The following is a 111,945-nucleotide window of genomic DNA, read 5'->3' as shown; positions in this document are numbered from 1 at the left end:
AAGGAAAGGAAAGGAAAGGAAAGGAAAGGAGGAAGGAAGGAAGGAAGGAAGGAAGGAAGGAAGGAAGGAAGGAAGGAAAGAGGATTTCTCCACTCTGTCAGGTTTTGCCAATACCCAAGACCATCTGTTTTATATCTTGGAGGAATTCCTTAATATTCTGGTCTCCTAATGGCACAACTTTCTGGTTTTCTAGTGCTTCTAAGATTTGTTCTTTTTCTTCTTCTTCTATGACGTTTAGAGAAAGCAATAGGTTTTCTTTAAGACATACCAACTCAACAACTATGCTAATCCCAAATAAAGTTTGCCCAAGGTTCAGATTACACCTCTTGTAATGTGCTTCCATTTGTCATATTCTAATTGTATCTCTAATTTTTCTAAGTTCAATTCATTTGTGTTAGGACTTGTAATTCCTCCTGTCTCTCATGCTCCCTCTCCCCACCATGCCTCCTGCCAAATTAGTCTGAGCTTCTGACTAGACTTCAACATGTTAAGTAGGAAAGTCATAGTGTTCAGGATAAATTAACTCTATGTCAGGATCCCAATTTCACTGCTGATTAGTTGTATAATTTTGGCTGTTTTTGAAATTTAGTTTTCTTTCACATGAAAATGAAAGTAGTAGTAAGTACCTCTCAGTGTTATGAGGAGCATATGAAAGTGAAATTGCTTGCTGCATAGGAGTCACTCAAAAACTGTTAGTTTTCTTTCCCCTTCCCATGAGGACATGATCTATGTCTTCTGCTTTCCTTCTCTCTTCCAAATACTTAGCACGGTTCTGAAAATAACTGATTATTCAAACAGTTCCTCTTTTCCAAAAAAATTTAATTTTTAATTCCATATAGAATTTTATTTTTTAAATTTTTATTATAATTTGACAAATTATAATTGCATATATTTGTGAGACACAAAATGTATTCCTCCTGTCTAAAATATTTTTATTTTTAATTGACAGATTGCACATATTTATAAGGTAAAATATGATGTTATGATACATGCATACAATATAGAATAATTAAATCAAACTAACGTATCTATCACCTCATGTACTTATTTTTGTGATGAAGACATTTGTAATTTACTCTCTTAAGAACATTGAAGTGTACAGTACAATATTATTAACTACAGTTACCATGCTGTGTGATAGATCTCAAAATGTTGTGTTATAGATCTCAAAAACGTATTCCTTCTGTCTGACTGAAACTTTGTACTCTTTGATCAACATCTTCCCTCTCTCCATTTAACCACCATTCTACTTCCTGCTTCTATGAATACTACTAATTTAGATTCCACAAAAAAGTGAGATGATGTAGTAGTTGTCTTTCTGTGTCAGGTTTATTTTATTTAGCATAATGTCCTCCAGATTCATCCATCTTGCCACAGATGACAGAATTTCCTTCTTTTCTAAGGCTGAATAGTATTTCATTTAGTATATGTGCCACATTTTCTTTATCCATCCATCCACTGATAGACATTTAAGTTAATTTCACATCTTGGTTATTCAGTATAATGCTGTAATAAACATGGGAGTGCAGATATCTTTTTGCCATATTGATCTCCTTTCTTTCCCCAGTAATGGGATTCCTCAATCTTATGGTTGTTTTCTTTTTAGTTTTGTGAGGAGCCTTCATAGAGTTTTACATAATGGCCATACTAATTTACCTTCCCAACAATAGCATACAAGGCTCTCTTTTCTCCACATTCTCACCAATACTTGTCTTTCATTTTTTATGATAAAAGCCATCCTGAAAGATGTAAAGTGATAGCTCATTGTGATTCTTATCTCACACAAAATATAAAAATCAACTCAAAATGGCTTAAAGACTTAACCATAGATCTGAAATCATAACACACTAGAAGAAAACATATGTGAAAAGCTTTTGACATTGGCCTAGGCAATAATTTTTTGAATATAACTCCAAAAGAACAAGCAACTAAAGGAAGAGTAGACAAAAACACACAAATGGGATTGCACCAATCTAGACAGCTACTGCATAACAGAAGAAACAATTAGCAGAATGAATTGGCAACCTATCAATTGAAAAAAAGTTGCAAACCATGCATCTAATAAGAGGTCAGTATCGCCGGGCGCGGTGGCTCAAGCCTGTAATCCCAGCACTTTGGGAGACCGAGATGGGGGGATCACGAGGTCAGGAGATCAAGACCATCCTGGCTAACGGTGAAACCCCGTCTCTACTAAAAAATACAAAAAACTAGCTGGGCGAGGTGGCGGGCACCTGTAGTCCCAGCTACTCGGGAGGCTGAGGCAGGAGATGGCGTAAACCCGGGAGGCGGAGCTTGCAGTGAGCTGAGATCAGGCCACTGCACTCCAGCCTGGGCGACAGAGCTAGACTCCATCTCAAAAAAAAAAAAAAAAAAAAAGAGGTCAGTATCCAAAATACATAAGGAACTCAAACAATACAATAGCAAGAAAACAAATAAACTGATTTAAAAATGGAGATAGGACCTAAATAGATATTTTTCCATTTCTTAAAGGAAGACATAAAAAAAAAATGTGAAAAAACTATTAACATTATTAATCATTAGTGAAGTACAATTTGAAACCACAAAAAGTACTTTTGACTGGTTGCCTCCAGTTGCCAAATAAAGGTAAGTGTATTATTCAGGTTTCTCTAGAGGGACAGAACTAAAAGGATATATACACACATATATATGAAAGTTTATTAAATAGTATTATCTCACACAGTGGCAAGGTCTCACAATAGGCTATGTGCAAGCTGAGGAGCAAGGAAGTCAGTGCAAGTCCCAAAGCTGAAGAACTTGGAGTGCAATGCTTGAGGGCAGGAAGCACCCAGCATGGGAGAAAGATGTAGGCTGGGAGGCTAAGCCAGTCTAGCCTTTTCACATTTTTCTACCTGCTTTATATTCTGGCCATGCTAGCAGCTGATTACACGGTGCCCACCTAGATAAAGGGTGAGTCTGCCTTTCCCAGCCCACTGACTCAAATATGAATCTCCTTTGGCCACATACTTACAGACATATCCAGGATCAGTATTTTGCATCCTTCAATCCCGTCAAGTTGACACTCAATATTAAACATCACAAAACCACCCCTTGTCAACTTGAACCCATACACATCTCCTGAAATCATAATCTTCAAATAGAGACAATAATGAGGTCATAATTACACCTAACATAATACAACTATCCTTCATACAACCAGAAATGTACCAATCCCCAACCCAAATACTATTTACGTAACATTAACAATACTTAAATGCTGATATGAAGACAATAAATCTTATGTCACATGATAAAGGAAAAAGGAAATAAAATGAAGATATTTTCTTAGCACAAGTGTATACATGCAAAAAATGTTTTTAACAACAGAAGGTGGAAATACTTACGACAATTACAGTCCTTGTTTCTGCAGCTGGTCACATGGTCATAGCTGGTATTGATGACTACCTTCTTCTACTACCTATTTTGTATTCTCTTTGCCTTCAGCAAGCACCTCAGCAGGTCATTTTTGTTTTCGTTTTTTTTTTTTTTCTTTCTGGTGGAGTGATCCAAACCTTCATTCCTGAAAGGTCTAGGTTATTTGTAGCCTTGCCTGGAATAGGCTGTTGTAGTTTCCCATTGACCTTAATCACAAGGCATGGTAATACTAAGAGATGTCCTAATGGATCTCTGATATTCCATGTATACTCTTCCTTACCTTCGTTGTGGAGTAGTAGACTGATTTCATCTTGATAGTTCAGGTCAGTCACCCCAACCAACACTGTAACTTCCTTCTTAGCCTGTTGACTTAAAGGTAGGAGGAGCCCAAAGTGTTCAGGTGGCAATCTTAACTGCCAGTTTAATGGAATTGTTGTTGTATCTCCTAGTGGCAGCATTCCTCTCTCTGGAACTAAGACCTCTAGGCCAGCAGAATAGAATGTTGTGAGAACAGGAAGCAAAAATTTTGCTATTGGATCACTAGGGGTGATGGTGAGTGGTGCCACTTCCACTTCCACCCCTTAATTCCTGGACCTATGGATCTTGGCTATAGGATAAACAGTACCATATACTGGACACTGATTCAGAGCATACACGACCTTCTGGATAACTTTGCCAAGCCCTGTAAAGTATTGTCACCTAGTTAGCATTGTAATCATGACTTCAGAAGGCCATTCCACCATTCTCTCAATCCAGCTGCTTCAGTGTGATAGGGAACATGGTAAGACCAGTGAATTCCATGACTATGAGCCCACTGCCACACTTCTTTAGCCATAAAGTCAGTGCCTTGGTCAGAGGCAATGCCTGTGGAATATCATGATGGTGGATAAGGCATTCCATGAGTCCACAGATGGTAGACTTGGCAGAAGAATTGCATGCAGGATCGGCAAGCCCATATCCATATTAACTGTCTATTCCAGTGAGGAGAAACCTCTGCCCTTTCCATGATGGAAGACGTCCAGTGTAATTCACCTGCCACCAGGTAGCTGGCTGAGCACCCCGAGGAATGATGCCTTATTGAGGGCTCAGTCTTGGTCTCCGTTCCTGGCAAACTGGGCACTCAACAGTGGCCATAGCAAGATCAGCCTTGATGAGTGCAAGTCCATGTTGCTGGGCCCATGCATAACCTCCACTCCTGCCACCATGGCCACTTTGTTCATGGGCCCATTGAGAGATGACAGAGGTGTTGGGGAAAGAGGTTAAGTGGTGTCCACAGAACACGTCATCCTATCCACTTGACTATTAAAATCCTCCTCTGCTGAGGTCACCCATTGGTGAGCACTCACATGGGATACAAATATCACAGTTTTTGACCACTCAGAGAGGTCCATCCACATACCTCTTCCCCAAATTTCTCTATCACCAATTTTCCAATCATGCTTCTTTCAAGTCCGTGACCATCCAGCCAAACCATGGGCTACAGCCATGAATCAGGATACAATCACACATCTTGTCTTTCCTTCTTCAATGCAAAGTGCACAACCAGGTGCACTGCTTGAAGTTCTGCTTACTGGGAAGATTTCCCTTCACTGCTGTCCTTCAGGGATGTCCTAGAAAGGGGCTGCAGTGCTGCAGCTGTCCACTTTTGGGTGGTGTCTGTATCTCATGCAGAACCGTATGTGACTGGACCATAGTCTTCTTTTCCTCTATCAAATGACCATAGGGAACTCCCCATGAGGACATTGGTGCAGGCTAGGGGAGAGAAGGACGGGTGGCAGGAGTGGAGACCATGGGCATTTGAGCTGCTTTCTCTTGTGCCTTCAGGACCTGCTCGAGCCTGATCATATATATACTGCTTGCTTTTGATGATGCAATGCTGCTGTGCATGACCTACTTTATGGTTACATAGGTCAGAAAGCACCCAGCTCATGATAGGCAGTTTAGGTTGTATGGTGACTTGATGACCCATGGCCAAACTTTCAGTTTCCACCTAAGCCCATTAAGAGGTCAAAAGCTGTCTCTCAAAAGAGGAGTAGTTATCTGCAGAAGATGGCAGGGCCTTGCTCCAAAATAGAGGCCTCCACTGTGATTCACTTATGGGAGCTTGCCAAAGGCTCCAAACAGCATCCCTATTTGCCAATAACACCTCAAGCACCATTGGATCTGCTGGGTCATATGGTCCAAGTGACAGAGTAGCTTGCACAGCAGCCTGGATCTGTTGCAGAGCATTCTCTTTTTGTGGACCCCACTCAAAACTGGCAGCCTTTCAGGTCACACAAATGAGGAATATATTGCCATCAGAATCCAAATAGGGCCACTAGGAATTGTGCCAAGAGGCACAATGGTTGTAGAAGGGGCCAAATGCAGCAACTTATCCTTCACTTTAGAAGGAATACCTTGACAAACCCCACATCACTGGACCCCTTGAAATTTTACTGAGGTAGGTCCCTGAATTTTAGTCGGATTTATCTTTTTTCCTCTGTCATGGAAATGTCTCACCAATCATTCCAGTGTGTTTGCTACTTCTTGGTCATTGGATCCAATCAGCATAATGTCACCAGTGTAATGGAACAGTGTGATATCTTGTGGAAGCAAAATTGATCAAGGTCTCTTGGAATAAGATTATGACATAAAGCCAGAGATTTGATATAACCCTGAGACAGGACAGTAAAGGTATATTGCTGGCCTTGCCAGCTGAAGGCAAATTGCTTCTGATGAGCCTTATGGACAGGAATGGAGAAAAAGGCATTTGCCAAGTCAATGTCTGCACACCAGGTACCAGGAGATGGGTTAATTTGCTCAAGCGATGAAACCACATCTGGTATACAGCAGCTGTAATTGGAGTCACCACATAGTTAAGCTTATGATAATCCCCAGGCGTTCTCCAAGATCCATCTGTCTTCTGCACAGGCCAGATGGGAGAACTGAATGGGGATGTAGTGGGAATCACCACCCCTGCGTCTTTCAAGTCCTTGATGGTGGGGATAGTCTCCATAATCCCTTTAGGAATGCAAAATATTGTTTTTGATTTACTACTTTACTAGGTAGAGGCAGCTCTAATGGCTTCCATTTGGCCTTTTCCACCATCATCACCCTCACCCTACCAGTAGGGAGTCAATGTAGGGGTTCTGCCAGCTGCTAAGTATGTCTATGCCAATTATACATTCTGGTACTGGGGAAATGACCACAGATGATTCTGGGGACCCACTGTAAGTCAAACCTGAGCTAAAAGTTTATTAATTACTTGACCCCCTATAAGGCCCTGCTTAACTGGAGGACCACAGTGACATTTTGGGTCCCATGGAATCAAAGTCAGCTCAGAGCCAGTGTCCAGTAGTCCCTGAAATGTCTGATCATTTTCTTTTCCCCATTGCACATGTACCCTGGTAAAATGCCAGAGGTCTCCTGGGGAAGGATAGGAGAAAGATTAACTGCATAAATTGTTGGTTGTGCAGTGGGGTCCTTCCTCAAGAGGACCCGACCTCCCCTTCGTTCAAGGGGTTCTGGGTCTCTCAAGTCTGGAAATTCATTGAGGAGTTATGATTCTCTGTTTTTATAATTCAAATTAGTCTTTTGTTCATTTGACCTGGAGGTTTTCTGCTTATGTAAATTAAGTAGGAATGCAAGGCCAGGAACTGCGGCTCACATCTGTAATCTCAGCACTTTGGGAGGCTGAGTCTGACAGATCACCTGAGGTCAGAAGTTTGAAGCCAGCCTAGCCAACATGGTGAAACCCCATCTCTGCTAAAAATACAGAAAAAAAGCGGTTGTGGTTTGTGCACCTGCAGTCCCAGCTACTCAGGAGGCTGGGGTGGGTGAATTGCTTGAACCTTGGAAGCAGAGGTTGCAGTGAGCCCAGATCATACCACTGCAGTTCAGGCTGGATTACACACCGAGACTCAATCTCAAAAAGGAATAAAAGTTGAAATGCAGTAGGATTCATATCAATTTCACTTCTATGAACACCATGATTAATTAACCAATGCCATAGTCTGATATGAGTCAGACTATTCTGATTGCTGCTTTGCCTGTGCTGTCCATTATAGTAGTTACACCCACCTTGCCTTTGATGGTTGACTGCCACCACTTGGCCCCTGCCACCTTGGGATTCAATTATTCCCGTTGTATTTACATTTTGTAGTTGAGTGACTAGTTCCCACTGTTAGATCTGACAAACAGAAAAGAGCAATTACAGGGCTTCTCAAAACTGCAGGTGCTGCTCTCACAAATCTATTTCACAAAGCATTGGTTAAGAGTATATCTTCTAGACCCTCCCAGCAGGGATGAATAGATCTAAAGTGACTAATCCACTCCACCATCCCAATCTCCCTAAGCCTTTGGATTCCTTCCTCTACATTAAATCAAGGGAGATAAGGCATTTCCTGCTCACTAACAGTGGGCCATCTTTTAATCCATATTTCAGCTAACCAAGAAAATAAACTATTAGAACCTTTTTAAACTCCCCATACTGCAATGCTAAATGGAGAGTCCCTAGTTAGTGACCCAAAATCAATACATTCAGCCTGATCCAACTCTATGTTTCTTCCACCATTATCCCACACCCTTAATATCCATTCCTGTGCCTGTTCTCCAGTTTTCTGCTTATATAAGTTAGAAAACTCAAACAATTATTTTTGAGTGTAGCATACTTCCTCATGGGTCAGACTCTGAACCTTGCCTCTAGGGGCCCTCCAGGACTTTAGACTAGTTACAGGCCTAGAAGCAAACAGAGGTGTTGGGAGTGGCTTCTGAGGAGAATCAACATTATCTTGCCTTTTAACTGCCACAGGGAAGGTCATCACTGTTGCCTCAGGCAGCCCAGGGTTTATCTCCTCATACAAAGGTGTAAAGGCTGATGGCAACATGGGTTGGGGAGGGGATGTTGCTGCTACTGGGGATGAGGAAGCGGTTTCTTCTGGCAAAAAAGGTTCATCAGAGTTTACAAGTTCAGTGTCCCCGACTTCATTAGGGTCCTCTCACCTTCCCAGTCTAAGTTTCAGGGTCCCTTTCTTTTCCAATCAATGCCCTCACTTTAACAGTAGTCACCTGGCGAGGCTGTGCATGCACCTTTCATTGCAGGTCAGCCATTCACATGATAAGAGCTTATGTCTGTTTTCCCACAATTTCAGCTCTTTCTCTACAGCAGATAAGACTCTCACTCAGGGCAATCTTAGCAGATTTGAGACTCATATCTCAAGTATTTGCTTCTGAAGCCAGGAGTTAGAATCTCTGTCATCATTTTCTTTCATCACTTTGTCCAGTGAACTTAGGAGCAACCAACCAACTTTTCTTCTTCATTATGTTCCTTGGTTCTCCACATATAGTCAAAGGCATTATATAGAGAGTAACTAAACTCCTTGCCTCTCACGAGTGGTGATTCAGGCATGTCAAATGCATTTACTTTGCATAACTCTTGAAACAGTTCATGCCAAGGACTATCAGTGTTCTCCATACTATTAGAAGTAGAGTCCTTAGCATTTTTGGGTCTAATTATATTAAGCAGCCAACTCCAGAAACCCCAAAACCAATGAAAAAAACTCCATCCTTAATATTTTGTTCCTCTAGAACCACTCTTGGTACCAAAATCTGTATTATTCAGGGTTCTCTAGAAGGACAGAATTAATAGTACATATAAACTCCTATATTTATATGAGTTTTACTAAGTAGTATTAACTCACATGATCACAAGGTCCCACAATAGGTCATCTACAAACTGAGGAGCAAAGAAGCCAGTCTGAGTCACAAAGCTGAAGAACCTGGAGTCCAGTATTCAAGGACAGGAAGCATCCAGCATGGGAGAAAGATGTATACTGGGAGGCTAAGCCAGTCTAGCCATTTCACATTTTTCTGCCTGCTTTATATTCTGACCATGGTGGTAGCTGATTTGATGGCAGCCACCCAAGTTAAGGGTGGGTGTGCCTTTCCCAGCCCACTGACTCAAATGTTAATCACCTTTGGCAATAGCCTCAAAGACACACCCAGGATCAATACTTTGCATCCTTCAATCCAATCAAGTTGACACTCAGTATTAACCATCACAGTAAGCATTTTTTTTCCCAATATGTTTAGTATGTGCTAGGCACCATGCTAAGTACTTCACATACATTGACTCAGTAATCTACAAAAAGTATTGTTACCTAGAACTTACAGTTGAGGAATTTGAGGCATAGATAATTTAGGAAAGTTTTCCAAAGTTGCAAGGCAGTAAGTGGCAGAATCAGTATTCCAACTCCTGCAACTTCAGTTTATAGTCCTTATGTTTAACCTCTGCACAACACTGTCCCTTTTCTAGTCAATCAAATATGTTCATTTTTGACACTTTTTTTTTTACTGGTTATTACTTCTATGTAGATATATGTACAAATTCCCTCTATTCCTGTCTTTCCTCATCCACCTCCCAGACTTACACTTCTCAGCCAAGCTGCATCTTTCCCCACATCAAGCAAGATTCGCTTTTCATTTTGTTCAAAGATGGTGGATTAGAGGCTTTTAGCATTTTTCAGACACCTGGAAACAGCAGAATAATGCATAAAGATCAACTCTGTGAGCTTTCAGTGAAGAAAAAAATAGTAATCCACTGGAATCATGAAGGATATCCTAGATCTCAGGGAGAAGAATATGGGCAAACAACCTCCATGACAGTGTCTAGCTGATAAAGAGTGTGGTGAAGCACGACCATCCTCACCCCACACCGAGGCAGACCTCCAGGCATTCAGGGCATCTGTCTATCCAGTTAATGGCCTGAGGCACCCCTCTCATCCTCTGCAGATAATTTGGTGTAGTGGGAGCCCCCTACACTTTGTGCCCAGGAAGATCTCCACACATTTGAAGTACCCATTCTCCTGTATTTTGAGTTTAGGCCACCTCGACTTCCCAGGCAGAAAAACTGGGGCCAAGGAGACTTCCTAGCTTTATGTCTAGGCACATCTCTGGGTGCTTGGTGACAACCCACTGAATTCTCCTTCAGCACTAGTGCTTGTGACTACCATCAGGGGACTTATAGATGGTTCTGTCTGGTTCAGCCCCACCCATCTTGCCCCCACTCCTGGGCTGAGCAGGGTGCTCAGACCACTGTGCGCTCCAGGATCAGCCCATTGCCTGAGGTAACAGAGAACTTCTTCCAATAAACAAGGATAAAGTATATACCCAACTCTATTGGCTGCAGCCAACTCTTACCTATAAGAATCATCTATGACTTCTAGGTCAAACTGCACAGCCCAATATAAAACCTGCCAACAGAAGTTGTTAGGGCTATAGAAACAAAGCCAAAAGACCGTATCCAGAATTCTCTCCAGTTACATCCCCTAGGGAAGTGGGGAAAGAGAAAGAAAAAAAAATATTATATGGGAAAAAAGAAATAAACCAATTTCAAGCAGATCTCTCAAAACCACTTGATTATATGGAAATTAAACAACTTGCTCCTGAATGACTTTTGGATAAACAATGAAATTAAGGCAGAAATTTAAAAAAATTTTGAAATAAATGAAATGAAAACAGAGACACAACATACCAAAGTCTCTGGGATGTGGCAAAACTAGTGTTAAGAGGAAAGTTGATATTGTTAAATGCCACATCAGAAAGTTAGAAAGATCTCAAATTAACAATCTGTCATCACACATAGAGGAGGGAAAGAAACAAGAACAAACTAACCCCAAAGCTAGAAGAAGAAAAGAAATAACTAAAATCAGAACAGAATTGAATGAAATTGAGACCCTCCAAATCTAGAGAATCAATAAAACCAAAAGTTGGTGTTTTGAAAGAATAAATAAGATTAATAGACCACTAACCAGATTAACAAAGAAAAAAAGAGGGAAGATCCAAGTAACCACAATCAGAAATGACAAAGGTGAAACAGAATGCATAAGACCCTCAGAGTTTTTATGAACACCTCTACACACACAAACAAAAATGTAGCGGTAATGGACAAATTCCTGGACACATACAACCTCCCAAGATTGAATCAGGAAGAAGTTGAAACTCTGAACAGACCAATAGCAAGTTCTTAAATCAAATCAGTCATAAAAACATACCAACCCCAAAAAGCCCCAGACCAGATGGATTCACAGCCAAATTCTACCAGATGTACAAAGAAGAACTGAATTAATTCTGCTGAAATTATTCCAAAATGTCAACAAGGAGGACTCCTTCCTGACTCATTCTATGAAGCCAGAATCATCCTGCTACCAAAACCTGACAAAGACACAACAAAAAAAGAGGGCCACAGGCCAATATGCCTTACGAACATAAATGCAAAAATCCTCAACAAAATGCTAGCAAACTGAATTTGGCAGCACATCAAAAAGGTAATTGACCATAATCAAGAACGCTTCATTCCTAGGATGCAAGGTTGGTTCAGCATACATATATCAATAAATGTGATTCTCCACACAAACAGAATTAAAAACAGAAACCATTTAATTATCTCAATTTATGTGCAAAAAGCTTTTGATAAAATCCGACATCCCTTTATGATAAAAACCTCAACAAACTAGGCATCAAAGATACAAACTTCAAAATGATAAGAGCCACCTATGACAAACCCAACCCAACATCATACTGAACAGGGAAAAACTGGAAGCATACCTCTGAGGATGGCCACTCTCTCCACTCCTACTCAACATAATATTGAAAGTCTGAGCTGGAGCAATTAGGCAAGAGAAAGAAATAAAAGACATCCAAATAGGAAAAGTCAAATTATCTCTCTTCACTGATATGATTCTATACCTGGAAATCCCTGAAGAGTTGGCCAAAAGGCTCCTAGAACTGATAAATAACTTCAGCAAAGTTTTAGGATACAAAAATAAATGTACAAAAATCAATAACATTTCCATATACCAATACAATTCAAGCTGAGAGCCAATTAAAGAAATACAAACCCACTGACAATAAAATAAAATACCTAGAAATACACACACACAAATAAAACACCTAGAAATACATCTAACCAAGGAGGTGAAAGATCTCTATGAGAACTAGATATGAAACTCTGCTGAATGAAATAATGAACAACACATACAAATAGAAAAACATTTCATGCTCATGGATCAGAAGAATCAATATTGTTAAAATGATCATATGGCCCAGAGCAATCTACAGATTCAAAACGATTCCTATCAAACTACCAACATCATTTTTCACAGATTAGAAAAATTGAAGTCATATGAAACTGAAGAATTGCCTGATTAATCAAAGCAATCTTAAGCAAAAAGAACAAAGCTTAAGTCATCACATTACCTGGTTTCAAATGATACTATAAGGCTACAATAACCATAACAGCATGGTACTGGTGCAAAAACAGAAACATAGACCAATAGACAGAATAGAGAACCCAGAAGTAAGCTACATGCCTGTAACTATCTGATCTTTGACAAGCTGACGAAAGTAAGCAGTGGATAAGGGACTCCTTGTTTAATAAATGGTGCTGAGACAGGTGGCTAGGCATTTGCAGAAGAATAAAAGTGGGCACCTACCTCTCACCATATATACAAATTAACTCAAGAAGGATTAAATATTTAAACATAAGACCTCACCTATTAGAACCCTAAAAGAAAACCCAGGAAATATCGTTGTGGACATCAGCCTTATAAAAGAATTTGTGACTAAGTACCCAACGCAATTGCAACAAAACCAAAAATTGACAAGTAAGACCTAATTAAACTAAACAGCTTCTGCACACCAAAATAAACTGTCAACAGAGTAAACAGCCAACTTACAGAATGGGAAAAAATATTTACAAACCATGTATCTGACAAAAGTCTAGTATCCAGAATCTGTAAGGAACTTTAACAATTCAACAAGCAAAAACCAAATAACCCCATTAAAAAATAATAAGCAAAAGAAATGATTAGACACTTCTCAAAAGAAGACATGTATGTGCCCAAGAAACATATTAAAAAATATATAACAATTGGCTGGGCCCGGTGGATCACGCCTGTAATCCCAGTGCTTTGGGAGGCCGAGCCGGGCAGATTGCTTGAGGCCAGAAGTTTGAGACCAGCCTGGCCAACTCGGCAAAACCCTGTCTCTAATAAAAATTAAAAAATTAGCTGGCATGGTTGCAGGTGCCTGTAATCCTAGCTACTCAGGAGGCTGAGGCAGGAGAATCACTTGAATCCGGGAGGCAGAGGTTGCAGTGAGCCGGGATCCTGCCATTGTACTCCAGCCCGGGCAACAGAGCGAGATTCTGTCTAAAAAAAAAAAAAAAAAAAAAAAAAAAATCACTAATCATCAGACGAATGTAAATAAAACCCACAATGATATGTCATCTTAATAGCCATCAGTCAGAATGGCCATTATTAAAAATTCAAAAAATAACAGAGAAAAGGGAATGCTTATACACTGTTGGTGTGAATGTAAATTAGTTCAGCTACTGTGAAAAGTAGTTTGGAGATTTCTCAAAGAACTTAAAGCAGAACTACCATTTGACCCAGTAATCCCATAACTGGGTATATACCCAAAGAAAAATAAATAATTCTACCAAAAAGACACATACATTCATATGTTTCTTGCAGTACTATTCACAATAGTAAAGACACGGAGTCAGCCTAGGTGCTCATCAACAGTGGATTGGATAAAGAAAATGAGCCTATGCACACAAACTAGAAAACCTAGAAGAGATGGATAAATTCCTGGACACATATACCCTCCCAAGACTGAACCAGGAAGAAATTCATTTCCTGAACAGAGTAATAATGAGCTCTGAAATTGAATCAGTAACAAATAGCTTACCAACCAAAATAAGTGCCCAGGACCAGATGGACTCACAGCCAAATTCCACCAGATGGACAAAAAAGAGCTTGTCTCATTCCTAATGAAACTATTCCCAAAAAATTGAGGAGGAGGCACTCACCCGCAACTCATTCTATGAGGCCAGGATTATCCTGATACAAAAACCTGGCAGAGACAATTAAAAAAAAGAAAACTTTAGGCCAATATCCCAGATTAACTTTGGTGCAAAAATCCTCAACAAAATACCTGAATCAAAATACCACAATCAACTAGGCTTCATCCCCAGAATGCAATGTTGGTTCAACATATGCAAATCAATAAAAGTGATTCATCACATAAACAGAACTAAAGACAAAAAACACACGATTTTCTCAATAGATGCAGAAAACACTTCTGATAAAATTCAACATTCCTTCATGTTAAAAACTAATAAACTAGGTATTGAAGGAACATACCTTAAAACAAATCCACAGCCAACATCATACTGAATGAACAAAGGATGAAAGCATTCCCCTTGAAAACCAGCACAAGACAAGTTTGCCCTCTCTCACTACTCCTATTCAACATAGTGTTGGAAGTCCTTGCCAGAGCAATCAGGCAAGAGAAAAATAAAGGGCATCCAAATAGGAAGAGAGGAAGTCAAACTATTCCTGTTTGCAGATGACATGATTCTATATTAGAAAACCCCATAGTCTCAGTCCAAAAGCTCCTTCAGCTGACAAACAACTTCAGCAAAGTTTCAGAACACAAAATCAATGTACAAAAATAACTGGCATTTCTATACACCAGTGAAAGCCAAGGTGAGAGCCAAATCAGGAAGGCAATCCTATTCACAATTGCCACAACAAGAATAAAATGCCTAGGAATAGAGCTAACCAAGGAAGATCTGTACAATGAAAATTACAAAACACTGCTGGAAAGTCAGAGATGATACAAACAAATGGAAAAACATTCCATGCTTATGGATAGGAAGAATCACTATCATGAAAATGGCTAGAGTGCCCAAAGCAATTTTCAGATTCAATGTTATTCCTATCAAACTACCAATGATATTCTTCACATAACTAGAAAAAAACTATTTTAAAATTCATATAGAACCAAAAAAGAGTCTGAATAGCCAAGGCAATCCTAAGCAAAAAGAACAAAGCTGAAGGCATCATGTTATCCAACTTCAAACTATACTATAGGGCTATAGTAACTAAAATGCATGGTACTAGTACAAAAACAGGTATTGGTACAAAAGCAGGTAAAAGACAGGCACAAAAACAGAATAGAGAACCCAGAAATAAGGCTGCATGCCTACAACCATCTGATCTTCAACAACGCTGACAAAAACAAGCAATGAGAAAAAGATTCCCTATTCAATAAATGGTACTGGGATCACTGGCTAGCCATGTGCAGAAGATTGAAACCAGACCTTTCCCTTACATCGCATAAGAAAAATAACTGAGAATGGATTAAAGACTTAAACACAAAGCCCAAAACTATAAAAACCCTTGAAGATAACCTAGGCAACACCATCCTGGACATAGAAATGGGCAATGATTTCATGACAAAGATGCTAAAAGATATAGCAACGAGCAAAAATAGACAAGTGGGCTCTAATTAAACTTAAGAACATCAGCACAGCAAAAGAAACTGTCAACAGAGTACATAGACAACCTCCCGATGGGAGAAGATATTTAAGAACTATGCGTCTGACAAAAGTCTATACAGCATCTATAAGGAGCTTAAACAAATGTACAAGAGAAAAACAACCACATTCAAAAGTGGGCAAAGGACATGAACAGACACGTCTCAGAAGAAGAAATACATGTGGCCAAGTATTTGAAAAAAAGCTCAATATCATTGATCATTAGAGAAATGCACACCAAAAACATCTCGCACTAGTCAGAATGGCTATTAAAAAGTCAAAAAATAGCAGATACTGGTGAGGTTGTGGAGAAAAGGGAACACTTATACACTGTTTTTGGGAGTGTAAATTAGTTCAACCGTTGTGGAAAGCAGTGTGTAATTCTTCAAAGAGCTAAAAGCAGAAACACCATTTGACCCAGCAATTCCGTTACTGGATATATACCCAAAGGAATATAAATACCATAAAAACACATAGATGCAAATATTCACCATAGCGCTATTCACAATAGGAAAGATGTGGAATCAACCTAAATGCTAATCAATGACAGATTGGATAATGAAAATATGGTACATATACAACATGGAAGGCTATGCAGTCATAAAAAAGAATGAGATCATGTCTTTTATGGGAACAGGGATGGATCTGAAGCCTATTATCCTTAACAAACTAACGAAGGAATAGAAAACTAAATACCACATGTTCTTACTTAAAAGTGGGAGTTAAGTGATAAGAATTCATGAATACAAAGAAGGAAACAACAGACACTAGGGTCTACTTGAGGGTGAAGGGTGGGAGGAGGGAGAGGAGCAGAAAAGATAACTGTTGGGTACTAAACTTAATAATTCGGTGATGAAATAATCTGTATAGCAACCCGTCCTGCCCGTCACATGAGTTTCCCTATATAACAAACATGCGCGTGTACCCCTGAACCTAAAATACAAGTTTTAAAAAAGAACAGTTTGGCACAAATTATACTGCAACTAAAATTGTATTTGGTAGAGTTTGTCCAACATTTAATGTGTGAATATAATTAACCCTATCTGGTAGGTCAATTCTTTCATCTACCTATGAGAATACTCTTAAGATAACCCACAATAATAGGCCATTTTGTTTCCATTCTTCTAAAAACTAAAAATAAAAGTGAAATGGCCTTTAAAAATGTGGTATATGTGCACTGTGAAATACTACAGAGCCGTAAAAAGGAACAAAATCATGTCCTTTCCAGCAATATGGACACAGCTGAAGGCTATTATCCTAAGCAAATTAACCCCAGAGCAGAAAACCAAATATGTCGTGTTCTCACTTACAAGTGGTAGCTAAATGTTGGTTATTCATGGACATAAAGATGGGAACAATAGACACTGGGGACAACTAGAAGAGGGAGAAAGAACAAAGGGCAAAGGCTGAAAAACTACCTGTCAGGTATATGCTGACTACCTGGGTGATGGGATCATTTGTACCACAAACCATCTCACACAAAATTCCCATGTAACAAACCTGTACATGTATGCTCTGAATCTGAAATAAAAATTGAAACAAATTATATATACAGGTAAGTATGAATGCCAAGTGTCAAAATGGCCTGAAACTGTCAAAAACAATTCTGGCAAAATCCATGTGGTAGAGAGGGATTTGGGTGGAGAACAACATAGTGCTGATATAGTAAAATTAAATAATAATCTCACTGGAATAAATTGGGAATTGGGGAGATAATGATATCAGTTTTGGAACTGCGCAAAACTTTATCTGGTGAAGGATTGAAAGCAGTCTCAATAAACAAAGAAGCAGCAGTCATAATATAATTTACAGAAAGAAAACACAAACAGCAAATAAATATAGCTTTAAAATGTTCAGCCTCTCTAGTGGTTCAAGAAATAAGAATCCAAATGATCTTAAGTTACTATTTGCTACTTATTAAAACAAGAACAATAAATATATAAAAACAAATATTGTGTATATGTAAGTAAACATATGTGTATATAGTATTTACATATGTATGTATGTATAATGTATATATAGTGTACATGTATGTATGTGTGCATATATATATATTATGTGCATATATATATGATGTACTACTAACAAGCCAGAGGGAAAATGGTATATTCAAATCCTGTTACTCACAATAAAAACAGTTACAGTTGAAAAACCAAATGAAAAGAAGAAGGATGGATGGATGGATGGAAGGAAGGAAGGAAGGAAGGAAGGAAGGAAGGAAGGAAGGAAGGAAGGATTGGCTCACTTTCCCAGGAAGTAACCTCTGGTTTAGAGTGGGCCCCACAGCACTTCTATGCTTATCCACACCTTACATTGCTGACCTTATTACTCTTTAGTGCTATTAAGTAATGATCTGTGTGTGCTTTGTATTCCCTGAGTCTCTTCAAAGTAAATCTCTGTGCTCCCCATTTATTCCACAATTCCTTCTCCAATTCAGTTGTGACCATGATTACCTTTGTTCACTCAGAACATTCAATTACATGCTTGCTGAATAATAGGGGAAAATCTTGTGGTTATTTCCACTCAGATTTGAGAGGTAAAAGCCAAGGTAACATGATAGAAGAAGAATTTGCTCCATGTAAGAGTTTTGTATGACAGAAATGATGTTGTCAAGTCAGAGGAAAAACAACTGATTACCTATGAGGAAAAAAAAGTATGTTCAATCTTGATACCATATTCAAAAATAAATTACAGATAAAGTCCTAAATATTTTTTAAAGTTTAAAACAACATATTTATTTCCTTGGGCTTGGAAGAAAAATTAAAGTAGAAAAATGATAAATTAGACCACACCAAAATAAAAAGCTACTGTATGAAAAAAGACATTTTAAAAGATGCTAAAAATCCAGAGATAGGCTTTAAGAAAGTATTTGTCATATATGACAGGCAGTTATTATCCAGGATATATAAAAGTATGAATAGGTAAGAAACATTCTAGTTGGTCAGAATGTAAAATTGTGCAGCCACTATGAAAAACAGTGTGAAGTTTCCTCAAAAAATTATAAATGGAATTACCATATGACTCAGCAATCCCACTCCTGCATTACATCCAAAAGTATTGAAAATAGGATCTCAAAGACATATTTGCACACCCATGTCCATTGTAATATTATTCACAATAGCCAAGAGGTAGAAGTAACTTAAATGTGCACAGATGAGTTAATGGATAAAGAAAATGTGGTATATACATACATATAAGGGAATATTATTCAGCCTTATGAAAGGACATCCTGTCATATGGTACAACATGGGTAAACCTTGAGGACATTATGCAAAGTGAAATAGGCCAGTCACAAAAACGATAAGCCTTGAGGACATCATGCAAAGTGAAATAGGCCAGTCACAAAAAGACAAACACTGCATGATTCTATTTATATAAAGTATGAAAAGTAATCAAATTTTTAGAAGCAAAAGGTAGAATGGTGGTTGCCAGGGACTGGGGATAGAAGGAAGAAAGGGGGAATTGTTCATTGGGTATAGAGTTTCAGTTTTGCAAGATAAAAAAGTTCTGGAGACCTGTTGCACAATAAGGTGCTTACAGTTAACACTACTGTACACATAAAAATGGCAAGATGGTAATCTTTATACTATGTGGGGGTTTTCCCACAATTAATAATCAGAGCTTTAAATCTCAGTTTGAGAGAAGTTTTCTATGTAAATACTCCAGGAAGAAAGTAACATTTGGCTTATATTCAGCCATAGATATAAATGCATGATATAAGACCTTATTCTAATAGCAGGTTTTCATACAGGAAGAATTGCTGAGAGCTTGAAACTTTGCGGCTTCTGAAAGGGTAAGTAGGTGCAACAGTGATCCAAATGGGTAAGCAAATGCCACTGATGGAGTAGGTCAGCGACATCTGTAATGGTGAGGAGGGCACATTTAGGCATTCACCAATACGTTTGATTGGTAGATCATGTTCCTAATTTTTTTTTTGAGTCAGGGTCTTTCTCTGTCACCCAGGCTGGGGTGCAGTGCACTATCATAGCTCACTGCAGCCCCCAATTCCTGGGCTCAAGCAATACTCCAGCCTCATTCAGCCTCCTGAGTAGCTGGGACTATTGGCATGCACCACAATGCCTGGCTAATTTTTCTTTGTTTTTAGTAGAGACGAGGTCTTGCCATGTTACCCAAGCTGATCTCAAACCCCTGAGCTCAAGTGATCTGCCCTCTTAGGCCTTCCAAAGTGCTGGGATTACAGGTGTAAGCCACCATGCCTGGCCTTGACCTGCTTTGTTTATTTTTTCAATATCCCTAGTCACCTAATTTGCTGAAAGCTAAATTTAAAAAACATACACTTAGCACAGTGTATGTTTCCCATTGCAAAGCAGTAGCACCATACTTAGTATTAAGGAGGTTCTAAAATATCAAAACTTCAAATGAACTAAGAAAGTATGAAAATTATGGAATACTCATGTTATCTTTTGATGGAAGAACATGAAAACAAAAACAGGACACTCAAATCAATTTTTCTTAAACTATAACTTTATTTGGGCAAGAGAATTTTCCTTAAATAAAGCTATCATTTTAAAACACCTCAGGACAAACTATTTTTTCAAATAACATTTTATGTCAGCATAGTCTTGCTTCAGTAGTTGTCTATTCACCTGTCTTCTCATTATTATGAATATTTGCTTTATTGATATACATATCTCAGTTACTCCTGTGACTAAACTGCTCCCTCTACTTGAAATCGGAAGACTTATTTTAGGTAATTTAAAGTTTATATTAACACCGTGTCCATAACAAATTGGTAATGCAGATTTATGTAAAAAAAAAGTGGAAAAGAAGCATTCTAACAGAAAAAATGGTCAAAGAATATAAACAAGCACTTTCAATGATTAAACAATGACTGTAAATATATTGCTAAATATGTAATTAGCTTTATGCAAATTAAAACAATGAGATACTGTATCTAGCCATCATAAAGGCAAATATTAAATAATAATAATATTGAGGAGTTATAAAATTGTGTGAAAAAAACTCTTATATACTGCTGGTAAAAGAATAAATTGATGCATTTTTTTTTAGAGTAATTTGGCAGTTTCTATTAAGTTAAAGATGTGCATGCTATATGATCCAGCTGGAGAAACACTTGCATATGTATATGTGGAGATGTGTCATGATCTGCATAATTCCATGTAGTATTTTTGTAATAATGAAAAATTATGAATAATGAATGATCATTACTTGAGGAATAGTTAAATAAAATGTGATATATTTATACTCTAGAATTACAGTAGTTAAAGCAATAAATTACACCTGTATATTATCGACAGAATTAAATCTCCAAAAATTATTACCGAATAAGAAGAAGAAAGTTATAAAATAGATACAGTGTATAAATTTATGTTATAAAATGTCATAAAACAGAAACCAGTCTTTGTCAGCAATATAGCTGGAACTGGAGGTCATTATCTTCAGTGAAATAACTCAGAAACAAAGTCAAAAGCCATGTGTTACCACCTATAAGTGGGAGATAAACAATAGGTACACATGGACATACAGAGTGGGATGACAGACATTGAAGACTGCAAACGTAAGGGGAAATGAGGACTGAACAAATTACCTGTTGTGTACAACGTTCCCTCTTCAGATGATGGGTACACTAAAAGTCCAGAGTTCATCATGATGCAATATATGCATGTCAGAAATCTGCACTTGGACCTCCTAAATATATACACAGGAAAAATTTTAAAGTAAAAATGACATAAAATAATTGTATTTTTAATCTATGATATGAACATATAAAAAGAGGTCTGGAAGGATGCACAGCAAACTCTTAGTAGTGGCTTCCCCAGAAAGTGTGAAAGGGAAGCATCCTCTTACATGCCCAGAAGTGACACAGGGTCACTTTGAACACATTCTATTGGTCAAAGCAAGTTAAGGTCAATCCAGCTCCAAGGTGACTTCCCCCTCTTCATGGGAAGAGCAGGAGGAGTGACATGCACCTGCTGTGGGGTAGTGGAGTTGATGGCAACTATTTTTGTAAATTGTCTACTGTATTTTCCTTCCCCCATTTTAGGCAATTGGCATCCTCCAGCTCTTAGCTCCATTGCTTCCCTCTGTATCTCCCATCAAAGTTTACTTTAAAGAAAGATTTTGTAGGAATGTTTTACTTGAATTGTGGCTTTGAAACAAGACATGTCACTCCTAACAGACATTTACATTTGATAGCTCTCTCTGATCATGGAAAGAAATGATCTATCTCTCTTTAAGGCAAGTTCAGGCATCAGCAAGTAGGGGAAGAGCTTCTTGGAGTCTTGCTGTGAAGTCTCATCTCATCGTTTTCTAAGTGCTTCACCTCCTCCACCTTCTTAAAAGTTGGCTGGAGATAAAAGGGTAATGTCACCCTGGAAGGACTGAGCTCTTAATTCACAGATGTTGCTGCAGAGCTTGAGTCCCAGCTTCTGATGAGTTGTTCATTGTTACCTGGAGCAGAACTGTCCTGTAACCACAATCCCATGGCTTTATGATCCACAATTAGGAGATTGACTATGTCAGATACCAAATAGAAGGAGAGACACAATAAGAATTCATTTAGTAATCTGACCAAATATATTTGTTGAGATCGATGTAGCTGAGAGCTATGCAAGGTACCGGGTGTACCAGTAGAAAACAAGATAGGCAGCATCTGCCCTCACAGAGCTTATGGTCTGGTGGGCTATATAGACAAGGAGAAAATATGGGTAATACATGTTAGGAATAAATAAAAATAAATTATGAGGTGTTATGGGAAGACCATGTGGAGTCTAATTAGTGGTATGCTTAGTCTAATTACTGGCTCTACCAAAAAAAATTCAAAAAGGAAGAAAAGGAAAAAAGTTCCTGATTTATAGTGCTTGTCCATTTCCATGGTGTAAAGATTCCCACCAATTTCAAGCAGCAACATGACATCACCGAAAGGAGTTACAAAAAAATGAACAGTGCTTTTTTCTATCCACAGGGGCTATATTCCAAGACCTCCAATGGATGCCTGAAACCATGGCTAGTACTAAACTCCATGAATACTATGTTTTTTTCTCTACATACATACCTATGGTAAAGTTTAACTTATAAATTAGGCATAGTAAGTGGTTAATATCTTATAATGAAATAGAACAATTATAACATTATACTGTAATAAAGTTATATACATATGGACTTTCTCTCTCTCAAAATATATTATTGGATATAATATTTTCAGACTGCAGTTGACTGTCGGTAACTGAAACTATGAAAAGTGGAACCATAGATCAGCAGGAGCTATTGTATGACCCAACAACAGGGCCCTATCGGATCTAAGCCAGTTAAGGTAGAAGAATGGGGATGTCAGGAAGGCTTTCTGGAGGAAGCACCATCTAAGATGAGAACTGAAGGATGAGGAAGAATGAGTCAGATGAAGACGGTCACAGAGAAATATTCCACGTGTCAAGGCCAGAAAGGTGAGAAAGGACCTTGTAAACCTGGAGAATGATCAGTCAATGTGGATCAAGGGCATGGTGCTGAGTGATATGTGTGTGTGAAGGTAGATGGTGAGGGGCGTGTATACAAGGGCTTTGTATGTAGTGTGGTGTGTGTATATGCATGAAATTGTGCATATGTGTGTATAGTATGTTATATGTGTATTGTATGTGTGCTTATGCACATGTGCATGTAGTACAATGAGAGTGTATGTGTGTGCATGCATGCTGGTGTCTTATTTAACTCCAGCTGCCAAAACAAAATACCATACACTGGGTGATTGAACAGCAGATATTTATTTCTCACAGTTCTAGAGGGTGGGAAGTCTGAGATCAAGGGGGGTGTGGATTTGGTGCTTGGTGAGAGCCTCTTCCCGATGTGCAATTGACTACCTTCTCCCCATCTTCATATGGCAGAGAGAGCGCTATGGTCTCTTTCTCTTCTTATAAGTACACTATTCTCATTACAGGAGCCCTACTCTCATGACCTCCTCTAAACCTAATTATCTCCCAAAAGCCCTGCTTCCAGATACCATCACTGTTATGGTTTGGCTGTATTCCCACCCAAATCTCATCATGAACTGTAGCTTCCATAATTCCCTCACGTTGCAGGAGGGACCCAGTGAGAGATAATTGAATCATGGGGGGGTGGTTTCCTCCATACTTTTCTCATGGTAGTGAATAAGTCTCATGAGATCTTATGGTTTTATGAGGAAAAACCCTTTTCATTTGGTTTTCATTCTTCTTTTGTGGGCCACCATGTGAGACATGCCTTTCACCTTCTGCCATGGTTGTGAGACCTCCCCAGCCATGTGGAACTGTGAATCGATTAAACCTCTTTCTTTTGTAAATTGCTCAATCTTAGGTATGTCTTTATCAGCAGTGTGAAAATAAACTAATACAATAAATTGGTACCAGTAGAGTGGAGCACTGCTGAAAAGATACCCAAAAATCTGGAAGCAACTTTGGAACTGGGTAACAGAAGTTGAAACTGTTTGGAGGGCTTAGAAGACAAGAAAATGTGGGAAAGTTTGAAATTTCCTAGAGATTTGTTGAATGGCTTTGACCAAAATACTGATAACAATATGAACAGTGAAATCCAGGCTGATGTAGTCTAAGACTGAGGTAAGGAATTTGGGAACTGGAGCAAAGGTGACTCTTGTTACGTTTTAGCAAAGAGACTGGCAGCATTTTGCTCCTGCCCTAGAGATTTGTGGAACTTTGAACTTGAGAGAGATGATTTAGGATTTCTGGCAGAAACAGTTTCTAAGCAGCAAAGCATTAAAGAGGTGACTTTGGTGCTGTTAAAGGCATACAGTTTTAAAAGGGAAACAAAGCATAAAAATTTGGGAAATTTGCAGCCTGGCAATGCAATCGAAAAGAAAATCCCATTTTCTGAGGAGAAATTCAAGCCAGCTGCAGAAATTTGCATAAGTAAAAAGGAGCCAAATGTTAATCCCCAAGACAATGGGGAAAATGTCTCCAAGGCATGTCAGAGACCTTTGCAGCAGCCCCTCCCATCACAGGCCCAGAGGCCTAGGAGGTAAAAATGGTTTTGTGGGCCAGGTCCAGTGTCCCTCTGCTGTGTGCAGTCTAGGGTCTTGGTGCCATGTGTCCCAGCTGCTCCAGGCGGGACTAAAAGAGGCCAAAGTACAGCTCAGGCCGTGGTTTCAGGGGATGCAAGCTCCAAGCTTTGGCAGCTTCCACTGGTGTTGAGTCTGCAGGTGTACAGAAGTCAAGAACTGAGGTTTGGGAAGCTCCACCTAGATTTCAGAGGATGTATGGAAATGCCTGGATGTCCAGATAGAAGTTTGCTGCAGGGGCAGGGCACTCATGGAGAACCTCTGCTAGGGCAGTCCAGAAGGGGAATGTGGGGTAGGTGCCCCAACACAGAGTCCCCACTGGGCCACTGCCTAGTAGAGCTGTGAATAGAAGGCCACCATCCTCCAGAACCCAGAATGGTAAATGCACCAACAGCTTGCACTGCTCACCTGGAAAAGTCACAGACACTTAACACCAGCTCATGAAAGCAGCTGGGAGGGAGCCTGTACCCTACAAAGCCACATGGGTGGAGCTGTCCAAGACCATGGGTACTCACATCTTGCATCAGCATGACCCAGATATGAGACATGGAGTCAAAGGAGATCATTATGGAACCTTAAGATTTGACTGCCTCCCTGGATTTTGGACTTGCATGGGTGTAGCCCCTTTGTTTTGGCCAATTTCTCCCATTTGGAATGGCTGTGTTTACCCAATACCTGTACCCCCATTGTATCTAGGAAATAACTAACTTGCTTTTGATTTTACATGCTCATAGGTGGAAGAGACCTGCACTGTCTTGGGACTGCACACTTTTGAGTTAATGCTGAAATTAGTTAGGATTTTGTGGGACTGCTGGGGAAGGCATGACTGGTTTTTAAATGTGAGGATATGAGATTTGGGAGGGATTGGGGCAGAATGGTATGGTTGGCTGTGTCCCTACCCAAATCTCATTTTAAATTTTAGCTCCCATAATTCCCACATGTTGTGGAAGGGACCCAGTGTAGATAATTGAATCGTGGGGGTGGTTTCTTCCATACTGTTCTCATGATAGTGAATAAGTCTCATGACATCTGATGGTTTTATAAGGGGAAACCAATTTCACTTGGTTTTCATTCTTCTCTTGTCTGCCACCATGTGAGAGGTGACTTTCACCTTCTGCCATGATTGTGAGACCTCCCTGGCTATGTGAAACTGTGAGTTCATTAAACCTCTTCCTTTTGTAAATTGCCCAGTCCCTGGTATGTCTTTATTAGTAGTATGAAAAAAGACTAATACACTCACATAAGCGGGTCGTGCTTCCACATATGAATTTGGGGGAAACACAAACATTCAGTCCATAGCAGTGTGTGTGTCACTGGTAAGAAAAACACAGGGCTGGGATGTGAAGAGTTGTATAACCCAGTAGGTCATATCTGGACCCTCTGCTTTAACACAAGATTCTGCCCAATCTGTGGGGCAAGCTGTCCTTCAGGGAGTTGTTGTTGCTGTTGTTGTTGTTGTTGTTGTTGTTGTTTTCTTGAGACAGAGTCTTGTTTTATCACCCAGGGTGGAGTGCAGTGGCACAATCTTGGCTCACTGCAACCTTGCCTCCTGGGTTCAAGTGATTCTCATGCCTCAGCCTCCTGAGTAGCTGGAATTAAAGGTGCACCACCACCCCTGGCTAATTTTTGTATTTTTAGTAGAGGCGGGGTTTCACCATGTTGTCCAGGCTGGTCCCAAACTCTGGACCTCAGATGATCTGCCCACCTCGGCCTCCCAAAGTGCTGGGATTACAGGAAGAGCCACTGCACCTGGCCTAGGTGATATTTTAAAATGTCATAGGAACCAAGCTGTTTCAACTCTCACTTGATAAATTTCACACTAGCTGCAGCCTCCTTTTTTGTCCCAGAGAGTCTCTCGGGATGATCCAGTTCAGTTTCTTGGTGTTTTCTGATGGTAGAGATTGGATGGAGGGAAGGGCTTTCCCAGGATCACCTGGTAGGAGGTGCTGACTAGCATACAGACTTCCAGAGCCTCAATCCTTGGTTTTTCTTTTTCTTTTTCTTTTTTCTTTTTTTTTCTTTTTGAGACAGAGTTTCTCTCTGTCACCCAGGCTGGAGTGCAATGGTGCGATCTTGGCTCGCTGCAACCTCTGCCTCCCAATTCAAGCAATTCTCCTGCCTCAGCCTCCCGAGTAGCTGGGACTACATGTGCATGCCACCAAGTCCCTCTATTTTTTTGTATTTATAGTAGAGATGAGTTTCACTGTGTTAGCCATTCTCCTGGCCTCATGATTTGTGCACTTTGACCTCCCAAAGTGCTGGGATTACAGGCATGAGCCACTGAGCCTGGCCAGTCCCTGATTTTTCTACTCTCCCATCAGAAGAGCTGGAGTCAGTAGTAAAATAATATAATTGAGTCAACCCTTGATTCTAAACAACTTTCCAAAATACTAACAAAGCATGACTAAACAGTACTTCATTTTATCACATTTTAAAATAGAAAATGGTCCATGTGATGAGTACTTTTCATAGGCAAATAATTATTTGGTAAAATAATCCAATTTCATTTTTTCCATTTTCTGCACAGCAAAATGAGGAATTCTATTATCTTAGCAGCAGCTTTACCCTTTCATCAACCCATCAGCATAGTTTCTTGCTATGGGAACTTAGATTATTGGCTTGAGAATTTTCCTCATTTCTTTATTTTTATTTTTATTTTTATTTACTTATTTTCTTGAGACACAGTCTCTCTCTGTCACCCAGGCTGGAGTGCAGTGGCGCCATCTTGGCTCACTGTAAGCTCTGCCTCCTGGGTTCATGCCATTCTCCTGCCTCAGCCTCCTGAGTAGCTGGGACTACAGGCACCCGCCACCATACCTAGCTAATTTTTTGTATTTTTAGTAGAGATGGAGTTTCACCATGTTAGCTGAAATGGTCTTGATCTCCTGACCTCCTGATCCGCCTGCCTCGGCCTCCCAAACTGCTGGGATTACAGGTGTAAGCCACTGTGCCCGGTTGACTTTTCCTCATTTCTAATACAAGCATTTAGTGCTATAAATTTTCCTCCTAGCACTGCATTGAATGCATCCTCCATATTTTAGTATGTGACTTTAAAATTTTCATCCAGCTTTAGGTATTTTTAAATGTCATTTTATACTTCTTTTTTGACCCATGGGTAATATAGAAGTGTGTTGTTTAATTTTCATTTATTTAGAGATTTTGCTATTGCCTCTTATTGATTTTTAATTGATTCCCTTATGGTCAGATAAAAAACTCTATATTATTTCAATTTTTTTAAATTTGTAAAGTTTGTTTTATGTCCCAGAATATGGCCTATTATGGGAATATGAAAAAAATGTGTTTTCCACTGTTGCTGGTAGACTGTTCTATGTTCTCTCTCTACATATATATCAATTAGAACCTGTTGGTTGATTGTGTTGTTTATATCTTCTATATCTTTGCTAATTTTCTATCTAGTAGTTCTATTAGTTTCTGAAAGGTGGGTGTTGAAGTCCTCAACTACAATGCAGATATATCTACTTCTCCTTTCTGCGCTATAAGTTTTTGCTTCATGTGTTTTGAAGCCTATCACTTGGTGTGTGTACACTTAAGCTTATCTCTTCCTGATTAAATGATCCTTTATTCTTATGTTCATGATAAGATGGACACCTCTTGCCTGTAGTAATTTTATTTTCTCTAAAGTCTATTTTACCATATATTAATATAGATACTCCTTATTTATATTATTATTAATTTTTGTATGTATATTTTTTCCATCCTTTTATTTTCAACCAGCTATGTCATTGAATTAGAAGTAAATTTCTTATAAATGGCGTATAGTTGGGTCATGGTTTTTATTCACTCTCCAATCTCTGTTGATTGGTATATTTACACCACTAGCTTATAAGGTAATTATTGATATATCAGTGTTTAGGCCTACCATTTTATTATTTGTTTTCTTTGGTTCTTGTTCCTGCTTTGCTTTTCTTGTGTTCCAGTGCATTATTTAACATTTTTTATAAATTCATCTTAATTAATTTATAGTGTTGTTGAATGTATGTCTGTGTATAGTTTTTATAGTGGTTGTTTTGTATATTACATTAGACATATGTGACTTATTGCAGTCTATTGGTATCAGCATTTAACCACCTTGAATGAAATGTAGGCACATTACTTCTATTTAGGTCCCTTACCTTCCCCATTAAAAAAAACTTTGTCTTAAATATCAGTGTTTTTTTCCAATCAAAAATGTATTTATAAAACTCATTAAGAACAGAATAGTCTTATGTATGTGCCCATATTTCTTATCTTTCCTTCATTTCTTCTTCTTTCCTGATACTCCAACATTTGTCCTTTTATCATTTACTTTGTGTTTGAAGAAATTCCTTTAGTCAATCTTTAAGAGTAGGTGTGCAACAAATTAAAGTTTAGGATTTAAGTTTGGAGGATAGCAGGTATATTAGTTTATTCTCATACTACTATAAAGAAATACCAGAGACTGGATAATTTATAAAGAAAAGAGGTTTAATTGGTTCATGGTTCTGCCGGCTATACAGGAATTATGATGCTAGCATCTGCTTAGCTTCTGGGGAGGCCTCAGGAAACTTACAATCATGATGGAAGGTGAAGAGGGAGCTGGCACTTCACAAGGCCAGAGCAGGAGGAAGAGAGAGAAGGGGGAAGTGCCACACACTTTTAAACAATGAGATTTTGAGATCATTCACTCACTTTCACTATGACAGTACCAAAAGGGATGGTGTTAAACAAAAACCACCCCCATTATCCAATTACCTCCCACCAGGCCCTACCTCCAACATTAGAGATTACAATTCTACATGAGATTTGGTGGGGACACAGATCCCTACCATATCAAGAGGCTTCTGAGGCTTCTTTTTAAAATTTCTTTTATTTTTTTCTTGGTATAGTTTTTGCCTTGTGGCTAGCTTTAATGTATGCTGATGTAGTTTGCTTTTATACAGATGTTTAATTTAAAATAAGTTTTTATAAGTACTTTTTTTTTTTTTTTGCATCTTGGTTAGATGATCCAGTCTACCTATATAGGCCCAGGATATGAAAACATTTAATTATGACTATACCACTCTGATTAATCTTATCTCATTAAGACATAAATTGCAAACCTTTGAGCTATACTGACCTGTCCCCAGGAAGATGTAATTAAGATGCCTTCAGGAAAATAAGCAACCATACCATAGACTGGGAAAATACATTAGCAATCTGACAAAGGACATAGATCCATATTTAAAGAGCTTCTACAAACACACAATAAAAAGACAAAACCTAAATTTTAAAAATGGGCAAAAGATTTGAATACACACTTCACAAAAGAAGATATATGAGTGACCATTAAACATATGAAAAGCTTTCAACATTAGTTGTCAGAGAAGCAGAAATGAAAATCACAATGAGTCACCATTTCAGAACCACTAGAAAGGCTAAAGTACAAAAGACAACACCAAATGTCGTCAGGGCTGTGGAGTCAGTGGAAGTTGTATGTAGTACGGGTGGAAATGAAAATGGTAGAAACACTGTGGAAAACTATGTGGAGGTTTCTTATAAAGTTAAGCATATACTTACCCTATGACTCATCAATCCCCCTAATTGTTCATTCATAATCAATCCTTAGGACTCGCATGTTTTCCCTGCCTCCATATTTTCTCTGCTCTTTATTTTACTATTCACATGTTTCTTCTATTCTCTCATTTTCCATCTTCAATGGATTCTTTTGAACTAACCACAAAAGACTCATTTCTTCCAAATTCATTCTAAGTGGTATACATGTTATACCAAAATTATAATCATAATAATTTAGGATTAAATATCTATTTTGCCAAAATAAGATGGCAATTATTTTCATGATGATGGCTATAGATGTTAGTTTTGTGTCCAAGTTAACAATGAAAATGGAACATACACCAATAAAAGAAAGACAGTATTTGGATTTTAAATTTTGTTTCATGTACAAATAACACAGCATTCTTTAACAACAGATCAAAGATCACACCATAGTCATGTGAAAAGTTAATTTATTATATACCAATATACACTTTCTATAATAAAAAAGAAGCCTCCCAAGACACTGAGCCATCTTATACATGAAATAAGAAAATAAAATTTTCATCTGTTTACAAATGGGGTTAATCAGCACAAGTTATCATATGTATGTCTGCCCTGCAGTATATATGAATTTTAATCTTGGTTATGAAGAAAAAATGGTGCTTTATTATTTGGCACTATAGGATGCTCTTGAACATTCAGAAGATATCTTTTTCCATTTTCTATTTTTGTATACTCTTTAGATAAGTGAAAATGTAAATATTTCTTAATGATGCTATTTGGCAGATTTTTTTCAAATAATAGTAGCTCAAAAGTTATGATACTTTCTAGTAATGCTCAATTTCCATAGCAGAGTGCACCATTTTATGGTATTATACCTCTAGAAAATAATGCATAAAACCAATATATTTTCTTAGGCACAGTCCAGAAAGTTTATTGAAATATGATTTAGTATTATCATACATGTATGATACTTGTATTTCATAATTGCCTTTACTAAAATATAAAATACACAAGTGTTCTTACTATGATTTGAAAATAAAAGTAGTGAGCTCTAGAAATTTTAGGCTGTGAGTAGGAATTTCTAAATCCATTTTATGTAAGTTTGTTATAGAAGTGAGCAAGAATGATTGTGTGCATTTCTTTGTAGTGTTAGCACTTACACTTTTATGGAGAACCACTCAACATTGTATTAAATGGCCAATGAATGTCAACAAACACCTGTGTGAGTTAAACTGAACTAAATCCTATTTTAGACATGCTAAATCAAAAGAACAACTTTAGTATTGATAATATTTGCAAAAAGGAACTTATTTGCTTGTAGATCATCCTATTATTGTAAATATTGAAGAAGAGCATTGCCGAACTATACATAACTTAGGTTTCAAATTTAAATTATCCCCAGACATTTGTAGACAGATACATATGAATGGATTTTTGAGCCCACCAACTTAATTCCCTGCCCCCACCCCCAAAAATATAAATGCTTTGTGAAGAAAGAAAACTACACATGTAAAAAATAAAAATCAAATGTACCATACATTAACATTCTGATGACTACAGAATAAGATTATATACATAAACATATAGCAAATCACAGTTTCCTGCACTGAATGTTTATCAAATAAAAATGTATCAAACAATACTGGGTAGTGTATCTCCACATGATTGTGGTCTTCTAAAAATTCTGAATGAGGATGGAAGACGAGAGGGAGAGCATTGTTCAATGACAAAAGTATGACAAGAGGGTTTAGGAATAACATGAAAAAGCAGATGCTTTCTAGAACAGGCAGTTTAGCTATAAGCATTATTTTTGTTGTTGCTCTATGATTGAAATAAAACCCCTCTCTATATTTAGTGTTTTAACATTTAAATATAGATGTTTTAACATTTACAAAAAAAAATCTATTGAATATAGAAGTCACTAACTCAATGTCACAAACAGGGTAGGCAAAAGAACATTTTGCTGTTGACAGTAAGATGCTCTAGACTGGTGTCTGACCATTCATGTACCTTACAGAAACAGTTCCTAAGACATGCCTTTTGCCTCTGTTAGTAAACAGACCAGAGAGTTTGGTACAAGACTGAGAGAAGGCGTTAAATGGTGATAGCTTTGCCACCAGGACATTTTTGTTTGATGTTCTGAGAATACAAATGTTTGGTACTCTTTTAGGGGGTGCAGGGTGAGGAGACAGCAGGGGAAAGGGTACTATCTGATGACTGTTACATGCAGTTACCCTTATTCTGCCCATAAAGCAGCAAAAATACACCTTCATCATCTCACACTGCTCTAATAAGACCTGGGTAGAAATGTGCACCACAGGTTTTATTTTAAACACTCACACAACCTTCCTTGACAAAAACAGTGATTTTCCTCTTCTGCAGGTGCCTAGTGATATTACTGGTAAACGTCTTTGGAATCTTCCTGTTATTTCTTATGAATAACATTCCAATCAAGATAATTCAAATGTCTTTTGGAGTATAACTTGCAACCATTTCCAATAGAAAAAGAAAGTATTTTTCCTTGTGTTAGTGATGCTTGGAATTTGGAGGATTATAAATCCAGTCCATTATAATGAGCGCCATGCTTCCAATCATGAAGATGATTCCAACCACAAGGAAAATCAAAGCCTGTAATTCAGAGAGACTTTGTTAGGAACACAGAAACCATACTTAGTACAGTTTGTTTTTTAGTTATTTACATAATATGGCAATCTGATCTATATATTGAGCCATATTATTCTTAATAGCTCAGATGCCCAGGCCTAACCGATCAGTCAATTTCGAATCCTAGTTGGAGAAGGAAGACGAATACAGTGGAGAGATACAACCTATAGGTTCAACAATGGAGTAATAGTTAATTGATTTAGTACATCAAGAAGATGGAATACCCTGTGATTATTAAAAATCAAGGGACAGAAAAATATTCAATAATCTGGAGAATGCTTACAATCTTTTAGGTGAAAAAGAGCAGGTTATAAAAGAATAGCCTATATGATATGATTCTAATTTTATAAAGCAAACAAAACCAAAAGCTTAATATATGTGGCAAAAAAAGTGTATATATGTATGTGTTTGTGCATACAGATAATATACACACATATATATAAGGACATATGTACATACCTACATATAAAATACTTCAGCATTTTAACACTAGAAGAGGCCTTACACTTTATCACATACTTAAACCTCCTAATTCTACATATAAGAAAGCAGCAACTAAAAATTTTTCACTAGAAAGGGTCTAGGAGATAATTGTACTCATTTCACAATTGGTCAAACTGAAAGTAGGTCACAAACAGGACAAGTGATTTGCCAAGTTCACACTGCTGTAAAAATCCAAGCAAGATGGGCTACGTAGAGTTAAAATTTGGGGGCAAGCTGCTGGTAATTTGCCAAGTTCACACTGCTGTAAAAATCCAAGCAAGATGGGCTACATAGAGTTAAAATTTGGGGGCAAGCTGCTGGATGGACCTTTTGATACCAAACTATCCTGAAGTCCCTGAAACATCCCAAAGGTAAATGACTTCAAGGTAAAAATTCAGAGTAATTCAGATACCAAACTATCCTGAAGTCCTCGAAACATCCCAAAGGTAAATGACTTCAAGGTAAAAATTCAGAGTAAGTCAGTAAGAGATATTCTTTTTAAGTCTTAACATGACTTTATTAAGGAGTGAAAGATAGTGTTTCCTCATTGGAAAAATAATTATTTCTAGCATTTGTTTCTATAGTAGTCTTATGGAAAAGAAATGTATACTCCCTGATTTAATAAGACTGTATTTTGTATCTAAAGAGGTTAACAGAACGATGAATGGTTCTGTGCTGGATCTTAGTCCACACGAGGGACAACAGGCACTACGGAGGGGAAAACAAAAGCAACATCTTTCTTTTGGCTTTGCAAAACTAACAACCATGACCAAATATTTAAGTTATTCCATAACACCACTAGAAAGTCTAATTCCTTCTTGCATGATTTTCTGTGGATAGTGCAACAGCAGCTTGGTATTGGACACTGTTATGTGCCTGAAGCTCATGTGCCTGTGGGAAAGGCTACTACTATTTGACATGTATGACAGACTCAACACAGGATATTTGATATTTGAAGTAGAATCATTTGAGTTTCAGAAATATATCTCCTTTCTCTGCTACCAGAGAGTTCTAGCACATTTTTGACTTTTGGTTCTTGTATATTGATTCATTTTTCTGAACTATGTTATTTTCCGGTTTATTCTAATTACTTGGAAGAACAACTAATAATGGGGGAAATTGCAAGGTTTACTTACCCCGACCTTTTGGGGTGACCTAAAAGGTTCTTTCTTGACAAGTTTAAGATAAAAAACTGCTGGAAGAATAAAAATCAGCATAGTGGCAGAAGAAGCCCCTGAGAAGATAAACACAGGGCAAGGTCAATGGCTTACCCAGCAGGTCTTAGCAAAGGAGATGCCAGTACACACTTTAAACAAACCAAATATAAAGCTATCCTATACTTAGCACTAAAAACACACATTTAAGTCACATAAGCTCATCTTGGTTATTTATTCATAGAAGATATGTTTATAGAGATAATTAAAATGTACCTAACATCAAAACTGCATAAGTATATGCAACATATAATAAGCAACAACAGGCTGAATTTAGCACAACTTTACAGGGGATTAGTAATATAAATACATACTAAGGCAGCTGAACTCATGACATACCCTATCCACCTCTTACTTTTCAAGTTGCCTACACATGGTTCTTTTAAAGTTTTAGATTGTGTTTAAAATTTAAGTAACCCCTCAATGAGTAGAATGAAAATTAATGGACCATGCAGTTATGGGAAATACTAATAATACACTTTACATAATCAATCTTCTATTCCTCTGAAGATACCCTTTAATGTTCAGCTGATACTCATAGTATCAGAGAGCTTCTGGTAGGTAAAATCTATCTTCCCCTTTTCCTGATGACAGAGCTAATACCTAAGTCCAAATCCTGGGTCCACACCAAGGCATATGACTTGACTTCTATAAGGGTCAGTTTCCTCATCTGTCAGAAAAAGCAGCTTGACTAAATGACCTATAAGGTGGCTCCCAGTGTCACTTAGGAGGAAGAGAATGTAACCAGCTTGATCATCAGAGCCTCGCAGGGATAAAGGGAATCTGTGAGCCTGAGAAAGACGGGGATCTGGATGACCAAGCACTGGTTCCCTGTCCACCATTTAATGGGGCATGAGTTTGGGTTGATCAAATTGAAGCCTTTCTGAAACTCACCAATGAATCCGAAGATGTATTTTATAGTTGGCACAAGGATGACCAGAACATTATTAAGTGCAATAAGCACGGCTGCAATTAGGAAATGTCGTATCCAGCTGAAGGGTCTTTTGGGAAATAACAGTGTGGTCACTGATGTGCGAATCTTAAACAAGAAAGTTCAAAGGCAAGATCATTTATTTGTTTTTGACTTTATTATTTCAAATATTCTCATCACTCTAATGCATTTTCTTTCTTTTTCTTTTTCCCAGAAAAGATTTTGATGCTTCTTTTTTTTCCATTTTTTATTATTATAAAGCATACATAACATAGAACTTAAAGTGTACAGTTCAGTGGTATTAAGTATGGTCATTTCAGTCAACCACAGACCACATATAAGACAGTGATACCCTAAGGTTGTAATACTGTATTTTTACTGTACCTTTTCTATGTTTGAGTACACAAATACTTACCACTGTGTTACAGGTACTTACACTATTCAGTACAGTAACATGCTGTACAGGTTTGTAGCCTAGGAGTACTAGGCTATGCCATATAGCCTTACTGTATAGTAACCTCCACCATTTAGGCTGCAAGTACAATCTATGATGCTTGCACAATGACAAAAGTGCCTAAAGATGCGTTTTTCAGAATATGTCCACATTTTTAAGCAACACATGACTGTACTTTCATCTTGTTGTGCAGTCTTGATGCTAACTTTTGATATTTGAGATGGAGTGTCATTTTTTCCTTAGCGTATTTTATAAGACAATATTTTATGTGTTTACTTTCTTAGTTTTCAGAATTTATTGTCAAAAATAATCTCAGTCATAAAGAGATAACAGGTAAGACACATAATTAAGAAACACAGTAAAACCCTTGTTGATCATGAAGCATGTCTCATCAGACTGGATGAAACATTAAGGTCAAGCACTGAATTGATTTACACAAGATTGTGAAAGGAATTTTTACAAATCCAGGTTTTCCTTAATTTTGCATTTAACATTTTAAAATAAAATTTTAGGGTGGCATCTTAAAGTTGTGACGTTTTTGTGTTTGCTCCTTCCTCTTTCTCTCCTTTGTACCTCTCCCTATCAATAGATTGTAAATCTATGAAAGGCAAGGAATAGGACCTAATAATCTAACCATTCCTCAGACTTTTTTGCTCAGTGTTGTGCACACAGCAGGCACTCAATAAAAGCTTAAATTAAATTGAATAGTAGGAATATTTTCCTTCCCTTCAGGATCCTTGACAGATTTCAACCCTACTTCAGCAGTTGAAATAAATAGGCGAAGGGTCAAGAGAGGCTCACTTTGCAGCAGATGCTCAAGTTACTCTGTTGTAACTGGATAAAGATCCTGTGGGCAGAGGGAGGGAGTGACATTTGTGTTTGTACAGCTTAACAAAGTTGAAAACACTCTTATCTTTGGAATCTTTTAGAGGACACTTTTTTGACTTAGTGGAATTACTCTATCAGCTTTCCAGTAAGTGAACGCTTTGGTTAAGCCAGGAGTTCACATTTTTGGAAATGCTGTGATTGATTTTCACTTTAAAATTTTAGTTCTGAAGTCACTTAAGGTGCAGAGATGGGAACTCATTTAAAAGAGGGAAAACGTCAAATATATTTTGAAACATGTATGAATGACAACAAATTCGAACTAAATAGCTTGCAATTTCTCATGTGACATTCCTTTCATACCACTCCACCAAAAATTAAAGCCATCTGTTTAGGCTGAAAAGGCAATTTCATTTCTAAAATGACAAACCAGATAGTCTCTGGAAATAGTTTAAGAATAACTTTGTAAAGAATTTTAAAAATTGGATTAGTGAACATTATGAAACTCATTCTGAAAAGTAAACTGAGGAAAGCAAATGGTGTGGTATTGTTTTCGTCAGCAGCATATAATTCTACATTATGATCTGCAATTAGTGCTTATTCAATATTGTCAAAACTGGTCTAATTGGTAGGCTTAAAATAAGCTTTTTATGGTATATACATAGTGCTTGAGGACTCAATTTGTTTCACAGTGTTAAACAGATAGAATAAACAAGTATGGAATATAGGTTCATTTTCAGAAAATAGTCACAGAAAGACTAACTCCCAGAAAGACTGACATTTGGCCTGATGATATGAGAGTACAGAAAGTTTATGGGAATAATAGGTAGAATGGTTGGAGTAAACGCAAACGCTTCCTCCTCTTTGTGAACAAGGAATAAGAAAATTTCAAACAGAACTGAAGGTGGCTTCCAATGCATTCCTGAAGAGGGCAACAGAGTAAAGAGGGAGGGAGGCACTAGGCTTGTGGTGGTGGTGGTGGAAAAGATCAGGAAGGAAACCTGCTGGTCATTCCATGTTAAAGTGCTTCCCTGAGGAGTGAGCCTAGGACCAAAAGTCCCCAGCCGTTGTTTACCTTTGCCAGGGCAGGCTACTGCTGATTCCCACCGAGCCTCATCTGCTCTTACACTTAGCTATGTGCCCTTTTCTTTACTGACACAAGTTGCTAGGAACCTGGAAATGTGGGTCAGATGCTGTGGGTGAGGGGAGGTCCCCAGCACCATCTAGGGCCTCTAACCCAGAATGATTTCATTAAGGTCTACGCAGCTCTGGAGACAACATCTCTTACTTCCAGAGAAAGAGTCCTGAACAGGATCCTGTTAGGCGGTACTGTATTCCGATGCAGGGGCCCAATGTGAAGGTCAAAAATGTGGAGGCACAAGAGGAAGTGAGAGTCTTAGCTCTAACTCTTAAAAAAAAAAAAAAGCCTCTCCCATTGTTTAGACGGAGCTCACACTTTGATTTTGCAGGTTTGCTTAAGGCAAGGATGTTGGAAATACCTACAAATTACTACTCCACTGCAGTTCATAGCAATATATGCTGCATTTCTATGTTGATATCTACATACACTTCAAAACGGGAGATCTGAAGGCAACATAAGTGAAAAGAATGATTTTAACTATAAGATGAAATACAAGTAGCTAGGGATCTTTTTTCAAAGGCATAGCAGGTGAAATTTGAGTCTGTGTGTTCATGATATATCCATTAACATTATTTGGTTTCCTGTTCTTTATGGAAATATGGGAATTTTACTGCATAAAGGGAAGCATAAGCTGAAAATGACATGATCAGTCCTCTGGAAGGAGGTGCCATTCCATAATAGATACCCCGCCCACTACTAAGAGAGAAAGAAATGTTGGGCTGCTACTGAAAACACTATCTTAATTCATTTCATATATTCACTTGTTCAACAAATCCTACAAGCAGTTACTATGCACCTTTTACTAAGAAGGAAAAAACTAACCTGATTGGAGAAAAGAAAGATAATAAATGAAGCAGAGAAAAACAAACCCCAGTCATATCTTCTCAGATTCCTGAGAAAGAGAGCCCAGATATCATGTTGAAAGAAGGAGAACACAAAATAATGCCTAAAGCTGATAGATTTTAATCCAGATTAGGTTTTATTTGTTTTATTATTAATATGTGGTGATATCAAGGCAAGTAAATAAACTTCTTATTGGTCAAGAGTTCCTTAAATGAAATAAACTATCAGGAGAAACATGCTGTGAGTCAGCATTTGACACATTGAAAATCTGAGCCCTAAGTTATATGAAATAAACAAGCAAAAGCACCAATAACAACTTTTATCATTTTAGTAAAGAATAAAAATTGAATTTAGCCTCAGAGGACTTGATTGAGAGCCACTCAAGGAAGCTGGACTACTCTCTGTCACCATCTCTATGTATCCATCATCTATAGGGAGGTTTGGTTCATTTAGCCCAGATCCTCAACCCAGCTGAATTCATTTCACATGTCACCAAGGGAAAGAGTGTCTATGCTTTTGCTAGAAAAGGCAGTTTATACATTTCAAGACAAGGCAAGATTCATTTGAAGACTGTTTTTCTTCCCAAGCACGACTGAGCTCACCCTCTGTGCCAGTCACTGTGCACATCCGCAAGTCCCAGGGACTTACGACTCTGTGGGGCAGTGGAGCACTTACATAGATTATTTAAATGTAATGTTACAAGGGTGAGGACAGGATAATGTGCAAAATGTTTTATAAATGCTAATGTTGAGTGGAAATACATAATGAAGGATGGTAGTTAGTCATTTTTCTGAACTCTGGTTCTTATGGTCAATTTTAGTTCTAATGGCATCTAATGTTTACACACTATTGCTGTTCCTGATGGTCAGATTTATACCAGTGCTTTATTTCTCACACAGGGTAAGAATTTCTAAGGGGAGATTTGGATTTTCCATGCTGAGGTGAAATGTTCATCAGTAAATGACTTCTACTTCCCATGACAATAATTGCAGCCATCAGTGTTGGGCTATGAGCTGCACTGGGTTGAACTGTTACCAGCTGTCTGTGTGACAATGGCCAATTCTGGCAATCCCTTAAGACCATGGTTTGAAAACGCTATATGAATATGAATAAAGCAATACAGAAGCACATTATAGATTTCTTATGCTTCGATTCTACAATGATGTGAGCGCTTATACTGTGCCAATATTTAGTGAGCAATTTTTTTACACATAAAAAGAAGGGCTCCAGATATTTTCTCTGTGAAGTTGTTTGCCTGGCAATTTTATCTTATCATATACCTTCTGTTTATAGTTATCTTCTGTCTTGTACCCAAGACAGAGCTGATTTTAGGCTAAAGCTATGTGTATGTCATCTGAAATACTTTCAGATATATTAGGGGCAAGACATGATTTAAGAGTAAAATAGTAGCCACCATAGTAATACGGATCTGATTTCATGCACTCATGAAAAAGGAATGTGCCAAAATATATTTCAGCACACAAGCTGCATTTAAAGTGACCACAGTGTCATTATAGAAATAGTCTTCATATGCCAGCCCTGTATGGAACATTATGTCCAGGACAGTGCTGGTTACTGTGTCACTTATTTTTTCCCCCTCAAATGAATGAGTAAATTCAGTGTTTATGAAAGAGGAGTTGGCAGGAGGGTGAAGACCTGTGTTTATCCTTAGGTGGTGATTTTAGCTCACACAACCCAAATTTTCACTACCAGCTCTGCTCTGGGATCTCAGAACAAACTGACGCCAATGACAAATGCCAGGGAGGGGTGACCTGGTGTGAGTCTGGCAGAGGCCGTGTGTGAAAGAGATATGTGATAGATAGCATAACTGTTTTTTGAAAAATTTTTTTCTGGCATATAATTTACTTAACATGAACCCCCTTTTCATTAGCCTTCAAGGCATCAGGTTAAATAAGGCAACTTTTGGATATTATTGCAGCATGACAAACTGGAAAAAAATGAAATGCCTTCAAAACTGTGATGAAATTCAATACGATTTGAAAGTTAACATGGTTTTGGCTTTCAAGGTTCCGAAGTTATATGAACTCCTACTCAGTTTTACTAATCCACAAGATGGAAGCTCAAGCTCCACTTTTCAAATTTGAGTTTAAAAATAAGTTTTATGATTTTTTTCCTACACTATAAAAATATCACCTGAAACTACTTGCTCTATCTGCACATTAAATGACCAATTTTAAGTGGCTCAAAATGCTATAGGAAAATAACAATATCCTCAGGCATTGCAATTGCAAACTCACCCTATAATTAAATCAAAATGAAGGTAGAACACATGTGCTAATTTATGGGGTCAAGTAGGTTTCTTTCATCAAAGTCTTATGTACTTACTGGGAACAGGACAATAGGCACAGTTAGTGTTACTGCCACAAGGACTGCCAGTCGAACCATGAGGAGAGGGATGTCGAATGTATACACTTTGCTGTAGGCATGAAGTAATTCATCTTCAGCTTCTCCTACAACAGGAAGAAGAGAATGAGCCCGCTTGGTGTTGCCAAATCAGCACGGGTCACTTATGGCAACATTTTATAGAGAGAACACAGAACAGAGGAAAAGACCTAGGTCTGGGAATCCAGGCACCTCTGGTCTTGCCTCTGAGCTCATTAGCTATGCAACCTTCATTCAAATAAACAAAGAGGTCCTGAAGCTTATAAAGTTGCAGAAGCTATAATACAAAATAAAGAGCCTCTCAAGCTCATTTGCATTGTGATAAATCTATCTCTGCTGTACAGAGGCAATTACAAATCAGACAGAGACCAAGGTGTTCTTGTTGAAGGGGATGAGAGGCCCAAGCCCCATATCTTGTCTTTCCCAGCCTACCACCTCCCCTGCCCCTACCTGTGCAGCCACTCCTGATGCAGTTTACAAACCCAGTGTGTAAACTCTAGGATGAATGATTGCTACCATTTTTTCAAGCTCAACAACTATGACTCCATCACCACACTAAAACAGATATTTTTGGGCTTTTTCAAGTTTTTGCTTGTCTTATGAAACTCATTAAAATCAGTATAAGTAACATGCAGGGACAAATTAGTATAATCTTTACAGGGTCTCCCAATGGATACTACTCTAAGATGAAGATGCTGCCCTACTTGAAAACACATTCATTCAGGATGCCAAACACAAATAACAAGGAAATATTTATGGAATCAAATGTAGTTGGATTTCCACCTTAAGATCAGACAAAAAGGAATGAAAATGCCTTCAGTAGTATTGACCTTGACATTCATTATTTCACAACCAGCAAAAAGTTAATGCCCAATCTAAAGCACATGTTTGGTTAATAGTCAAATATTAGTCAAATAGAAAGAAAACCTAAGCAAATCGTGACCTACTCCTGAATCTTTCCTCCACAATTTGTCATACCTTCAATTCAATTTACCAAGTCAGTAAGAAAAAAAAATTAAGTTAAAAACCTTAAAATGAGGCTTATACAAAAATATATTTATATTGATACACTGATTCATGTAAACATATACTACCAGGTCAATATGTAATTCCAAGAAATCTGTTCATGTGGCTACACTTCATGGAAGGAGTACAATCCTATTCCCTTTGTGAACTGTTAAGATGCCAGAGAGGAAATGTTGCAGGCATAATCTAATGTGGCCACAGTCACTTATGTTTTGGTAGTGCATTCTCAGATTGAAGGAAATTCTGTCATGTCCTCTTTCTTAGGAAATCATTTGGTATAACAAAATAGAACGGGATGTGTCAAAAATTTTACCTAAAGTCCCAGGCTCCCAGATTTGATTTGACTGGTAAATAGGAGGCAAGTTGAAACTTGAGGACCTGGCAGTTTCCCTGCCATTTGCTTGGCAGTTAATAATTCCATCAAAGGAGCTTTATCACATGCAAGCGGATTCATTCTCATCACTTCTAGCCTGAGTTGGACTATGGAGTCTAGCCAAAGAAATATCATCTATCCCTAAAGGAAAATAATTTCATTTGAGGGATATTTTTTATAAAATATGTGTTAATTCACAAATTGTTGTAACTTGCTAGCCAGGCTGAATCAGGCCCCATTTCCTCAGGTCAAGTGACAAAGCTAAAATAGTATATTAATTGAATATGTGTCATCTATAGATCATGCTTATAGAAGGCAATTTAAAAAATCATACCTACCCCGGTCAAGGATCAGCCTAACAAGGATTTGCACATAGAGAATGACTTTCACAGAGTGACCTACCATAGAAGGTTAGGTAACCAAAGAGGGCAGCAAGCAGGTACATGACAAGCATCCCCGTGATGGAAATATTTGACACTGTTTGCATTTTTCTCTGGGACCGACTGGAAAAATAAAGAACACCAAGCTTTGTTTTTTAGACTTACAAAAAAAAATCACTTTTCAAAATTAAAATAGTAAATAAAAAAGTGTATCTGTATTGTTCATCGTGAAGACATATTTCTAGTACATAAACTTATAGCTGATTTAAATTTGTCTTACAGAGCTAATGAGGATTCATTTCCATTTTTCTTAAACACTGCTCCTTCAGTCTTAAAATCAATCATTTCCCTAGAAGAGGAACAGTCTATTTCATGTCAGTCAGTAAGCCTGCCCACTGAATAAGAATATAATTAACATAAAGATCAAACAGGCTTCTAACATAGAAAGTTTTTGCATTTCATAATGAGATGACTATAAATGAGGAAAAGAACCTACGAGAGTCAGCAAAGTACTACTGCCAAGAGTCCAGACTACTGGAAATCCTGACATTATTACCTGAAAAACTTCTAGAAATCATTCTAGAGGGAACCTGACTGCCAAAGATCAATTGTCAGGCTTCTGGAGTAACTGCTACACGTGATTTTCAAAGTAAATCAAAGACATCAAAATACTTGAAAGTGTTCTGAAATTTTTTATGAGGTAAATCAGAATTTATGGGGAAAGTTTTGCTATTTAGTGAGAATGAAGACTGAGGTTACTGATGTCTAGATTAAAGAAGTTGAGAATTATTATATAATACCCTTCCTTAAGGGAAAGAGGAAAACAGCTATAATGAGTTCATATCCTTTGTTCCCAAGCAAATACCAACAACTTCAAAGGGAAAAGAATACAAACGAATCACAGACCATCAGCTGGAAGAAACAAGATTTTCTAGCCAGTGACTCTATTGTACAAATAAGACAACAAAGGACAGATATTGGCACATCTCTTGTAATGAATGTGTTCTAGACAAGGCTTAGGTGCTGACTGTAAATGACATCAGTGGCTTATCGAGGCTGCCCCTAACCATAAGTTTTGGTCGTCATGAGTGTTTTCATTTCTAGTCCAGCTGACATCACTTCTTCCCAACAAAATTTAAATTTAAATTCCCAACACCTGCCAAAATTATTACAACCATCGGCTCCTTGTCCACCTGCCATAAACCCCTCCCCTGAACCATTACGGTGGAGAGAAAGGAGAGAAAGAAGCAGAAAAGGTAGTGCTGTAGTGGCCTGATTCCCACCTTTCTGATTAAAGCGTGTTACTGAGGGTGGATGGAGTACATATTTTCTCTGAAGAGGAAGCTATAAACTGTGTTTCCTCTTAAAGAACCTTGAACATATGAGCAGATTTTCAAAGCAAATTAGAATGCTAAAATGATGGCTGCCTTACTCTTTAAGTTCACTGTAGATGGGAAGGACCTCAGGGTGGCATACAAAAGCAAATACTAGGATAGGAATTGCATAGGCCGTCTGAAAAACAAAGACAACACCACATGTTTAGCATTCCAACATAGATGGTGATCTCGGGCCATCTCAGTTTACTGAATAAAAACTTAGAAAACACATAACTGTACTCATCAGAAGTCTGGACCTCTCACTTACCCGGGAGTTGAATACAAAGTATTTAGGTTGACACTTGTCATCACTATGAGCTTCATACTCTACTCCACTGTCATGAAGAGAGCCCTTGGCCTGATTCTCATCCAGCCCCGCAGGATTGCGGTGGGTGTAATCCATCATGAAGTTCACATCAGAACTCTCAGAGTTGTTGGGTAACATTACTACATGCATTGGAAGTGTGTTGTTGAATGACAGATTTCCAACACTGTGATCCAAAACAGGTAGAGGGCAGGGTATTTGGAATTTCTTGTAAATCACCTAGACTCAGTCATTAAAAAAGAAAAATATCAGCTTTTTGAGATAAAGCAATGAAATAAGAATCCATATGTGTGGCTTATGGGGTAGGGTGTGAGGGAGCTCAGTTAGGCATTCCTTTTAGACTAATGGACAAAGTCAACTCCCTCTATCCTCTGTTCTAAGGGAAGAGTTGGAGCTGTGATTGGCAAATCTGCCTCTTAGAGTTAACAGGACAATATTTTGCATGAATCCTTCCCACCCTCCTTCGTACCCTTCCATGAGAAAGATGATCACTTCCTTATTTCTTCAAACTAAAGTGACATGGGCCTTCAAAACCTTTTTTCCTTCTCCTTTACTTCTTTGGGGAAATGCTTTACAAATTTTGGCATTCATGATAGTGCAAGAAATTCCCTCTTTTGTCAGGGGCCTGGAGAGGAGGATTTCTTCTTTAATTCCACTGTCCTTGTCCTGTCTTAGTGGGTAGAATGTGTAAGACAGAATGGCTGATTCATGTGAATATGGCTATAGCATTCTTCTTTCTCTTCTGGGACTCTTCTCTACTGTTCTAAATACCAGATTATTGTCATGTTCCTGCTTGAAGTGTTCCTTTTTACCCAATATATAACCAGTGTGCCTAGACCAAACCATTAGTAGTAGCTTTGATGTTCTACCTCAACTATCTTTAAATTTTAGCTGCTCTTTTTTTGTTCTAAATTAGTCTACAAGAAAATCACTTGTGATACAAGAAGTATTTCATATTAGTGAAGTGCTTGAACAAAATGAGGACGCTAATTTAGGCACAGAAAGAATCTCATGCTAACCAACTTACAAGGGTCGTGTCATCACATCACTTACCACACTAACAAAAAACACCATGCAGGTAAGAGAAAATCCACTGGTATAGCCAAGATAACCTAGAAGTTAGAAGAAGCATTTTGGAAGCTGAATATGGCATCTACAATTAGCTTACCTATTTAAATGTGAAATAAAAATAAAAATATTTCCAGTTAGAAAATATCTTTACCTAAATTTTTAAGGAGTGAAAGTGGAAGAATAATTCCAACAGATACAAATATGATGAGGTAGTTGCCATTGAGGTACCATTCTCTAGAAGAGAGAGACAAGGATTTAGAATCAGAAAAGGCCAAGTAGAATGAGTCACTTGATGTCACAGAGGGAACATAAGACATACCCAGTATTTTCTTCAAGTCCCATGAATGCTCTGATTACTTCAGGTAGTTCATATTTAATGATAAAGAGGTAGCTTGACATTGCTAAAATGGAAAATGTGACAGCTTAGATGGTGTGGATAGCACTGAAGTCACATGCAAGCAAGTTATGACATTTGGGATAAGTAAGATGAACATCTAATACCCCAAATGGAAAAAATACTCACTGTGTATTTGGCACTGCTTCCAAGTTCTCTTCCAAGATAGACATTTGACCCTCTAGCTTTTGCAGGTGGACCTTTGTTAACAGTATCAGGGCTGATTCTGTGTTAAAGCCAGCTCCAAAGTTTACAGTGAAGCTGCAGTTTTAAGGTTCTGCCCTCATTAGTTATAAATCATCACAGCCCATACTCAGTGTGCCTGTGTTAGTGTCTATAACTTGGGCAGTAGTCTGGCAACAAAAGGCATGGCCAGCTGAGAGATGGCAGAATCAAAGGGCGGATCTGCAGAGTCAATACATCCCCTCTGTTTTTCTGCAGATGGGCATGTATCTAGTCCTCTGGGATCTGTCTGAGGAGCACACAGTCTCAGACCACTTACTGTCGGATCCAAAGTCTTCCCGGATTGATAAAAGAATACAAGAGATGACAGCTTCTCTTCATCTTTGTCAAAGAAGTTCCCCACCCCCACTTCATCTTACTCTCCTTTTGGCCAACTAAGGAATTATATAAAGTGGCAAAATTTCATGAGCATCTAGGTAAGTGATATATGAGTCATTATCTACTCTTGTGAAAGATTTTTTGATGAAATCTACAAGCCCTCTCCGTGAAAAAATGAATATGTATTCATATGCATAACATTACAATTTTGCTGCATCATGCCTTTTTCAAGCCCATCCATTTGGTGAAGGATAACGCTAATTTGTTGACACATGGCCAAAAGGTTCAATTAAAAACAGAACTCACAAATTTGACAGGAAAACTTTAAGTGTGTCCTACATCCTTCCAGTGAATTTTTGCTAACAGGCACTTTAAAACACATACTTAAATTTTAAATTAAACTACTGAGTTTAAAAATATTTTCTTCACTTCAAATGAAAGTAACAGTGGTGATAATAATTCCCCACATTGTTTAGTCCTGCACATTACTTCATTTGATCATCTGAAAAACCCTGTGAGATGACAAGATATATGTTGTTATTCTCATTCCACCGATGGAGATATAAAAAGTCCAAGATGTTAAGTTGACACGTCCACAAAAACACAGCTTGAAAAGGACGGACTACATTTAAAACAGAAGGGCTAGTGCTTCTTCTCTACTGTCAAAGTGACACGATTTTTACCATAGCAGATGTATCTTCTGTACACATTATCTGGTTAATCTTTGCAAAGACCTTGGCTAAAGCTAAATCTTACAGAGTGTGAACACAGGAGATATTTCTGATTAGCTGACTTGGTATGGTACCATTCAATGTTAGAGCTATTAATTGCTGATTTTCAGTGATGTCAGTGATGTTAATGTGTTTGATCTTCAAAAATTCAGAATAATCCAGACATTAATCTGTTAATGTGAAAACATCTGCAGTAAATGTTAATTTTTTAGGGGATTGAGAAAATTAAATGTTCTAAATGTAGAGTTGTTAAATACAGAAATACGAGAGATTTCTCTTATGCCAAATATCAACTAATCAAATAAAGTAACCAAAGTGAGGGCATTTTTTCTGGGGTGATGTTATGACATTTCATCTTACTCCCTTAAAGTCACACCTCTTACTTGTGTGCGGCTTGACCCAAAGACCGCTTTAGAGTTTATTCCATTATTTAGAAGCATAGTAGTGGCTATACTTTGAACCACAGCTGCTGCTGCTGCCACTCAGCTTGTTGAGTTCAGGGTTAATTATGCTTATACCTGGTTATTGTTAAATTAGACCAACTAAAAGGCAATCCTATGAAAAGGTTGATACTTTAAATCTTAATAAGTCTGAGAGTTTGAAACAAATGTAAAGTGGTCCATTTGTTGGGATTTGGGGGGCTAATAAGCATATGGCTCCAAACCAGTAAAATGAGACTGCTCTGATATTACTGTCAAATTTTACCCAAGATTGTAGTCTTAACACATAAAAAAAATTCTTTAAGCACAAATCATTAAGATATCGCTGAATTTTATTTATCTGCTTACCAAATATCCATTATCAGGGCGAGTATAGCTAGATTACTAAAGAAATTTCTGCATTCCAGAAATCCTCGATAACTCCAGTGAATTTATTTATTAAAATGGGTTGCCTGTTTGCAAGATCTCTGTGCAAGTTTATTTATTGTAGTATTTTTATAACAGTGAAAAATTAGAAACAATCGAACTGTTCCTCAATAAGGATACTGTAAACCAATTATGGCACATTTGTATAATGGAAACCTCAAAAATCATTAAAAAGAATAACATGCAAATATATTCAAGGCATATTATTAAATTTAAAAAGAAAGCTGAAAATCGGTATCATAAGATGATCCAATACTAGCAATACTCAATGTATTTGTTGAATTAGGCATAAGGGAAAACCTATGAGTAGTTATTTCTGAGGGTGACTGACACAAACTTTTCTTGGTAATTTATATATTTGCATAGTGTTTTAGTTTTTCACAATCATCATATATTTGTTTTATAATTTTTTAAAATGCTTATTTAAAAACTTATTCAGGCAACTCCAGAGACATGGATATGGAAGCAGAGAACCAGGGAGGAGAGAAGCATATACAGAACACTTATTATGTGCCGTATGTTACCTTATTTCATCCTCACAATGGCCTTTGTAAGGTAATTTTATACATGAAAAAATTAGGCAAAGGAGTAAAGTGATCTTCCCAAGGTCACAGATAGTGACAGAAATAGACTCAAATTCAGGTCCATCAGACTCCAAAAGCTTATTCTCTACTCAAGTGTTTTAAAATATCCTTTAGAAAACAGTTACATATCAGATACATACAAACAGGACCACGAGAGCCCAGAGGAACTAGTATTTAACAGTCTAGAGAAGCAATAGTCCAGGTGAGCAAAGTGAGAGAGAAAATTGTGTGTGTGTGTGTTAGGGTTGGAAGACTTCGAGAGACATTCAAGGGGAGAAAATAGCCTGTGAAAAGAAGGCATGGATGATTTTTAAAAATATTAAAATTGTACTGTTAGGGGACTAAATATAATTTGTTATGGTTTGACACAGGACATGTAGGGTATAGATGATGGATAAATTGATAGATAGAGATTGATTGATAGATAGATAGATAGATAGATAGATAGATAGATAGATAGATAGATAGATAGATAGATATGGGCATTGCTAGGAAAGGTTTAGAAAGATAAGCAGAAGAACTAGACGAAAATCCTGTGTCAGTCCAATGAATTTAAGTTTTACCTTGAAAATAATGAGGGCATGCTGAAGAATTTTATGCACGACAAAAGTAGAAACAGACTTAAATTTGAGAAAGTTTATCTGGAGAACAAATTAGAGTTTATCTGGGAGCAGGGAAAACTCAAGCCAGAAAGACCAATTAGAAGACTACTGCAATAGTCTGAGCTAAAAATGGTGATCATCTGTGGTCATGTGGATGGACAGAGAGGAGAGATTCAAGAGATAAGTAAGAGATCAAATGAACAGAATTTGGCATTTGATTGGACATGCAGAGTTGGGGAAAAGGAAAGGTTTACGCTAACATCCAGATGTCTGTCCTCAGAAACTGGATGACTGCTGGTTGTATTCACTGAGAAAAGAAAGATCAGAGAAATAGAATAGCAGGTTTAGGGACTGGGTAGGAGGAGAGGGAGTAAGTGTCACTATGTGGGGAGATTGTTGGGACCATGTGCCAGGAAGCAGCCAGCGGGACATCTGAAATATGGGTCTGGATGCCTTCTGAGGGCCAAAGACATAACAGTATGAAGCTGGTGGGCAAACACACCAATGAGAGAACACTGTTGAAAATATATATATTTCTAGGTCCTACGCTGGCAATGATAATTCAGTGGGAATTATAATAATCCATAGACTCAACAAACCCGGGTTTATAGTGCATCTGATGCCTCGCCAGACTTTTGCCTTAGTAAACTTCTAGAGACCGTCTAGTGGGCTGGCTCAGTGCAGGCTGCGTTTCAAGGACCACAGCGTTTGGCCGTGTTCCCCCAGACACCCACTTTTCAGTTTTGTAAAATGAACTCAATCACGTATAGAAAAACGTCAGCCGTTTTGGTAATGACAGAAATAAGCACAAATTCTTCAATTTTTAGGAGCAATAATTCATGTTGTAATAACATTAAAAATCAAGAAAGCTTTTATTTTGTATTTTAATTCTAGAATTCAATTGGCAGGGTTTTATATGTTATTTCATTCTTAGATATTGCTGTTTTTAATTAAAGAGGGACACAAATCTATTTAAGAAACTATAGTTTTAAAATTTAAGAACTATAAGTAGCAATTTTTCTGTATCTGAAGTGCCTGTTCATTGCTCTAAGTTTTCTTATTTATTGAATATGCTATAGAAAGTCTGCATGATCCATTGAAAAGTATATCCCCTACCTCCAATGTTCTGCATTGTAATGGAAACAAAAGCTCCAATTTTTCCCGGCCATCCAAATGCCTTTTCTCCTAATTTTTCATAAATCAAAGACCCTACAATCAAAGATAAAATAGTTTTGTCAAAAAGAATGTTTTAACGACTAAAATATTTTGTCATATAATTCCACACTGGAGTCTCAAACATGTAAATAAACGTCATATAGAAATTATAAGCCCAAAAGTTGCAACCTCAAAAACCAATAAGCAATATATCAAAATGTTCTCCAAACAAGAATCAATGGCTTTATTTATTTTAACTGCATGTAGCAAATCAAAACAGTTATTTCTATCATATGTCAGAAATTTCTTTTTTTCTATTTGTCTTGAACCTGATTCAGTTGACTTTCCCTCCTGCCTCTCACTTGCCCTAACAAGTAAAAGCACTGAGAGATGGTGTCACTGGGCTCGGAAGAAAATGAAATGTGAAACTGACTACAATCATCCTAAGGTTATGAAGCAACAGACTGAAATACTCTTTTATGAGAATTAAAATAGAATGTGTTGAACTCAAGTGGTAGCATACCTCCTTCCTTTGCTGTTTTTAATAAAAGGTGAACTGAATACAATGATAATATTGCCACAGCAAGCAGCATGATTCTGTAAAGGGAAGAGAGAGTAGGTAATAAAGTTTCTATAATAAATAAAATGTAATTTTGTTAGATGTTACAATAAAGGATCACATTCATCTTTTCAATCATAGACTTTCCAAAAGTATGTGGATTTGGGGGAGGCTGAGAAATTCTTTTCAGAACTCTACACATACCCTTTAAAGTCATAGAAATAGAATGTGCTATATTTTACATGCCCAAATCTACTACCTGAAGTCCCTAACTTTTTTTTTAAAATGTTACCCCGTTATAGAATCTGGTTCATAACTTAGATGCTAAGTGTGTAGCAAAATTAGCAAATGCTACATCTACTTACTCAGCACATGGGAATATGTACATCATATTTGCATGATATTCACATCAGCACTTAGAATTGAAGGGCTGTTTATTAGTCTGACTAAACCTTAATCTGAACTTTAGGAATCCAAAAGCCAAAGCTTTTGTCTGAGCTGCATTACTGCTGATCCTGTGCATTAGATAACAAAGTACTTTGTAAGCTAGAGGGACAGGCAGTTGCATATATAATAGAGAAAGCAGAGAAAGCTAAGGATGGGGCAGGAAAATTCCTTTTTTTTTTTCTTTTTTTCTTTCAGAGTCACTTCTGGTGTCAGGACCCCCACATGCATGTATGGTTTCTTTATGTTTATACTGATTGGTATTTTTCCAAATCTAAGATTTGGAGCGCAAAAATAAGAATGTTGATAGAAGCATCTACATAATAAATGGAGAAGCAATGCTAACTTTTACCACGAATTCAGAAAAAAATCTTTATCTTTGTTTATTTAAAAAAAATACACTTTCCCCACAATTGATCTAATCCTTTGGTAGTTCCCAATGAAATCAATAGTACAAATGTACATTTGGACCATGAATTATAAATTTTATAACTCCTGTAGCTATATTATGCTCTTATTTTCCATAAAGTATGTCTGCCAGAACTAACCAATGAGTTATTCCTATAATTTTCCATATGCCTTATGAACTTAACTCTTTTTAAGGAATAATGTAATTCAGATTATATAATTTTGTTCCCTGGAAAAATAATGCACATTCCCTGCATTCTAAACAAGTACTTTCTCTGGCAGAAAATACTAAGAGTAAAACTAATAAAATACTGTGTCACTTGCTATAAATTAAGAGAGAAAGCTTAACCCAGTCTGTGCTACTCAGACACACAAAACACACCCCATCATGTTTAGTGAGTTAATTGTTCTGACCAAATTAATCTGCTAAAAAATAAGGTCCTCATTTTAAAAAGTGGAATATTCTTCTCTCATGAAGATGATCTATGACTGTAGGATTGGGTGAAGTTTTTCCTATTTCTATTCATCAGTGATCTATAACTTCCTAATTCATTTTAATGGTATTATATAATTAATAAGGAAAGGCAGCTTTTTTGTCTTAGAAGTAATGCACACTACAAAAGCATACAAATATACGACTATATATATAGCTATTAAAATTCAGATTATTAAAATCCTAGTTTATTTCAAAACATGGCTTACATAAAAGTAAAGTTGATATAAAAACCCATTCAGCTAAAGAATATAATACATAAAACAGTTCAAAGCACTAACACGATATAAATATTTATAGTCCTCATCCTTAGCCCTCAAATAGCTGTATGATTGCTAATCATACATGATATTCAGAACATAAACAGCGCATATTTATGATATAAATGTTGCATTCTTAGACAGTTATTTAACTCCCTAGCATTGCATTTGGGATTAGGATCTGTGTCCACAGTGGTGCCTAACATCAGATTTCATTCTTGTGAAGAATTCCACTGCTGCCAACTATATCTTGGAAAATACCAGGCTGTACATGATGCACATAAACGTCTGTTGTTGTCTGTCATAGTGCAGTATCCACCCAACAGGTCAACTACCAGATGCCGCTATCCTTAGGCAGCATTTGGACAAGTTGGGTGAAAGTGCGTAGGTTTAGGAATAAGGTTTGGTCACTCAACAAATATTTCCTGTACCAGGCACTGCTCTAGATTTGGAGGTAGAGACACTGGTGAGTAAAAACAGACATGGGCTTGACTTTCTAGAGCTTAGAAAGAGAGACAGATATTAACCAAATGATTCAGACAAATGGCACTAAAACATTAAAACTGTGGTGAGTGTATGATAAGGTGATTTGCCCCAGTCATGGAGATCAGGGCAGGCAGTATTCAGGTGAGGCTGAACTGACATATGAGGAGTTAACTAGATGAAGAAGATAGAGAAGAGGGTTCCAAGACCATGTGCAAAGGTGCAGTGGTGAGAGAGAATGTGGCATCTTCATGGGATGGAGAGAAGGCTATTGTGCCCAGTGTATCTGTCGCACAGGGACACAGGGAATGGGACATAAGGTAGGCCAGGGCAAGCAGGGCCTTAGACTTAGTTGTTTCTTTCCTGAGAATGAGATAAACTTAGATTTGCTTCTGGGAAAGATCTTTTTGGCTGCTAAACACCAAATTATTTCAAGTGTCTACTGAACAACAAAATTCTTCTGGGGAGGCTGCTCCAGCACTTTGGTTGGTTGAGCACATACACTTTCTGCCATTGGGTTAGGGATGGTTGGGTGACCAAGTACCATGAGTAGCCTCCTCTGACTTTTTCCTCAGGTTGCGGTTCTATCTAAAAGCCAGAGGAATTCACTAATACTTCCTCAGATCCTTCATGTTCACAAAGATCAAACTTGAGATTGTTAATTGAAAGAGCCACCAGGTATACATGGACTTCATCACCAAATGTAGACATACACATTCACTTACATAAAAAGTATGATCCCTGTGTTGGCCATGGCATAGGACAAGCCCAGGATCCCACTGCCCATGATGGCATTACTTAGGTTGAATGAAGACATTCCAAAGGAAGTGGTTCCAGGATGCTTGAAGAAGAAGGGATGTATTATAAGCAAACATTTGCCAAAGGGCAAACCTTTAGGGGTTATCCTTATTCTCACATTATATTTTCTGCAGATTACAGTCCAAAATTGAAGACTAAGATAAAATTACAGTGAGTAAAGCCATTATTCAACATCAATAAAAGCATGTAATTTTCAATGGAATGCAGTGCTTGGTTTTACAAAAGCAGAGGCCTTGGTAAAAATACAAATTACAAGGGGAGTCATATAAAGAAGGGAAAACATGTATGATTGCAGATTACCTTTGGGTTAGAATGATTTCCCCCAAAACACATAAATTTCATAAATGATTTATGCAGCCATATGGCGAACAGGAAAAAACAAGCCCTTATTCCAGTAAGGGCCTGAATAAACAGAGAATGTGCTGATCAAGGCTTGGAAAATTTCAGTCACATTGTTTTCCCACAGAGACCTAGGTAGATCAGACACACTCAGTCCCGTTTATTGCCTGAAAACATAGATTCACTTACATGTTCATCACCGTAATCTGTCAGCTTCTTTTTCCCCAAAAATCCATTTGTCAGGAATTTCTGACTTTCAGCGTCTTCGTTAGCAAATTGACTGAACACACACACACACACAAATAAGAAAGTGAAAGCATCTAAATATATGTTCTGAATCATATGTATGTTTCAGGTGGTCTAAGTAATCAGAGGAGGGGAAATTAGATGCCTGAATTTATTTTTCTTTTCCTCCTTCACACTAGTGGTCATTCCAGACCAACAACTGAGCTCCATTTACAACTATACTTTGGGATGGAAGAAGGATGTTATGAAGGAAGGAAATATTATTAAAAAAAAGTTTATACCACATTTCTTCTTTCTCACATTAGCTATGCAAGAGACTAACTACAACTAATTGTGTTCCCATTTAGAGCCCTTCCAAAGCAAGAGTATAGGGTTATGTCAGAGTTTTCTGAACTACTACCACACTATAATCAGATGATTTTATTAATTCAACACATATTTATTAAATGCCTAGGCACTGTGACCCTTGTCTCGTCTGATGCTCAAAATATCCCTACAGGCAACTGTGGCTCAGAAAGGTGAAGCAGCAAGCCCATACCCACCCATACCCAGGGGGAGACCCCATTCTCCCCCTGGCATCACGCGGTCCCAGGCAGGGCCCTATAGCTGGTATTTTCCTTTTTTTCTTTTTTGGTACAATCGTTTATACATACATCTCTTATTGGAAAGTAATACAGTGGTAGCTCTGTGTTGTGTTGGTTGTTTCTGCGTGTGCGTATGTATTTTAATTACTCTCAAAATGTGCATGGATTATTAACAGATAACGAATGAAACCAAAGAAATTATTAAAGCAATTCAATGAATTGGCAGAAGAGTTGGGAGGGAAAGAAAACTTTAATATGTCACTATCCACAGAGCATTGTGATTGTGGTTTCCTTGGACATAGGCTAGAAGCTGTAAAACTTGGTCACAGAGCTGTGCTGATCAGCTCCTACAGTTACACGCCAGGGCTTTTGAAGCTATGGACCTAGGACCAGCCACATTTCCAAGAGGCTCAATTAATAAGGCCTGCTGCTGCCATTGCATTTTTATATTGCAAAATGTCACAGACTTTTTAGTTGTTTTTATATAAAATGCTACACTATGTATGACTTTAAAAGTGCTTTCAAATTGATGGGTTGAAGAGTTTGGGACATTTCCTACATGAAAAGAAAGATAAAATAATTAAAGATTGTTCTACTAATATAATCCTAGAGGCCAGGCACAGTGGCTCATGCCTGTAATCCTAGCACTTTGGGAAGCCGAGGTGGGTGGATAACCTGAGGTCAGGAGTTCGAGACCAGCCTGGCCAACATGGTGAAACTTCATCTCTACTAGAAATACAAAAAGTTAGCCAGGTGTGGTGGCAGGCGCCTGCAATCCCAGCTGCTCAGGAGGCTGAAGCAGGAGAATCGCTTGAACCTGGGAAGTGGAGGTTGCAATGAGCCAAGATCGCACCATTGTACTCCAGCATGGGCCGCAAGAGTGAAACTCTGTCTAAGTAAATAAATAAATAAACCTTAGAAATAAGATAGAAAAGAATTATTCTACGAGATCTGTACAAGCTATTTTTTATAACAGAAGCTAATCCTGAAAATAACCTGGAGACAAAAGAGGATGGCGGGGTTACTTTTTGAGAACAGAAAACAGTATGAGATGTAGATAGAAACAGCAGACAAAATTACAAAGTTTTATGTGCTTTTGTAGAACTCAAGGCATAAATAGCTCTGAGTACACGATTAAGAATATTTCCTGGCCTTTTCCCCATATTTCTCATAGAAAGCACAATGCCCTCAGTTGTTGCCTCCTTCCATTTCCATACACCCCCTCACCATTCTTTTGTGGTTTACATTAATGGTCTGTAATTAATGTACCTGCTATGTGAAGACTGGTACCTAATGTTCACAGTTGGAGACTGAGATGACAGGATAAAATGAAGCCTAAAATGGGCCTGAGGACTATAAAAACAAAAGAATTTAAACTCTGGAATGTCCAACACTCTATTCTTTATTTTAATCAATAAACTAAAATCTGTATTCCATGAGTAGTTTTTAAAATTGAGAATTTGAAAGTAAACAGATTTTCTTTCTTTGAGGCATTTGCATGTTCTTATTTCGGCATGAGATGAGTTGTAGTCACTAAACATGCCAAGATTGTATAAAATAGATGAGAAATGTCCCCAGTATGTTAAATGTTTTGATACCAAATCCAGCATGTATTGAAAACGCAAGTATAATGATCACAAATAAATACATTATGTTGAATTTCCCAAAAATTTCCATTTAAGGGTTCAATCCAAACCACACATAGATAAAACCCATCTCTTTAAACTGATTTTTAAAACTGCAAAATGATGACCTATGTTTAAGCTAGGAGATAAAAGGTAAGTCACTGTGAGTGGTTCAGAACACATTGCATGAAGCTTAACAAAAGCATTCATGCTCTTTCCATTCTGGCTTTTGAGGATCAAGTGGAATGACACTATGACAGTTCTTAGAAGGGTGTCCCCTTCAGCTCTGTCAACCTTGGCAGAGCTCATATTTGTGTACATCCCTCTCAGAAACAAGCATCCTCAGGTTTGAATCAATTTACTGAGGGTAATGCAGTGAAGGAGAAGTAATAAAAAAGTATTGAATGTCATCTATATTCTGGGCACCCATCTCATCCTTGAAAAGTAGCTGTTGGTTTGCGATTTTACATTTTCCACTGATGCTCAAGAGGACAAACAGCTTCTCTAAAGTCAGGCAACTACTTGCAGACTCCAAAGCCCTATCGTCTACCACCCTAGTGTTTCCTCAAGGGTCACCTGATTTAGAAAATGCCATAATTTACATCTCAGTGGCCTCTCTAGTCCAACATCCCTAAAATTCACTGCACTGAGCTACTTGAAGGAAGAACAGTGCTTTCTCCTGATGGATTTTCCTGGGTGTTGTGAATAAAATGAGAAGTCTTTGTTTGAGCATAATATTCTCTATTTCAGACCTAGATTTGGTCAAAAATTCCCTTCTGAGCATCTTAAATCATGTACAACTTGATATAACATTTTGTGGGAAATCAATTGACTTATCAAATAGCTATTGTGCACTTACTATGCACCAGACAATGTGGCAGGTGGTGGGACCACAGAGGTCATTAACCTGTAGTAGTGATGTAATTAACATCTGCACAAGAAGAGGGTACATGAAGGAGGGGCGGTCACTTCTACGTCAGGGAGTAGAGTAATTTGGAAAAGGCTGCATAGGAGACCTAACGTTGAGCTGATTCTTAAAGGATGAGAGATGTCAACATGGAGAAAGGGGGAGCAGTTGACTGATTCCAGGCAGTTGGAGCAGAATGAGTGAAGGCAACAAGTAAAAACAGGACAGGAGCAGCAGGTCAAGAACAGATCACAAAGGACCTTACATGCCCAGTAATAACTTTCTCTTATTGCTATTGGAGAGGTGCAGAAGGGCTTTATCTAAGGATGAAAATTGATTCAATTTGCAATTGTAAGAGATTACTCCTGCAGGAGTGTAGAGGGTTGGACAGAGGAGAGCAAAATGTAAGACAAATCAGGACTCTCCCTATCTCGCATTTAATGCAGGCCTAAGGTAAGACCACAACAGAATGGGTACAGAAAAGTGGGTATATTTGAAGCATTAATAAGGTCAAACCAACTGGATATGACTGACCATTGGCTATGTGGGTCAAAGTTTACACCTAGGGGCTTTTGAGTGAGTTGCTAGATGATAGCAGTGATTTTCACTAGGATGGGGATTACTAGAGGAGGAGCTGGTTTTGAAGGGAAAGATAGGAGTTCAATATTAGACATTACAGGTTTAACTTTATAAATGAGGCAATTCAGACACAGTAGTGGTCCAGTAGAGATGTGTAGTAGACAGCCAGATATAGTGATCTGAAATATTCAGTAGAGAAATTTAACAGGCTGGGGATATGGCATATATTCAGTTGGTGAGGCCGTAATAGTTGTGAGTGAGCTTGCCCAGAGGATACTTTTAGAGAGAAAAGAATCCCTACAGAAACCAGGAGGTGTAACAACATTCAAAGAGGAATCTGAGAAAGGTAAGAGGAGCAAGAGGCTAATATAATTAAAATTATTACACATTATTAATAGAGACAAGGACATTGTAACCTCAATTCTAAATCAGTCACAAAAGAGATTGACATTATCAGTGTATTTCAAGACCAGGGAATTGATGTGTGCTAGCATCAATATCATTGTTATCTCAAATTTACCTGTAATAAATCCAGTTCTTCCCATCAAGACCCTTGTTTTCCATGTCCACATCCTGTCTTATTTTTCCATGGAACCTAGTAATTTTTAACCCCATACCTGCTCATTGCTGCCTTTTCTGAATTTCCTATCCCGATGTAGCTATCTGGAACACTCTCTCCGCTGCTGCTCTCATCATCTGGTTCGATGTTGACATTTCTCAGTTCCATGGGATCCATTTGAGCTGTCAGCGCTTTCTTGTCCACACACAAGCCCCTTCAGTGTAAATAATATACTGTACGTTCAGCTTAAGGTTCTTCCACTTTGTGTTGATGTTCAGAACACTCTGTTCTGCAAACAGAACACAACATACATCATTATAATTTTATTTAAATGAAATAAGTGAATATGAATCATCTACATATTGTATGCTCTCTGTAAAAGGGAAGAAGGAAGATAACTCCTGAAAATTTTACATAAGCAAATCCTGAAAGGTTCCTTTACCCAATACAAGAAAGAAAAAAATGGAAGAGAAGAAAGGAAATCACTAATAATTGCTAAATTAGCAGATATTTATAGAGTGTCTATGTGTAATGAAAATGGCAGGTCTTACTAGTCACTATAGAAAAAGAAATCTTAAGACATGGCAGCAGTCTTCAGGGAAATTTAGGTATTTGTGAGTGGGATGCATGTTTTAAAAGAAAGGAAGACAAAAGTAAATTCTTGACAAAGGAAGGTCTGCCAAGGCAGAATCTACCAGTGTCTCTACTAGCAATAACTAGAAAGAAAATTACTGCTTTAATTTAATTGGACAGGAAAGAATTAACACCAGCAAATGCTTGATAATAGGCAACATAGGTGAGGATCAAGTTTAGGAAGTCACTTTCTAGGCACTTGGATCCTGAAACCAAAGTTAAGAACAGTAAGAAAAGAAAGTTCAGATTTACCTCTGGGTCAGCATCAGTCATCATCTATGTCAAATTAAAATGTATTTTAACAACAAAGAGATCTAGATTTTAGGCTCTGCTCTCCTTTAACTCATTGGATCTCAGCATAAGTCATTTAACATTTGGGGACCTCATTTTCCTCGACTGTAAAGTGAAAAGGGGTGGACTGGCATTGTGTTTTTGAAAAATGCCCTGAATCTGCTATATGTTGTTGATATAATTTCTTCTGAAATTCTTACCATTAGATTCATTCAATTGTCATTGAACCATTATATTAGGAGAAACACTATCACTCTTGAAAGGTGTGGTCCTGAAATGTGCAATACCCATTTGATAAGGAAACCTTGAGCAGAGAAACTAACATAAAAATTGCTCCAGAAGTCACAAAATCTGCAATTCCTCTGACAAACAGAAACTACCACATGGGAATACCTCCACAACTCAGTGCCATGGCAATACTTTTTTGGAAGGTAACTCATACCTGGGAAAAGTTCACATCCTCAAATTACAAAACATATAAAACACACATGGAAACTCACTAGTAAGAGTGCCGGTAGGCACAAGAAATGATAAAATTCACATATAAGGAACTACAAATAACAAAGCAATTTAAAAGGGACTTTACATTATTATAATGAAAAGTAAAAGAAAACATTCAAAATAAGAGAATAAGTTTCACAGAATAAAAACATTATAAAGGAATATAAAAGGAGAACAGGCTAGTTGGAAAAAGAGTCAAAAAAGGAATTCTAAAAAAAAAAAGAAAAAAATAGAATCATTGAAATAAAAAAAAACTCAGCTGAAGGAAGAGTCATAAAATTGAAAGATGTGTGGAAATCACTCAAATTATAGCACGAAGAAATTAAAAAATGCAAAATACAAACAAGAAGTTAAGAGGAATGGGGGAAATAAGAATTACAAGTTCAAACACATACTAATAGTCATTCCAATATAGAGAATTGTGAGACTGGGGTGAGACAAAACAGAAAGAGATAATGGCAGAGAATTGTCCAGAAATAAAGAAAGCAGTTCTCAGAATTTAAAGAAATGGCACACAGTGTTTGAAGCAGGAGGAACAAAAATGAATCTATTATTAATATAAGGCAGCCTAAGTGTATGTGCATAGAGGATCTAAAGAAACAGGTTAAAAGATAAGAGAGAAGTAAGACTTACATATGGTTAAAAAAAAAAAAAGAAACTCACTAAGTACAAAGGTTTTTCTCACTCTTCACACAGCACCAGTCTCGCTTCCCAGCAGCAACCACTATTGATGGTTTCTGCTTTTAGCTTGTCATTTAAAATTAGCCATTCTAGATCTAAATAACTCACTAAAGCTTTTTAGACTTGGTTTACTGATTTTAGACTGGTTACCCATAAAAAATAAGGATATTAGCATACTTTTTCTTTTCTTCTTTCCCCTATACTCATAATTATTTTAGTTAATAACACGCTTTTACAATTTGAGAATCATAATATTTTCGTCTTGTTCTGTGAAACAAATGTGTCATAACTTGCCTGTAGGCTGTTTCTAAACATGTAAAACCAATAAGCAGCAATTACAGTATTATCATTGTATAAATAGTATGCCTTAAAGACAAAGTGGGATATTTGACTACATAACAAATGAAATATAATTCTATATTACCAAAACTTTGAAAGCAAATTTTCTATGCTCTTTCTCATTCTGAATGGCTTCCTCCTCCAACCTCTGAGTCTTTCTCAGCCGCTAGTTTCTTGAACGTCATTCTATCTTCTTTCTTCAGTTTATTTTGCATTATGCTAAAATAATGCCTTGAATAACTTTTTTCACACAATGAGCCTATGTCTGTAAATAGAATTTCTGAGTTGCTTCATGTTGGAAAATGTCTTTATTTTGCCTTCAAACTTTATCAATTGTTTGAATTCTAGATTCAGAAGCATTTTCCTTTAGAATATTGAAGAAATTTCTCTATTCTAGCTTCTATAGATGAGTCTTGTTCTTATTTCTTTATAGATAACTTATCAATGTTTTTCTGAGGATTTTAGAATTTTTATCCTTATCCTTTTATCACGACGTGACTAGACGTGAGTTGTTTTTAAAATTCATCATACTCAGCATGCAGAGGGCCCATTCAATCAAAAGGCTTGTGTCTGTCTTCTGTAGAAGACATATTTTCTTCTAAAAATAAAAGAAGTTCTACTATTTAAAAAGATAACTATTTCTTCCCCTTTGTTGGCTCCTAAAACTTTTATTAATCAGGTATTGGACCTCTTGATCCATATTGCTAAGCTTTTCTGTTTATGTTCGATCTGTTCATCTTACTGCTCGATGTTTAGGAGTATTTCCTCAATGTCACATCCAAAATAACAAATTTCACCTTCAGCTATATCCGTTTCATTTTTCAACTTGTCAGCTGACTATTTTTCTCAATCACGCTCTTAATTTCTAATAATTTGCTCTTATCCTCTTTCTCTTTTTTCATATCATTTTCTTTGTTTTATGGATACAATATTTTCTCAGATTTTTCTAAGGATATTGATGTGAAGTTTTCAGAAGTTCCTTTTGTTCCCTAAATTATATGTTTCTTCTGAAGTTATTCTGTTTGTTCCCTTTGGTCCTTCTCTTCCATGCTGCTCGTTTTCCTTAGTTTCGAGTGTCCTAGGTTATCTGTTCATATTTGTGAATGACAGAGCGCATTGATTAGCTTGGACAGCTGGTACTCAGAGCTTCTCTGAAATTTTGTGGGCCCATTTCACTGATGGGCTGCTTCCTTGTAGGTTCTGTGCAAGTGGCTCTTCTGCTGCTTGTCTGTGGGAGGAGCATCCCACTCCCAGACACAGCTGCCGCTCCAGGAGTGGTTACTCTGGGAGTGAAGCATTTTAATGTATCTTCTTTTTGGTAGAGGTTCCATTCCTGCTTGTTATACCTCTTTGCCTGCAGTAGAGGCCCTAATACTTATACTAGCATCCTTCCTTGAGCTTTCTTTACAGAATAGATCACAGCTTTATCCTATAGTCAAAAACGGTATCCCAAACAGACCATCATGTCTAAACTGAGGTTCCTTGGTGGATACCTGATCACTGGTTGCCCATGATCTATGCCTCCTCTTTGTCTATATCAACCTAACTTGAAGCTACTGCAGGGCACCCTATGGGAAAAGCACACTTATCTTGGTTCCTTTTCTCTTAGATTTTCCAACCCTATCTTCTTTCTGCCTTCCAGGAATTCTCAAAAATTTCTCTTTGCTGATGACACCACTATTACTTTTCACAGTTTTTGTGGTTTGTCCTTTTAAAAATACGATTTTGTGTGAAGTTTCATTGCTTGACTTCCTTAAAGCTAGATCCTAAGTCCCATTCTTCCAATCCACTCCCAAGACTTCATATAATGTGATGGTTAATTTTATATGTCATTGTGGCTGTGTTAAAGGATGGGAAGATAGCAAGTAAAACTTTATTTGGGGGTGTTTCTGTGAGGGTGTTTCTGGAAAAGATTACCATTTGAATCAATAGACAGAGTAAAAAAGATCCACTCTCCCCACTGAAGGTGAGCATCCTCCAACCACTCCAGGTTCCAGATAGAACAAAAAGGCAGAGGAAGGGCAAATTTACTTTCTCTGCTTGAGCTAGGACATCCATCTTCTCCTGCCTTCTCTTGCCCTTGAACACTGGAGCTCCTGCTTCCCAGACCTTGCAATTCTGATACTTATACCAGCCACATCCTGTTTCTCAATCTTCCGCCTCAGATTAAATTATACCACCAGCTTTTCTGGTTCTCCAGCTTGCAGATGCTATATTTTGAGACCTCTTAGCTCCATAATCATGAAAGCCAATTCCCATGATAAATGTCATCTTATATCTATATACCTCTATACCTGTCTGTCTATCTATTTATCTCCACTTGGTTCTGTTTCCCTGGAGAACTCCGACAAATACATATAACAAAGACTTCTCAAGTTACATCAGCCTAGGCTTCTCCTGGGCACTCAAGTTCCATGTGTTCGGGGGCCTAAATGTCATCTATATATCTCAAAAGCAGTTTACATTCAATGTGTCCAAAGTCTACTTGTGATAGGCCTTCTTCTTCCAATGTTTCTGCTCCAAAGAATGTTGTCACCTTTTATCCAGTTATTCAAGTCAAAAGCATAAGAGCCTTCTATTATAAATTTTTCTTTATTGCCTTCCACATCCAGTTCTTTACAAAAGCCTGGTTGACTTTTGCAATGAACTGAAGTATTTCTTAAGTTAGTCTTTTTCTTTTCATTTCTTTCACCTTCACTCTTGTCCACGCTACCATCATGTCTACTGTAAAAATCTCCTAATTGATCTTGAATTCTCTTTTGCCTTCCTTAACTGCCCCTACCATTCATTCTTTATCCAATAGCCAGAGGGATATTTGAAACATAACAGCATAACAGCAACAACACAGATGATATCCTTTATTTGCTTAAAACCCTGTAATGTCTTCACTTTACTCTGAGGATAAAGTCCAAAATTCTCAACACTCCCGGTAACATTCTGCCAGGTCCACTCACATGTCTGGTCTCATCTTCCACACTCTCCTCATCTTAGTGTTCTAGCTACACTAGTCTTTCCATTCCAGAAATTTACCGTGTTCTCTACATCTCAGGTCATTTGCACATGTGGGTCACAGTGACTGGCATTCTTCCCTCCCTCCCCCATCCTTAATTTATCCAGCCCCTGTAAGGGGCCATAGCAGTGTCTTTCATAGTATCCAACTTAGTCTAGGGGATCAGGGAAAGGTTCTCTGAGGAAGGGGCAGTGGGGCTGAGATCTTTGCTGCTGTAAGTATACATGACTGCAGTCCAGAAGCTTCAGTTACAGTCTGTTCTACTTTGTATATTAATAAGAACCCCATTCATTTCATTTGCATTAAGCCATGCTAATCTAAGAATTTTTTTAAAAAAGATACATCAAACACTCATATGGCCCTTGCCACATGCCAGCCACTGTTTTAATAATGCCTTACGTCTATCAATTCTTCAGAGCGGTCCTCTGAGGCAAGTACAATTTTTTTTCTTATTCCCATTGTACAGATGAGGTAATGGAGGCACCAAGTTGAGTGGCCTCCATGCTATGCCACCTTTGTATTGCTGTCTCTACTACAGAGAACTAAAGCCTAATCAGGGAACAGGAACTATGGCCTTGGCAGTAAGCAAAACTGGGTATAAATCCTGGCTACATTAACTAACTTCTGTCTTTTCCATCTTCTGTGAAATGAAGGTAATATTATTTACCACAAAGCAGAGTTGTGAGAATGTAAATGAGATAATGAGTGTCAAAGTTTGGCATATAGTAGGCCTTCAATAAATTTAAATCTGTTTTCTCCCAGTAATGAGAATTGAATTGATGTCTTTATCTACCTGCAAACATACATAGTGTTTCATATGCATAATCAGACACTTACAAGAGGACTTTACAGTCTCAAAACTCTCACAAACATTATGAGTGAGGTAGGTGCCCCTTCACAAATGCACAAATTAAGACCTAATTTTATGCTGTTTTAGCATATATAAAATATTTATTGGGGTGGGCATGGTAGCTTACGCCTGTAATCCCAGCGCTTTGGGAGGCTGAGGAGGGTCTATCTCCTGAGGTCAGGAGTTTCAGACCAGCCTGGCCAACATGGCGAAACTCCATCTCTACTAAAAACACACAAATTAGCTGGACGTGGTGGTGCATGCCTGTACTCCCAGCTAATCAGGAGGCTGATGTAGGAGAATGGCTTGTACCGGGGTTAGAGGTTGCAGTGAGCCGAGATTGCACCACTGCATTCCAGCCTGGGTGACAAAGGAAGACTCCGCTCAAAAAAAAAAAAGTATTCCATTTTTGCCTTGGCCAAGGGAGCTCTCACAAAAGTTGGGACATGTTTTCATAGCTTATATCTTAACTTTGAAGATGATATTACTGATCTATTTTAAGGGAACAATGGTTAAATGCACAATTCAAAAAGAATTAGCACATTATGAGAAACTAAATATTCTGAATCTTCTGTCTACAGCACAAAGTATATACCTTGAGCCTTTAGACTATATCATAATTGCTAAAATTTAATCAGAAACTGTGGAAGACACAGAGGATGAATAAAACAGACTCCTTGCACCTGAGGAACTCAGCCTACTAAAACAGATTTTGAGCAAACTCTTAGAGCATAATATAATTAATATTTTTGCCTTTTTCTTGGAATAAATATGTATGGAATTAATCAAAGAATTGTTGCATAAGTAGGATAGAAAAGAATATTGCTGGCAAATACTGTAATTGAAACGTAAAATTTTCATAGGCATAGATTCTTCTGCTGTTTGCCATCTCAGAACATGGTACCTTCATTCACCCAACTGCTCACTGGGCAAACCTGGCTGTCCCATTCTCTATCCTTCACCTGCTACTCATGTCCAAAGTATCACCAAGTCCTATCAGTCCTTCTTTCAACATTTATTTAGAATTCATCCACTTCTATCTCCATGACCACTATGTTATTCCGAATGACTGCCCTACTGAAGGCCCTATTATGATTTTGTCATCACTTTTAGACGAAAGTCAAATTTCCTAATACACTGGAAGCTCTATATATTTTGACCCAGACATAGCTCTTTCATCTCATACTGAATCCCACCACCCCTCACTCACTGAATATACTGGGCTTCTTTTGTCTCCCCACTGCCACTGCAGGACCTCTTAAGGCACTGTTCCCTCTGCTTGGACTACCATTCCCCACATTCTTAGCCAGGTCCCTCCTAATGTTAACTAAAACAACCTGAAAATCTTTAAAGGCCAATTGGTCAGAGTGTCCTTCTCTGACCCCACATTACACTAGATCTGCCACTATATGTTCTCCTCCCCCGCATAGTATTTATCACACTTTCTACTTACTCTTTTACTTGCCTATTTGATAATTAACTGTCTTAGGCAGGAAACTTCATGAGAATAGGAATGGTGCTGGGGTTGTGGATTCTACATATTCCTGGCATCTAGCACAGTGCCTAGTGTTACATTCCACTAAGATAAGTGCAATTTTATATGATCTGTGTTATATGAATAGATAGAGGTATGCTTTTTGATTACAGTTTTAGAGGATAATGCTTTAAAATGAAATGAAAATGCTCTCCTCTGATTGCCAGGAGAAAGAATAGCTTTGTTGCACAGAGAATGTTCAAAACGCTTCTAAAAGAAAAGTCAAATTGAGTTCAACAGAATTATCTATAGTCTAGCCCTTCTCCTCATTAAAGTTAAGTTTCTCTGTGATACAAAGAGGTCTTGCAGAAACAGACTGGATTTTCTAGCACAGCAGTGCTCAACTGCATTGTTAATTCAATTCACTCTTCACGAAAATACAAAGTCAAAACTTGAAACCAAGTATTTAGAATATTATCATATTAGAATAATTTCATTTTTATCGTATTTATTAAAAGATATCTAAGTGTTCTGAGTAGTTAATTCTTTATATCCAAATTCTAATTATTAAACATTTGAATATCTTGTTCTTTGGATAGGTGCCTAAGAAGTTCAGGGTGTAAGAGTGTCAAAACAGTAAATTTCTTAAATTTTACCTATACGGTTCAACTTCAAAGAAAGATATCAAATCTGGAAAGCGAAACAGTTCTTGAGTCGAGAAGCAAAAGTTCTGACCTTCCCTAGTTACTGTAAACATTTATTTTACCTGATAAGTGAAAGTGAAAAAGGGAGCTAATATTGCCAGAGCAGATTTCCCAGCATCGCTATCTGTCTTATCTTTCATGCCTACCAAGTACTGACAAATTCACTTTGAAATTTAGGTTTAGGTAACAGATAGCCTCACCTATCATTTACCCTTTGGTTGAGCAAGGGTCATGCAACTTCTAAAAGCCAAATTATCTTGTATCCAAGGAACTTATTTAAATCTACATCCACACTGTACCACAGATAAATGAATGTAGCTTTCACACTACAATCTAATATTACCTTTATATTAAATTATCTTAATTTCCCCAACAATGCCATTCTTGTCATATTTTGTCAGTGAGAGCGCTTGTTGGTCTATAGCATGAGTTCTCACAGAAATTAGCTTCCATAAAAGTATTCAGTCTGAGGTAGCTCTTAAAGAAGAAACTGACAATAACAGCAGAACTGTACTTACTTGACTATTTCCTATTGCTAGTGCTAATATTTTAGCATTTCCTTCCCCCCCCCCCCACTCAGGTATAGCTTACAGCTAATATCTAGGAAAAACTAGAAAAGTTAAGATAAATAACCAAATACTGAGGTATTTTCCCATTGCTGAAAAGATTACGTGCTTGCTAATATAAGAATTAAAGCATCCATTTGATGAGGTATAAAGGACTGGTCATAAGATTTGAATATGCGATTTTGTTTACAGACTTTCTAGCTCTGATCTTAGAAGAAAACATAGTCATCTTAAACATAAATTGCCACATAAATTTTAGTTCATATTTTCCCAAACAGTAGTTTCCAGAATGCACAGGGATGTGTAGCATACATGATATTAACATAGTGAACTCTTTATGCTCCACATTTTAATGCATAATACCTAATCTGTCATGAACTCTGGATGCAGTAAGTTCCATTCATTATAATAGATAACTGGACCACTCCCAGAGGTACTTTTTCTCTGGAATAATTATTTTCACTTTCTTTAAACTAATTCACGTAGCTAAAAAATAGCTTCAATAACCTTAAAGCACACTGTATAACATGTGTAAAGAAAACTCAAAAGTTGAGTCATTAAAGCTACATTTTTCAGATCTTAAATGTTGCTTACATACTTCTTAGGAGTATAAATGTAAATACTTTCAAGAAAATCCCAGAACACTATCTAAATATAAATCGGAACTGGAGGGTCTTGAATTATAAACTAAATGGCAATCTTTTATTAAAAACACACCTAAATTTCTTTACTTTGTCAAAACTAAAACTTTTAGCCCAGGGTTCATGAATGTGATATATATCATCAATTCAAATATTCTGCCACTGAGTTACAAAACACCCTTACTTTTACTATACCCTGGGCATTTAACTAAAACCATCCGCATATGCTCTCTAAGATACTCAAGGTACAGGGATACTTAAATCCACTGGGAATTCTCCTCTGTCTGATTAATAAATTTGAGGAGAACACCTCTACTTTTAGATAGTTGACTCTACTCTTTCAAAATCTAAAGTTAGGCTTATATTCCATTCAATTCCCTAGTTTCTTTGAGTAACTTTGTTCTAAAAATACTCCTTAACTAAAATGGTCAAATTAAGAAGAAAAGGTAAGACACAACAGTTTTTCCTTTTCATTTGATAATGGTACAGCCCAAACTCTTAGCCATTCACATGTGCTGCACTAAAGGGATGTTCCTTCTTTGATTAGTCAAAAGTTTTGTGAGTTTTTTGTTTGTTTTCAAGATAAACAAAAATTTTTAATAGGGTAATACTGTCAATATACTTCTAAACTTTCATATTTTCTCCTAAGACAAATTGTGTCAATTCTTCATTACAGTCCATGATCAACATGGAGATATAAATAACTAAACACATTTTACTGGTTGTATTTGCAATGTTTCCCTTTCTCATTATTCACTGTCCTAATTTTATGCTTAAACCTAAAATTATCTGCAAAAGAAAACTGCAATCAGGACCTGGGTAAATAATTTCAGTGTTTGACATTGTGCTGAATTGATCATTTCTAAAATGAGAAAAATAAGTTAGTATTTTCAAACATTTTAATTTGTAATGAATAAACAATCAACACAATAAAAATAAGAAAGTAAGCATTATTTTAGCACTGCAAATATTCACGTAAAAACAGCTGTACCTTAATTATTTATCCAGTCCTGTGCAAGCTTTCCTGACTTGTTTGGAATGGCAGACACGTGTAACAGCTTTGACTTATATGAACCTTTAGAGATCTAGACATTGATTTAAAGATCAGTGGGAGTGAACGAGACAAGCCAATCAACACCACCACCTCACCCCAACACCTCCTCCTGTCCAACTTGCGTCAGCTCTTGAAAAAAAAAAGAGAAGCTAAGTCAGTTTACCGTTGTACATTTGGATTAAACATCAGTTACACCAATTTCTATTTGCTTTTAGAATTTTGGCTTTTATACAATAAAATAATCACTGCAAGTTTTAGCATGGTTGGTGTCATTCTCTATTAAGATTCTACTAGGTTGGTTGACTGATGAATACGGAAATATTCCTTTTTCAAAAGACTTATGAGTTGAAGTCAAAGTAAAACAATACAATAACAATAGTTGTGAGGTCAGATTGTTTAATGAAACATTATAATCAAAATCTCCAGAAAATATTGATTACATAGTGAAAGAGTTATTTTCTTTTGAGTTGTTGACCTTTTCAGAAAAATTTTACGGAATAACAAACACTTCCAAACAGTACCCAAGATGCCATGAAGCTGGAAATCACAGGCCAATATCAGCCACCACTCTTACACCAAAGGCAGTGTGCTGTGTAGGCAAAAGGCTGTTAGGCATTTTAAAAGAATTTTTAAGTAGGTATTTTCTCCATTAAAAAAAAATCTACTTGGCTCTCCACATGTCAGAGGTAGAGTTAAAAACTCTACCATATTGTATATGTTGGCAAATCATTTATTTATTCTGCTATTAAGATGTCTCAACTAGACACTACTCTGAAAGTGAGGCAAGAGAAACAAGTCACAAACCAATCAAGAATTGAGAGAAGCCTTTTAAGTATTTATGACATGAATGAACAATCTAATAACCAATCAGAAGCAATGCTAGATTACAACAGATGTGTCAATTCGTATTTCTATAAAGGAAAACTGGCCGGGCGCGGTGGCTCAAGCCTGTAATCCCAGCACTTTGGGAGGCCGAGGCGGGCGGATCACAAGGTCAGGAGATCGAGGCCATCCTGGCTAACATGGTGAAACCCCGTCTCTACTAAAAAAAATACAAAACACTAGCCAGGTGAGGCGGCGGGCACCTGTAGTCCCAGCTACTCGGGAGGCTGAGGCAGGAGAATGGCGTGAATCCGGGAGGCGGAGCTTGCAGTGAGCTGAGATCCAGCCACTGCACTCCAGCCCGAGCCACAGAGCAAGACTCCGTCTCAAAAAAAAAAAAAAAAAAAAAACGAGAAAACTAAACATTGCTCCTCGAGTAAAACATTCTTAAGTCGATACAAGACATTAAACATTAAACAAAATGTGTGGTTAACTATTTTTTTTTCCTTTCCAAATGTGCCTGTTTGGTCTATTAACTGCTTAGTATGGTAAACTTACTTTTACTTGTCTCTTAGCTCATTGTCTATTTTTTAGAGTTACCCTATAGTTTTGTCTTTTATCAAATGAGAAGTATTATGGTCTAGGGGAACAGTGATAATAACAAATGTACCAATTTTAATGGTAAGGAAATCTCAAAAAATTCTTTTAAAATTTCTATTTCCATCATTTAATAGTGATGTTTCCAATTTAAAACTTCTTTCTGTTTGCAAAGTTATCAGATAAATATAAGATTAACCATGCAAAAAATTGCAATAATTGTTAGAAAATCAAATCTATTCTGTTAAAGTTTCATTTGATAGTGGGTCAATCAAACAAGAATGAACACACTCCAATATGTTAATTTGATATTAAATTATAATATATAAAATAGGGTGGAGATAAATGTATAGATCCTTAACGTTTTATTCTTGCTAAAATTGTAAGCTTTGGCTTTGTCGTAATTCTGATCTTCAAGTATAGTAAATAATTATAGTACATTAGCATTGGATAAAAATTAAAAGCACACATTAGAGACTTCTATTGAAAAGTTTAATCATGTTTCTTTTAAACCTACTCTACATAGCAAAATTCTTATTACAAAATTTTTCTAACACTGACTTAAAAATCAGATATACACACATGAAAACTAATTTGGCAAAAGTTAATAAAGTAAAATAATGAAGTATCTGGTTAATTGTTTGACTATTTTTTTCCCTAGATCATTTGACATTTTCAGATGTGGCCAAAATTAATGAAGAAATATATGATCTGCTCTCAACAAAACTCACAATAACTTTTCTTTCATAAGCACAACACAGACTTAAACATTATAATTTAATGTTTTGAATATTTATTAAAATCGTACCACAATGTAATCTCATGCACGTTTGGTAATAGACTTGTGCTGTTTGAATTTGAATGCATGGCACATGCAACAGATTCAGTTAGGCTCAGGCTTGGTTCATGTATCATGGTAGAAAGAGCTAATCATCAGAATAGGGGCAGACCTTAAAAATGAATAAAATGAAAAATACGTAAGTAGTAAATAATGAAACAAGTCTGGGAATGAGTGACAAACACTTTAACCTGACCTTCACATAAGAAATTCAAATATGTGCCACCATGAATAGATATATGAGATTTGGTCTGTGTGTCTATAGGGGTAGGGGCTGGGGGTAAGATACAGCCACAGAAAGGGAGACTTGGTTTCCCAGACTAGAACCTAATTAGTGTTAGCAGAATTGCACAGCGTGCTCCAGGACTCCAGGAAATAAAGAGTCCCTAGGGGTTGAGGATATTGAAGATTTCAGAGAGCCCGCAGACCTTGAGCTGGCTCTTAAAAGTCCATGTGAGATCCTAGTAGGTGGAGAGGAAAAGGAAAGACATCCTAGATGAAAAATATCCTTGTAATTCTGATCTTCAAGTATACTAAACAGTTACAGTAAATTAGCATGTTGGATTAAAATTAAAAGCTAAAAATTAAAATGCCAGAAGTATATTCTGGCAACAGTGAGAATCATTCTGGCTGCAGTAGAGACCTTCTGGAGCAAAATAGGAGAACAGAATGGAATAGTACAGACTGCAAAAGGTGTTAAGTCTAGGGAACTCACATTTTTAGTGATGAAGATCTTTTGAAAGCTTCTGAAGAAAGTAAGAAAATCAGCACAGTAAAAATGTAGGAGAGATGATGGGGTGAAGGTGGGGGTAGAGGTGGAGGTAGGTACAGGGAGGCCAGTAGGAAGGTTGGCTGAAAGTTTGGGTTTGGTGATGTTTGCCTATCTGAGAATAATGGCAGAAGGAAAGGTGGGCAAATGGACAAAATTTAAATTGGAGCCAATGGTAATTTGAATCTTTTTCTTGTGTTCCTGTTTCTTTTTATCACGTTCACTAGCTCACAATGCTATGAATTTTAAGTGATCATTTTATGAAAAACAAGAATGAGCAATAAAAATCTTCATTTTCCTTACATAGAGAAAGAGAGTATGGTGATAATTCCTTCATTTCAACACCGCTTTCATCAATCTATGACTATCATCTTCAAATAGTACAAAGAAGGTCTTAGAATGTACATCCCAATGTAATGTTATCTACTGAAAATACAAGACTGTTGGCTCAAAATACAGTGATTCAGATTATACCTGCACATTGAATAAGAAATTTTCTTATACTTATTTAAAATCATTGATTATATGGTTTAAAATTTCTAACTCCAACGGTGTCCTTAAAGAGAAAGTTACAGCGGGATCAAGTTAAAATTAGTCAACAAATAAATTTTAAAAAATCTCTTAGACCATCAGGGTATTTTGCAATGACATTGGGAGAGATAACCTGCTGTTCTCATCATGACTATACACAAATTTCTAATTTAGTCATAGGACAAAATAATATTTGAAAATAGAATTTGGTTGTAGCCAAATTGGAAGAAGACATTTAGAAACAGTAATGACTAAGAACCAAATTACCTATTTTTTAATACTTTTGTAATGCCTTTGTTTCTGTATTCATTGCTTTTCTTTGCTCTCACTTCAGTTTCCCTTTAGGTCATCTCCCTTTTTTTCTTGCTTCCATTTCTTGTTAACTTTTCTACACGACATTGTATTTATGATACCTTATTCTCCAAGAAGTTACCTTTCATCATAGATTCATAAACTCAAAATCTAATTGATTTTTTTATCCCATCGTAGGTAAATGTCTATCTGACCTCCCAGGTCTTTCCTAAAAAGTGGAAGATATTAGCAGGACTGCAGAAAGAAGCAATATTTTGATTACTTCTTTTTAATATAGATTTGCCATCTGCCTTTTGGTTTTCAGACTTACAGCGTTAAAGAGAATTTGTGATCCTTTTTGATGCCATTGTTTTGGCACTTCAAATTCTTCATTTTATTTCTCTTTTAATATAGATATTTGAAAAAAAAAAAGAAAAGAAAAATAGAGATAATCCATAGAAAAATGTTACAGAAATCTTCCTAAATTATTCAAATAGCAGAATTCTCTGCCATGATGAAGGGGAGTCAAGCACTTCTATACCTGGGCTGCCATATTATTTTTATCACTTGTAGAGTAATGAAAACATAGGTATACTATAAGTATCTCTTTGCATGGTTCTGTAATTATTAACCTCAACTTACAAAACAAAAAATTAGAAATAAAAGAAGAGATAATTTAGTGTTATCCCCCAAAAGCCACATATCAAATTAATTACAAACACAGAAGTAAAGATTAATAATTTTCTAATTCACCTTGGCAAAGCCTCTCAGATTTCCATGGAAGCTTGAGCCACTTCTATTTTTTAAGACACCAAATATACATACGTATCTTTAAATTGTTTTAATCCAAAATGGGATTACTAAAATGTAGTGCATTTTAAATATTTCTATTTAACAAAATAACATCTCAACACACATACAATACAAATGACTACAGGATTAGGCTCATTTGATGATACCTTCAAAAAATCTAGAGTTAACACCCTCCCAAATATGAAGCCCCAAAGGGGTTTCAGCCCAGGCCCCTGGGAGAGGCTCTGATTTTCCATTCTAAGAAACCCCACCAAGTGAAATGCAATGACCCATGAGTTTTGAGGAAATTGCTTAGTTGATCACATGCCACTCTCTTCCACCCAACCTAAACCACCTTTACAGTTATATAATGGAGTATTTTGGAAATGTTTGAATAGTCAACTACTATGTTGCAAAATTAGCAAACAAGGTTGGTTCAGGTTGACAAATTTATTGACTTTGTCACAGACCTAAATAGAAAATTGCTTTTAGTCTCGGCTGACAAAACAAGAAAATTAAATTTAAAAAAAAATCTGGTTAGACAACAGCCCATGATGTCTATATTTTGCCTCTGCCTTTCACCTTTGAAAAAGATCCTTCTGGTCCATTTCATTTATTGATCCCACACTGAAATGATACAGGGAAAAGTATCACAAGCTCATTTCAGACTTCCACCTAAGCAGAAATATAATGTAACAAGGTCTATAAGACTTATGGGTGATTCCAACTTAAATAATGTACTGAAATTCTAAATGTTAAATTAGAACTTTTAGAGCCTTGCTTTAAAGAATAATTTCTAGCCTTTAAAATGCCTGCTTGAGGAAACAGAACTGCTAAGAGATGTATAATTATAATAACAATACTTCCTGAAAACTGACTCACCTTGTTAATGTAAGTTCTTCATACAGAATACATATTATGGCAGTGCTGGGCTGGGTTGACTCTCTTTCTAGTTCATAGTAATTGATGGTTTAAAAAAATTACGTTCTTCTTAGATCATAGCATATTAATTTCCATGGCTCTCTTTCACATTCTTGCCTGTCCCTACCAGAACAATTTTGATGCATTTTGATTTTGTAATTTCATTAGTGATTGGACTTTGTAAACCTGTTATCGTCTTGCTTAAATTTGGACTTTCGGTAGTTTAAGCTGTGACCTAGTATGCTGTGTGGCTAGACTTTAAAAGCAAGGGGCCCCTTCTAAATGGTGATAATGTGAACGTATGCTTCAAAGAATCAGTATCCCTACTAACCAAAGATATGTTCAGGCTGGCCTTTTTACTATTCTATCCAGAATGTTGAAATAAGAAATGCATATTCACTAGAAAATGTCTTTCAAAGGAATATGAGCAGAGAGAGACAAATAATAGTGTCATTGACATTTCCTAATTCACTTTTTAATGAACTCGGGAGGATTTCCGAGTCAGAACTCCTCGGCAGAGAAGAGGGCATGCTTCTGCCTGCAAAGCTTATTTCTACTGCTGGACTCCAGGCAACTCCAGGGTAGGGCCATGGTGTAGTCAGAGCCCTTCACAGGGACACTTGTTGCCTAATGCACTCATTCTTTGCCACAGGAGTTTGCAGTGCCCAGCATGGGAACATTAACTGAGCTTTTTGTACTTTATGGCTGCTTGAGTTAGGAATTATAATTCCTGGAAGGCTGGGTATAAAATTGGTAGCACTAGGCCTTCTTTAAATATAGAAAAAGTAAATTCAGAATAGAATGCAATTTCTACTCAGAAAAGTAAATGTTTTGACTTCATTAGGTGGGACAGCAGCAGAGGGCAGACTTTGGGCAGATGGTATATTTAGGTTTGGAATGGAATCAAGTATGTTTAGATGGCCGATTTGCAGTAATTATAAGTAATCTCCTTTCTTGTTTACCTTGATTAATATTAGACTATCCTTCATGCATAATAGGTACTATATAAACACTGAATGAATGAAAATCTTTATTAAAGGTACTGATTCAATTTGTGCATTCAAAATCTTTCTTTAAAACTTATTTATGTATGAGGTTGCAGCAAGAGACATTCTAATATTCAGTTGAAGGGTCCTGCTATGTATTAAAATGCAATATTTCCTTCTTATCCTCAGAACCAATTGTGAAACAGTAAATATTCATGCTATATGCAAGGACCCATTAGTTGCTTTAGAGAGAGCTGCCTTACTTCAATATTAAGCAGTAATTACAAATGTTGAGGACATAAGGAAATTATAGTTAAAATAAGTTTTAAAAGGTGAGATAGAAAAATCCAATAATAATAAGGTCCCTATGTTGTTTTGATGATTATGTTTTTCTCACTCATAAGTGGGAGTTGAACAATGAGAACACATGGACATAGGGAGGGGAACATCACACACCGGGGCCCGTTGGGGGGTAGGAGACTAGGGGAGGGATAATTACATTAGGAGAAATACCTAATGTAGGTGACAGGTTGATGGGTGTGGCAAACCACCATGGCATGTGTATACCTATGTAACAAAACTGCACATTCTCCACATGTACTCCAGAACTTAAAGTATAATATAAATAAATAAATAAATACAATAAAAATTATGTACCCAACATATAAAATATATGCAAAGAGAAATCATGTATATCAAAATGTTAATCGTGGTTATTTCCAGGATGTGGAAATGTAGATAGTGTTTATTTTATTTCATCTATATTAGCTGGCTAACCTTTACAAAATACGGATTACTTTTATTATCAAAAAAGAATAAACAGAATTAGAAACAAAAGTAACAAAACAAAGAGTTCCTATTTTAGGTTTTTCAACAATCGTTAATCAAATCCTGGGCATCAGCCACTAGCTAAATCTCTATTTTGGGGTACTTAACTAGCAAACAATCAACTCCCTTAAAAAGTCTTTGATTCTGAATGGGCATTTATGAGCTATTTAGAATCTAGATAAAATTATACATCTCCAGTTTGCTCTGAAAGAATGGAAAAAATCGATTGTTTTTTCCCCATCTGCAAGAGATATTGTAAATAGATCTCAAAATATTGTTGAGAAAAATGGGCATATAATATTTTTTACAATGCTATGAGATAATCAATTTCTATTATGGTAGAATAAAGAATCATCTCATTCATTCAATGAATATTACTCAACACCTACATGTGCCAGATTTTATGCTAGGGGGTAAGGCAAAGAGACAATTAAAAAATAAAAGACCCAATCTCTCCTCTCAAAACCTGGTCTTTCAAGTGAATTCATTTCTTATGTAGGTCATAATGATGTAACAGGATGCACAAAATGTCCATGGCATCTGAGGGGTAGGAGAAGTGTGTTATCCAACTCAGCTTGCAAGGGGCAGAGAAGCTTCTGGAGGAAGTGACAGCTGGGCTAAAGCCGAAAGAACAAATAGAAGGTTGGCAGGAGAAATGTGATGGGGAGCAGACTGCAGGCAGAGCAGATAGCACAAGCAAAGGCAAGGAGGCAAGAAGCAGTTCCTGGCAGCTGGGTGTTTCTGAAAGAATGGAAAACACCACTGGAAAGGTCAGTGCAGGGATCACAGAGGGCTGTGGATACCATGTCTTTTCTTTGTTATGTTTAATTCATATGAGTTCATAAAAGAAGTCCAGCTCAGCAGTTCCACGTAGAGCTCGAGATTTCAGATATTTGAAGAAAATGTGTTTTGTTAGAAATTGTGATAATAAAGGTTACTGCAAATAGTAAAAACCACCTGGGTAGCATGAGGCAATCCTTCCTACATTGCATCCCTAGAGAGAGGGTTTATGTGGACCTGGGCTTCTGCTTTGTGTTTGGACCATCAGGATTGTTGTATTAGGCTAAGAACAGAAAAGCTTAGGTTCATGAAGTATTTTGTTTCAAATGATGTAAACTATGTCAAAAAATAGTTAATTGCAAGTTTTACAGGAGTTGAATCTTTAACTATAGAAATCCTGACTCTTCCTTCTTAGATATTTGAAGTTGATTTTTTAAGTTAGACTCTAAAATTCAACATATTTCAATTTGTCTCAATTATTTTAAAATCTACCTAGGTGAAGATCAATACTTGTTAATTATATATGAGCAATTTTCCAGTAATATTAATATCTTAATTTGCAAGCATTTATATTCCTTAATTATTTCTTAATAGGGTCTTGTATAGTGTTATAATGTTATAAGTACCAATTGAAAGATTGATATGTGCTTATTTGGATGGGTGGTCTGATTTTTACATGTGAATAAGACAATCTTACTGACTTAAATAGTTTTGCTTGCATCTTTTCTTTCTCTTTAAATTAAAGGCTGATGGCATTTCATTTGATGTTTACTTAAGACTTTCAGCACTAGCTTTTTCTGAGGAATCCTGAGAGGAGCTTCACTGTTTTTGTCTTGAAACTATCTGTTTATCCCTTTTTATCTACATGAGAAGTCTTCTGACACCCTATTGAAAGCCTTCTCTTGTTCTGAACAATGTTCTCTTCTGTTATGCTAACACTCAGTGCTGGACTTTGATTCAGAAGATCTGGGTTCTAATTCTGACTCCATTAATCACTAGCTGTACTATCAACAACTTGGTAAACCCTATGAGCTTTATCTCAGTTATAAAATAGTACATAGTTCCTAGGGTGACAACAGAACTATTGGTGGCAGCAGATAAAATGTACACTTTTTTTATTTTAGCAAATTAAAACAAGGAATTTTACAAACCTAAGGTAAACTATAAACATGACTGGAGTTCAAACTAGCCAAATTTCTTTCTCCCTGTGGAACTCTTTTTTGCCATTGTTTGGATTAAAAACCTTAGCAATGTTAGTAAGTAGTAACTACACTTAAAAAGAGGTCAGAGAAATATCAAAGTGGTCATCCAAAAGAAATGTTGGACATAAAATTCTGACATGTTGATATGAAATCTCAATTCTGAATGTTTCAATTTCACTAATTCTCCTTGCAAAATTCACCAAATGTGAATTGGAATGAGCTATCTTTAGTATTTTTTTAAATTCCCTTTCCCGTTTTTAATCAATTAGTCAATTAACCAATTATTCCATCAGTGAGTAATCTTTGAATATCTATTATGCACCCAGAATGGTTGACATCAGTGTCTCCATGTCTTTTGGCTTTCCTTCTGCCTCCTCACGTTGGCCCCGTTTTATTCTGACTGACCATAAGCCTTAAGATAACCCGGGCACTTTACAGCTGAACTGATATTCACAGGAGTTCTGTTGACATATACATATGCATATTAATTTATTAATTATATCTTATATAAACAAAGAAAGACATCTGCATACCTATATCTGTGTCTGTATTTATATTTATTACAAAGCACAGTCCTTTATTTTCTGTTCAGATGAGCTCAGCTTTCATCCTGTGTTCAGATGCTGTGTTCCTCTTAGTTCGTTATTGTTTTCTCACTGTAATTCCAAACTCTTTTTCTCAAATATGATCTGCCCAGTGAAATGGAGAACACATTGACTCTGGAGTTCAAACTCAAGGACTCGGATCCAATCACCACTCTGCCATCTAGGAGCTGAGAGACTTTAGATAAGTCAAGTTAACCCCTTCCTCCTTTGTGTTGCTTGTGCCTCTTGCAAGCCTCACTGTTGAGCTTAAGGGCTGCACTGTAAAACGTTTGTTTACGTGTCTGCCCTTCTTGACTCTGAAGTCTTCAAACACAGACCCTGTGTCTTATTCAGCACAGCACAGAGTTAAATAGTACAGATTCTGGAGCCCCACTGCCTAGACTTAAGTCTGACTTCTGTCTTTTATCCTGTCTGACTTTGGGCAAGTTATTTGCCATTTCTGTGCCTCAGTTTCCTCATCTACAAGAAGGAAATAATAATAGTGCCTACCTCACACTGCTGTTATGAGGATTAAGTAAGTTAATATTTGTAGAGCATTGAGAAGAGCATCTGGCACACAGTGAACATTTGTATTTGTTATATATGCATATTTAAAGAATTGTCTCCAACTTCAATACCTAATATGATATCTACTTAATAAATCTTTTTTGAATAAGTAAAGTCATGTAAATATTCTGGAACTCAGTTTTCTCTTTCATACTGAGTCTAATGGAAACTTAGACAAGGTTACTGTGAGGGTTAAATGAGGTATTGGATATATAGCATTATAAACATACAAGGTATTTCTATTGTTCTTTGTTTATAAAAGTGAAACGGCATTAGCAAAATTGATTATAGAATTAAATTAGCTTCAACAGTTTTTCCTTTGAAAATGTATTGTTACTGTGTATTAGACTATTATTTCACTTGTTATACTATTGATTAGCACTGTGGAAAAGGTAAAAAATGTGAGGTTTTGACTCTGACCCCTGGAATCTCAGAAAACAACCTCGTAACAAGGCACAGTTTGCAATATGTGTTTGTTTAATATTAACCAACCTGTGAAGCTGAACAGCCCCATGGTACATATTTACCCCTGAACCTGTCATTAGAGCCAGTGTTTAAACATGCAAGTGTACTAGCAGATTTTGGGGGTTGGCTGGCTTTGCTTTGGGTTAATCTTTTTTGTGAGACTGATAAAATATGAAGACCAAAGATGTACCATGACACACTTTCCAAATGCCGAAGTAAGTGACCTACATTTCACTTACACTGTACCATTTGATGTTGCTGAGCATTTTAGTACTAATTGCCAAAACAGCTAGCCACACAGTTTTGGTCTAATCACATTCAGTAGAATCACATATAAGACACTTTTAATCATTATGAATCAGTGTATGGATTAGCTGGCAGCACGAATGGATGACTGGCTCTCTTTGAGGCAGTTTCTTGATCAAACAAGACCACATACTTGTCTTGGGACAAGATACATGGGAATCTCCCATCTTTACATCTCTTAAATTCAAGGCAGTCTTGCAAGCATGCATACATGCTACTTCTCATTAATTTGAGGTTAACCTGGCTAAGATTGCTTAGAATTTGAGTTGAAGACTAAAAGGTTGCGGTGTCAAATACTTTATTAGGTCCAGTTTCACTCATTCTTTGATATTTAGAAATGAGGAGTTTTACTCATTTCAGTGTGCACAAATAGATCACGTACCATGGCTTTGTGGCACATGAGTTTTCACCTAAAATGCTTAAGAAACAATTTTCTTCCAAAGGTTTGCATTATCTCATGTAGTCACAGTTATTCTATGTTATGGCTGCAAAAATTATTTGAGAATAATTGAATAGAAGATCTATATGAGATAGTATACTGTATTAACCAGATTTTTGGTCAAAATGACTTTTCAAGGATTAAAAATAGCTAAAAGATATATACAAACGCACACACACACACATATATATATATATATAGAGAGAGAGAGAGAGACAGAATATGAATCGTATTGACATGGCCTTTCTTTTATTTCTTGAGTAGATTGGTAAATTAAGACCACTTTCTGCTTGTTATTCAACTCCTCCCTCCCTTCCTCTCTTCCATCCCTCCCTTTCTTCCTTTTTTATTTTTGCACAGAGCAGTAGCTTAGTAAAGAAGGCATGTGTCTTCTTTATTTACTTTTCTTCAGTGAGATAATTTACAACCTTAGAACATGGCCTGGGATAGAGTAAGAGCTAAATATATACTAGTTGCTGTTGTTGTTGGCTGTATGTTTTTAAATCAGTGGGCTCCATAAAATAGCCTAGGCACACAATATGTTTATGGGAATCTATTCATAAAATAATCTATAAGCAGTAGATTATTTTGAATTCAACATAATGATCAATATTAAATAACTAAACTCCAATTCAAAAATTTAATTCTGTATTTCTTGGCTGAAAATCAGATGACAAATTTAATTCATAGGCCTCCTGGCAAACATTTCAGGAATGGTTCCCAACTTTTGTTATTAATAATATTAATAGGTCCCCAGGAGAGATGGCTTCCTTTAGTGGGTTCCTTAAAATATCCAGCCACTTGGGCATTAGCATTCCTTGTCTTGTGTTAACTTGTTAAGGAGTTAACATTTCACACATAGGAGGCCCTGAAAAAATATATATTTAAAGAGAAAGGCTGACATGGTCTTAATTCCTCCAGCACTGCTGCAACATCTGTTAACTGTGGTCTGACATTTAATAAAATACATGGATTTGCCATAGCAATGCCTGCAACACAAAGTGTATATGTGTTTCTAAGATAAGGAGAACTTTTTCTTTTAAAGAAACATACAAAAATCTGTTAGTGATAGGTACCAATGAGATATTCTGCAAAATGAAAATATGTATAGCAGCAATACTTTAATATGAGACCATAGAATACTTCTAAACCCTTTACTTAGAAAATTTCTAAGTTACTTATTATTATTATTTTACAAAAGGAATCTTAAAGGGTAATATTTGGATGCATAATATTGACTCTGGTGAAAAAAACACAAAACCATACATGTAAGAATTTGGGGTCATGACTGTCACTTTAGACAAAGCATAATACATGAATATAATGTCTTTATTTTATTTTGCCTGACACTTTCTATATGTCTGAAGTATAATTTGTGAAAAGTGAACCTCAAAAAACTTTAAAAAACAGACAAACAAAAAACATTCTATACCTATTTCTAAACTATGTGTGTAAAATGTTACTTCAATTTTTATAGATATAAAAATATGGGCAACTTATTAGGCCCATATTTTTCAGCCTCAATCAGCATATTTGGTGGCCTAAACCCTGTAGTGAATTTGAAGCCTGCCACGCTTAACTATTTCCCCACTTTCCCTATTTAGAAGGTGAGCACTCATTTATTTTTTTCTCAGTTAATTCTAGTGGAGAATAAAGGAGTAATAAAAATGTATTCACATGGACTATTGAACAGTTTTCTAATTTTTTTTTTTTGCGAAACAAAATAGTTATAATGGTAGAAACTCAGAAACATATGCATATATATTAGTCTTACTGAGAGAATTACAAAGGGACACAAAATAGGCTTTTAATTTCAATTCTGATCCAAAAATTTAGAAAGTAACTACATAGAGAGTAACAGTCCAGAGATACTGGGAGATCTTGGCATAGAATAACCTCTTACCCAATTGAGGGAATCAAATTCCTGAAAAGTCCATGACTGGAAAATTTCAGGTTGAGTAGCTTAATAGCTTAAAGGGAAGATATGGTTTACACAGTTGGGGCCAGGCTTGTGTATATCTGTAAAACATTTTCACACAAATAAAAGTAAAATAAAAAATCACCAATGATATTTTTACACAGTTTTAAGTGGCAATAATAAATACAATTGAATTTTGAGTTCTCACCTTTTGCTCACTAAAAAAGTTTCTAGAGTGGTTCTGTACAAGAGTTCCAACAACTGCAAACTCATACTACTTTGTTGTAGATAAACACATACCAGGGGACAGCCAATGCCTTTTTGATTTTATGGATTAGAGGAATTATCTCCTGCTTGCTAACCCCAGTGTTGATCCAGGAACAGGACTCACTTAGATGCTTGACAGGGAGAATCTTCTGATAACTTTAATTGACCTAATTGACCTACTAGGTCTAAATGAGTAGATATTTCTCAAACTTGTTCCTCTGCCTCTCAAAGCAGAGGTTTTTAACCTGGTGCACGAAAACGATATCACAAGGCACAAATTGCCAACCCTTCTTGCACTTATTGTTGCTGCCTCCCCTCAAACCAAAACCCAGTTCTAAGGCCTTACATGAAGCCCCAGGAGCCTCTTACGTCTTCTAAGTCTTTAGAGAAAAGGATCTCCTCTCACTGTACTTCCATTTATATTCCCTTCCTATCGGTGAGCCCCTGGTCCTTACTCTTTTTCTCTTATTCTCAATCAGACTGACTGGGATTTGCTTACATGATGTTAAATTCATGCAACTTCATAAAAGATATATTGAAGCAAATTCATACTATGATTTTTGCATAGCTGATTGCAGTTAAAATTAATTCCTATTGATAAAATTACTTAGATATACTAATAAAGTAATAGAAAATGATTATTAGCAAAGGTTGTATGTTCTTTAAAAATATTTTCTAGTATAGGTGAATAGTGTAAGCACAAAGTGTTAAATTCTCTTATTTTTTCAAGAGTTGAATATAATAAAGAGAAATAATACTAAAGTGAGAAGATCATAGGTTTTTGTAAAAGTTTTCTTTTGACTTTCGCCTTGGGAAAATAAGACCTGTATGTTCATCTGTCATTGTAGTAGGGAGATCATGTAAGTGTGACCTTCATAATCCATGCTAGCATTTGTTTCTTATGAGATAATCCAGTGGCTTGTGTCTTGCTGTCTCTCGTCTTCTGGGAGTATTCTGTAAACTATTGGTAAGTTACTAGAGCATGTCAGTGAGTTCTGCCACACTAGAGTCCTAAGAGAAGCAGCTTAGACAAAACCTATGAACCACCTCTATATGAGTCATATTTTCATTCATTCCAAACCAGTTCCCTATTTTATTTAAATGTTATTTATATGCTGATTATTTTAGCTAAATCAGATTTGCAGAATGAGAAAAGCAAGTAAATTGTTCCTTAAACATGATTTTTTCATGATCCTTGGCAAAAGTATTATAATCTAGACCCCAAAATGAAGTGTCTGATTACTTAGTTTTGGTAATATAGTACAACTCATTTTTACTTCTTTATTATGGGAAAAAATTTAAATTTAAACGTAAGTAGATGGAATAACATAAGGAACCCTCAGCTGGCATTATCCGATATGAACTGTGGCCAATCATTGCATCTAAACCACTGTGCCCCCTCTCCCATTATTTGAAGGTAAATCCCAGATACATAATTGCATAACAAATATTTCTATGTATATCAGTAATCGAAAAATACTTTTAAAATGTAGCCATGTGAGACAATTTTAAAAATCAAAACAACACCTATTGTTTACTGGTTATATCTTGCAGTCTTACAGAAAGCTGAGCAAGTGCCTCTGGGAGAGTAGATGAGCACATATTTTGAAATCTGACTGAAAGGACACTCCAGAGAGGCTAAGTTCTTTCAGGAAGAAATGTTAGGTAAATCATGGGTATTAAAGTGAAATTGATCAGAATTAGGCAACATATAGACTGGAGGATCCTCAGGGCAACAGAAGAAGAAATGACAAGTTGCAATTTAAAAAAAGGGGAATCAATTTTATGAGGGTTAGACTGAAGAAGGCAGAATGTTGGAGTTTGAGAATGACATTTTAAAAGTCATGTAAATCAACACAATTCAGAATATGGGTAATTCAGTAGGACAAATAACTAGATTTCACCATCAAATAAGTTGCAAGATGTGGAAAAAAAGACATGAGAGGTTATTGACTCTAAGGACTGAAAGAGACTTAAAAGACTTAACAACCAATGAGAGTGAGAACCCTGTTTGGATTCTGATTCAAACTAAGTGGAGAGAGGGAGAGAGAGAGAGAGAGAGAGAGAGAATATGAGAAATAAATGAACTCTGCATGAATAATTGATAACATTAAGAAAATGTTGGTTTGATGAATATGCTAATTACCCAGATTTGATCATTACACATTATATATGTGTATCAATATGTCACTCTGTACCAATTATTAAATACAAATTAAAAATTAAAATAAGAAAATAAATGTTGGTTATATTTAAGATGTAATGATATTTTAGTTATTCTTAAAGATTTCTTATCTTTTGAGATACATAGTGATCATTCATGGATCAGATTATATGATGACTTAGATCGGCTTGGAAATAATTTAGTAGTGATTGTGGTGAGGTAGCAGAGCAGAAAAGATACGAATATAGATAAACTACAACAGACAAGTATTGATTATTGTTGAAACCAAGTGAAGCTGGAGATTCATTACACTATTCTCTGTACTTGGGAATGTTGAAAACTTTCCCAATTGAAAAGATTCGTGTAAATTTCCTAGTTTGGAAATACCACACATAGTTTTCTTGGTAGTTCCCCCAGAAGTTGAAGAAAGAAGACACTATAAATTCCTTCAGTCAACCAGAAGTATTAATTAACTAGCACTTTTAAGTTATGCCATTATAGATGAAGTTTATAGTGATGACTCTGAGGCGCTCTGAAACATTGAAAAGTTAAATTATGTGCAATAAAATTTTGATTTTAAAGTGGGCCTCACTGTGTTATTTTAACAGCTTTATTGAGGTATGACTGACATACAACAAATCATACATACTTAATGGATACAATGATAAGTTTGGACATGTCTATACACCTGTGAAACTGTCACCATGATCAATGTAATAGATATATCCATCACCTCCAAAAGTTTCTTTGTGTCCTTTTGTTTACTTTTGTTTGTGGTAAGAACACTTAACATGAAATCTACCCTACTAACAACACTTTAGTGCCTAACAATAGGCATTATGCAATACAGCCAATCTCTAGAACTAACCCATCTTGCATAACTGAAACTTTATGCCAATTTAACTGCAACTCTGCATTCCCCACTTCTTCCAGCCCCTGGTAACCACCACTCTATTTTCTGCTTCTGAGTTTGACTACTCTAGCTGCTTCATATAAGTGGAGTCATGCAGGATTCGTCCTTCTGTGACTGGCTTATTTCACTTAGCACATTGTTCTCCAGGTTCATCCATGTTGTCACAAATAGCAGGATTTCCTTCTTTATCAAGGCTGAGTAATATTTCATTTTATAGATGTACCACATTTTCTTTATCTATTCATCTGTCAGTGGACATTTGGGTTGTTTCAATAACTCGGCTATTGTGAATAGCGCAGCAATGAACATGGGAGTGCAGGTATTGCTCTGAGATTTTGATTTCAATTATTTTGGATATATACCCAGAAAGTGGGATTGTTGGATCATATAGTAGTTCTATTTTTAATTTTTTTAGGAAGCTCCATACTGTTTTCCATATTGCTTGTACTAATTTGTATCCACACCAACAGTGTACAAGAGTTCCCTTTTCTCCACATGCTTGCTAACATTTGCTATCTTTTGTGTTTTTGATGATAGCCATCCTAATGTGTGTGTGGTGATATTTCATTGTGATTTTAATTTGCATTTCCTTATGACTATTGATGTTGAGCATCTTTTCATATACGTGTTGGCCATTTGTATGTCTTTTTGAATAAATGTCTATTCAAGTCCTTTGATCCTTTTTTTAAATCATGTTATTTGTTATTCAGGTGTTCCTTATATATTTTGGATATTCAGTTCGTCAGACACATGGTTTGCAAATACTTTCTCCCATTCCATAGGTTACCTTTTCATCCTATTGATTATTTCCTTTGCTGTACAGAAGCCTTTTAGTTTGATGTAGTACTGTGTGTCTATTTTTGCTTTGTTGCCTGTGCTTTTGGTGTCATATCCAATAAATAACTACTAAGACCAATGTTAAAAAGTTTTCCCTATGTTTTCTTCTAGGAGTTTTATGGTTTCTAGTCTTATATTCAAGTTTTTAATCCATTTTTAGTTTTTTGTTGTTTGTTTAAGATGTAAAATAAAGATAAAGAGGACTTCTTTTCACTATTGTGTGCTCTTGGGACCCTTGTTGAAGATCAGTTGACCATATATGTGTGGGCTTAATTCCAGGCTCTCTATGCCATTCTATTGATCTATCGCTCTCTTTATGCCAATACCATACTGCTTTTGTTGTTTTGTTTTGTTTTTTTGGTACCATATTGTTTCAGTTACTATGGCTTTGTAATGTATTTTGAAGTCAGGAAGTATGATGGCTCCAGCTTTATTCTTTCATAAAATCACTTTGGCTATTTTGAGTCTTTCATGGTTCCATATAAATTTTACGATTATTTTTCCTATTTCTGTAAAAAAAAGCCATTGGGATTTTGATGAGGACAGCATTGAATTTGTCACTCACTGTGGATAGTATGGGCATTTTAATAATGTTAAATCTTCCATTCCATTAACCCAAGATGTGTTTCCATTTATTTGCTGCTTTAATTTCTTTCATTGACCTTTTATAGTTTTCAGTATACAGGACTTTTACCTCTTTAATTACATTCATTCCTAAGTATTTTATTCTTTTTGAGGTTACTATAAATGTGATTGTTTTGTTAAATTCCTTTCAGAATAGTTCATTGTCAACATATAGAAATCTAACTGATTTTGTATGTTGATTTTGTATCCTGCAACTTTACTGAATTTGCTTACTGGATTCAAGAGTTTATTGTGGAGTCTTTAGGATTCTTCTACATGTAAGATCATGAAATGTATGCATACAAAATGTGCATGTATGTACCACACCCCTTAATTAGTTTTTTTTGACATCTTTGGGAAGGTGTTATTTTGACACACATGTACACATAGGGTTCCAATCACTTAACAAAGGGTAATTATTTAAGATACAGTCACAGGAATAGAATAAAGCTAGAATCTCTACCAAAAATAAAATCTGTGCCAAATATACATATTTTTATGAGACCTAAGATGGGAAGACTCCTTCTATTTGTGTCTATCTCAGCGGGTGGGCAACTGGAGATTCTCTCTTCCTAGTTGATAGGTGTAAAGCCTACCCCTTCTTATGACAGCAATTAGGGTTGAGAGACAACTTACTCAAAGATCAAAGCTAATAAGGTCCTGGTGTGATGACTGAACCAAAACTCAAAACCCACTGTCTAACTTCTGAGCCCAGCTCCTAAGACAGTCCATTACCATTGGGTACCTACTTTATGTTGAACATGATTCATAAGATAGGATCCTTGTCTCCAAGACATATGCAACTGAACTGGAGAGCTGGGGCAAATAGAGTAGGTTTTGTGTAGGAAGAACGGTGCGACTTCAGAGACAGAAGACTGGATTCCAGGCAAGGGACATGGGATCAGAAGTTTGACCTTGGTAACACCGAACAAGAGTCTACTTCAGCTAAAATAGAATGTTTGTGTAGAGTTTGGCTGAAGTTGATCTTAACTACCAGGTTAAGAAGTTTGAACTTTAAGGAATTTTGGTATAAAGAATAATGGAAAGCATTATATTTGGTTTAATTATTCAGTGTGGATACCATGATAATATTATGAAAGAGTTTTAAAGTAATTATACAATATATACAGTTTAACATATAGTTTAAAAGTATACAAGGCACATAAAACATTTCTATTTTACTTTTCTTTCAAAAACTGTATTACTTCTCTTCAAAGAAAAAGCTTTAAAAAAAATTAGAAAACAGCACTCCCATCCCCCTGTAAAAAACAATGCCTGCAATGTTGAGAATTATAGTAAACATATTTACATTTCTTATCACACATTCCTAATGACTGTCATCATTGCTCAAATAGGTAAACAGTTTAAGAGTGGTATACAAAATTCAGTGGGTCTTTCGTTTGGTCTCATGACTTACAGAGAAGTGTTCATTCCCTCAAGATTATAGGATTAAATTATCTGCCCTGCCCACACACAGAGGAGATATGACCCAGAAGAACAGCCTGCAAAGTGATGTGAGGTATCTAATGTTTACTTAAAATAAAACACATTATGAAGACAACACAAATGATTCTATTCCATTTCAAAAGACTCAGAAAAGCAGATCTGCCTATAAAAAGAGTTATAAATTATTTTAGCTATGATGTTTCTTCATGTTGAGACTTTGGAACCACCATTGTCAGCTACACTCCATCCTTTCCCAAGATTTAGGACAAGGAATATGTTTCTGGTAACAGAAATTATTAAAATGGAGTCTCAGGGCAGTGCATTCAGTTAAACTCAAATCTAGTCAGGGCTCCAGACTGAGTGTTTCATTCTATGAACTGACAATATGTCTCTGAAATTCCAGAATGTGAAATTCTGAAACCTCAAAGTGTTTACAAATGCTTTCAGATAGTAGTGGATATTTTGTTCTCTCCTCTCTTTGGAGGTGGGAGGAGTTCTCCAATGGGTTCTGGCTGAAGGGAGGGATTTAGCCTAAGTCTTTCAGGTACTATTCAGAAGTGATGCATTTCCCTTGGCTAGTTACAGCCTCCAGTTTCCAGGTTTCTCATACTTGTGAGCATGCAGACAAAGAATAACATTTCATTTTAAAACCTGATTTGAAGGGACCTCTGGGAGGCCTCCTCCCAGCAGCAGATGAGATGGAGGTCAGAGTAGTATAACACTAACAGTCTCTGAACCTGAACATCTGCCTTTGATGGTTGCCCTTGGGCTAAAGGTGCTGTTTTGGGCTCTGGGTGACCCCTGTCAAACCCAAGAGCTACTCACTGTCATTTCCAGCCATGCCTCTTTCCCTCAGTTGGCAGTATGTGTCTGAGCATAGATTGGCAGGGAACTTCCAATTGCAGAGGCATTGTTTTGATTCATTTCAAGAACTCTGAAATGTCTTAACTAAGGTAAAGTCACAGACTACTGTATGGCTGTAAAAATTTTAAAAGGTACTAGATTTTATACCTTATTGTCTAAGTACATACTTTTTTTCTGTCCTGTTCCTTTTCTCCTTTCCAATCCTCCAGTGTTTTAAATGAAGATGGAGTATATACATCCTTTTGCCCTAACACACACAAATGTCATTTTGAAAATAAAAATATTCACATTTGTCCTCATACTTTTCTCCTCTCCAAGTGCCCTCAAGTACCTCCTTAATCCCACCGAAGTTCCAAGTTTCACTGATTTAAAAAGCAAAGGAAAAAGTGCAGCACTAGATAGAGTCAAACAACTGGAATACTACTCAGCATGAAAAACGACCAAACTATCTATCTACTAAATAACTTGCATGGATCTCAAGAACATCAAGCTGAGAAAACTCAGTCTCAAAAAGATCACAGGCAGTATGATTCCATTTACATAACAGTTTCAGAACGATGAAAATATAGAGATGGAAAACAAGTGGTTGCCAGGGGTAGCGAGGAGGAGGTGGAGATAATGATAAAGAGGTGAAACAAGGGAGATCTCATGGAAGATACTGGTGGAAGTTCTGCGTCTTGACTGGCCTATAGTGGATCAGATTGCACAAATCCACATATGTGGCAAAACGGCATAGAAACTATACACACATTATTCCAGTGTCAGCTTCCTGGGTTTAATATTGTACTAAAGTGTGTCAGAGGTAACCACTGGAGGAAAACAGGTGAAAGGTTTAGGTGGTCTCTCTGTGCAACTGGATGCAAATCTATAATTACTTTAATATACAAAGTTTAAATATATATATAATATATATATTTATATATATTCTTTACAGATGCCTCTGTACAGAAAGAATAATGAAATATAGCATAGTGGCACATGCCAAAAATGTGTCAGATACTTTTTTTAAAGCATACTGTTACTAAAGAATTAGTAAAATATTGCTTCAAAAGATAAGAAGGAATAAAACAGTAATGACTGTATTCTCAGGACTGCAATAAAATAACTCTGTTTCCCAGTGTTCTCAACTTTTGGATTGCTTTTCAGGCATTCACAAAGCAAAGTTGGAAACACGAACGCTTTTAGTTAGATCACTTTAACAATAGAGGTCAGTTTGGTCATACGGTTTTAAAGAATATTCTGCATCCATGAAACACATTCCTCCCATTTGGAAAAAATTTCAGAAACAAGACTATAGCCTAAATGGCACCATCTAGCATGCACGAAACGCTTCTTAAAAGCAAGGACTGCCACAACCTCTCTTCTTAATGAATCCCTCCCACCTGCTTCGTTTTTCAGTGCTTTGCAGTATGTCTTTTTCTCTTTCCCCTTCCACCTTGGTCTCACCCGCTCTCCCGGTCCCTCTAACCAAGTTGCTACGCAAAAGCAGCAAGCAAACCTGTGTGAGTGAGGTGTCCTGAGGCGGCAGCCTCCCGCGGTCCTCCGTGCAGGCCACCAGCCGGCTCATGCTCCAGGCGCTGCGCACACCCCAGTGGCCGCCCAGGACGTGCGGTCACTGGAGAGCTCCCAGCCAAGCCTCTAGATGCTGCTGGGCGGCCTGCAGGAGTACCAACACTGCAGACAGAACAGCGACTCATCCCTCTGTAAGCCAAAGTTGCCTGTTGATAAATTGCATCTTTTTTCTTTTTCTTCTTTAACATTTTTATAGTACCACGAGTGTACCCAGTGTTATTAAATTACGCCAAAACAAAAAGCAAAGTCCCTGCCCTTAGGAGTATGCAGTGTAAAACGAACAAATGATGCAAGGCAAAATGACAGGATGAACACAGGGTGGGTAGAAAGAGTTATAAGTGACAGGGAAGGTAGAATCAATAAGACTTTCACTGGACCAAAAAATGGAAAGGCTGTTAGGGCCCCAAATCCTCATCGCAGACTATAGAAATAAAGAATTGCAATAATATCTATAGTAGTAATCCTATTTTATTGAGCCTTTATGTGCCATGCAGTATCATCATCACAATAATTCTATACCATAGCTGCTATTTTTAAAAGTACCAGATATAATTCTAAATGTTTTATAAATATTCACTCATGTGATCCTCCTAAAATCCCTGTGAGGTAGGAACTATTATTTTCCCCATTTCAGAGATGAGTGAAGTAGTAAGGTGGACTGACTTGCTCAAGGTAACTCAGGTAAAAAGGGGGAGAGCCAAAATTGGAAGCCAGGAAGTTGGATGATAGAATCAAGATCTGAGCTCAGGAAGTCCAATTTTATAATGGCATTAGGATTCATATCCACAATGCCTTGCCTACCAAGCTTATACTCTTAATCATGTGCAACCATGCAAATTAAATAAACAATTTAAAATTATTTATATTGACTATAAACAATGCACAAAATCATTTTGCAAAGGCCTTTAATAGGTCCATGAGAAAAGTGTTTATTTGAAGAATATTTTCTGTCAAAAAACAGAGAAAGAAACAGGTTTTCCTTCCTCCCTTCCTTCCTTCATTCAAAAACATGTACCAGTGTCTGTTTATACCAGGCAATGTGTGAGGCACCAAGGTGACAGTAGTGAACAAAAGAGACCAACTTAAGGGGAAACCAGGGAACTGAGATGGTAGTCATTTTAATGATGAATCCACATTAGATTTATTGGGAGCAATAGGCGGAAATAGCCAACAAGAAATAATCATATACAGGAAATGACATTCTCTAGGCTGGACTGTCTGGCATGAGTATTATTTCCTTTTTTCCATCTCCTCTTCTTTTTCCTTTATTTTAGTTATGATAGAGGAAATCGTGCTATCAAAAAACATTTCATATGGACATTTGTTAACATTTCAAATAATGCTTTGGGTGGTAGAAGTAATCGAATTCCTTTCCTAATAACATTATGACCAAGAATATTTTACAAGCATGGATATGGTAAAGAGGTATGCAGACCTCTGAGCTTGGAATAAAAATCTGGAATAATAGATCCTTACAAAACAAAAGTTGTCAAAGTCTATTATGAAAATCCAGGATCTTGACTGGCATAAACATCTACTAAAAAGATAAAAGGATAGCATTTGTTACTGTCATTCAATTCCCTGCCTCACCTTTTTTTAATACATTTTTTCTTCCTGACTCAGATATAATATACAAAAATGAAAAATATAGCCATTAAAAACTAAAATCAGAAGAGAAATCTCCTCCACCTCTCCCCTCATAAAAGCACAGAAGAACATTTATTTGGATTTTGTTGTATGTTTGTGTAAATTTTGTCTATGCTAAAATAGAATACGCCCTTAAGAACCAGAAAAATAATTTGGTTTCCCCTCAGATGGAAAGATAAGACTTTGTTGTTTTATCTTTCCATTTGAGCACTGGTTCTAAATCCTAACATTAAAAGCAATCAAAAAAGCTATATGCTTTCTATTATGGTACCACAATAAAATAATAAAATGTATTGCTAAATTCCTGCATTCAATTACTTTGTTCTGTTAGCACAGGTAACTTTCAAAATTCAAGGGAGAGTCAGAGCTAAGGGACACTTGCAGAGAGAATGTGCAAGGACCTCCATGACCACACCTCCCTCCCCAGTCTCCTCCCAAGCATTCTCTACTGACTAAGAGTACTGAACTCTCAAATTCCTGAACTGACTCCCTCCTTATCCTTTCTCAGTCTGATCTCGCCACTGAGAGTCCTTTCCTCACATCCTCCAATTCTTTGCCTAGCTAACTTTTATTTCTACTTGCTCAGGTACCACCTGGTCTTGAAATGTTCTCTGACCCCTTTCCTAAGCCAGGTTCTCTGGCAGAGTATTCAAATCTGATTTTTTGTTGTTGTTGTTGTTTGTTTGTTTGTTTGAGATGGAGTCTCGCTCTGTTGCCCAAGCTGGAATGCAGTGGCATGATCTCAACTCACTGCAACCTCTGCCTCCTGGGTTCAAGCAATTCTCCTGCCTCAGCCTCTCGAGTAGCTGAGACTACAGGCGCATGTCACCACACCTGGCTAATTTTTGTAAATTTAGTAGAGGTGGGGTTTTACCATACTGGTCAGGCTGCTCTGGAACTCCTGACCTCAGGTGATCCATCTGCCTCAGCCTCCCAAAGTGCTGGGATTACAGGCATGAACCACAGTGCCAAGCCTTTTTCCTGGTTTTTAATCATGCTGTATTGCAAATGTTTCTTTGTCTATTCTTTCCTCCAGTAGACTCATTCATTGTTCTACAAATATTTCTTGATTACCTGGTATTTGCCCAGCACTGTGCTAGGTGCTAGGGAGATAGGAATAAAAGAAACTCCCTAATGTAGTTTCTTGAAGATAGTAACACTTGATAATTATTTATGGAATGAATGAGTGAAATTAGGTCATTACATACATAGTGGAAGAACTGAGACATGGAAGTGATTCTGTTTGTCCATTCCTCCCATCTCTCACACCGTATTGTGTTATGTAACACATTTCTAACACCTTTGTTTCCTTAACTTTTTGTTCTCCTCCCTCTGGTTGTCTTTATTTTACTACTGTCTTTATTGCAACAAGCAGGAGCTTTTGCATAGGATGAATTGTAATACCAGCACTGTTACTTACTAGCCATATGACTCTTAGCTCTTTCCTTAACCTCTTCAATTTCCTGTGTGTGAAACAGAGATAACAAATACCTATAGAATAGAGTATCGTGTGAAGATTAAATGAGATTCACATTAAAGAGCTTAGTATGAAGCCTGGCTCTTAAAGCACCTTTCCTTTCATTTGTCCCTCCCCTACTTCTACCCTTTATCCTTCCCACAGGACATCATCAGGGCAGCAGTGGCTTGCAAGATGATTTCAAGTGATACATGGAAGCACATTTTTAAAAACTGTGTAATTATTCTGATACATTATTGTTTTGATATATATAAAATATGTAACTAAGCCTTTGATTTTTATAGAAATCTTTGCTTTGGATATGTAAAAAATAAAGAAAGAAGGGTTAAGGTTCTGAAAATAGCATAAGGCAAAAAGAAAAAAAAACTGATACATAGATGCCTGAAAACACTGCAGAAATGAGCAAAGACAATGCCATATAAGAAGAAAAACATTAATCACAAAGTCCACAAGCTGTTATGTGTATTGTGATTGTCCTCACCACATGTCTGTGCTGATAAACTGACATGCAACACAGGTACACTATTCCTTTCTCAAATGTCACTTATGTAGAAAAAATCCAGTCCTGAGACTGCAAAGATTCAGAGACTTCAGCTGCATGATCATGTCTTTAGCTTGCTTGGAATAGGATTAGTCTGTAATAGAATAAGAAGTCAGCCCCAGGTCCCTAGAAGTCACCTGTCCATCTCCCCTTCATGATAAAGAACAAAGTGAAAGACAATTGTTCGTTTATGTTTATGAATAATTAATGCCCAAGTAGAACTTCCAAAATATTTTGTGTTCTTCACACTGCGTATCTCCATTTTCTGACCTATAAATTGGGTATAATAATAGAATCTATCTCATAAGATTGTTATGAAAGTCAAATGTTAACATAAAGGAAGCACTTAGAAACATATGATGTAAAAGTTCCTACATATGTGTGAGCTGGAATTACCATTGATCTAGTTGAGACCAGCCTCCAGTTTGCCTCCTGCCCTAGCAGCCTCCAAAGAAAGTTATTTAGCTCTTTACGCCACCAATCTTCCAGTCTTTTGTTGCTTTGTGATAAAATCAGCCTGATAAAAACCTTCCTGTCTTTGGACACTGGTATTCAGAAACATGGAAAGATCAGATATTCTTTTCAGTGTCTCTATTTTTACAGACTTCTACCCAAAACTTAGATTTTCTATATATTTATTTGTTAGAATTTGAGAGATTATCTCTCTCTCCCTCTGTCTCTCTCAACACGCACGCGCGCGCACACACACACACACACACACACTCTTCTCGTGTTGCACAGGAGAGAGTTCACCAATTTCAGCGACTTTTTAGGAGACTTGTTTGCAGTGGGAAGAACAACAACATACAGCATGGGTTGATTTCCCCCACCTCCTGCTTGGCCCTGGAAATTGAGATCTACGTGTAGGATGCTCTCTGTACCACGTAACACAGTTTAGCCCTAATGATTATGTCACAGCTGCCCAGAAGCAAAAAAGGATGGCTATAGGATAGCTAGAAATTGGGAACAGGCCATCCACTGTTGAAGCCCTGGACTCTTCCCGCTTCCTTTAAGGTGAGAAGCTGCCTGCCCACCCGCCCCCGCCCCCGCCCCCACAACAAAGTGGATAACCAAACAGTGGGTCCTTTAGCCTTGGAGGATGGGGCTCTGGGCTAGGGAGAGTCTGCGGGAAGTGCCTGCCCAGATGGGCTTATTGCTCTAGGGCCACTCCTACTCCCTTCACACTGCATTTAAGATCTCGGCCCTAGCCGGGAGATTCACAAGTGCCCAAATTCACAAGTTTCACAAGCGCCCGCATCACTGCCTCCTGCACTCCTCTGCAAATGCCCTGGCACACCCCCGACCACGTATCCCTGAGTTTCCTAGCTTAGTTCGCCCCTTTTTCTCCAAGTCAGCAACCCGGTGAGCATTCCAGGGTCAGTCCTGGTGCTCACAGTAAGGGCAATCTCCCACCTCTCCCTGCTGGATCACAAAGAGGAGCTGGGAGATTCGCCGTTTTCCCCCACAACCGGCACCCTGCGCTGGCCCAGAGCGCAGCGCCCACCTGTGCTACCGCTAGATGAAGAGTCCCTCACCGCGCCCTGCCAGGGCGCACGGCTAGTGTGCCGCGCTCACCACCTCTACTGGACTCAAGGGTGCTCCCGACTCACGCTTCTCGGGGCTTCCTGCGTCCGGGTTCCCTCTCCCCTCAATCGCTTTCTTCCTTCATTCGCTCTTTTCTCAATTTTTCCTCCCGTCCTTACGCCATCAACTCTAACCTTTAATCAGTTCCCGGGCTCCTCCTCCCTGGGCTTCTCTTAGCTCGGTTCCAGCGACCCCACTATCCGTCCCCGCTCGCATTTCTGCACCGCCCTGCCCTTCACTCCAGCACGCAGCAGGCCCGGCAATCCGACCGTGCGGGAATCCCCCCTCGGAATCTCTGGCGCAGTTTTCAGACTCGCCCGCAGCCCAGAGACCAGGTGCCCGCATCCAGCTCTGCTCTCGTCTTCTCCCTTGAAAGAGACTCCTTGGGGGCTCCCTAGGCCAGAGTTCCCCGCCCGGCGAATCGTGCTGGTCTCTGGGGTGGCCCAGCCGTCAGAGAGGACGGGTCTATTTTAAGCCTTCCACCCAGTGTCCCCGTCCTGAGGACGCGGGCGCGGGCCCAGGGACTTGGATAACACCTTGCCAGCACGATCCCGGGCGGTGGCGGAGCCAGCTCCCCCGGCGGGAGTCCGGGCTTTCAACCAGGCAGGCGGCGCGGCCACGGAACACAGTCCCAATACAACCAACTCGAAATCCAAGAGCCCAGGGAACCCCAGGGCGGTGGGCGGAGGTGCCCCATGCCCCAGCCCCCTGGGAATAGGCTACCTTGGCACAACCGCTTTTCCTTGAAAAGAAGTCACACATGAGCCCGCCCAATCAGTCTCTTCCCTCCGTGTGCCCTAGTTTACGTTATTTCTAGTCAACCGAGTCATTAGCCTGCAATAACCCACCCAAAGCGTGAATCTTTGGAAAATAATAAGAATTAGGAACTATGAGCTGGTCATGAAGAGGCCGACATAAGCCCCGGACGATCGAGAGACCCGGCTACACACGTGTGTGTGTCCCCCGTGCATACACACAAGCACCCATCCCGTAGACTGAGATCCAGCTGAAAATTTGGACATTGACACGTCTCTAAGTCTAACAGGAAATACAAAAAAAAAAAAAAAAATTCACTCACCCGCCTCTTTTACTACCCTTTCCAGACCGGGATTCAGAGGAAGTGTCAGAAAGGGATGGATGGAGAGACACTTCTTTCTTTTCTTTTCGCCTTTCTAAAGAGTGGCAATTTCCATCACGTGATAGGGGCAGCATCCCCAGTGTCGCGTTTCCTGGGGAGCCTCCCTTCCAGGCCAGCCACCAATCGTCAGGCGGCAACCTGAGAAGTAGTCCAAAGCATCCTCCCAGGTGGGGCCGAGATGTCCAACTGTCCTTCAAGGGTGAAGCCTGCCCAGACCCTGCTCCCTCTTTCCTGGGTCCAGGATAACCGAGAAGATCCTGGTGTGGGTTTATTTTTCGACGGTTAGATTTCTTCCATGCGTCAAGGTTGCATTTATTGGATCTGTCCTGTAAGCTGAAGTACATGTGGATCTTTATTTTAAAGCCTGTAAAGCAGTGTCCAGGGTAGGTAACTCACTAAATTTCCTCCTGGTATGGAGGTGACAAACGTGAACTTTACATAAAGAAAAAGAAACATTGGGGGAAAGAGTACAAATGAAAAACCTGTAATTCACAGTGAACATCACTTTATGCATGAAAGAAATGGGATAACTTGCTGGTACTTAAGAGTGGGTCTTTGGTGATAATTTTTTTTTCTAGAATTCCAGTTTAGGCATAATCCTCAGTATACATGAAGAAGGAATTAAGCTATAATAATAAATAGCACTCAAACTTCAATTCTATTTATTAAAGTTACAACCTACCATTGTACGGAAATTATTTACGTTAAAACTATTTTCTAGTATTAAACCTTCTTTGTTTCGAAGAAGTCCCATGTAACAAATACGTTCACAATTCCCCATTTATTTAGTAGTGAGTTGTTATTCTTTAGGGAAGGAAAATTATCGTATGGAGACCTTGACCCCACAGTGTAACTAACTCACCAGGCAACACAATTTACCTTCTGAATTCTCACACATCCAATTTGACTTTATTTAGAAGGGCAAGTTTCACTGCCTGTCCATACCGTGAACACCTAGAACCTTCTCGTTTTATAGCTCCAAGTAACTGTAACACCAGCAACAGCTTAGTGCTTTAAAAAAATAATGTACAGCAGAAACACACCTGGACAATGCATAATAATCAGAAACACTAAGAACACTGCATTAATGCACACACACATACACATCAAACTGTACTAGGACCATCTGACAATACAGATTCAATAGAAGGATGATGTAACACATTTTCACTGGAGCTACAATTTTAGAACCTAAAAAAATTATATGAAAATGTCTGTTTTATAAAAACTGAGTTTCTTCTGAGCCCCCAAGCAAATATGGTAAACCTCTCTATCACAGCAAGAAGTTTACATTTTGTGGAATTAGACTATATCAGGATAGTTTTGAATTCCCTATAAGCGTGTTGAAACTAGATTCTCTTCACATTATCCCACTTCTCCACTGATTCTCATTTCATAAACATCTTTTATAAAGCTACTAAAACGTCAAAATTGCTAGGATTTGGGGAGAATTAGTGAGATCAAGGTAGATACACATTTCTCTTTTCCTAACCTGCAATTTAGTAAAAGCAAGACTCAGGTTTATAAGAGAAAAAGCCATTCCAGAGAAGGAAGACTCAAATGAAGATAAGATCATTTGAGTCTTCTCAAGATAAGTAATTCCAAGACACAAACTGGTTTACTGTGCAACTGCTCAACTTTTAAATGGACAGCTTCTTTAATCAGCTCTTGACATCTATATCTTAGCTAGCATAGAAGAGATCAAAAGCAGTGGTTCATGGTCTAATGTGATAGAGAACTATGAGTTATGCATTTATATATGCTAATAATATTAATCAGGTGTGGATTGAGGTTAAATGAGTCTTGTTTTCATCTATAAAACAATAAAATTATGGATATTATACATCAATAGAGTCTGAGAAGATCTAAAGCAATGCCTGGGTAGGATGAAACAACTGACAACTCTTTATTTTCTGTGTTACAATAAAAAATTTGAACCATTAATGGCCACATTGAATCTGCTCGCCAATCCTCAAGGATTTCTTTTAAACTTGTGTTTGAAAGAATGGGAAGCAATTCTAACCAATGACATGAGTATTCCTGAAGGCCACATTGTGAAACACATTTTGGTTTCTCCTCAGATCATTCACTGACTGTAGAGTACATAGCTTGATTTAGAATCTCAGAGTCGCCACCTACTAGCTATAGAACTTTGGACAAGTCTCTTAAGCTCTTAGTGGCTCAGTTTCTCATCTGAAAAATACAGAATGTTTCCTGATACATTGCTTTCCTGACTTAAATTATGTTCAGAGAGTACTACAAACACACTTAGTGATGGAGAAAAACAGAAGCTTATAGAACAGTTAGAAGTTAAACATCATTTTGAAAAGCTGAATTGATTGGAACTCTCTAAAATTATTTTAACACTCTGGGTTTAGGAGTGGTCATTGGTTTTGTTGTGGTTGCTTTTGTTTTAAGAAAAATCTATATTTAAAAATTTATGAAATATATTTTTCAGAACTGAAGCTAATACTTGTCGAGTTCTATGCTGCAACAAATTTAAAAACTACTGTTACAATTATCATGATTCCTCAAAGGTTTTATTTTTTAAATAGACGTACATATTATCTGAAGCACATGTGATAATTTAATACATTCATATAATTTGTAAAGATCAAATCAGTGTAATTGGTCTATGTATTACCTTAAATATTTATCTTTTCTTTATACTAGAAGCATTCAAATTATTCTCTTCTAGCTATTTTGAAATACACAATCAATTATTATTGTTAACTGTAGTCATCCTACTAATCTACTACATGATAGGGCTTATTCCCTCTATTTAACTGCACTTTTATACCCACCAATCTTCTATTTTTATGAGATCCACTTTTTTAGCTCCCATATGTCACCGAGAAAATGCAATATTTGTCTTTCTGTGTACGGCTTACTTTAGTTAGTATAATGACCTCCAGTTTTATCCATGTTACTGCAAATGACAGGATTTCATTCTTTTTGCAGCTGAATAATATTCCCTTGTGTGTATATTCCACATTTTCTTTATCCATTCTTCCGTCGATGGATGCCTAGATTGATTCCATATTTTGGCAATTTTGAGTATTGTCGCAAAAAACATGGAAGTTCAGATATGCCTTCAATATATTGATTTCCTTTCTTTTGGGTATATACCCAGAAGTGGAGCTGTTGGATTATATAGTAGCTCTATTTTTAGTTTTTTGAGGAACCTCCATACAGTTTTCCATAACGGCTATAGTAGTTTATATTTCCACAATAGTGCATGAGAGTTCCCCTTTTTTCACTTTCTTGCCAGCATCTGTTACTTTCTATCTTTTTGATAAAAGCCATTTTAACTAGGGTGAGAGGACTTCATTTTTTAAAAGAAGATTAAATGTAATTATATATATGTTTTTCTAAGTTATTTTTTAAGTTCAGGGGTACATGTGCAGGATGTGCAAGTTTGTTACATTGGTAAACGTGTGTCTTGGGGGTTTCTTGTACAAATTACTTCATCACCCAGGTATTAAGCCTAGTACCCATTAGTTATTTTTCCTGATTCTCTCCCTCATCCCACTCTTCATCCTCTGATAGGCCCCAGTGTGTGTGGTTCCCCTCTATATGACCATATGTTCTCACAATTTAGCTCCCACTTAAAAGTGAGAACATGCAGTATTTGCTTTTCTGTTCCTGCATTGGTTTGCTAAGGCTAATGGCCACCAGCTCCATCCATGTCACTGAAAGGACATGGTCTCATTCTTTTTTATGGCTGCATAGTGCTTATTGTCATTATGATTTGTATTTCTCTGATGATTAGTGATATTGAGCATTTTTTCAAATGCCTGTTGGCCATTCGTATGTCTTCTTTTGAAAATTTTCTATTTAGAGCCTTCGCTCATTTTTAAATTTTAGGGTTTTGTTGTTGTTGTTGTTGTTTACTATTGAGTTATTTGAGCTTCTTGTATACTCTGGTTGTTAATTCCTTGTTAGAAGGATAGTTTGCAAATATTTTCTCCCATTCTGTGAGTTTTCCCTTCCCTTTGTTGATTCATTGTTGTTATTTGCCATGCAGAAGCTTTTTAGCTTGATAATCTCATTTGTCTATTTTGGCTTTTGTTGCCTGTGCTTTTTACGTCTTGCACAAAAACTCTTGGTCCAGACGGATGTCTTAGAGAATTTCCCCCATTGTTTTCTTCTAGTAGTTTCATAATTTCAGGCCTTAGATTTAAGTTTTTAATCCATTTTGATTTGATTTTTGCATATGGTGAGAGATTGGGATCTAGTTTCATTTTTCTGCATTTATATATATCCAGTTTTCCCAGCACCACCTTTCGAAGACTGTCCCTTCCCCAGTGTATGCTCTTGGTTCTTTTGTTGAGAAGATGTTGGCTGTAAATGTGTAGATTTATTTCTGGGTTATCTATTATGTTCCATTGGCCTATATGTCTATTTTTATGCCAGTACTATGCAGATTTGGTTGCTATAGCTTTGTAGTATATTTTGAAATCAGGTAGTGTGATGCCTCTAGCTTTGTTCTTTTCACCCTGGATTGCTTTGGCTATTCGGGGTGTCTTGTTCTTTGAGGTTTTTAATTAGTCAAAAGCTGGATGACACAGCATGCAGTATTTCTCTATGATCATGATTTGTGATATTAATAGACTTTAACATAAACATACACCTTAGGAAGGACATAGAACATAATTATTATTTAAACACCATATGACAGTGCTGTGAAGTTCATTGGTTTATGGATTATCACTGTGAAGTCTTGTTGCAGTGATTTTAGTAGCTTTTGTATAATTAATGTTTTATTTGACAGTAGAGTTTTAACATGAATTATTTTTCAAGAATAATTATCATAACTAGTAAAGTTGCTTTAGGTTTCAAAGTGTCTTCACATGTATTATGCTACTTTATACCAAAACAACCCTGTCATGTAGGTATTTTTATTTTCCCCTTTCAATGGGAGAGGAAATTCGGTTCAGAGAGGTTAAGTGCCTTTTACAAAGACATGGAGCCAATAAATGACAAAACTAAAGTATGAACTAGGTTTTCTGACTCCAAATTCACAACCCTCCTTCCAAAGCTCACTTCCCTTTTCTTCTGAGCATTCTCTTTACTAATACTCATTATTGCTTTTCTGTCTACAGTGGTGCTAACACCAAATGGCATGTTTAGCCATAAAATTATGATTTTAAAAATAAATTTCTATAAAGTAATTCTTTTGCTTTGTCATAACTGCAGGAACCTCTAAAAGTCTTCTAATGATAGTAAAATGTTTTTATTTTATATGAATTTGGATTTGATTTATGTTGAAACCTTAGCTCAAGAGAGATGGCTAACTGATCCTTATACTTGAATGGTCTTCATAGCCTACAATTGCTCCAATTCTGCGTATTTGCTTCTTTTATTCCTTGGTTGCCAAAATTAAGCTCCAGTTTCCTATTTTTGCCTTCTGAAGAGATAGAGAATATTAATCTATTTTCTAATTTTCACAAGGCTAAATCTAAAATGAAACAAAACTTGCAAAATTCTACAGAAGCATTCAACTTTTCATCTCCAAATGCAGGAGATGGGTGTCATGAAAGGGGTCAGAATCAGGTGTTCATTTTCATCCATTCCAGTATTTGGTTGTTCAGTGCTGCGGTGCTGTTTCTATTCTGTTTCATCACGTAATCCGTTGTTTGCATGGTTCCTCTTGAGGCTGCAAGTCCTGTAGATGCTTTGTCAGAACATTTTTGCTGAATAAATCAGTGAATGGATGGATGGATAAATCAATTCAAGCTTCTCTACTTTTCAGAAGTTTTGCTCAGTAAATAATGTTATTAAAGATGCGAGTGTAATAGTATCAAACAAAACATTTTTGATTGAAATACTACTATGAAAAAGACTTTGGAATGTAGAGGTTCTCAAATTACAACATAATTCGATGAGGGGCCTTATCTTACTTTGGTCTGGAAGGGAGAAACCTTCCTAACCTATGTGGTACACTGGAGGATTTGAATCTGATTGGAGTCATCTTCTGTGCCTCTTCATGCAACAGTCACTGACCAGGAACCATTCTGCCTCCTACTCCACTTGGGGGACCAGTGCCCTTCCAGCCCTTTCTCTGATGAGACTCTCAGGAAGATGGAAGGTCTGGATCTGGCCTTTGTCTCTCATTGCCATCCTTCCTGATCAGCCCACAAATGCAGGACTCTACATAATGCCAAGTTCTGAAGAGGGAAACACATCTCCGGGGTATTCCAGAATAGAAAAGTAAACTTGAAATTCTGGCTAATTTGGCTGCACAAAGCTTCCTTTGTGGAGCTTCCTAGGGCCATGAAGGCCCTAGCACAAACACCTTTTTAAGGAGGTTGTGCCTCTCAGACACTGACCTCTCTTAAGATGTCTCTCCTTCTGGGCTCAGCCTGCCCATAGGTAGCCCCCTATTCAAGTCTGGTGACCCCATCTCCTCCCTTGGAAAACCAGGGGCTGTCCATATTTACTCATCCTCTGATACAACAGTTATTTATTGGTTACCTGCTAAAAACTAGATGCTAGGAATAGAATACTGAGCAAAACCAGGCGCAATTCCCATCTTTGTGGAGTTTATAATTTGATAGAAGCAAATATTTTAATCAAAAAGTGACAGGAATAAATACAGGATGACAAAACTTCAGGGATGAAAAGATACACTGGGTCTGGGGAGAGATTTCACTGAGGAAATGACTCAAAGATGAGTATGAGAAAATGTTTGTTTCTTAAAGACAATTGCAACTTAGCATATTTATAAGCTATAGGAAGCCTGCAGTTGAAGCGGGTTATGAGCTGGTGCTCCTGAGATGGTGGGATGATGGGGGTTCATCTCAGTGGAGCAGTTGCCTTAGCAGCAAAAGGGACACCTGACCTGCTCAGCTGTTCTCTACTCATTTTCTCCAGAGTCAGACAAGCTCTAGTCCCCAAAATGGGATAAATGTGGGACTAAGATTCCAGTGCTGTCCCCCTACCATAGGCTGGTCTGTGTGACTAGGTTTCCTGTGAATCCATATACCTCTGACTCACTACTTTTCCAGAGATAGCCAGGGTTACTTTTATTATCCTGGCCCTACTTAATAGTGGAAAATCTCATCCACCCCCAATATGGTGCTTTTGTCTTTGCCCTGCCCTAGGTCAGCCACATGGCTCTAAACATCAGAGTGCACTACTTGTCAGTGGTTGCTCCCTTTGCTGTCTGGCAGAAATGATCCAGCTCGGTGGAATCTTTTTGATATCGGATCCTCCACTGATGAGCAAGATGGGGCTTGAAGGAATTTGTTAATTCAACTTGCCACAAAGGGTTCAGAAAAAAAAGTCTGGCCCTTATAATAAACCAGACTGTGAGCTGGAAAAAGCTTCTGAGTGAGTCAGAAAGGAATGAGCCTCAGATGCAAGGCCAGAGTACCTCCACTTTAAGGAGGATTTGGTACATGATGTCAAGAGAGGTTCCTTTAACCCTTAGACACAAAAACAAACAAAAAAGTGGGAAAGTCAACATGAAACTGAGATTTACATGCAGTCCTACACTTGTTCTTCAGTTTGTGTTGACATATTGCAGCATGTAGTATGTTAGGAAAGACATGTTGCAAGATCTTGCAATATTTAATGTGTAAAGGACAAAGTCACATCTTAATTCTAAGTTCTGATTTTATGTTTTTTAATGCAACCAGTTTTCATTCTACCAGCATAATTTGTGTCATAAAGGGTAAATCCCACTGGATAAACTCAACCATCCCCTTTTAAAGGTATGAGCTAGTATATGAGTTTCTCTAGATGATCATGGCATTTGATATCCAAATATAAATTCCCAACATCCTCATCAAATGGAGTCTTCTGCTCATCAATCCATTATTCTATTACCCTTGCTTTCAGTTTAAAATTATCCTACCATGGAGAGTCCCTACCCTTTACCTGAGCACAGCCCTCTTTAGGTTGGTGATAAACAGAAGAGTAAGTTGGATGGAGGGTGACTTTGGCACACTGTCCAACCTTCTCCTTTAAGTGTCTTTCCTTTTCCTCTTGTCCCTTGATGCCTGTCCACTGCCCTATTTCCTATTTCTTGCAGGGCAAAAAAGTTAATTCTACCAAGTGTGAAAGCAAATTCTCTGCTCTTCCTCTGGGTGTAGTGTCTCAATCTCTAGATACTCCATCAAAATTTAGTGTCCTCTCATTTTATCAGGAGCTCGTGTTGTGCCCAAAGTCGCGAGACCCCAGTAAGTGACCACCAGAGTCCAGAGTCAAAGCCAAATAGCCGGGGTCACTTTATTACGAGTTCGAACCCGGACCTCTCTGCTTTATACAATGGCAGGTAAAGAGAGAGGCCCCGGCTGCTGTTTTAGGGTTTCTTTTATAGTGAGGTACAAACAAGTTACAGAGAAACAGTAGTTATAAGCTTATTGTTGGTTGACATTTAAAGTTGAACATTCGGCAGTTTCTGATTGGTTCCCACCTTTTTCGCAACCTCAAACGGCTGGGGGTTTTCCACATAAGTTGTTTGTGTAAGCCTGGGGGGTGGTCACATGCATGTATGTTGCAACCTCAAATGGCTAGGGGTTTTCTAGATACATTGTTTGTGTAAGCTGGGGAGTGGTCACATTTATGTATGTTTAGAAGTTTTCTCTTAGGGGCTTTCTATCTCATTTCCCCCTTTTAGTTGAGTCTTTAAGAGCCAATCTTGGGTCTTATATGTCTGTTTCAATTGTTTTATTGATGATGGGTTGGTATTGTGTTCTAAGGACCATCAACTGGACAGTGTTGATTCTATCTTTGACAAAGTTTATTATTCTCTTCAGTATGCATGGCCCTATGGTGAGGAGGAGGAGTAGGCTTAGCAATGGTCCTGCTAGGGGCATTAAGAGGGAGTACATGGAGGAGCGCCACCAACTATCAGCTGCGGAATTGAATTTTTGTTTTTGCAGTTCTAGGCTGAGTTTGTGTAGCTGTTGGACCCGCGTTTCTACTAATCCAGAATCATTTATGTAAAAACAACAGTCTTCTTTGAGAAAAAGGCAAGTTCCCCCTTTTTCGGCAGTAAGCAAGTCTAGGGCGCGTCGATTTTGCAAAGTAACTTGGGCGAGGGAGGTCAGTTGCCTTTGTAATGAGGCTAGGGATTCGGCTGAAGCTTCCATTGCTATGGAGAATTGTTGGGAGAGCTTAGCGGTAGTAACGAGAGCGTGGCCCAGGGCTCCTCCTGCTAACCCTGCCGCTATTACGGATGTCGTGAGTGAGACACCGGCTACTAAGGGAAGAAATACAGCCCTTTTTGCCCTGAAGGAAGGCACGTAGTCTCCTCCCAGATATTCAGCAGGGGTTCGCAGGATTAGTTGGGGAATTATTGTAACAGGGAGACATAGGAGGCTCTTAGTGGCCTGAACAGTAAGATTTTTATATAGAGTTCCATTACACCAGAAGAATGAACCATGAGGGGCGTACAGAGTGGAGTTGGGAGGAGAGGTTATGTTGCAAAGGGAGGTGCTAGCGTTTGAATAGCAAAATAAAACCTGTGTCTGTTCGGGGTTTAAGAACAAAGGAACATCTGAGATGGGGGAGGATCCTTGGCTGGAGTAAGTTGTTAGGGAATTATTGAAGGGGGCTGGGAGCGGGACGGCCGTCAGGGGTGGCTGTCCTAGGGTAGCGCAAAAGAAACACGCAGAGAGGTTTCCCAGACCAGTGGCATTCACAAGAAGTAACACCTCCCTCAGCAGAGATAACCAGGAGAAAGGGCTGGAGGAGGTCAAAGTGGAGAGTTGTTTGTTTAGTTCTGTTTCCTGTTTCTGAATGTTAGCATGGAGGGTGGTTTGGATCTGAACAAGTGAGTGCCATAGATAGAGGCGGCTGTTAGGCCACTGTGTCTCAGATGTCATGTACATGGCCCCCTTCTGTTGGGAGGTCCATCGGGAGTCCCAGGGATCCCAGATAACCCATGTGTAGCCTGTGGCAGTTTTTAAAAAATTATGGGAATTCCACACTTGGCTCAAGAGGGTTTCTGAGGCCGTGAGAGTCTTGACAGTGTGGATTTTACATGAGCTATAGGGGCAACCGACGCTTTGTTTAACCCATGTGTTTTTACAGTAGGGGATTTGTTGGTCAAAGAGAAAGCAAATAGCTGGGGTGACTTTTCCCGGTTGTGCCTGGAAATCAGTAAAATTAACATAGGAGAGCTACAACCTTGATGGGGGCAATCAGCGGTGGCCAGAAGATGGCCTTGTACCTGTGTCTGAGCATAGTTGGTCCAATTTTCCGTCAGGAAAAAACGCCAGGCAAACAGGGATGAAGCCTGCTGTGCTTGGATTTTCCAGCTGAAGGCCCGCAAAAGCAAGAGCGTCACAAAGGGGATGGACATCATAATTATGGTTGTTGACAGCGCAGGGTGAGTTTTAAAGGATTGTCTTTAGTCCGGTCAATTGTCCAGGCTGCGGTTTTCTCTGTGGAGGGCCCGACGAAGCCTGAGAGGGGGTCCACTGGCTTGGCGTGGGTATAGTGGATCCAGGCGGCATTTCCTTCTACCTTGAGTGCTGTTGGCATGGTTAGGATCACCTGGAACGGCCCTTTCCACCTTGGTTCTAAGGTTTCTTGTCGGTGTCGCTTGACCCAGTCTCCTGGCCAGATCTGGTGTGGAATGGCTGGAGGTCCTGTTTTGTATAGTTCTCTTAGTCTAGGCCAGATTTCTTCATGAATTTTCTGTAAGGCTTGTAGGGAAAATAAGAGTTCAACACGATCATCGACATCAGATTTGATGAGATTGTCTTTTAGGTTAGGGACAATAGGGGGAGGTCTGCCATACATTATTTCATAAGGGGTGAAACCTAATCTGTAAGGGGAGTTCCTTGACCTGAACAGGGAGTAGGGGAGAAGGACTACCCAGTTAGCGCCAGTCTCCATGGTCAATTTAGTTAGGGTCTCTTTTAATGTTCTGTTCATTCTTTCTACCTGTCCTGAGCTTTGGGGGCGATATGCACAATGTAATTTCCAATTTGCCCCGAGAATGGAAGCCAGACCCTGACTTACCTTAGCGATGAAGGCCAGCCCGTTGTCTGACCCTATCATAGCTGGGAAGCCATACCTGGGCAAGATTTCTTCTAGGATTTTCTTGGCTATGACTTGGGCAGTTTCCTTTTTGGTTGGGAAGGCTTCTGTCCATCCTGAAAAAGTATCTACAAAAACTAGTAAGTATTTGTATCCGTATTTTCTTGGTTTTATTTCAGTGAAGTCAATTTCCCAATAAGCCCCAGGTCTATTTCCTCTCTGTCTTTTTCCAGTGGTTTGGGGTTGGTTTCCTGCATTATTGAGTTGGCATACTATACAATTTTTAGTCACTTGTTCAACTTTTTTAGAAGCATCTCTGATTTTTAGTTTTGAGTGTCTTATTAAGTCCAATATTCACCTTGAGCCTAAATGGGTACTATGATGGATTCGTTCTAATACCCGTTGTCCTAATTTGTCTGGGAGAATAATGTTGTCTTTACAGTCTTTCCACCACTTGTCATGGATCTGAGCCATAGGGAGCTCGTTTATCCACTGGAGGTCGCCCTCTGAGTACTCCGGGTTAGAGGGTAGCTCTGGGGGCCCCGGGTCAGGCAGCTGAAGGGCTAGGAGTTGTGAAGGGGTTTGAGCCACATTTTTAGCAGTCTGATCAGCCAGGTTATTTCCCCGGGAGACCATGTCAGTTATTTTTTGGTGTCCTGGACAGTGGACAATCGCCAATTTTTTTTGGTTCCCAGAGAGCAGCTAATAAGGCCAGGATTTCTTTTTTGTTTTTAATGTCTTTTCCTTCTGCCATGAGGAGCCCTCTTTCTCTATATATCACTCCATGTATGTGAGCCATGGCAAAAGCATATTGGCTGTCAGTATATACCATTAGTTTTTGGTCTTTCCCCAATTTTAAGACCTGAGTCAATGCCACCTGTTCAGCCTTTTGGGCCGACGTTCCCGGGGGCAAGGGTTCTGTCCAAATGACTTTGTTTTCTGAGGTTACCGCCGCTCCCGTGTACCTTTGTCCTTGATGGACAAAACTGCTTCCATCGGTGAACCAGACGAGGTCAGCGTCTGGCAGTGGCCGGTCCTGTAGGTCTTCTCTGACTCCATGTACCTGGGCCAATATCTCGGAGCAATCGTGGAGTGGGCTCTCCAAGTCCGGATTTGGCAGTAGGGACGCAGGGTTTAGGGGCGTTGGGGGCATGAAAGTTATTCTGAGGGGGTTTAGTAGCAGTCCCTGGTAGTGGGTGAGCCGGGCATTGCTAAGCCACCAATCAGGTGGTTGTCTGAGTACGCCTTCAATGGCATGTGGGGTAGTGACCTGCAATTCTTGGCCCATGGTCAGTTTATCAGGGTCTTTGACCATTAAGGCAGTGGCCGTGATTATCCGGAGGCAAGGAGGCCACCCAGCAGCCACTGAGTCCAGTTTCTTTGACAAATATGCAACCAGTCTCCGCCAAGGACCTAAATACTGAGTCAATACTGCTTTGGCTACACCCCGGCTTTCATCCACATATAGATGGAAGGGCTTGGAGACATCAGGGAGTCCCAATGCAGGGGCTGATAGCAGAGCAGTTTTGATTTGTTGGAAAGCCAGCTCAGCCTCTTTTGTCCAATTAAAGGGCTGCTGCTCTTTTGTTGCCTGGTATAGTGGTTTAGCCAATTCAGCAAAGCCCGGTATCCAGAGTCTACAGAACCCTGCCGACCCCAAGAACTCTCTTACTTGTCGTGTTGATTGGGGTCTAGGGATACGTAGAACAGTCTCTTTTCGGGCATCCGTCAACCAGCGTTGCCCCCCTTTTAACAGGTACCCTAGGTAGGTTAACTCTGATTTGCAGATCTGAGCCTTCTTTGCCGAGGCTCGGTAGCCTAGATCTCCCAAAGTCTTTAGGAGGTTTTCGGTTCCTTGTAGGCAGGCCTCTGGGGATTCAGCTGCTATTAAAAGATCATCAACATACTGTAAAAGAGTGATCTCAGGGTGCTGTCGCCAGTACTCACCCAGATCTTCGTGGAGGGCCTCGTCGAACAGAGTTGGGGAGTTTTTGAATCCCTGTGGTAGTCTGGTCCACGTTAGCTGGCCATTTATGCCCCTCTCGGGATCTGTCCATTCGAATGCAAAAAGTTCCTGACTCTTAGGGGCTAAATGCAGGCTGAAAAAGGCATCTTTTAAATCCAGGACGGTGTACCACTGTTTTTCAGGGCTTAAGGTGCTTAAGAGGGTATATGGGTTTGGCACAGTGGGGTGAATGTCCATGACTCTTTTGTTGACCTCCCTTAGGTCTTGTACTGGCCTATAATCTTTACTGTTAGGTTTGCGTACCGGCAGCAACGGGGTGTTCCATGCTGAGTGGCAGGCGCGTAGAACTCCCTGATCTAGGAGCCGGCAGATGTGTGGTATAATACATTCTCTGGCTTCTAAGGGCATCGGGTACTGTCGTACCCAAACAGGATCCGTCCCAGGTTTAACTTCAACAAATATGGCAGGACAGTGTTTTGCCAGTCCCAAACCTCCTGTTTCTGCCCAGGCCTCTGGGAAGCGCT

At 37.8% G+C, this 111,945-nt stretch overlaps 1 protein-coding gene across 3 annotated transcripts; it reads right to left on the bottom strand.

The window, feature by feature from the left end:
• Nucleotides 1-31,355: 31,355 nt before the first annotated feature.
• SLC38A4 (solute carrier family 38, member 4) lies at nt 31,356-92,091 on the bottom strand. 3 transcript variants are annotated; one of them, XM_011936051.1, is made up of 17 exons: nt 91,997-92,079; nt 90,666-90,745; nt 59,062-59,292; nt 54,693-54,783; nt 54,071-54,186; nt 51,222-51,295; nt 50,660-50,752; nt 46,125-46,206; nt 45,957-46,039; nt 45,788-45,846; nt 44,678-44,953; nt 44,466-44,545; nt 43,056-43,156; nt 41,198-41,322; nt 35,552-35,696; nt 34,580-34,677; nt 31,356-32,924 (listed from the first exon to the last, which is right to left on the bottom strand). In XM_011936051.1, the coding sequence occupies exons 3-17, from the start codon at nt 59,178-59,180 to the stop codon at nt 32,823-32,825; spliced, it is 1,644 nt and encodes a 547-aa protein (XP_011791441.1). In that variant the 5' UTR covers nt 59,181-59,292; nt 90,666-90,745; nt 91,997-92,079; the 3' UTR covers nt 31,356-32,822. The 3 variants fall into 3 exon arrangements, with proteins under 3 accessions (XP_011791441.1, XP_011791438.1, XP_011791440.1); XM_011936048.1 differs by lacking the exon at nt 90,666-90,745 and having other exon boundaries at nt 91,997-92,091; XM_011936050.1 differs by lacking the exons at nt 90,666-90,745; nt 91,997-92,079 and adding an exon at nt 69,685-69,832.
• Nucleotides 92,092-111,945: the final 19,854 nt, after the last annotated feature.

This window comes from Colobus angolensis, unplaced genomic scaffold, assembly GCF_000951035.1.
Source record: "Colobus angolensis palliatus isolate OR3802 unplaced genomic scaffold, Cang.pa_1.0 Scaffold150, whole genome shotgun sequence".
In the NCBI taxonomy this organism is placed as follows: Eukaryota; Metazoa; Chordata; class Mammalia; order Primates; family Cercopithecidae; genus Colobus; species Colobus angolensis.
This window is presented reverse-complemented; position numbering and strand designations above follow the sequence as displayed.

Excerpts from the sequence above, each read along its gene's own strand:
- SLC38A4 (XM_011936048.1), bottom strand. The coding sequence starts at position 59,180 with ATGGATCCCATGGAACTGAGAAATGTCAACATCGAACCAGATGATGAG. Across the intron at positions 44,546-44,677 it reads ACTTTGTATTCAACTCCCGG|ACGGCCTATGCAATTCCTAT; the intron begins GTAAGTGAGAGG and ends TTTGTTTTTCAG. Across the intron at positions 41,323-43,055 it reads TGGTTACCTAACCTTCTATG|GAGAAGCTGAAGATGAATTA; the intron begins GTAGGTCACTCT and ends TTCCTGTTGTAG.